The 121,896-nt window shown below is 34.5% G+C and overlaps 1 protein-coding gene across 1 annotated transcript; it reads right to left on the minus strand.

The window, feature by feature from the left end:
* Positions 1–41,997: 41,997 nt before the first annotated feature.
* LOC129255553 (ETS translocation variant 1-like) lies at positions 41,998–109,157 on the minus strand. The gene is made up of 10 exons (XM_064097200.1): positions 109,114–109,157; positions 104,269–104,331; positions 66,742–66,963; positions 65,695–66,139; positions 64,742–64,992; positions 56,792–56,863; positions 53,650–53,721; positions 51,600–51,763; positions 49,393–49,641; positions 41,998–48,101 (listed from the first exon to the last, which is right to left on the minus strand). Exons 3-10 carry the CDS (start codon positions 66,896–66,898, stop codon positions 47,946–47,948), a joined length of 1,566 nt encoding a protein of 521 aa, XP_063953270.1. The 5' UTR covers positions 66,899–66,963; positions 104,269–104,331; positions 109,114–109,157; the 3' UTR covers positions 41,998–47,945.
* Between the last annotated feature and the right edge of the window lie 12,739 nt (positions 109,158–121,896).

Here is a 121,896-nt window from a genome sequence, read left to right on the forward strand (position 1 = left end):
TCCTTACTTTGAGATGTTTCATGCAGCACGTAACCCCTTTTCCTCCTCTAATGAAGGCTATTTGAATGAAATAATGATAGCATAAATCTAAAGACAAAGGGCATGTTTATTCTTCACCAGACATTTCACATTTAAAAATAAAACTGACACTTTGGTAGTAACCTATTAACCATAAAGGTCTTTTTTATCATTATTCTTTGTGGGAGATCTCTCTTCCGGAAGAGAGATTCATAGAGAGTATCATGGCTTGTCTTTGACAGAATTAATTATATTCTATCTTGTTTGCAGAGGGATTTTCGTATTGTATACAAACACGAGACCTTTTATTTGGATATTGAAAAGAGTGGGTGTGGGAATTTAGAAGCTAGAAATAAAGTTTTAAGTTTACGTTTCATGTTTAGGTATAAAAACCACATTTGAACTATATTTGATACTAAATGCTGCTTAAATTCGATATTCATTTGTGTTTGCTTTCAATAAGATAGCTCAACATGTTCATCGGTATAGCTAATAAAGCCAGTTGGATTTTGATAATCGTCGTGTTATTATACTACTAGTATTACACACTTCTGTCCCTTTGTCACAATTAATATGGCTTCTTTCCAAATTAATTATTTGATGTAGAAAATGAACGTTTATTGAAATTTGAAATACCACCAGTGCTCACATTCCTATTCACACAAAATGGCATTTCCTTTTATCACAACGATTGCCATCGCTAACATCAGCATCGCCAGACAAATCAATGCTAAAAGCCTTCCCCACGCACACACACACATGTACCCACACCCACACTCATCCGCGCACCTCCCCACATATATACACACAGACTACACCACCATCATCCACGTTATGTATAAACACTGTATAAATTCATGAGACTGCAAAAAAACTGCGTCATAGAAAGTTTGAATCACGTGGTCAAGTGGAGCCACGGCCATTTGTTTTCAAAGATCTTAAGAATAGAAAGGTGCCTCAAGTATTCCTTTATATAAACACCACTTGTTCCAAGTACATGTACTTTTTATTGAAGCATTCGCAGTAGCATTAACTGTTTGTAATTTTGAGACCTCATTCTTAATGATATCTGCATCAATGATTTGTTTTTCAGAAAGAAAATTGAGCTTTAAGTGTACATCCAAACAATAAAAGAATACGAAAATCAAGTCATCTATCATCTAAGCCAATTATTATCATAATTACTACATTTCAATTTTGTTTCATATCGCTATACATTATACCGCGCCATAATCTCAACAAAAACACATTTATTTTACGTTGTACGCCATGGGTTTGACGGCGACACCACTGTTGATCACTTATTTTACGCTGTACGCAATGGGGTTGACGGCGACACCTCTGTTGATCACTTATTTTACGCTGTACGCCATGGGTTTGACGGCGACACCTCTGTTGATCACTTATTTTACGCTGTACGCAATGGGTTTGACGGCGACACCTCTGTTGATCACTTATTTGACGTTGTACGTCATGGGTTTGACGGCGACACCTCTGTTGATCACTTATTTGACGTTGTACGTCATGGGTTTGACGGCGACACCTCTGTTGATCACTTATTTTACGCTGTACGCCATGGGTTTGACGGCGACACCTCTGTTGATCACTTATTTTACGCTGTACGCAATGGGTTTGACGGCGACACCTCTGTTGATCACTTATTTTACGTTGTACGCAATGGGGTTGACGGCGACACCTCTGTTGATCACTTATTTGACGTTGTACGTCATGGGTTTGACGGCGACACCTCTGTTGATCACTTATTTTACGTTGTACGCAATGGGTTTGGCGGCGACACCTCTGTTGATCACTTATTTTACGTTGTACGCAATGGGTTTGGCGGCGACACCTCTGTTGATCACTCATTTTACGTTGTACGTCATGGGTTTGACGGCGACACCTCTGTTGATCACTCATTTTACGTTGTACGCAATGGGTTTGGCGGTGACACCTCTGTTGATCACTTATTTTACGTTGTACGTCATGGGTTTGACGGCGACACCTCTGTTGATCACTCATTTTACGTTGTACATCATGCATGGGTTTGACGGCGACACCTCTGTTGATCACTTATTATACGTTGTACGTCATGGGTTTGACGGCGACACCTCTGTTGATCACTCATTTTACGTTGTACACCATGCATGGGTTTGACGGCGACACCTCTGTTGATCACTTATTTGACGTTGTACGTCGTTGGTTTGCCGGCGACACCTCTGTTGATCACTTATTTTACGTTGTACGTCATGGGTTTGACGGCGACACCTCTGTTGATCACTTATTTTACGTTGTACGTCATGGGGTTGACGGCGACACCTCTGTTGATCACTTATTTTACGCTGTACGCAATGGGTTTGACGGCGACACCTCTGTTGATCACTTATTTTACGTTGTACGTCATGGGTTTGACGGCGACACCTCTGTTGATCACTCATTTTACGTTGTACACCATGCATGGGTTTGACGGCGACACCTCTGTTGATCACTTATTTGACGTTGTACGTCGTTGGTTTGCCGGCGACACCTCTGTTGATCACTTATTTTACGTTGTACGTCATGGGTTTGACGGCGACACCTCTGTTGATCTCTTATTTTACGCTGTACGCAATGGGGTTGACGGCGACACCTCTGTTGATCACTTATTTTACGCTGTACGCAATGGGTTTGACGGCGACACCTCTGTTGATCACTTATTTTACGTTGTACGCCATGGGTTTGACGGCGACACCTACGTTGATCACGCAGTCTTGGTGATGAAGCCTTAAACTTTGATTCTTGTGTTACATCAATATTATTCATCCCGCATTTTATTACAAAATGCTTTTCAATTTAATCAATATTCCGGTAGTTCTCTATTTTCGATTTTTATCGTCTTAACTTATTACGCCATTTTTTACAATGTGAATTGAGGCATCCACCACGTGTCCATAGTACGTGGAAAGCGCCATTTCAAGCTAAAAGTTCCCGTTGCACTATGGTATTCATGTAAGACAAACTGTTTGAATGTGTAAAACATCCCTATAACAACGTCCAAGCCCTGGATAGTATTATATACCATGCTTATCTGCTACCGATCTTTATCATTACCAAACTGATATTTACCATTACTTTAGGGGCATTTAGGAATTGAACGACCCCCATTGATTAATCTTAATCTTTTCACGAAATCGGTTTATACCATGACATTCTTTAAATGTTTGTGATTTGTCTAAAATAATCAAAACCAATTGTTGTACAAAACTGAAAGACTTGATGAGATTGAAATGCTGCGTCATATCAGCTATCAAGGCATGAACCCTGATACAGGGTATCTCTTGAACCGTTAGAGAGTGTGGGAACGAGATGAAACATAGTATTATGATGATGACAGACCTATGATCTTTAGCTCACCCCTCTCCTTTTGAGTTCATCCATCATGCTCAAAGGAGTGAAAAGAAAAAGACTCCGGCGTCACAATGGAAGAAGATAATAACAGGTAAGCTATACACCTCATGATAGTTCTTAGGCACTCCCGTCACCCAAAACAATACCACGGAGGACTATCAATAGATGGATAGCTTTATGATTGATATTTCTAACCTAAGCTCTCCACAATAGCCTAACAATGATGAGAATGGATGCATGCCCCCTGCTGAAATTGTAATTGATACTCGCAGTCAGGATAGCCTCATGCTTCAATTGTAGACTAAGGTAGCTCTCTGAAAGGGGGACCACCCTCGGCTCATCGGGGGATAACGAGAGCGTGAGATACCTTGTTTTTCAGTCCATCAGCTCGTTTTACTGGCGTTCCTTCTCGTTTATGAATTCAAGATGGAGAGTAAAGGTATGTGATGGAAATTGGCGACAACACTTACAACAATTGATGTGCAATTTACATTCGTTCAAACTATCCCATCGGCGAAAGGATAGTTTGAACGAATGTAAATGCTTCACAGTACGTGTAGGCATTGTTACGACTTCTTTGGTACACATTGTGCCATAAAAATGATATAACTTAATTTATTCTTATTTCATATTAATGATAGTGATGACGAATTTCGATTTGATACAGTACAGGGTTTATAAAAAGGCCATTAGAAATACCATACACAAATTCCATATCTTGATTTATTGCAAGTAATTTGACAAAATTACAGCATGAAATTGTTGTTTGATGGCCGATTGGTTATTATGATAAAGAGTTAAATTTAGTTGATAACATCTAAAGTATCAAAATGGATGCTGGTGATTTACGCCGTGTCCTCGTAAAATGCTAGCAGCCTAAAAACTATATATTATAAAATCTAGAAAGGGTATAGCGTTAAAAATGTCAATAAAAGCACATATGCCGTGTTTATATTTTTACTGTATACTGTGTATAATGTTTATGAAATATACAACCCCCTGCATAGTACCCTAACCTAGGAGGTCGGCCTAATGACAATTAATGTGTGAAAAACATACCTAATTCCTCAATTCATCTTTAGTCTTAAAAAAGGGTAAAAGTCACGAATGGGTAGTCATATGATCTAATTCAGATAATAGAGGATTTAAAAGTGCAGTCGTTCTTTATTCTCGGGCTCGGCTTCCTTTATTCTATTCCAGTGTGCAATGGTGGTAATTTCATAAGTGACCGAGAAAGGTCTGCTTTTATGCATGCTTTTCAAAACGTAGGAAATACTGTCATTTCCTTTTACGTATGTCCTACAACTATCCTCTTTCAAAAAGAAACACTGACCATCAAAATATGAATACTTGGAATCACCTTTTAATACACGTACAATAATTATCGCGCAAGAACATAATAAGTTCAATAGGAAGCCTCCTATGAGTTTACCTCGTCCCGTTTTTATTTTTTTAACGGAACAAGTACAAACATTTTTCCGTTTATGATATCAAGACAAATGTCGTGAATTGGTAAATGTTTAGGGAAATTAATGACCACAACGATAATATCGATCTTTAATGGATTTGTAGTCTGCATCGGGATCTCTATTTCGATAAAATTTGGACAATCACAAATTCTAATAAATGTTAATTAAATTTACGCAGATATTTTCTTACCCCTGTAGAGAATCAAAATAAATAAACTTAGAAAAATAAACACACACAATAAAGACTGTTAAAGGGTTACTCATGGCTTTAAATACTTAAATTAAATCAGTAGAGTAAAATTGATCGAGGAAAAATGCTTTAAATTTCATCAAAATTTAAAATAAAATTTACGAATTCATTCAATTTTCAAGTTAAGCAATATTTTGTGAAAACAGTTATATGTACGCTGTCATGATTTTCAATATACATGATAAGTGGGCAGTCTGGGTAAAAAAGGTAGGCAGATGATGTCATATCCCCACGTTTCTTTTTCTTATGTTATCATAATTATGAAATCACAATTATTTTTTTAATATATATTCATACATGTCTCCTTTGAAACAAAATAAGTTGCACCAATGATTATCTTACATACTAAATCTGACGTCAATACATATTTTTTTCATTCTTGGAGGACAAAATTTGATTAAAGAAAACGTTATATATCACTGCATGTTTATTTAAGACATGCACAGAACTGTTTCAGCGAAATAATGCAAAACTTTAAAATGTTCTAATTTTGTTATTCCTTGTCCTATTTTGGTGAAATTTCCAGCGTTTTGTTTGTCTGATTTTACTTTATCTGTTCAAATCATATTATTTTCAGCATGAATTACCCCTTTAAAATCTAGTTGTCTAGGCCCTCTTGCTAAATGTTAGAAACAAAAAAGATGAAATTATTTTGGCACACCAAACCAAACCTGTTTTTAGTCATGTGGATAGAAATCCCACACACCAAAAGAATCTCAAGGTTAAAAGGCTAAAACGCAGCAACTAGATGTGGAGGAAATTGACTAATCGATAAAATTATTTGTCATCCTTCAACAAATTTAACAAAATAAAAGACAAATGAAAAAGAAAATCTTTAACTACCAAGTGGTTCTGGATCATTTGTTGCTGTCTGACTAGGTGCTAACCGCCTTTTTGCTACAACCTTGCCCCTGATAAGATCTTAGTAAGATCCATTATGCCAGTATCAAGAGGCGCTAAACAGTGCTATTGAAAGAGGGTAGTGGGACAATGCTTAACAAAAGTTAACGAGGGATTAGTGTCGATAATGCCCTTATCAAAACTTTGAATCGTTTTCCCTTTTTGTATCATATTCATAATATACTCAGGTGTTTTATCCGCAGATTGCATCTTTTTAGTTTTACCTCTTCTTGATTGGAATGTTAAAGGAAGAATTGAGTTTCAGTTTATTCAGCTGACAATGATGACTGCCTTTAAAATGTAATGTAGAATAATATGAGTACAAAATGTCGTGTTAAAGAGCGCATTTGCTCTTGGAATAAGACTTACATGGCAAGTGATTGTTGAAGTAACCAGTGGCTGATTCAAGGGTGGTTGGTATACCCAAGCATCCCTCCCCTGTCTCTATAGATGATCTACCAGTGTATTCACTGTATACACGAGAATGTACTGGCCCCGGAATAATACCTTTTCATTTATTCTTTGTTTATTTGTTATATATGAATTCTTTTAACACTTTACTCTTTAAAGAGTGGGGGCTTCTTGTCATCCTCGCAACAATTACCCCAATTTCTTGTCAACTAGACTTTTTTCCTGACGAAAAAATAAATAAATAAACAGATAAGAACGGTATCGACCGCTTTATTCGCAACATTGCGTGTCCACTGCAAGGAGTTTGAAGCTTTGTCATGGATAATAATCTTTTATCTCAGGCTATAATTGAAAACATTTCACACAGGGTATGCACACTGATCATCAAACACCTCTTCACAGTCTCATATATTACCAGACCAGATGCATACAACTTTGATCAGTAATTTCATAAAGTTGAGTAATTAAAATAATGCAAGTCCTTCAATGAATTTGAATGATATATATGAAATTTTATTTAATCTTCAAAAGTAATTTCTACATAATTAAGTACAAACACAAAACGCGATTGTACCTTTAATATTTTGTTATTGATCTTTATTGTATGACACTTTGAAATGCGCTTAATCGAGATTGAAGAGATAGAACACGATTTGAGCTATTCACCATGTCCGTTATCATTATGACCCAGTGTTACATTAATCTCATGTCTTTGTTATCTTATCTATTGACTAAATAAGTCATTCGAAATATTAAGGTTTTCTTACGCCTAATATTTTACCCCCATGTGCATGGTGGTTGTTATAATCAAATTTTCACATTTGGGGGGGGGGGGTAAGAAAGCTGTTTAGAGTTATCATTTTACTTTTGAAAAAAAAATGCTTTATTATGATAAAAATGTTGACGAAAGCACTTTCCGGATTTTGTCGACATGTGGGGCAATGTCGCACAAATGTTCGAGTTCCAAGTTCACTCTTCGAATTCATTGTCGTGAATCAAAACATTGGTACAGTATAAGCATACTGAATATCATCTTCATTACCAATACTGACAATGAAGAGTATAATTTCCATGTAGATATTTTTTTTCTGGGGGGGGGGGCTTCTGTGCGTTGGCTTGGAATAATATGACAATGATAACGTCGGTCATTTCAATACAAGGAAGCATGGTAAATGGAGACTACTCGCTAGGCAGTTGAAAAATATATCTGTTATATCATACTGTCTCCCGCAAGGGAGTGTAGCGACAGTGCGAAAAAATACACATTCCGACTGTTAGAATAATTTCACCTGTATATGTAACACAATGTCTGCGATTTCGTTTCACGAGAAGGGGGGGGGGGGGGGGCTCGAGAAGGGGGGATGAGGCTTTAAATCAGGAAGGTGGTTTGTGTAGTTTACGTCTCCAGACGTTTCAAGTAATCATATTATACACGAGCGCCCAAAATTCGCATTTCCAAAGGCAAAACGTCACACTCTAGCCAACTTTGAATTATAATGTACATTTTTTTTCTTTGTGCAGTGGTATTTTTTTTCTTGAGCGTACGTGATTTGGAACGTCCTTTTGGAAACCCTATTTAGGTATCTTTTAAGTGACACCACATTAGCTTCTGAATTCATTGGATCTGATTAAATGAAAGTGAAGTCACTACAAATTGAAACGTCTTTCTCTCTCTTTCCCCAAATGGAAAATGAATAATTTAATTTTTGAATTATTGGGCAAAAGGGCACAAAACCTTTTAAATCAAACGAAACTTAATATGAATGAGGGAACGATGCATTGATAAGAACTGATGTTTAGATCAGTTTTTAAGAGGGAAAAATCTTAATAATTAGTGTTTGTGTATTTCATTATCATGCGTAACCATGCGATGAAAATTACAGGGGTGAGGTTATGTAGCATGTAGAATGCTAAAATTAGTCGATCAATTTTCCAACTGGTCTGTCAAATTAAAAAGTTCTCTCTGAATGCCATGGTTCTGTACCCCCCACACAGCTTGGGTAATTTATCGCCGAATATATGGAATGAGATTACTTGTCTTTTATTGTGTTTTTGCTTTTCTTTTGTTGGGAAAGTTCACTCGCCGTAGAATCAGCCAAATTAATATAACCACTTTACCGCATGTGTTTTTTATATATTATTTCCAGTTCCATACAAAGTTAACGGAATATAAAGCCATAGTACAATATATAAAGCTGTAAGTTTTCATCTTCTGCATTTTCCTTTACTTCTGCAACGCCATCAGTTAAGTTTTATTTGTATATTAACAACAAATTGAGAATTAGTGAAATATTAAGGGCTTTCATGGTGTATTCTCCCTGATGAGGTATCTATTTGGGGGAAGACTTGACCCCCTTCAAAGCAAAGGGCGTAAAGAAGAATAGGAAGAAGGTGAAACGAAGAAGAAGAAATTGGGAAATGAAAACTTGTATTTTTTTTCGCCATGCGTTTCGCGCGCGAATTAGATTACCTCATTCCATATGCACCATAAAAACTTGGTTATATAGCTTTCCGAAGACTATAAAGAAAATTCAGGCAAAAAATTCAAAGTCATAAGTAAGTTTTCAGCATAACAGCTTGGCTTTGAGAGTTCAGACCTTTACTACAACCCATATCTGCTAAGACAATGATTAAAATAATACAAATTAATGATAATCAACTAATGAGTTAACACATGGATAACCTTTCCTCGTAATTTGCTCGTTAGGTTTGGCGTGCAAGGGGAGTGACCTCAATGCCACATAGGCCTAATACATGGTAATACTAACTTTCTTGGTAACTATATATGTATACAGTATGAACTATAAAATGTCAGATATAGTATATATACGATCTAGATTATTCCAGAGAATATCATGCAATGCAATAAGACTTGTCAGATGTATATTGATAATTCTGATATTTTACTTAATTTACTTTGAGTCATCCATCATGCTTCACCGACACACACATCTACACATCCCATCTATCATGTCTATTACAATGTGATTGTCGAACAGTATTTTCTTTGTTTTCATGCCTAATTTCAATTCAATTCAATTTATTTTTCATTCTTCAACATAATACAAATAATTACATGATAAATTAATTCAATTTAAATAAAAGCATGAACAAAATTCAACATTGAATAAATAATAAATCAATAAGTGATTCAAATATAAATTAACATGCACGTCAAATTTAAATCAATATAATCAATATAATTAAATATAATCAAATCAATATAAATCAACTGCCTAGAATATAGAAAGAAAAATAGAGATAGGGAGAGGGATGCAAAGCTAATCTGCTGCATATATATTATGTCTACACATACATACGCATCATGTACATATATATACACACCCTTACGGACATACACACATACACGCATACACATATACAATATAAAAAGTAGAATATAATGTATAGACAAGCTATAACTTTTGTATTTTAAATCGTATGTCTAACTGGAAAAAACAAGGCTTCATGTTTTGTATAAACATAGATAATAGACAATAGACTAGCAATAAAAGATACAAAATTTTAGTTTAGAATAATAAAAATAATTCATTAAGATTTTAGGAGAATAACAGACAGTAAAGAACGGGCGTCTTTAATCTCATCGTCAAGGGAATTCCAAAATCTTGGACCTGTATATAAGTATTTTGTGCTAGAAGCGTTCTAAGAAGGGGCAAGTGATATTCATTTGACTGCCTGGTGGGATAGTTATGGAGGGATTGGTTTCGGGGAAACATGAAATCAGATATGCGTGGCAACGAATTATTTTTATATTTAAACATGAATTGACCTAATTGAAACAAATATAAATTTTATTTTCATGATTTTATGTTTCAGAAACAATGGATCTGTATGAGAACGAACTGGTGCATTACATATAATTCGGAGTGTTTTCTTTTGTCAAATTAATATTTTGTCCAATAACTAATTGTGGGTATTACCCCAAGCTAATATTCCATAATTAAGGTAAAATCAAAGAGGAGTATAACATGAGTAATGTGACGGAAGGAAAATAGTGATTTAACCTATTAATTACACCAATATTACGAGATAATATTTTGCTCATATTAAGAACGTGAGGTTTCCAAGAAAGTTTATTATCAACTATAATTCCTAAAAATTTAATTTGGGGAAACACATTGTAAAGGTGTATCATCAAAGATGATGTCAGAAGGTAAAGATTCAATAGAATTACTAAATATCATATATTTGGTTTTGTTTAAATTAAAGGAGAATGAAACTCTTGGAGCAAGTTAACTTTTGTGAAAGCAGAAAAATCAAAGAATAAGATCAACAAAAGTTTGAGTAAAATAGGACTAGCAATAGAAGAGTTATGAGCATTTGAATGTCGAGATCACTAATGCTATGGAGATCCTCCCATTGGCAATGCGACCAAGATCTATGATGTCACAGATGAACAACTCTCCCCTTTTGGACACTGAAAATATACCCCAAAACATCTCTTTTTGCTCATTCTAATCATATGACAAACGATTCATCAATGATATAATGTTGTGAAACCTCTGTACTTGTCCTCTCATAAAGAGAACACCTCACCTTGTAATAGACTCTATAAAAGTGAGAATATAAGTGAAATAAGTACTAAAGTAATGAGGGAGTTGTACGTGTGTGACATCACAGATCTTGGTCGCATTGCCATTGGGAGGAACTACATGGCATTAGCGATCTCAATATTCAAATGCTCATAACTTTCTTATTATTCATTCAATCTTCCTCAAACTTTCAACAATATGTTTCTTTGATTTTTCTCTTTGATATGAATTCAGCTGGTTTCAAGGGTTTCATTCTCCTTTAAGAGATAGTTTATTGGCACGTATCCATTGAGTCAAATTTAGCAATTCCAAATTCATAATCTAAACTAGGGTGTCAGGGTTTTTGTGAGCAAAAAATACATTGGAATCATCAGCAAAAAGAATAAACGAAAGAATGTCAGATGATCTGTGAAAATCGTTAATGTAAATAATGAATAAAAGAGGCCCTAATATACTACCTTGTGGGACACCACAATTAATGTCATGTTGATCAGAGATGTGATTATTTAAATAAACATATTGTTTTCTTTCTTTAAGGTAATTCCTGAACCACTCCAAGGTAATTCCACGTATTCCATAATGAGAAAGTTTGTAAAGTAAAATGTCGTGGTTTATAGTGTCGAATGCCTTGGAGAAGTCCAGGAATATACCAATTAAATGCGAATGATCATCCAAAGAATGGGCTACTTTATGCACAAAATTTAAAAGAGCGTGGATAGTGCTATGTTTTTGTCTAAAACCAAATTGGAAGTTAGTAAATATATCATTGACTTTAATAAATTTAGTTCTAATAAAAATTAATCTTTCTAAAATCTTAGAAAGAGAAGAGAGTAAAGATATATGACGGTAATTACCAGCATCAAGCTCGTCTCCCTTTTTAAATGAGGGAATAACTTTCGCAATTTTCATTTGCTTAGGAAAAATACCACTTAAACTAGATTTATTTAATATATGTGTCAAGGGCTCAACAATAGATGAAATGGTACCTTTTAATATAAAATTACTTATGTCATCATGACCAGCACTGTGTTTATTATTTAAGGAGGAAACAATATCGGTCACTTCATAAATAGTAGTCGGATAGAAGAAAATGGAATTGGCATTAGGTTGTCCCAAGAATTTAGAAAAATGCTTATTAGATTGTGGATTTTTTTGTACCAGATTTTCCCCTATGGTAGAAAAGTATGAATTTAAAACATTGGCGATTTCTGTGGGATCTTCAATATTCCGATTATTAAATCTTATTTTAGTAATATTTGATTTCTTTTTTGAAATATTCAAGGCTTGCTTAATAACTTTCCATGTGTTTTTCATGTCATGTTTATATTGTTCTAATTGAATTGAGTAATATTTCTTTTTTTCTGCACGCAAGATTTTTATTAATGTATTTTTATGAGAAGTATACTTAATTTTTGAATGTTCATTCTTTTTTATTTTGAATTTATAGTACAGTCGTTTTTTTTTATTAATTGAGCGCAAGAGGGAGTTAGAAATCCATGGAAGTCTGGGTGATGTTTGATAATTAACTCGATTATCATTCATTTTAGGAATATGATAATCTAGATGTTTTTTAAATATACTTAAAAAAATGATAGATCGACATCGTCAGTGTTATAAACACTAGACCAATCAACTCTATCTAAACTGACACCGAGACTAGCTAAGTTTTCTGGGGTGGCCCTACGTCTGGCTGGTAAGGGATATACTTTATTTAAAAAACAATTAAAATTAAAAAATGACATAATTGGATAATGATAAGTAATATCAGAAAGGACTATTAAGGATTCTGGGGGCGGTAATGAGTTACACAGAATATTGTCAAGGAGAGTGGCTGAGTGATTGCTAACACGCGTAGGTTTAGAAATTAATGGCAAGAACGAGGCCGAGTAAAGTGTTTCAAGAAAGTCATGTGAGAAATTGTTACTAGCATGTTTTAATAGATCTATATTAAAACTGCCCATTACAAATACATATTTGTTAACAAAATTAACATTACTCAGAATAGATGTTATAAATTGAAAGAAATCATTATTATTTGAGTTTGGGGGTCTATAAATAATTACAACTATCATATTTTGATATGAGGAATAGAAATTTCAACAAATAATGACTCAATAAATTCATTCATAAAATTAAGTTCGTTTAGGGCAGTGAATTCAAAATTATTGGAAAGATAAAGTGCTACGCCCCCACCCGACTATTTTGATCTGTTATTAACAATAAAATCATATCCATTTACTGCATAAGGTAAATTTGTGTCTGTTGTAAGCCAAGTTTCGGTCAAGCCAATAACTGAAAAAGAATGTTTATTATGGTTGTCTAAAAGAATCTGAAGGTCTTCAAAATGTTTACTTATGCTTCTGATATTAATATGCAGTAAGGAAAATGAGTTTTTATAAAAAAAAATTGTTACTTCTTTTAATTGTAATTGGGTTATATATTTCGAGGAGGGAATTGGAAGTGAACATTGATTAGAATCATTGGCATAATTTAACTCTTCAGATGATAGATTAAAGTTATCTGCAAAATTATTATCATATGAGGCTGAAGAGGTATTAAAGTCACAGGATTCTCTATCAGATGAATCATTATCATAAAAATTGAAAGATGAGTTATTTGTATCAGCCATTTAAAAATTTATTTATGTAGACTAGCTTCATATTATATTACTAAGAAATGACTACGAACCATTCCCTTACATACCATAATTCGGATGATGCTATTGAACAGTTTAATCTATGAGGCGCCGAATGTACCAATATTATATAGAACAATTATTTGTTATATAATCATTATTTGTTAAATAATAACTATTATTTATATATAATTTACATTTTATTTGTAAATAACTACTATTATATAAAATATCATTTCTAATTATTTATATATAATTCCAAGTAATACTTCATTATTTGTAAATAATAATAGTTCGACATTCCATTATTTATAAATAATGATTATTTGTTTTTCATTATTTATAAATAATGATTATTTGTTTTTCATTATTTATAAATAATGATTATTTGTTTTTCATTATTTATAAATAATGATTATTTGTATATAATGGCAAACTGTAAAAATTATTTATAAATAATGAAGTAGATATTTCATTATTTAACAAATAATCTTTATTTATAAATAATGGAAAACTCGAACATTAAATAATGATTATTTATAAATAATGAGAATAATGGTGCACTCGAAAAAATTATTTATAAATAATGAAGTAGACGTTTTCATTATTTAACAAATAATCATTATTTATAAATAATGGAAGACTCAACAAATTATTTATAAATAATGAAAAAAAAAATAATCATTATTTATAAATAATTGAAAACAAATAATCATTATTTATAAATAATGAAAAACAAATAATCATTATTTATAAATAATGAAAAACAAATAATCATTATTTATAAATAATGAAAAACAAATAATCATTATTTATAAATAATGAAAAACAAATAATCATTATATATAAATAATGAAAAACAAATAATCATTATTTATAAATAATGAAAAACAAATAATCATTATTTATAAATAATGAAAAACAAATAATCATTATTTATAAATAATGAAAAACAAATAATCATTATTTATAAATAATGGAATGTCGAACTATTATTATTTACAAATAATGAAGTATTACTTGGAATTATATATAAATAATTAGAAATGATATTTTATATAATAGTAGTTATTTACAAATAAAATGTAAATTATATATAAATAATAGTTATTATTTAACAAATAATGATTATATAACAAATAATTGTTCTATATAATATTGGTACATTCGGCGCCTCATATTAATCATCATCGTTATTGATATCGTTATGCTTGTCAGTATTTTCCCCCAAAACTTTAGAATTAGCTATACGACTGTACACAGTGGCGTAACGTGTGTCACGGCATGGGGGGAGCACCAGCAAAATTTTTGAGTCACTTAGTGAGCGCGCGAAGCGTACTCAGTTGCTAAGTAAACTGACCTAATAGAGACATCTTAAAGACAGTGCCATTAAACGGATATGTATGTCACTGATCAAATAATGCGAGCGCGAAGCACGAGCTGAAAAACTTTTGATATTCAGACCTAAAAAGGGACATTATAAGCAAATTTTTGTAATCATGATTCCTAACTGTCTCGCTATTAAAACAAACAATGCGAGCGCGAAGCGCGAGCTGAAATTTTGTATATATTTTAGGAATCCATTAAGAGTATACATATCTCACCAAGGTCATCTAATGCGAGTGCCAAGCGCCTGCTGATTTTATTAGAATTACATCTAAACACATGAAGCATTTGTAGTCATAGTAATCATGAGCTGAAAATTTAGGAAATTCAGATCTGAAGAGGGGCATTCTAAGGCTTGTTTGTAGGAATTCACTAAGACCATAAGTATTTTACTAATGATGCGAGCTGAAAATTTTGATATTCAGATCATAAAAAGGGACATTTTAAGGACTGATTTTAGGAATTCATGAAGAGCAGACGTATCACCAATCCACTAATGCGAACGTAAGCACGGACAGGAAATGTTTTATGTTAAGACCTTAAAGTTGGGCAATCATGAAATAGAAGCATATGTCACTACATAAAACAATAATAACTCGAAGTGCGAGGAAATATATTTGGTGTATATTGACTTGAAAACCGGAGGTTTTAGTACAACGGGATTATATATATCGTTAAACAGACAATGCGAGCACTAGAAACAATGAAGGCATAGGCCCTGGGCAAATTATGATTCATAAAGTTATGAAAAAAAACGTTTCTTATGTAATATAACATAACTATGTTGAACAATAATTTCCTCTTTCGCACTACGTTTTTCTTCCTTTCTCCCTCTTTTTCTCCTTTGGCCAGCCGATGGGGGGGGGGGGGGGGGCACGTGCCCCCATGCCCCCGTAGTTTCGCCAATGACTGTACAAATTGTCGCCCCGCGACCATTTGTGCAAAATTTGACACCACACATTGTCACCCCTGCACAAATTTTCGTCTCGCGGCAATTTGTGCCTCACGTGCCAGTTTCAAATTTTAAGAATATTGTGCCAATTTGTGTCGGCAAAAAAGAAACCTAGAACCACATATTTTCGCCCATTACACAAATTGTCTTCAACCACCAGGGTAGTGTATGTGCGTCCTGGTGTGTATCGTTGTTTGTGGTAAGGTTGTGTGCGCTTGTTAGAGGTAAGTGTGGATGCGTGTATGTATATCTGTGTATTATTATTATTTTCTATTATTAACAGGTTTTTTTTGGAGGGGGTATATCCACTTGGTCTACCGGTAGCAGTTGGTCAAACTCTCTGATCGTCTAATACCATACGAGCCTAACCCATTTGCTCTAGTAACAGTTTGGTCTAACTTCCACTTGGTCTAATGTATAGGACTTGGTCGAATATAATTGGTCGGTATAATCGCCGAATCGTCGAATGGCCAAATGGTCTACTCGTCTTTTCCTCTAAATCCCAAATAAGTATTTCCAGTCTGCTACAGGAATAGACTAACTGGTGTCAGACAAATTAGATATTAGACCAAATAGAAATTAGACCGAAATCTAAATTAGACGGAATGGTTAATAGGCAAAATGACAATTAGACCAAAAGATAACATGGTTGTAGACGAAATGGAATTAGACCATGTATAGATGAGGCTAAACGGCCATTAGTCAAATCGGGTTTAGCCCAACTGGCAATTTACCTCTGTGGAAGCTAATATAGAGAATAGCAACAGAGCCCGTGGAAAATTCGGTTTTTATCCACTTGGTCTATCAACAGTTGGACTAATTATCCGTTTGTCTAATAACACATGGGCTTAACCCATTTGGTCTAATTTTCAATCGGTCTAATATTTACTTGGTCTAATAGCCAAATGGTCTAATTGCATTTGTAACTCTACATGACCTATTTGCTTGTTTGTTAAGTGTTAAATGAAATGGGGTGACATTTTGTGGTGTCCCCTCCTCCACAAATTGTTGCCTAAATGAGGCGACAATTTGTGCAGTGGTAAAAATTTGTGGTGTCAAATTTTGCAAAAATTGTCGAGGGGCGACAATTGTGGTGCAATACCCCCACCCTTTCCCTTAAATGTTTGAAATTCGGTTTTGTTTGGGTGCAAATTTTCACGAATTTCCGGAATAAGAGTGGGAAAATCCTTTAATCGCATTTTGAAAAAAAAAAGAAAACCGCTATTGCAATAAATCGCGGTCGAACATTTTACGTATCCCCCTCTGAAAAAAATATGCGTACGACACTGGCTGGATTCCAAATTGTAAACCTTTCTTTGGTTTTACGCTCACGAGTACACACGCACACATACAAAACCCTTTTCTCTTCTTTTTTTTTCTTTCTTTTTCTTTCCCAAGTAACCGTGACTTTTCACAAATGTTCATTTTTGGTGTACCAGTAGGAAGATTGTGAAACGTCCCACCATTGTGAATGTGTTGACATAAGCCATTATCATGCCAGTCAATTCGAGGTCCTTAATGACCCCAATATTAAGACTCTACAAAGGATCTTTGCGATAAAAGATATGAAATGAATTATCCCTTCAAGCGAAACTTCTTTTCTCTTTTTTATCAATTCAATTCATTTTTTATTCTCCAAATCCTTTCTTCATATTTCAAAGCCAAAGTTTGAATAATGCAAGTATAAAAGTAAAGAAAAACGAGTATGGTTATTAAAAGAGTAAAGAAACGGCCATCATTTCATTCCATTTTACCCTTTCTATTCATCTCCTTCTCCTCTAACAATAAAATGACTATGAATCAGTAAGATATTATGCAAAAAGAGAATAATCCATACTTTGAGGGACGAATTCAAAAGATTTTTTCTTACAATGAATAAAAACGTGAGTGGGAAGGTTGGATTGAGTTGGAGTGGTTGTATGTTCACTCAGGGGAAACCTAGCGTACTGAAGAACCATTTATTCCTTGTCCCTAGCAATGAAGAGAATTACAAAGTGTGGCTTGGCATTGACATAGTTATTCTAAGAACTAGTGGGATTTTGATGATAAATCGCATAGAAGTTAAAGCAACCTGCAAAGAATGTTTCAAAAACGAAAGAAATGGGATGATTTTTTTTATAAGTATAATCTGAAAAGGTTGAATAAAATTTACCCAATAATATTATTGGACACAAATAATAGAATAACAATGTGATTTCTAAGGGGTCAAATCCATTTTAATCTAAATATTCAAGGTAGACAGGTTAAGAGAGAGAAATAATTTTAAACAACATCAAATTATATACATAAATTATGCAGTTATACAAACAAATCTTAAGTTTGGAATATGCAAGTTTTTGTAAGATGTTAGGTCACTTTAAAAGGCAGTTGGTTTTTATCTAACCTAACCTAATTAGGTAAACCATCGTAGGAGGCGCGATAGCTCAATCGGTATAGAGTGGGGATTTGTATTCCGGTGACCCGGGTTCGATTCCCACTTGGTGCACTAGTGCCCTTTGGTAAGGCATTAATCCTCAGTACCAGGTCCTTCGGAGAGGACCTTAAGCCGTCGGTCCTCTGGTTACTTGCTTACAAGTATTCATGCTTTCTTAGCAATCAGGTAAAAAATCACCACCAATACCAATACCAAAAACCTGTCTGTTATTTCTTAACTTTATCTGGAGAAACACTTTAAAAAATATTTACTTGTAATCACAATTGCGTATCAGACTTAAAAGTTACTTATGCATACCATAATATGCCTGGTGTATATCATTTCTACGTCTTAAATAATTCGTTCAGTGTTGTTTCTTTTAAGACCTTGTTATAATAAAAAAATAAAAGATTTTGCACGTATTAGTTGTAGATGGCATTTAATAAATCATTTAATGTTGATATAAAAATTAAAAATTGTTTCAGTTGTATTTCCCATCATTAGATAAAATACTTCAAGGAGAGATATTCAAGTCAATCATCTCTATAAATAGAATCACAAAGTTTTTTTTTTCACTATCGTGTTTTCATTTCTTAAAATCTTCTGTGGTTACAAATCACTAAGCATGCTAAATTTAGGTGACTATACAAACAATCGATGATCGATATTCAAATAATAAAAGGAAACAGCATATGGAAAAATCTATTTCGCAATTACTATTCAGTCCTCTGAATAATGGATTTGTTTCGTCTTCGTAATCATAAAATTATTTTAAATGTTAAAAAAACTTTCCTGAGTAAATGGTAAATTTAGGATTTCATAATTCAGGATGATAGCAAAATACAATTGAGAAAAAAATAATGGTTGCAAAAGATACAAAAATGAAGAGATTTGTCGAGTAAACCAGTTCATTTGTTGTTGGGGGTGCGTGCGTGGGTGTGTGTGTGCTCTTCACATGATAATTATGTGTTGTCCTTCGACTCCTTTCCATAAACTTTATAGTAACCAAAACTTCACATTGATTTCTTTCTCATCCTATAATTATTTCAATTTCCTTTACAATAAAATCTTTTTGGAATATCCAATACCAAACAACATCTTATGTTTATTTTCTGTTTTTCATGAAAGAGTTGGAGCTTCCTCTTTTTTTTTCAGTTAGTACGCACGATCATTAATTTTCATAACATTATTCTCATTAATAAATGTATTCGCACAAGCTAAATTGAATTATGGTGATATCCAAGATACAAATATAGTTTATTAGGCGATAATTGAGATCCATAAAAGATAATGTAGTCACACTAAGAAAAGTAACAACGAAGAAGGGATATCTCAGTTATCCATCACATTTTGAAAAAGGGCTGTTCCAGTGTTACCGACATTACATTCAGACATTTTTGGAGATAACTTTGGAGGCTTATTTTTAGAAATCATCATTATCATTCTGAACTTATTTCTAGTAATATCACACAGGTCATCCTGCAGTATTAACAGTTTAAATTTAAATTAGTTTCTATTTATTGTTTGGTAGTTATCGCACATAATGCTTGCCGTTACGGACATTACATTTTTGGACATGACTTTCATCTACCAACGTATTTGTCAAATATTTTGTGAGCTTAAGCATGAAGTGAAGCCAATAGGACCATAAATGTTGCGTTACGGACATTACGTTTTTAACGTTACGGACATTACGTTTTTAACGTTACGGACATTATGTTTGTAACGTTACGGACATTACACCTCGGACCACTATTTAGGTCTTTATACTTATACTTAAAAGCATTTGATAACTAATGTCAAGCTAATGGTGGTCATTTTTTGTCCTTTCTCAACCAAAAACTACTACTAATTAATTCTGAAGTGCTGTTGATTCTGAAATAATGAGATTCAAAGATTGTGCATTTTTCAAAAAGATTAGATTTTTTTTTCAAGAAAAAAGGTTATTTGAAGAAAAGTATGTTTGAATATACTTCAAATGTGTTCAAATAGCACTCAAATTAAAGAATTTGACGAGTTCTATTGTATGATACTAAATTTATAACTGTAGCAAATATTTTTGGAATTTATTACAGATGTAATGATTTTGAGCTAGGGTAAAATTTTTCGCGGAATTGCCCAGAAATATTTAGCTTTAGCTACAACATACAATGAAATATTTATTGATAGTTTTCTATTTTGTCTTTCCGCTGGTTAAGAGGGTCTCTTTAAAGAGCCCCCCCCCCCCCCGAAGTTTCTCTTTGTTTGTACAGTCGCCACCTGTAATTTTCACACCCGAATTCATAATTGGCACACGATCTGAAATCTTGTAAGAAGATAGATACGGATGACGGAGAACAACTGCAACTGTTTCCTGTCATTTCGTGTTACTGTTGTTGGCTTCATTCCATTGAAGGGACTTTCCCCGAAATGTTACTGAAATCATCACAAGGAAAGGTTCAACAACAGAGCGAAACCAGTTGATTTTCGTTGATCTAATTTCCGAATCCACGATCATTCGTATATACGATAATCATGTGAACACCATGTTTGAATCACTTTCCAAATAAGACATATTCCTGTCTTTAAAGATTCCTACGCACTGTTGTTGGTTTTTTTTGCAAAGTAAAATATGTTTCCATGCTCTCAACATATTAATCTTACAAACGTCGTTAAAAATCTAAAAATGACTCAATTCTTTCTAACCCCACTCCCTAAAAATGTATACAATATAATTGTCACATTTAAAAGTCTAACTCTTGAGACATTTTAAAGCTTGGCACCTTGTCATATAGATTATTCGTCATCGAGCTGCACTTTTCCCTCGGATAAATATATACTTTAATTTATTAATGTTTTTCCTGATGCTGCATACAGACACATTATTGTTAAATTTGTGTTATTCTTATTATTATTGTATCTTTAGAATAAGTTCATCCACGGTGGTTTTAGGTTAGCTTTTATTAGACCCAAGGGCACATTCCTCCTCAATTTTGACCATATTCTCTGTACAAATTGTATCCTGTTGTACCCAGACGTTCCCTGCACATATAGGTTAAAATTTGTCCATTTTTTAAATGAAGAGCTTTTAAACTTTTTTAACCTTTCCCCTTTCTTAGCATATACATTTTAGGAGAGGGAAAGTGTCCTGTTTAAGAGTGATGGCCTTGAAAAAATAATTAGAAGGCAGAAAACGAGATGATCGCGAGATTGAAGGCCCTAGGCCTAAAGCAATAAGTTACTGACTTTTTTAAATCAGATATTCACAAACAACTATAAAAACTATCCGACGTATATAAAAGGACAAGTCCACCCCGACAACACAATAATTCAATCAAAAGAAAACAAAGAAATCAGATGTAAAATAAGAACGTAATGCACTGTAAAATTTCGCTTATTTTTCACAATAATGTTACATGCACAAATTATCAGCATTATGATTATTTTTTTTTTTTTCTATTCAAATTAGTTTTGTGATATGTTGGACACGCCCTTTATCTCAGCTTCACTCCCCAAATCCAACCTCTTTGATCTGTTCATAAAATTTTACTCATGACTTGGTAGGCTCTTTACCGCACTAATTATCATCAATTATCATTTACAAAATGATGAGAGAGAGAGCGAGAGAAAAGGAGACATAGAGGGGGTTATTTATTATGAAAAAAAAAACGATGAATATGTACACCTGAGTACAAAATGAAAGCTATTGTATTGCCTTTATAAAACATTTGCCAGTATAAATGATCTCGACACATCTGTTCTCTCTGTGTCTTTCCTGGACCATGAGGGCGTAATTCCTCTCAAAATGGTGGTAAAGCATTTCCCATAGACATGTGTGTTAAAATGGCACTGTTAAAAAAATCATGAAAATAAAGTTGAAATTAGAGGATCAAATGTTTAATACCAGTGGATAGGATATTTTCATATCTGGCCAAAAACGAGTATCTTAGCCAGCTCATTTTGAAATGGCATTTATGAAGAAATCTGCTGACGGGATTAAATTCATCACCTGAAACAGTAAAGTAGCCCTAATTCTTCCGCCAGCCAAAATTAGTTCCAAAGTCATCAATATTCCTAATTTGGGCAAATAAAGTTCAGTAGTTGCCCTCCCTATAATCAGTGTTAGATGGTCAATCATATTCATAGACTTTTGTCAATCAGCAATATCAAATTTTTAAAAATGGAATGGATTTGGTCGAAGGAATATCTTTTCCCTTCCTGTTGTAATTAGGCTCGTGGCACCTGTAAGACGCATTAGATAATTATAAGTCATTGTTTCTCCCTGGGTTTTGTAGAAAACTTAGAATTTGCAACTGTGTGCTTAATCTGTATTGAATTTGATAGAAATACTACTGCATAGGTTATCAATATAAGCAAAATAAGCTCCATAAAATAGCGAAAATGATCCCAAATTTTATGAGTGTTAGGCACGAGAAAATGCACGTTAATGTACAAAGCTCTGAACCAGAGTCCTAGAGTATTATGATATTTAAAATAATATGTATATATCATAAAATAATAATAAGTTTTTTACCCTGACAAAGTTATGAATTCTCAAACTAAAGGTCTAAGTCAACTGTTAATGTATCGAAGTTTTTCATATTTGTGACTAATTGGCCAAAAATATCTTTATGCGCATGCTCAAAGCAAGGAATAGATGTCGTTTCTCCATGTCAGCGGATTTTAGTTGCATCAAAACTCTACACCCGTCTATCATTATTTACGAACAAAGGGGTCCCGTAATCTATAAGGCGTATGCCACAAAATTATTGTTCTCAATAGGAAACATTCTTACCAGTACCGTTAACAGAATTTCTTAAGAAGATCATTCATATCTAATGAAGATGTGAAAGTCGAATTCTACTTCCACGTAGATTGGACCCTATATATAGTTTATTGGTTGGCCTACCTATCGCTGTTATCTATGTATGATGTATGTATGTATGTAAGTTAGGGAGACCAGATTTGGGCGGTCAAAATACGGGGCATTTCGAGGTCAGATCAGAGGCATGTATAATGAGCTCAGTATTTTCAGAGGGATAAACATGGCGCACGGGGACAACAATTCTAAAAAGCTGCAAGAAAGCACAGTGAGCAAGTAAAAATTCGACCTTTTTAAAGTTGAACTTTTTGATAGATTTTGACAGAATATTAAAAAAATCATATAATATTTCATCCTTTTTCCTTTTTCCTACTATGCTTATGACGAAAAAAATGCAATTCTTTAATATTCTTAAATAAATATGTTCAAATCGGTAAAATACGGGACAAAATGGCCTACCGGACAAGGTCGGACGGGACGCGGGACAAATATGGGACGTCTGGACATTGTAATTGGTCCTTTGTCTTTCTTTTAATGACGTATGTGTTGTTCATGTGGATTAAGATAAGTTCCTAAAGATGTCATGTTGACAAACATAATCATTTCCGGAGAAAACATTTCATTCAAACGAATAACCAAACCTAAAAATATTTCCTCTTCTATACTTTTGCCACTTTTCCTTTCTATTCCTTTCTTCTTCTTTTTCTCCTGCTTCGTCTTCTTCTTATTATAATTATAATTTGTATTGTTATTTATTATCATTGTAATCATCATTATTACTTTTATCGATATTGTTCTTCTTATTATTATTACTATTACTACTACTACTACTATTACTATTACTACTACTGCTACTACTACTACTATTATCATTATTATTATCATTATTATTAATATCATCATTATCAGTCCTCTCCTCGACCTCCATCTTCTTTCTTCTTTTGATGGCAATCTTTTGGTGTCTCAGCTCAGAACAAAATAGTTGAATGACCTTACTTGGCTCCGACTTGAGTTCGTTTTGTCAGTTTGTAGGTCATCAAAAGGACAAGCGACCATTTCCTTTGAGGGCGGATGTCAGCTTTGTTTCAAGGAATAAAGGGATGATTAAATTTAATTAACGAAAAGTGATGACGCCTAATGCTGTCAGTTAAGGCTGCATTCTCATCTAATATACTGTATATACATGTTACGTAATGCTTTCTTTTAAGGATTGCCATATTACTGCGTTTTTTTCTTCTTTTTACCACTAAACTGGTTGCCATATCTTAGCATTCAAATATGAATGTCTGATAGAAGAATCAAGAAGGGAGAAAGGAAGAGAAGATGAAGGGATGAAAGGATGGATGCATGTACGTATAGAGTAAGAGAAAGAGAGAAAGTGGAGGATATAAGAGGAGATGGGAGAGAGTTTGAGATTGAAGTATTGAATACAAAATAAATAAAAAATATCGGGAGAAGAAATGAAATGTGAGGATGATAAGAGAGTGTGTGGTTTTGGAAGATTGAGTTCCTTGACTCTTATTATGTATACTCTCTTATACTCCTGGGGTGTGGTTCCCCCTGCATTAATGTTCATTGAGTATGATTAGATTGGCATTTTAGCGCTTAAAAAAAAAGCGGATGATCGCGAATGCTCTCTCAAAACTTGCGCAGTTATTGATTTTTACGTGTAAAGTGAATATGAAGACCAGGAAATTGACAACTGAAGAAATAGAGAAAATCATTGTCTCTTGACCAGTTGTTTTTCTCAGCAGTCAAAGAATATGATAGGTGCATCCGCTTTTCTCCGTTATTATCGGTAATGAAGTAATTTCAACTTCCGAAGAAGTGTAGGAAGTTGTGCCCCTTTGGCGGTCAATCAATTTATTTGAATGCAATCATGACGGACACTGACCTTTAAAGGGATGCTCCGGGCTAAAAATAATGTGATTTAAACAGATAAAGAAAAATCATACAAACAAAACACCGAAAGATTGATAAAAATCGGACAACGAATAAAAAAGTTATGGCATATTAAAGATTTACATTATTCCGGTGAAACAGTTCTAGGCATGTCTTCATGAATATTCAATGAGCAAATTGATGATGTCATATCCCCACTTGTTCTTTTGTATTTTATTATATGAAATTGGTTCATTTAAATTTTTTCTACCAAGAACTAAAAAAAATTGATATTCATTGCTGCAACTTTTTTCATTATAGAGGAAACACATTATTCACACAAGTATGAAAAAATGAAACAATTATGATTTATGTAATAACTGTAACATAAGAAAAAGGAAAGTGGGGATGTGACATCATCAGCCCACCTTAATGAATATTGATGATGACGTGCATATAACTGTTTAAAAAAATAATGCTAAACTTAAAAATTCAATAACTTTGTTATTTGTTATCCGATTTTGATGAAATGTTCAGGATTCTGCTATGTGAATTTTACTCATTTTATTTAGATATAAATAATTTCAGCCCGGAGTATCCCTTTAACGATGTGTAAATGCTAATTCATTATTGTGGCATATCATTATCGTACTTTAGCGTAACTTATTAGCAAATTTTCCCCCTCTCCTAATTTTATTTTTTCTTTACTTTTCCTTTTCTTTGTCGTTTCCTTCCTTGTTTATCCACAATATTGACTCATATTACAATTCATGTTGTGGATATTAGTGAGATGATTTTTTTTAATGGAATAAACCTCATCCTGATGCCGGGAAGAAAATGTAGAAAATTAACGAGCTGGGTTTGGGCGTCCAATGTCTTGTTCACTTAAGTTAAGCTTGAAAAGTTGAATCGCCTCCAAATTGAATCCGGTCACGCAAGACTTAAAGGTGTACCATGCTTGACAATTGGAGGATTAAGAAAACAAGACACCATATTTTAGCGTCTCTATACCTAGGGATTAAATTATTTTAATCTCCCTCCTTGTCACCTTTGATATACAACAATCGAAACACCTTATCAAATCTTTCTCAATACTTGTAACACTTTCTTGTCTGTTAACACGTCCAACTCTTTTCTTCTTTTATACCCCGGCGCTTCGTAATTAGTTGGAATTTCAACTGAATGGTCAAAACATCATTCTTTTCTCCACAAAGCACTTTTCTACTCCCCTCTTTTTATAAGTTTTCCTTCCCGTAAGCTCCCCAAGAATTTTCAAGATAAAGAGGAGCAAATCCTGACGTTGTCTTGTTTAGTAAAATAGTGATAAACATTGAATAAGAGATGAAAATAGAAAAATCAAGGTCTCCATGATTTTAGGTTATTGATTTGAATAAGGACTCTCATGTGATTTAAAAGATTTTTTCTTGACGGTGTAGGCATGCAGTTCCTGGGATGATATTGAACCAGATGTCACATTACAGTGAACGAATCCTTTGATTGTTACTGTAATAGAGAAAAAGAAAACGAGTCGTTTAACTCTTATTACACACATCATTTAGAATGACGTCATTCATAGATCCACGTTGTTTTTGAGGTTTTCTCATTAACTGTTTATAAAAAGGGACTTACATTTATTACAATTATCCCTAAGGAACTGCATACAACTTTAACTTACTATTTCATGCTGAGGGTTATCGAAACATCTGTCCCGTCACAATGAAAAGCCATGGTCAAAATAAATTTACTATATTTTTTCGAAAGCATTGACAAAAAACTGAGATTTTGACAAGAAAGTGCGGCATCCTTCGACGAATTGTCTGCTTAATCCTCACGGTTTATGTAGCTGTCAGATCACTTTTGTTCTCACATGAATCATTCAAAAGATAGTGTTAATAAGGCGCCAGTTTTGACATATCATTCCACCTCTTGTACAAAGCATTATTGTTTTGAACAAAAGAATGCCACAACTTGAGCTTACAATGAGCTTTTCAACTCGGAGTATCACACAAAATCAGTAAAAAAAAGAAGAACAAGAAACAAAACAATAGATAAAGCTTTCACCACCCGTTGAACGAGGGATTAAAAACAGAAATTTACCCTGAAAAAGCTTTATCTATATTTGTATCGAAATTTCACTGGTGCCACATGGCTCCGGAGTAAGTGTAATCTTCAAAGTAGTCCCCTTTCTTCATTGATATCCTTTATTCTCTATTTGTTTCTTGATTGGTTTCATCAACGTCGCTCCGATGCTTTCTATTCTTATTGAAATGAAATGATTAACCTACCATTTTCTCATAGATAAAGCAAAAAAAAGGTTGTTTATTTCTCCACAACAATACAAAGTATTGTCACCAGTGTGTTTTCTTCTATCGGGATAAAGAGAAAAGTTTCCTTAGAGGTATAGCCGTGTTAATAAAACGTGTGACAGTTGGAAGCCATATAAGGACTGGGATGACAGACATGTCACTTTCATTTAGATCACAGTCATCTCTGAGAGAATGGTTGGGTGAGCGTGATATTCTTAAAACGTAAAAGGAATATTCCAACGTTGATATAAATTTCATTTTTTTATGATTTGTAAATTCCGCATGAATTAGCTGCAGAAACACCAAAGTCAATACGGAGATATGGAGATAAGCAATCTCGAAGTTAGCATTTGGACTGTCAAAGGTCAAGTCCAACGCAGAATGAAAAAAATATTGATTTGAAATTTAAAAAAATCAAACGAACATGATACTGAAATTTTCAGCTAAACTTGACTTAAAATAAGAAAGTTGTGACATTTTGAGATCTCGCTTTTCACAAGAGTCATATGCAGAATTTAGTGATAGCAGATGAGAGAGTCGATGATGCCGCTCACTCATGCACTATTTTTTATTCTATGAGAAAAAATACAATATTTCATTTTTTTCAGATTTTCAGGAGGAATAGAACTTTGTTTACATTGCAATGAGGAGAAAATCTGGATATTTCATATAAGAGAAAAGCAAAGAAATAACGTGTGGTCAACGATTCACTCTTGTGCATACCGACCAAGATGTGCAAATAACTAATTGAATTTTAAGCGAAATTTTAGAATGTCATAACTTTTTTATTTACATCCAACTTTGATAAAATGTTCAGTGTTTTAACTTTTTTGGTTTTTCTCTATTATTTAATCAACTTGTTGTTAAGATAAATTTCCGTTTAAAAAGAAAATACATTTTCTTTCTAGAATCGGTCTGTACCTAATGTAAATGAACATGAAAACCTAAAAGACAATTGATCTTTTTTTGCAGCATATTTTATTTCCATCATTAATTTGATCCTTTCTCTCCGCCTCTCTATATTTGGTATTGTTAAACAAATTATCAATAAAGCCGTAACTAGAGGGTTCCATCATTCTCTTTTTCAAATTACATTTTCGCATCACCTATGTGTGTGGGTGTGGTTTGGCTTTCACAGACGTGTATCCGTCAGATATGATTATTTACGTCTGGGGCTGACCATTAACGTCAACATTTGAAAGACGTGTAAGAGCTTCTGATCAAATGCCTTGCTCAGAACAAGTGCCGTCCGTTGCCAGGGCTGGAACCCCTGACTTTCTTTTATATTGTATCAATGCGAATTAGACCACTCGACCATGTCACATTCTCGTACGATCTGACATTTCAGCTAGCTTTCAATAAACTTGGTATTTCAGAGTAAAAACCGAGGCGCTTGGATGTATTCTAGGAACTTAGGAGAATAGTTTTGATACATTGGTCTCTGTTTATTTTCATGATCAAGTGGAATCGACATGGTGATGGAATGACATTGAAAAGTGACGTCAAACATTCTGCCTGGTATTAAAGACAACACTTGAAGTTCGAGTTAAACACTCTCTTGGACAATGTCACCTTCAGAATAACAACTTAAGGGGTTGCAATTGTTAAGAGAAATCGGACTATTTCTCAGGACAACGCGACATGATTGTTGTTCTTGAAAAGTACAGAAACTTCAATCATGATTTCGCATATTTTTTCACACATATAACCGCGCGAATTTTACTCCTTGTCGTTCTTTGTCGTATTTTGAATTCACGATTGCTCCGATAGAAAAATGTAGCAATTGCCTTCAAAATATGTGTTTCGTGGGCGAAATGCTTGAAAGGAAAGAACAAGATTTGCTTCATTAACAAAGAAAGAGAAAACAGATGTAGTTGTGCTCTTTTCGTCAAATTCGTCACCCTGCGTCTTCACCATACAAGGTAGACATACCAACACCTGTATGAAGAAGGTTATACAGGTGTGTGTGAACTAAATACACCTATATTCGAGTCTATCCCCCTCTCTCCATCTCTCTCTTTCTCTCTCATATACTCTCTTTCTTTCTCTCTCCATTTTTATTTCTTATTTCTCATTTTCTGTCAACCGATGTGTTAGTATGTGCTGTGGTGTATGGAAAGGCATGCGTATGCTCATTCTCAATAGTTGCCCCTCCCTTTGCTTCGCTGTCATTTTGCATAGTATCACATGAAGCACTTAATCCATAAAATATGCATTAAAAATGTTACATTTTTCAAAACGAAAATGGTTTTGTTAGTGCGGACGAAAGAGTATATAGAACAGTACAACCATTTTCTCTAGACTAATTTTCAAATTAAATTCATACATTTTGGGATAAATCAATATCTTTCCTTGTTGTACTATTTTGAAGGAATGATATTGATTGAACAAAATGTTCGCAGACGTACATTAATAGTTGGAGCATATGTGCGTTTCTGATTGCAATCCATGGTTGTTCTGCTAACACAAAAGCGTTTTGTTGAATATACAATCTGTCAATGTTTACGTTGAGTCATGAGAGCTTTGCTAGTCATCCATCACGCTGAAGACATTGAAATAATTATCAATGAGTATCATAACCTCGTTATTCATCATCGCTTAAAAGAAACAATCCCCCAAATGGGGGTCTTAATATTTGATTGTATTTGAACATGGATGGCGTGGTGTTTGGCACGTGAGTGGTTTCTTGCACCTGTCCTCTGATCGACGGCTGTCCAGTTATGGTACGAAGGGAGGCAAGTCAAAAAAAGAACGCAAGAAATCGACACGAAGTGAGAAAGGGGTTGACATACCGGGCATTCTTCTCCATCTGCCCATCAAAGTAAGGTGACTTTTATGAGCTGTCGATCGAGCCCATTGTATTGTTACCGTGTCGATCCCAGGCGACATGTTTGCCCGGGAGGCCAGGGGGAGCCAACCTACCGAATCCCGCCGGCTGAATTAAGGGGGCTAGAAAGGGACCTGTTTGTTTTGGTTGTGTAAATCTGTTATGGCCCCACTCAATCGATGCTTCGAAAAACCCATTTTCTTTATAACACTTCGTTTGGAAAATGTCCATCTACTGCCCAACAATACATGCTGTTGTTTTATGCGAGACGTTAAAAGAAGGAGGGGGGGGGGGGTAACCCTTTTGATATACAGTCATCTACCTACGCCTCCTCGTTACAGCATGGCACTCGGTGAGTTTGTTCACAATTAGAGGACAATACACCTTGAGAGCTATGGAATGTCTACCTGACGAGGACCCAAACTGCCAATCAAACTTTCTGACAGTGATTCATGCAGTCTACCGGGGATCAAACGGCCCACTAGATGTCCGATTTTGACTTTCTAATCCCAGCTCGTGCCTACGTTGTTAGCATAATTCTGGACCCCAGGTCCAGGGGTTTGGACTCTAGAGCCATAACGCTTAAAAGTGCAGGGATTTGCGTGTCAATACCCTTGTTCAACAGAACTGATTTGAGCGGTGTACAATACAACACTTTTGCCGAGCAAAAATGAAAGTGATAAAAAGTGACGTTTTAGGATAATTCGACTTTACCCTCGTCAACAAAAAACCCGCTACTTTTGACCGAATATGGGACGTTTGGACGTTGACGTGTAAAGTGCAAGTCACCTTTACCTAACAGCTCTAAAACCTCTCTGAAAAAGGAGACCCTGTCATTTCTTTAAGGCATATTTTTTCCCTAGTATTTCCTCTTCCACTTTCCTCCTTTTTACAAAATATATCTTGTTATCATTTTTATGGATTGCGGCACCAAATTAAAAGAAGATATCATTATCAATGGACATAATCGGGCGATTTGAAATATCAAAATTCCAATATTTGAGATTAATAAAAATATGAGTGAAATGAAAATTGTTGATTGCAGGATTTCATTTCCTCCGTTAGAGTTCAGTTTTAGTTAAGGATAAAATATAAATATAAACAAATATTATTTGTTAAAATATTTATCTAAAGACATTAATTATCAGATTAAAGTGTTTTACCAGTGCTGTTTCGCAGCGGGATCCTTCATTACTTGTAATACATAATCATCCATCACTTCCAAGGTGTATTTAATATTAAACACATTATTTATTATGCGCCATCTATCTAGTTAAGTATTCGTCATGGTATTTCATTAATGAATTAGTAACATCTGTTTATACACACTAACAAATCAAAACAAAGACAAACCAAACAAGACCTAAATTCATTATAGATCCTATGTAAGTTGGCACATACAGTTGATATTGAAGTCTTTGGTGTGTCAATAGCTCCATGGTTAATAGTAATTCAGAACTCAAAACAAAAAGGCGTCTACGAGCTGCCTTTTAGTGTGCCGTCTATTTAAATGTTATGCATGCATGTGCATTATTAATTTGACAGATCTCCCACAATTGCATAAAAATTGAAAACACAAACGATAATGATGGATGGCGCTGCACGGGGGTATGCTGGTATAGGGGTGCTGCGTATGTTATACATCATGCAGTACCCCCTGGAAATCAGGTTGGTACGTGGGTTGTTGTTGCTTGGTTTTCTTGGGTTTTTTTTTTATCATCACATTTTTTGCTGACCAAAATCACCGTCATTTTTTATAAGTAAAAACTTTTTAGGGGGAAGGGGGTGGGCTTGTCGTTTTTTCCTTCAAAAAGAGCATCCCCTCTCCAAAATCATTCCCATGCCACTGTACTATTGTTCGTTCTCTGAGCGTAATTCTACAATTCATGGAACTAAACAACGATGTGTTCTTATTGAAATAAGTATCACACATCTTACATATGCCCATTACACTATTACCCTATTTATCGCATTTGAAATTTTACAAAATAGTTGGACTATATCCAAATCCATTGTTATTTAGATGAATGTTTGTATTTCACTTTACATGACCTTTATAGTTTATACAATACTCAAATAGTCATCCATTTTGAGATTTTATATTTGCAAGTATTTAAAAGAACTTGCCTTGAAGATTGACAGACGGACGATAAAGTCATCATAAGAAAAACCTCAATTCGCTGCTGGGGATATTTGAAGAAATTCGACCCTTTACTTCGTCTTTTCTTTGTAGATTAAACTTCTACGGACGATTTCAACGTCGAGATAAAAGTTCGCATAATGTCATCTCGAGTGTGTAAGCGCCAAGTGACTGCTGATATATGACAATCAAAAAGTTGGTTTACAGAAAGATATAGGGAGACGCACTAGATGTGTGAATTGATATGTTAGACAAGGTAAACACAAGCGATGTGCATGAAATAGGAGAGAATGATAGGAAAGGTGTGGCATGTATTTAGTTGCTAGAAAATAAAGTTCGTGAACCCCGAACAAAATCACTGATTTTTTTTTCTTCATTTTAGTGTATTTTTAGGCGACCCCACTGGAAATCTGGCGCGCTTCTGCAATTTGAAGGGCGAAATTAGGATTTTCAGCCCCTATTTTTGGTGAGTATAACAGTCAGTGCCTAAGTATATAAATGTAATGGCGCTAATGCAGTTTCATATCCGCCTATGTTGCGGTAATGATTGACTGTGAGCTGTGCCAGTAGCTGCGCTGGCGTATGCGTAGCTTAGCTTGTGAAATAAGTTGACATGCTGACGTCACTGTCAGGCTGCATTCAATATTTCATAAAATAATTATCAAGTGAGTTTTTATCGAATAAGAAATTAAAAATCATGAAAAGGGAAAAGGATTTCTCTGAGTAAAATTCTGTTCGAATTTGATAAACTTCATCCAATTCAATTTGATTGAAAAAGATGCAAAAGAACGTCCAGTTGATTTATACATGTACAAACAATGAATATTAAATGAACAACAATGAATTAAATAGTCATTTAACAATTAATAACAATGAAGAGAAAATAAATTTCAATTAAATAAACAACGTGAAACATTAAATGAATTTGTAAACAAGCAGGACAAACTGCGATGCTAAACCAAGCGTTGAATCATGAAAAAAGGAATGGCTCTGGTAAAATGAAAATGGCTCTCATTTTTTTTTCAAAAAGCTTTAGTGTTTATTGCACTTCGTCAGAGCTAGAATTAATAAATATTTTTAATTAAGCAATTATTCATTTTAGTTAATATCAAAATAATCAAAGAAGACATACCTGTAAAGACAGACTATTGGGGCGTTGCAAGAAACTTGCAATCAATTGCAAGTCTATTTTTGTTCCCGAGATCAAGCATATGCCGTGCAATGAATTCAAATTTTCGATTGATTGCTAATCTGCTCCATGAAACAAGGAGTATAATCTGATTTGCTATAGCTAGAAGTGATCAATTAATTGTAAAATTGCAACAGAATATTTGCGATTGATTGCAAATATTTTCTTGCAACACCCCCTTAGACAGACAGTACCAGGTTATAAACGAAAGTAGTGATAATGAAAACTTTGGTGGCTAGGATACAAATAATCTCAACTCAAGAGCGTCTCGTAAACTTGTTCGGGGAAAACTATAGTATCCTCTGTACGAAAAATATACAAAGTTTTAATAGCATCACAGAAAACAAATCACAGATTGTAAAGTTTGAGTAATTTGAGATTAACGATTGCTCAAAATGTCTTGAATTCATGATTTATCGTTGTGGATTAAGTGTAAAAATATATTTGGAGACTAACTTCGTGGGTAGATTAGAAGTCAAGATAAGGAGTTCTTTACCATATGAATTTAAGCGAATTTTGGAATCAGAGAGCGATCTTGAAGCAAAGACATGTGACATCAGATTAAAGAAGTTTTTCTCTTAAAAAGCGTTGTATTTATTCGCTCTCCAGCAAACTCCCCCAACCAATTCAAAACGGAACAATTGTTTGGGTAACTACGGGGAACGTTCCAGAATTGGAACGTTCAACTTGAAAATATTTTGCTTAGATGATTTTATATAATGTTATCTTTCACGGTGATTAGACGGAGAAACAGCCAACTTCTGGTCGACTATTGGAGTCAGGTCACGCGTAAAATGCAGTGACAAGTTGAAAAGAAATTTCTTGGTTTTTGAAAGGGTGTTTTAGGTCTTTTCCCTCCTGTCAGTTCATGGATGGTGGATGAAGTAAGAGCTTATATTCACATCCTTCCATCAGCTTGGAAGAGTGACAGTTTTGATTGATATTTTATTTTCAACCCCAGAGGATGGGTTTGTTTTTAAAAGTACCTACGTGTGGCAAGTGGGACAATGAATTTAAAAGAAAAGACAGCTATAAATCATATGCGAAGAGTGGAGTATTTTTTTCGACAACTGAACGTCATGAGTGAAGTAAAAAAAAGAAAAGAAAAAAAAGAAGCCTATATTTTTTTTCAGAACTCATATTTCAAAGGGCATTCAGAATACAGGGGCTCTTTTCTTACAAGTTGATGATTGAGCTATGTATTTCGAATGGTGAAATGCTTCCAAACTGAGTTGCTTGTAAAACATTTTGCTTGGTCATAGATACCATTATTTTCTCGATTAAAAAAAAAATTCTCGATCGAATATCCAACTGTTAAGATGGCGCCATTTTAAAGAGAGCATAATGACGGAAAAGGGAATTTGAACTCTGTGCAATAGAGATGTTTGCTCAGTTTATAAGTCTGATTCGTGTTTGCGATTGAGGCCTCCCTCACCCCCCCCCCCTCTCTCTCTCTCTCTCTTGGGGGACACGATCCTATAAGACCCCACAAGTTCACTAGTGTCCCTCTTTCTCCTCACCCTCCATTTGCGGTATTCTGTTTTCAACAACAAATAATTATATTGGAATCCGAAGAATATTGTTATAACATTAGATAAAAATTACTAGACAGACAGCAACATAATAAGTAATATCGCAATATAGAAACACACAATGAAACGGGAGAAAGGGGACTTACTATTCTTAAAGGAGAATGAAACTCTTGGAGCAAGTTAGCTTGTGTGAAAACAGAAAAATCAAAGAATAAGATCATCAAAGTTTGAGTAAAATAGGACTAGCAATAGAAGAGTTATGAGCATTTATATGTCGAGATCACTAATGCTATGGAGATCCTCCCATTGGCAATGCGACCAAGATCTATGATGTCACAGATGAACAACTCTCCCCTTTTGGACACTGAAAATATACCCCAAACATCTCTTTTTGCTCATTCTAATCATATGACAAACGATTCATCAATGATATAATGTTGTGAAACCTCTGTACTTGTCCTCTCATAAAGAGAACACATCACCTTGTGATAGACTCTATAAAAGTGAGAATATAAGTGAAATAAGTACTAAAGTAATGAGGGAGTTGTACGTGTGTGACATCACAGATCTTGGTCGCATTGCCAATGGATCTACATGAGATTAGTGATCTTAATATTCAAATGCTCATAACTTTCTTATGATTCATTCAATCTTCCTCTAACTTTCAACAATATGGTTCTTTGATTTTTTTCTCTTTGATATGGATTCAGCTGGTTTCAAGGGTTTCATTCTCCTTTAAGTATAAAGCTTCATGAGACTAGATTTAGTTATTGGTTTCTAGATATTCTATCATTTTCAATAGTTTGAAGAATTAAATGAACTAATGACAAGTTGATAACTGTACGACACTGTCAAAGTGGGATGAGAGGAAGGGGATTTGACAGTCCTTCAGATCTTGAGTTAAGTTGTATATTTAGTTTGCCACCGCGGAGACTTAGCGAACATGCATTTGGTCTATCGTGATACGGATACACTATCCAATCAAACCGATACATTGGATATCATGAACACAAACAAGCCAATCACTCGGATATCCGATATCAAAATAACGCCATTCGATGCACAGACCGACGTTGCCAATCATTCATCGGTAGAAGGAAAGGATAAAGCACTTCGGGTAACGATTTAAATTTTTAGTGTATCTCTTTTACATTTCTTGTTTGGAACAGCCCCCACTTTTTTCAAAAACCGTGTACAAAACGTAAAAATGACCATAATTTTATGATTGTTATTTTTTGCATGGTCAGCCCCCCCCACACACTCTTGGCTCAGCCCCCCCCCCCCTTTGAAAAGTCTCATGTAGTTGAAAGTCTCGTTAAATACCCAAGGTTCTTTATTCCTAAAACGCAAAGTGCACTGTATTGCATAGTCCGAAAAGTTTATTTTCTTTTGTGGCATTATATGAACGTCCAATAATCCGAAAATGAAAGAAGGTTCGCTATGAAAATAAATGACGAACTATACGAGCCTTAATTCGAATTCGATCTATCGAACCATATTTCGTTTTCAGATTAACGAACCATCGGAAAACGAACCATATTTCGTTTTCAGATTAACGAGCCATCGGAAAAGGAACTTTATTCTGATTAACGAACTATCGTAGTTTCGTTTTCGGATTAACGATCCATCGGAAACGAACCTTATTTCGTTTTCGGATTAACGAACCATCGGAAAACAAACCATATTCATCATCGGATCAACGAACCATCGGAAAACGAACCTTATTTCGTTTTCTGATTAACGAACTATCGGAGTTTCGTTTTCGGATTAACGATCCATCGGAAAACGAACGTTATTCCGTTTTCGGGTTAACGAACTATTGGAGTTTCGTTTTTGGATTAACGATCCATCGGAAACGAACATTATTTCGTTCTCGGATTAGCGAACCGTCGAAAAACAAACCTTTTACGTTTTCGGATAAACTAACCTGCAGCATATTGAACGTCAGTACATTTTTGAATAACCAACCTTAATATGACTAATGAACTTTCAGAATATCGAAACTTCCGAATAAAGGTTTGTGACCGATACCTCAAATTCCTCCATATACATGTAAACTCTCATGTTCTATTTCTCTCACTTATATACTCTTAAAGATATGTGTTTAAAGATTTCATCGGGAACTATGCTCAAATTTCCAATGACTTTGTCCTCTGAAAATGTAGGGTCTAATGATTATACATTACGGTGTTTTCGCAACGGAGACGGATTCAAAAACACAGAGTCCAGGACGAAACTGTTGTGTGTTTTTTTATTCATCAATTTCCGACAAAGACTTATTGGTTGTGCTTTGTCATAAAGGGCATTTGACAATGGATTTGCTATGTTCTAGAAGGCGTCGTGTGTCTTGGAGTCGACAACCCCCAACTCTCTTGAGATGAACAATACACGGAGTCAAGTTGTGCTAATCGGACTCCATTCAGATCTACATCAAAAGAAAAGAGCCGAAAAGAAAGACAAACGCAAGGGTACTATACAAATAGTGACCAAACTAGAAGGGTGTACGTGTAGGCATTGTAAGAAAAGTATCTTTATTCAATCTGATCCACGATGGCATCATTGATTTAGAGCTGAAATAAAATCTTAAATTGTTGGTAATTAGGGAACAAATAAATAATATCTAAATTAGTAATATTGAATCAACTGAGCAGTAATCGACCACAAAGATTCTTTTATTAATTATATTATATTATTATTATTTTTTAGGTTAACTGATATCAGAAGCCATCGCGTGATTTCCTGGTTTAAACTTCTTAGTTTTCAGATATGACTTCGCATTTGACTGTTTTCCCCCGCACATTTGAGACCGTACAGTAAAGTGGGGGTATAGTAAACGAAATGCCTACTTGTAACTGAAAGCGTAACACGTTAAAAGTGTATCACTCTGGGCTGAAACTGAGTATGTCTAAATGAATACAGCAAATTTCACTGAGCGAAATGCTGAAAAATTCATCAAAATCTGGTATCAAATAAAGAAAATAATGAATTTAAAAGTTTAGCCATATTTCATGAACAAATTTATATGCACATCGTCATGCATATTCATTAGGTGGGCTGGTGATGTCACATCCCACTTCCCATTTTCTTATGTTATTACATTAAATCATAATCATTTCATATTTTCATACATGTGTGCATGATAATTATGTATCCCTTAATAAGTGTCAGTAATGAATTTCTAATGCATTAAATCATTTGTCAATTAATTTTTTTTATTATTCCTTGGAGGACAAAATTAATTGAATAACCGTAAATGAATGTAATAAAAAACACAGGAATAAGTGGGGATATGACATCATCAGTTTGCTCATTGAATTTGTTTCATCGAAATAATGCAAATCTTTGTTATTCCTTGTCCGATTTTTGATAGAATATTTCAGTGTTTAGTTTGTCTGATTTTTCTGTATCTGTTAAATCATATTATTTTCATTTTGTAACACCCCTTTAAATATCCAAATAAATGTACCAAAAGTATGTAAGCAATTATATATTATTCTGCCGTTTTGTCACAATAAGTCAAATGAAAGAATGTAGACTTTTACAGTGAAGTAATCCCTTTTAATCATGACATATCGGCTGTCTCGAAGATGTGCATACCTAATGACCGTAATAATCTCACAAATAGTACGATTATCAGACAACGAAGCGCCGCCTAAGCAGTCTATAGGTCGGACAGTCAGACCCCTTCTGGTCTGTATCATACTACAAAGTACACACCAACTTGTTATTAATCCACCCGTTAATCCACCTGTCTTTCTTGTCAACCAGACATTCTTGTCCAGACAAACATTCCACAAATATTTGTTGACAAACTCGTCCGCAGCATCATAACAATAGGGGATGGGTGCGTTCTGTTGAGAGTATCATATCATGAGCGTTTTGACTGATGAGAATACTGGAATAAATACACGTTTTTATGGAATTGAGAAGTGTGAACTAACTCGGGCGGCGTTCGAAGCACGTGGACTGAATGCCGGGGAAGGGAATTGTGTAAACGAACAAAACAAATTCCCTGTTATCTTATCAAAAGGATTGGGAACCGTACCGGAGTCTGTGCACGCATGCTGGAGGCGTAGAATGTTTGCATATATTTTATGTACCGACAGGCTGGAAAACAAAACAAAGCAAGAAAGAATGCAGAAACTTATGAATATGTATAATGAGGCGTGTCTATTCATGTCAATCTGCGATGATTGACTGACAGAATACGCCCTGAATGGGTTCCCATTGGTTAAAAGTTGAATAGGCTTACCAAGAACGAACAAATGAGGGAGCCAAACCACCTTGAAATCAGTGTGTCTGGATGCGAGGGTGTAAGGGTGAGTGTGTTAGTGTGCACTGTCGTTATGAATCAAAGTGAGTTTTCAATTGTGTATTTGAGTAATATATTGTCTTATATGTATTTCTTTATATACTATACATTCATACTGAAAGTATATTTTGTATATTTCAAAAATGCATCTTGTATTTTGTATAAACTGAAATAATTTTTACCTGGTTCATATCATGATTATATTTTCTATGTTATTCATGTATCGAGATTAGGTGCCTTTTTAGTTCATCAGACTCTGCATCTGTTTGGAAATTTTAAGGTATGAAAAGAAAAGAGAAAAAAATAATTGCTTTGGTGCAAATATTGTGCAATACTTTTCTGTTAACAAATATATCATTCAGTCAACTGATAGGATATAAACCTAACAAAATTCAAATGAACAAATCAGGAATATATTGTGATCATTTCTTGAAATTCTAAAAAACACGTTATTTCGTGGTTAACATTTTAACTTTGTGGTATGACTGTTGTTAAGATAAAAAAGATATTAATTCATGGCAGATCAAAAAGTTTCATGGATAGGATTATAAGGTCCATATGAAGTAGTTTACATCTTGAGATTGAATTGTTTGAAGTTCATGTGGCACATTAGGTTTAACAAGTGGAACGCCTCTGGCAGTCTCGCCTGCATTACGCGATTTAATATAGCAGCAGTGCTAACTTTGAAAACTACTATAAAATAATCATTCACAAAAACACCATTCATATAATGACATAATACCACATTCATTGACCATAAATGACATTTGAACGGTGACTTAAGACTTGTCAACTACACCCATGTCCACATTTTATTCACTCTATCCATAAACTTTGATGGCAATTCAACAATTACCCCAACATGGCCTAAGTTTATTGACCTTAACTGACCTTTGACCTTGGTTTTGTGACCTGAAACTCACAGGGGATGTTCAGTGATACTTGATTACTCTTGTATCCCAAGTTTTATGAACTAGATCCATAACTTTCATAGTTAGGATGGTAATTCAACAAATACCCCCAACATGGCCGAAGTTTATTGACCTTTAATGACCTTTGACCATGGTCATGTGATCTGAAACTCGTACAGGATGTTCAGTGATACTTGATTACTCTTATGTCCAAGTTTTATGAACTAGATCCATAAACCTTCAGAGTTAGGATGGTAATTTAACAAATACCCCCAACACGGCCAAAGTTCATTGACCTTAAATGACCATTGACCATAATCATGTGACCTGAAACTCGCACAGGATATTCAGTGGTACTTGATTAACCTAATGTCCAAGTTTCATGAACTAGATCCATAAATTTTCAAAGTTATGATGGTAATTCAACAAATACCCCCAACTTGGCCAAAGTTCATTGACCTTTGACCTTGGTTATGTGACTTGAAACTCGTGCAGGATGTTCACTAATACTTGATTAACCTTATGTCCAAGTTTCATGAACTAGATCCATAAATTTTCAAAGTTATGATAGTAATTCAACAAATACCCCCAACTTGACCAAAGTTCATTGACCCTAAATGACTTTTGACCTTGGTCATGTGACCTGAAACTCGAGAAGGATGTTCACTAATACTTGATTAAGCTTATGCCCAAGTTTTTTATGAACTAGGTCCATATGCTTTCTAAGTTATGATGTCATTTCAAAAACTTAACCTTCGGTTAAGATTTTGAAATTTTTTTTCCCAACATGGTCTAAGTTCATTGACCCTAAATGACCTTTGACCTTGGTCATGTGACCTGAAACTCAGGCAGGATGTACAGTAATACTTGATTAACCTTATGTCCAAGTTTCATGAACTAGGTCCATATATTTTCTAAGTTATGATATCATTTCAAAAACTTAACCTTAGGTTAAGATTTGATGTTGACGCCGCCGCCGCCGTCGGAAAAGCGGCGCCTATAGTCTTGCTCTGCTATGCAGGCGAGACAAAAACCTAAGGAAAATTTGAGGTATTTCAGTTAGAACTTTTCATTCAAGTCATCCATAACATCCTAGGTGATTTTATGCAGACCTGTATGGAACATTCTGCAAGTCCCAACATACCAGTAATGCTTAATTGTACAATAGATCGTATATTTTATGACAGTACCTAGGATTTCGGCACGGTTTCAAAGTTCAAAACTGTGACTTTCATGAAGGAATCACGCAAAACCATCTTTTCATCAACAATCCTTATTCATTATATGAAAAACAATGTGGAATGGGCTGCTATGAAAGACCCCTATCATCTTTAAATGTGCGTTTTCATAGCAGCAGTGTTCCCCGTTGTTTGTTATGGGAAATGTAGCAATTAGCTATGAAAAGATTTTTGTGGATTTCTGCGTGAAAGATACAGCTTTGGTAAGGCGTCTGATGCATCATAAACCATCAGACAAACTATTCATCATGGCGTGAACTTGTAACTCAAGATAATTATGTGGGGAAGTTACAAACTCATGTAGAGGTTTGAACCCTGGTCCCATCTATCTGATTTATATACATCTGTAAAAACTCATAACACACACTCATGAGACTTCAAGACAATCTTGATTCAAAGTGATCAACTGCAACACAAAGATTTTGATCTTCTCATCACTATTGCATAAACAAAGATAAAAACAAAGAAACACAAAATCAGCACACCAAGTTGCTATGTACAAAACCACTGTGATTTAATGAGAAAAGCAACATCTGCCCCAAAACATAGAAACTTGCAATGATTTTACATTAACTAAGAAATCAAAGTCATTATCATGTGGAAAGGCTTTATAAAAGTTTTGTATGCCTTTATACAACTATAAAATTTGAGGTTTAATTATATTATTCAAAATAAATGTTAGAACCAAGCTATTCACCAGAGAGTTCTATGAAGGTTGATAAAGCCATTAGGATTTCTTATATGCCATATTACTCATTTCAAGTAAATATTAAAACAAAAGTCATGATTAAAGCATATATTGATTATGTCCCTCCATAATGAAATTATTAGAGCAATAAAAGAGTCAAGATATCTATAAAGTATGGTAGAATTTGAATCTTTAAATCAAAAGTAACATGTTAATCTTAATCACTACTCAAGACTGTGCAAAACAGTGACAATGAGTCTAATGGCTAGGGAAGGTGCTAACATTCTTTTTCAAATTAATGTTCCCAGTTCTTAATTTTATAACTTTATATTAACAAGTGATATCATTAGATGACATACCCAAGCTTCAGGAAAAATAAAAAATTACCAAGAGCAACTATAAGCGAATTGAAAAATAAAATCCTGATATTCAATTGCAAGTAAGATTTCTCTAGATTTAATTTTTAACATATCATATCAAGGAAGTATATATGGATTTGTACCTGACATTTGGTTAAATTCTTGTTTCTGGCTTCATATAGCCAATTAGGATATAGCCAATGTATGTCATAAAAACTGCCCAGTACCATATGAATAACTTTGCAGCACTTTTTCATAAGAAAACACTTAGCGATCTTAAGATCTGCAGCTTCACTTCATCCAATTGACAACTCACTCAAACAACTACCATTATTTTAATTCATTCAAATAATTAGGAGATAGACTTCAAGTGACAGAGAAAATTCCCAAAACACCTGCAGCAATTAAAAAAAAAACTCAAACTATTGTTAGTCTTTTATTTGAAAGGGTTCTGATAATTTGAAGAGACAGTGGTTCAGAAATTAGCAAAACAAGCTGAGGACTGCCCTGCTGACTGTAATTTCACAATGCTTTAAACAAGATGCTGCTAAAAAGAGAATTCTGAAATACTAAAAGTGAAAAGGATAATTAACACATACAAGAGTTAAGCAGATGTGACCAACCGGATTACAATAACAAAAAGTACCTATTTTTTATGTTAGAATCCACAAGTGCAAATATTTGATAATGTTGATAAAATTTGTGATAAAAATGACATTTTTGAAAAATGTCCTGTGTCAATTACTATTCAATTTTATATATTCTTTGAGAAATGTACCCTACCCTCAAAGGTCAAATTTATGTTAACAAAGACACATATAGCAAAATAAAAATGTTTGCTATTTTAACACATTTTTTTTCACAAAGTAAAACTGCTGTATTCTGCTTTTGCTATTTACAAATTCTCCAAATCAAATTAAGCAAAGCATTAAAAATCCACCTTTGAATAATGTAAGTACAACTCTTGTTCAAAATAAAAGAATGTAAATATACAATGTGATTATATTAGAGACAAAGGGAGGGGAAAGGGGGACATCAGCTGTGATGATTTTGTACAATAAATTTTCACTTGAGCAGGGGAGTTCTGTAGATATTTGTGGAATAGGTCCCTTCCGTAAATAAGTTTTGGGCATCATTAAACAGTAATATTTACTTCATAAAGATCTCTATGAAAGTGGATAGCCAAGTAAAGATATTTAAAAAAATGTTACTTAATCATTTCCTTTGTTGGGGCTGAATTTACTGATTTTTGGGCAAGATCATATTACGCTTTTAAAATTCTCCTTAGTTATATCCCTCACCCAAATTGCAGATACACAGCCCTAATTCTGAATACCAAGGTGAGATAACAAACTTTAATTTCACTTTCAAACACTAAGTTTTACTTAATTGGAACAAACAGCAATATGTGCAACACTTTAATTTTTACCAATTTATGTGAAAGTGAAATTTTCTGTACAATAATTAAAATGTGTGTACAAACTTTATGATATGAATACTGATACACTTCACTATCTTTATCAATTTGGTGAGCCACCTAGACATACAATGTACATCAATCATTTGATATGTAGTAAAAAAAAATTAAGACAGAGAGAAACAAAGCAATATCTTCAGCATCCCATACACTACATCTGTACAAATCTTGAAATACAGTATGAAAAAATAACTCCAACTTTTTCCATTTAAATTCCTACAAAAACATTGATGATTTTTTGTTAAAACTCTGCTCACTGATAAGGTATAAAAGTAGATATTTTCTGTCTTTCTAGTACTTTCTGCATTTCAATATATCTCTCCACTTCTTAATTGTTTTCTCTTTAATCTAGATTTTGTATTCTCTTAGACAATTAGAAAAAAACACAAGATTTCCTTTTTAGGCACTGGTCAACACTTTTCATGAAAAATATGTACAAAAAATGAAATAATTGGAGAATGCCATTCTCATTCTGTTGTATCTCTACAACTTCTCACTTTCCTAGAAATAATACTTCTAAATATATTAGAACAGCTGGTATGCTAATCATTGTATTTAATCAATATAAAAAAAAAACTGCTCTTTATCAAACAACTGTTCTTAATTTAGAAGTCTATTTCTCTTAAACTAACTCTCAAATACATGAGTGCACTTTTGAAAAATACAGAGATCCATATACAACTTGAAATGATTATGGGAAATAATTTGAAATAAATTTAAAATAATTCCTCTACTGAGGTTGTTAAAAACAGTAAATTAATGATAAGAGCTCACAATTTATTCTCTTTTGGTGGATTACTATTGTTGTACTCCGACATGTATTGTGTAATAAATGCTTCATCTCGTTAAAGACACCAGCAGTTTCACCACCATTTCTGTGTACATAGAATTAAAAGATAGTAGTATTAATCGATATTAACAAAATGAGTGTCCACGAACACAGGTGGCGAGACATGATACAGTGGTTATCCATTTATGTTGTGTAACTGTTATGTAATTTCTTACAATGTATCATTTGTATTTGTTCAACTGTATTGAATGCATGTTCCTTGAAGTGACCAATAAAACATCATTTAAATCATAACCTTATGTTGTTGATTTTTTTTATAGTAAGTTTGTTTAGAAACAATCATTTATGTTTTCCATTTTGCAATTGACCAAAATCCTTCCTTGACAACATGAGTATGTATGCAAATAAATATATAAAGAGACATACTGAGATGTCTTTTCAAAAAATGAAATATGTATTATATACATGTGCACGGCAGTGGGGAATATGAACAGATCTCTTGCTCTGTAGAACTAATGATGCTAAAATACAGCTTCTTAGGACATTCGACACATTTAGTAATCAATGTTTTAAAAATATGAATAATTTGATCCATCCAAAATTTGAACATAAGATTAATTATCTTTTAAAATCTTCAGTCTGGTTTTGTATTATAAGTAATAAAAATTCAAAAGATTTGAATAGAAAATTAGTAACTTTAAAAATACCACAATAACCAATATTTCCAATTCATTACGATACCTTTCTTTTTCTGGTACTGACCTGCCTCTTTATCTTGCAAACACAATTTGAAATCTACTGTATATAATAATTCAAGATTTTTTCCATCTCTTCAAAAACTTACCAAAAAATACAGATCTATGGGGAAACCGTAAATTATTAAAAACAGAAAGCAGAAAATTCAATAAGCAAATATTTTACAGAGAAATGGTTTCAAAACAGGGGGAATAGATTTCATTAGTAAATTTTTACACAACATAATGATACTGCAGTCAACATGCCAATACCTGATATTTATGTTATAGAAACACTGAAACACATTTATGACATCTCACAATAAATCTGAAATTCAGTTGAATATATTCACAAATCATGCAAAAACTCAGATACTTTCCTGACATACAATTATCTCTGATAAAATGTGATGACAAATATCGGTATGAAATATACTTTGTTCTCTTAAAAAAATACAAAATTACCAATCTTTGATAAGGTCTACGTTGTACTGGTAAAAAATAATAGACTTTCCCTTATTCATAGAGTAAGCCTGATGTACTGATGTCATCGTCGCCAATGTAGAACTGAAAGTTATCTGTACTGAGAGATAATATAGTACTACTCATATGAGTGAAAACGCCTCCTAAAGACAGTAAAAGATAAGGCTATCATACATTTCTCATAACCCTTACAAATAAGTATTATCAAATCATGCACAAGATATACATCTTAATATTATGTGAATCTTGCATGGTGTAAAGACCATGGTGTAAAGTGTTATTAAATCATGCACAAAATATACATTCTGATAATGCATGAAGCTTGCATGGTGTAAAATCCATGGTGTGAAGTGTTATCAATTCATGCACAAGATATACATATACACTTTAATGTTATATGATGCTCGCATGGTGTACAGAACATCAGTGATCAATACTGTGATACCAACATTTAGGCATCGATGTTACACAACAATTTCACATCAGACCAAAAAAAATCAAACAATCATGACATAATTTTTTTTAGTAATCACATTTTTTTAATCTTCAAAGAGGTATAACCAACTAGCATGAATCCATTCTACACAAAGTGACTTTCTAAGCAGCTGCAAGATTCAAAGAATTCACTGTAATAGCTATTTCTTCAACAGACAAAACATGAAGGGTTCTTCAAAAATACTATAATACAAGCTCAAAGGTTTTAAAGACCGGATTCAGTATTGGGAGCGAAGGGCATCAAGTTGATGGATTACATATGACTATATTGTCCAAATTCCATGAAAACATTCATGGGAGTGATCATCTGATGATCCACTCACTTTTTCTTTCGACTTTTGATTAAATTCAATTCTTATGATTAGTCACTGTCTGAGCCACACTTTCATACCTACAGCTCCTTGCAAAGATGTGCACCGCGCTTTGTATTCATGGCAAATTAACAATTTTAAATTGATTTTACACATGAGTGATTTTTTTTCCAGATGTCATACAAAATTCAATGCTTTTGTTTGGGAGTTTTTAGAGCCATTTCTCAGCCAATTTTACTCCCCACTGAAATTTATACTTATAATATCAATACATCAAGTCACTCTCAGTATCCGAAGCACCAACTCATCTATTACTGAAGCTTATCTTTAAAGACTGTTCTAAAACTTACTTGTACTATATTGGAGCCCAATGAGAACTTCCTGCTATGATATTTGAGAAAATCTTTCCAAAGAAATTGCATAAACAATGCACTGAAGTACACAGCCTGATCGGATTCTGATTGAAATGTAATGAAATATGGCACCACACATCAAAAAGAATACTCCAAGCTTAATAGTGTTAAATGCTTGGTGTTGATGGTTGTGTAATCTTGGAACAAATTTTTGCTTTGCAATTTGGCAGTTTGTGGTGTTAATAGTATTTAGTTGACAGATAGAATAATTTTTTTTAAACTGAATATTTGAATTTCATTAGTGATACAATCATAATTTTTCATCATCATATCAATGGCTAAATGGCAACAAATTTGATTATTTATAGTGGAAAACATTGCAGAGCCTTCTTGATGGTTGACCTCTACAAGATTACAGTTTTGAAAATATTTGGATCTTTAACACCATATACCATCAATTCTTGAAACACTGTGAGGCCAAAAGTACTCCCATAGTGTACCACTTTCTTATCATCTTATCTCTTATTCAATGTAAAAAAAATAAGATAACTTTTAAACCAGTGATAACAGAAGTGAGTGAACACACAATGCAAGTCATTTAACAAATCAAACTTGTGAACATCATATTCAACTATAGTACAAGCAATTTTCGTATAATCTCTGTGTGTACAAAAAAGAGTGTTTTTCTTGAATCGATCCTCCCTGCCCCGAAGGAATTGACCTTGGGGAAGAGAAGGAAAGAGGTTTTCAGTAAACACAGCCCTCAGAGAATGACTTTGTCATGCAGGAACTAGCATGGCTGAGGTCAGGAACAAAGACGTCACAGTTTTCACTGCTCCCCGTCCTACTGGGGGGCTGGGGAGGCGGATGGGTCATGACTCCCGGTTCTTTTTTCGGGTGGATCTGCAAAAAAAGAGAGAAAATTTTAATCTCACAAATCATCTTGCTATTTTAAGTGATGGCACATGAGATGACAAAAACAAACACAAACAATTTACACTTTGTCATAAAGAAACAATGTCATAAAGAAACTAGCACAAAGGCCCATGATCTATTGAAGATGACTCAATTCTAAAATTATTCATTTCTGGATATGTCTTTTCTCTTGGACTTATTTGTAATTCATAAGCATCTGTGCACTACATACTGTATGGCTGGGTCTTATATCTAATCCCTAAGAAGGATATATAAGGATATGTCTTTGCCATATCTCTTGGTTTATATTTTGTTATACATAGTACGTATATCCTTATTTGTCTTATCTGCATCTTAACACAATTTGTAACAATATGTTGTGAGCAAGTATAAATACAAACCTCATCCCACCCCCTACCCTTGCCCCAACTGCCTGCTTCATGGCATACTTTTACCAGGCATATTTTATATAATGAATTTTAATAATAATCAATTTTGTACAATTTCTTGTGAGGAAGTATAAATAAAATCCTCAATCCCATCACCACCCCCCCCCCCCCTCCGTTGCCCCTAATGCTCACTTTTAGCAGGCATACTCTTCAATAATAAATTTCACTATCATGAAAGTTCACCTGTGTTGGTTGAAAATAAGTAGAAGTTGAACTGTTGCTCTCAACACATAAAGAAAAACCCGAAGAATTTTTAACAAAATTTTTGGCTGCTAACTGCACGAGGTCAAATCGGGTCACTTTGGTCATCGCTGAGGAAGGCTGAAGTTAGCAACCAAAAATTATGTGGTAATTCTTCAGATTTTTCTTTCTGTGTTGAGAGCAACAGTTCAACTTTTACTTAATAAATGATACAAATAATTTTTTGTTTTGTTACGTTATTTGGGTTTTATGCTGCCTGTTTTTAATCTTAAAAAAATTAATAAAAATTGTAATTGAAATTAAATACATGTATATCTTGTTCTCATACATAATAAGTATATGTACTGAGGGTTTTCACAAAAAGAGTTAAGTGTGACGTAGAGTCATGCTTAAATGCTGATGCGCACTAGATATGTAACACAATATGCAATCTTATTGATTAATACACAATAGTGTGCGTCCTCTTAGCATGACTTGGCCAATGTGGTGATGCCTTCTATACCACAAGCAACAGGGAATTTAAGTGTGATTTAAGGTCAAACTTAACACCTTGTGAAACATCCCCTGGTCTTATCTCTCTCTGTCTTACATGTATAAATATATTGGTAAAGAAATGATGCTATTCTTACCGGTCTCATCTGAGGAGGGGGTTGCCTTTGGTCATGAGGAGGGGGTAAGGAAACCCTAAGCTGGGTGTGGAGACCATCAGGAAATGCCATGATGAAGAGAGCCTCAGGGTCACAAACAAACTTGTAGACGTAACGCTCTCCAGCAACTTTCTGCATGATACCCTTCTCGTAGTAGTAGCGCAGTGAACGAGAGAGCTTGTCGTAGTTCATGGCAGGCCGGTTCTTCTGAATACCCCATCGTCTCGCAACCTGATGTGAGAGAGAAATCCAATATTATTCTTCCATAATGGAGGTATCTACATGCTCTGCATTCAAAAGTCGCCTCAAAACTTATTGTTTTATAAAGTGGTTTTATGATTGAGACAGTCTACATTAAAGCTTTAATCCTCTCTCTTTCTTTGTCTATTTTCCTATTAATCGCATAGAGACGCCCATGGGCAGTGATATGCGCTATACAAGCAACGTATATTTCCATCAAACTTGATAGTTTGTTTACATTTTGAATGATAATAAGGGATGCCTTTCCTTTGATTCATCAAAGAAAGCAACCAAGATTCATGATCACAGATTTCACATAAGAATAATGGTAGTTTGAATGTTAAAATACATGTATTTAACTTGATGAATTTCATACTTTTCAATTAGTGCAGGGTAACCACGACCAAACTTAATATTTGATACTGTTCTCCTACAGTCTGTTACATGGTTTATTACTGATATATGGTCTCTCATTAATAATAAAATAATGTCAAACAATATTCACATACAGTTCAGCAAGTACAGTTTATCGCTTATCAGGTAAAATAAGTAGGCTGAAAAATCAGTTAAGATTCATGACCCTTTCCTTTAGAGATTGGTCAATTGGAAATGAGGAGATTTCAAAACCTTTAAAAAAAAGTCAACTTTATCATGCTAGGTCTGACTAGGCCTGAGAAAGGTCTGAGAAATTACATTTATGTTTTAAAATGTTTAAACGCTGTTAGTAGTAACTAGCAGTTAGGATTAACAGGACAGGGGTGTAAAAAATAAAAAAATAAAAAAATTTGCTGAAATTTTACATTTTACATCTATATATCCATTAAATGCCCATCTATTTTCAATATTTCTTTGAATTTTCAACTATCAAGAGAGTGAAGAGTATTGCCATCTTTCTTGACTATGAAAGATCATTTCCAGTTTCAGTTTTCAATAAGTACAATATTGTAGTCCCACATGTAAACTTTCATGTAGGTTGACCGAGTGTGACATCAACTAGAAATGATCTTTCAGAGTCAAGAAAGAGGGGAATATTCTTCATTTTCTTGATAGTTTCCAACTAAATCAAAACGAATTCAAGGAAATATAAAAATAGATGGGCATTTCATGGATATAAAGATGTGAAATGTGAAATTCAGCACATTTTTTAGAAGGGCCTCTTTTTTTTATACAGTAAAAATGTTGTGAGAATAGGAAAATGTCTATGCTTTTTATTGTTGTTTGAATGGAGTTTAAAGGTCAAGTCCACCCTCAAAAAGTGTTGATTTGAATAAAAAGAGAAAAATCAAACCGGCATAATGCTGAAAATTCCATCAAAATCGGATGTAAAATAAGAAAGTTATGACATTTAAAGTTTCGCTTATTTTTCACAAAACAGTGATATGCACAACTCAGTGACATGCAAATGAGACAGTCAATGATGTCCCTCGCTCACTATTTACTTTGTTTTCTATTGTTAGAATTATACAATATTTCATTTTTTACAGATTTGACAATGAGGACCAACTTGACTGAACCATAAAGTATCAAACAATGCTAATTCCACATGTTCAGGAGGAATTAATCATTGTCTCACTTGACAATGAGGAGAAGATATTTAGTATTTCAAATAATAAAATACAAAAAAAATAGTAGGTGGATGACATCATCAGTCTCCTCATTTGGATACCAAACCAGATGTGCATATAACTGTTTTGTGAAATTAAGTGAAACTTTAAAATGTCATAACTTTCTTACTTAAAATCTGATTTTGATGACATTTTCGGTGTTAGGCTTGTTGGATTTTTCTCTTTCTAATCAAATCAACTTTTTGTTGGGGTGGACTTGTCTTTAACATTTTAACTCAGCCCTACCATGGACCCAACAAAGTCTATTCATTTGACTTTCCAATGCACCCTTCAAAGAGATTCTTTACTAAATATCCCATCATGAATGCAAAGGTGAATATTCACCTCTTCAGGATCGATGAGCTTAAACTCCAGGCCACGCCCGGTCCATGCGATGAAGTGACCATTGGACTGGTCTTCAAGGAGAGTTACAAGGAACTGCCAAAGTTGAAGAGAGCCACGTCTGTGGTAAAGAGGTCCTTCTCGAACCACCTCATGTCTTGGTTCATCTGGTTTAAAATTAAATGAATTCCACTAAGTCAGTATGTATATATATATATATATATATATATACACACACACAAACATTATTATTTAAGAAACATGCACTCACACTTAAATCTATATACTAATCCCTATTTATTCAACAACTTTTTAACATGCCTGAGAGATGAACACCTGGGAGGAAAGAGACAAGTATAGATTGATGTCTAGCCAAGGATGCTAGCGCTATAACAAGATTCTTTGATTACAAGGGCTAGAGGCAGAACTAATACACTATGCCACTTCCACACTAAGGCAACTGCAGCTTCAACCCATAGACTGCACACACTAACTTCAACTGATATTTTCTTATTCTTGCCATTTTCTAGATTAGCATGCTCTGTTCCCAAAAAGAATGTCATTGAGTAAATACATGCACATGCTAACTTGGTGAGAATCTCCCTCTAATGAAAATAATCATAGAGAGATTAATAAAGAAAGTATCGCTTCATTTCTTTTCGAAGCAAATCTTGCTGAAGTTAAATCACTGTTAAAAAGAGCTTTGAATTATCATGACTGTGTACAATTTTTGAATCCCCAACCTACTGCTATCATATAAAGCAAACAGAATTGAAATTGGACTTGAAATGACGAAGAAGAAGCATTTTCAAATTCGGTCAACAAATAAAGAAGAGGTATTTTCTGAGATTTATGAATTTGCATAAATTAGCATAAATAATTTTCTACTTGAAATTTCAAAATTCTTTGTACAAGATTGTTGAACCTCATGAAGCTCTATCTGATGAAGGAAAAAAAATCAAAATCGGTCAACATATAAAGAAGAAGAAGAATTTTATGTGAATTTTGAAAAATAAGCATAATTTTAGCATAAAATTTTTCTAATCAAAATTTCAAAATTCTGTGTAGAAGTTTGATGAACCTCATGAAGCTCTACCAGATGGAAGCAAACAAAATTAAAATCGGTCAACAAATTAAAGGGATGGTCCGGGCTGAAAATATTTATATCTTAATACATAGAGTAGAATCCACTGAGCAAAATGCCGAAAATTTCATCAAAATCGGATAACAAATAATAAAATTATTGACGTTTTAAAGTTAAGCAATATTTTGTGAAAACAGTCGTCATGAATATTCATTAGGTGGGCTGATGATGTCACATCTCCACTTTCCGTTGTCTTATGTTATTACATAAAATCATAATTTTTTCATTATTTCATACTTGTGTAAATAATATGCCTCCCTTATAATGAAATAAGTTGCAGCAATAAATATCTAATGCACTAATTTTCAGTTGTCAATCCAATTTTCTAGTTCTTGGAGGAAAAAATTTGAATAAACCTAATTTCATACAATAAAATACAAAAGAACAAGTGGAGATGTGACATCATCAGCCCACCTAATGAATATTCATGACTGTTTTTACAAAATATTGCTAAATTTAGAATTCAATAACTTTATTATTTGTTATCCGATTTTGATGAAATTTTCGGCATTTTGCTCAGTGAATTCTACTTTATTTATTAAGCTATACATACCTTCAGCCCGCACCATCCCTTTAAGAAGCATTTTTTGTGAATTTTGAAAATGCACATAAATTAGCATATCTAATGAGTTTTAAAGTTCTGTGCAGAAGTTTTGAATCCCCCACCTAGTGTTATCCTATAATGCAAACAGAACTGAAATGACGAAGCAGAAGCATTTTAAAATTGTGGACGGACGCCACGCCACGGCATAAGCTCATCTGGCACTTCGGGCCTTATGAGCTAAAAATCTAAATTACTTTACCCAAAACACTCCACTATTCTACTCTTGATATTTAAAATTTATTTTTCATGCAGAATCTTCCCTAGAAGAGAAAAAAAATGTAATGTCTGTTTTCTAGTATACTCACTGTGCTGTTCTGGGGGCTTTTCTGGAACACTTGCATCGTCATAGAATGCCCTTCCACAATCCACTTGGCCTCCTATTCATGACAGAAAATAAAACAAAGACAACCTTAAGCATGTGAAGCAATACAAGACCATTTTAAGCCACATTCAAAGGAAATTAAAAATTCCTTGTGACCTCCCTCCAAAAAAAATGAGTCACATACATAAAAAAAAAATTGAATTTTCTAATCCCCATTTCCTGCTCCAGAAAAAGTGTCAAATTTATATGAAGAAGATTTTTAATGGAGACTACCTTGAAATCATGACCACGCATTGCGAATGAAATCTTCTTTTTAACATATCAATATCTTCATAATTATTCTGGAAGACCTAAAACTAAAATTCAAATATGGTTTCTCAATAATGTTTGTATGAATAAATAACTTTCAGAGGGGAAGGTTGAATCAGAAATGTTTTCTTTTACATTATTAATTTCCTGTCTCTGAGGGCGTGTTTATGCTTCCAATTTTCAGGCCAGAATCAGTGTTTTCATACGTGATTAGTCCAAAACAAGGTTGCGTCCATGCTTACTTTCATTTAAACGATGTTTCAGAACGGTATAAAAAGGTACATTTCAAAACATTTCGGAAAACATGACGTATTTCCGTCAGTTCGTGTAGAAGGCTGGTGTTGAATGTCGTCTGCTGAACCCAGCATTGCGGCTGGTGTTGACGATCTACGTGCGATTTCCCTATTCAGCAACACCAACCCCCAGGGATTGGGAAAATTGTGACTTCAAGTTCGGTGTTGGTGTTGATGAACTGTAGCTCACGAAAAGGCAGCGAACACGATGAAAGATCCCCATAAATTTATCTTTTACAGTTAAGATGAGCTCAAATAATTAGAGTTACGCTTTCTGATTCATGCAGTGATTTTTAACTTTGCATTCTGTATGATAAGATTTTATTGCGCAATTTCTCCCCGATTTCACTTTCGTCGTTGAGAATTTCTCGCGTAAAGTTGAGATGGTCAGCAGCACAGCGCAGAGGCATGACGTCATAAGCTATCGATAACGCAATCGGTATCACTCCTCAGAATCCAGCTCGGTGTTGGAGCTTGGTTTAGCAGCCTTTTCACGCCCTCAACATCAACACTGAACACCGTACTTTAAATCACTCATTGTTGAAGATCGCGATCTCCAGAACTATGTTTGCGATCGGCGTTCTGAAACGTTCGAAAACGCTGATTCTGTCTACGCAATGGAAGCATAAACACACCCTAACGTTATGACATGTATACTTAATACCTTAATCGTGTCAGTGGGGAAAATTGAGCACTTACCAATCAAAGCAACAGTGATTTGTTCTCAATATGAATTATAATAAAACATGTCTATGTAGAATATTGATAAATTGAGGTAGGTGTTATAAGAGAATTGACAGATATAGATCTACACTGCATAAATGTATATCAAAAACAAAAGATACTCCAGCAAAATAACCAATGTAAAAAAAGATTGACAATGGAGAAAATGTTATTTCTCAATTATGTTTTGTGACAGCAAATAAATAGTTCCCAATTAAGAGAAAGGTTGAATCAGAGATATTTTTTCTTTGATAAAATTACTTCCTGTTGATGAGGTTTGTGATGAACATTGAATGAACATGCTCACCAGCAGTGAACCTTTTTTGTTATCAATCAAACAGACTACTCTTTGTAAGGGTTTTAAAATGACATCTTGGATCTGAAAATCAACTTTTTCATTGGCCTGATTAACCCTAATTAGACTGGGAAGAGGCTGATTCAGCCCCTTCCCTTTTCACGACTTTTCAAAATAAATCTGCCGCGCAATTTTTTTTTGACCGCGTCACTCTCTGACTTTTTACTTTTAAATCTCGGGCAACTTTTGAGACCAAAATCATGACCCCTGGTTGCACGCTTCTGAAATTATGCAACATTTTGTAAGTGCTTGCAGACCCCAAATTGCTCAAAAACGTGAATTTGTGAACAAATCCAATGAAAATTGTATTTTCGGACAAATTTTGTAAATGTATCATTATTTCTCCTTTTACTGATTAAACTCAATCAAGTTTATCTTGTTTATGGTCAGAATAAAGTCCCTGACGATTTCCATTGAAAGAAAAAGTATTTAAAAAATAGAAAAATACATAAGAATTTTTTTAAAATACATAAGACAATAATTATGATATCAAATTTAAAAAAAAAATACATTTAATCAGAATCCTATGGGGAGTCTGTGAACAAAAAAAAAACATTTTAGGGGTCTTATTTAATTAATTAGAGCAAACTTTTTATTTCACTCATAAATTAGCATAATTAATTTGAAATGAGATTTTTCAAAGAATTTGATCAAAATATTTTATAGATTATGCTGATAATGCCGATTTTCTTCGTGATCACGTGCCAAGATCATAAGGGGGGGCTGAATCAGTCTTTTGTATATTGACTTCAAAATTTGATATTTTAAGCTCCATATTGAGCAAGATATGTGTATCACCTAAAAGGCAATGCAAGCGAAAATTTTATAAGTGACATGATAGATTTTAAAAATTATTCTCCAAGTCTTCCCCTCATCTTCCTCCTCTTATGTTTCCCCTTCTTTTTTTCTCCTCTCTTTAACCTTCTTTTTCTTTTTTAAAAATGTCTTTCTTTCCCCCTTTTTTTTTTTGGGGGGGGGCCCTGCCAATAGGGGGTGGGCCCGAACCCCTCCCCCTGTATCCACCTATGATATAACTATATCTTCATGAAATTATTGATAGTATTACTACTCATATTTTAAAATTGCTGCTTGTATCTATTTCCTTTTGTACATCATCTGGAAATGTATCATGTTTACATAATTCTCACAAACTTTTAATATGAAAATATCAATGGAAGTTGTCATCTGGGGCATATATGTCCTAGGGACCTGTTGCATAAAAGTTACCATTATGGTAACTTTGCCATCCAATGGTACCTTGCATGAGATCCTAGATTCTGATTGGCTATTGATTGTTACCATGGTAGTTACCATTGGATGCAACAGGCCCCTGATATGTTTTCACCTATTCTTCTGCCTTTCATGCTAAATTTTATATAAATTTTTTCCTACGTTATTAGGGCCTTATTGCAGGAACTCAACAAAACAATGTTGCATCAGCTTACCTTCTTCCTTGCATTGGCGTTGAATAAACATCTCCTGACGTTGGAATCCGTTCCCAAAGGATCTTGGTACTTCTGTATATGGTGATGATACATAATAATATGGTGACCAGCGATGAGAATTAATCGTTTTGGAATTAGGCGACGCCATATAGGACTCCATCACCCTGCTTTGCAAATATGGCAAATGGTCCAAAAATTCTATTGTGTTTCCTTGTTTGGTATTTTATCACTCACAAAATAGCAAATAAGGAAAGACAAGGCTAGATTTCAAGAACTGATTGTAACTTTAAATATTAAACACAGAAAAGTGTCGACAAGTTCAACATTCAGTACTTCAGCTTTTCATCCAAAAGCAAAAGTAGCTCCATTCCAGCAAAGTTTAAGCATTTAAGAAGCTTCCTCTCAACTATGATTTCCTTTTTAATTGCAAATTAAACAAAAAAATTCAGGGCCTACACAGTTCCCAAAATAGAATAAGGACAGTCAAATGAAATAATGAGAACATGTAATCTGCGAATGAATGAAATAAAAAGACCAACCAATCAGTGAGGAATCACTTTGAACCTGAAAAGAGAAAACAAAGATCGTGACAGGAAATCATGTTGTTGTTTTTCTTTTTTTGCATTTCTCATAAGAAATTTAAAATGTGTAGGATGTAGGATGTTATAATCTTCCACAGTTTCATGTATGATACATTTCTTTCCTGCCAATGTTAAGCAACAAATCATATTATTACAGATATAATTTCACATTTATATTCAACCATTGGGGGCAAGAACTGCTATTTTGAAATGCATTAGGTTGAAAATGTAAGTCCATCCCAACAAAAAGTTGATTTGAATAGAAGGAGAAAAATCCAACAAGCATTACCCTGAAAATTTCATCAAAATCGGACGTAAAATAAGAAAGTTAGGACATTTTAAAGTTTTGCTTAATTTCACAAAACATTTATATGCACATCCTGGTCGGTATGCAAATGAGCAGACTGATGACGTTACCCACTCACTAATTCTTTTGTATATTATTATATGAAAATCTCTAATTTGTCTCCTCATTGTCAAGTGAAACAAAATTTTATTCCTCCCTGAGCATTACCATTATTTTAAATTTTATGTTTAAGTCAAGTTGGTCCATATTGTCATATCTGTAAAATTTGAAATATTGTATAATTCAAACAATAAAAAACAAAAGAAATAAAGAGTGAGGGACATCATCAACTCTCTCACTTGCTGTCACTGAGTTGTAGATATAACTGTTATGTGAAAAATTAGCGAAACTTTAAAATGTCATAACTTTCTTATTTAACATCCGATTTTGATGAAGTCTTCAGTGTTATGCTTGTTCGATTTTTCTCTATTGATTCAAATCAACAATTTTCTGAGGTGGACTTGACCTTTAAGCAGCATAATGTATCATATAAATAATGTTTATAGAACCTTTCACATGACAACTTGCAAATACACAAACTAATGTAGGGAAGCACTCTCTAAAGCTTGTAAAAGCTGAGTGAGATTGCACTGTTTGTTGAAAACTTAAAAAAAAAATTCCAAAGGGAATGGAGAATGATCATACGGATACCTTACTTGCTGCCATGAACTCTCTTATCGATACTCTTTTTCCTATTTCTTTCTCCTTATTCTCTCTTTTTTTCACTTATTGAAAAATTATCCTGCATCACCATCCATGGTTTTAACCAAGACTGACCCAAACATGAAATTGATAAATCAAATACAGGTACCAATTGAAACCTTATAAGATCACGACGTAATTCTTCGCTTGACTCATTATGATTCCATAGGTCTTGTATACAAATACTGGATGATTTTTCTGCTTTAAGATTTTGCATTTAATTTTCTTTTTCTATTACAAAGAGTTATCATAAACATCATTTCCTAATTGCTTAACTCAATGAAACTTACAGCTCTGGACTAATTTTACAATTTGTTATTCCCTGCTAATTTGATACAGCTTATTGCCTCTATCTGCATTCAGAATATGTATTACAGTCATTCCTGATATAGCAATTTAGGCCAAAATAAGAGCCAAACAAAGAAATCACAATAAAACCTAGTCATGAGCTGCAGGTATCCATCCACTCTAGCACAGAATGATTGTCAGTGCCCTTTTCCTCTGAAGATTGAAAAAAAATAAAAATTCATAATCTGAAAATTGAGAAAATAGTGTAGCTTTTCTTTGTGACTTCCCATAATTTAAGCCATTAAGAAGGTCAATTAAGCCTATTGTCCAAAAACTCAAAACCCATTTATTTTAGTTTTTCTTCAGCAAAATACTCAGTTGGCAAGAAATGAATACGCATAAAATTAACATTGTTCTTCTCTGTAGCTTAAAGATTTTCCATTTGTCAATTTCACTTTTAGCTCTGGTCAAGGCCTTTCAGCAACATCTCTATCATCATTATATTTCTCCAGTCTGATGAACAAACATGTTTATTACTGGACAAACTGATGTTCTGTAAACTAGATATCAATCTAACCAGCAGATATGTATAATTCTTTGATTAGCTTTAAGCCAATGCTGTCACCATGTGAGCTTTATAATACACTTCTGCATGATTCTAAGAGAAAGGCACAAAACAGAGGTCAAAATTTGTCTTGCAGGATTTCAGTCCAGCAGCGGTTGGACCCTGGATCGCTTCCATGCTCATAAAGTTTAAAGCCCATTATCCAAGGAATGCTTCATACTTGAAGACAAATCTGTATGCAAGTCTAAAATTCATGCATTCACAAACTTACACTAATGAAATACACAATATGAATTTGGAGGCTATGTGCACTAAAGGAGCGTTTGGACACAAATCAAGAATTTATTACAGATGTGGAAAGTACAAGATGGAGTGAACAAGTGGCTGAAATGTATTTCCTTCCCGAGTTCTCTCAATCATACAGAATAGGCAACTTACTCTTCTACAGCATCTAATTTTATAATAATCTTCTCGGAAAGCAGAAAGATGTCTACATTAAAATAAAACAAACTCCATTCAGCAGAACATTACTAATTCTCCAATGAGCTTCAATTTTTCCCCTTTCAATCACTTCAATATGAAGAAATGCTTCTGAGGGAATGAAGAGAATGTATTTGAAAAGATCCACTATGTCCATTCTAGATTTTTTTCCCCATCTACTTATTATTACTGATATCAATACAATGGGATCATATTTTGCAAAGCAGTACTTCCTTCCATAAAATATCATTCATATCTTGAGGCCCATTATGAAATAACCATGGAATAACTTGTGAGTGTTGATGATAGCAAGGATTGCATCAGCATCAAGGTCATCATATTCAATTGATCATTCACAATTAGCGGCAGATTATTAATCTTTTCTAATCAAGTTCCGTTTCCTTCAGGATACATCACATAAAGATTCCTATTTTAGATGAATCAAACAGGAGTTGTACTCATGTGTGCTAGAAGCAGTTGGTTTAGACTTAAAGGTAATTCTTAACCTTGGTCCAGGGTTCAAAATGAAAATCACTTCTCCAGCTAAGGTTGTAATCATAATTGCAAATATTAATGTTGCACAGGAATTCCATGAGCTTTATAGACTAACAAGTGAGTATTCATATATCAAGATATTCATGAAAGAATTTTTTTTTTCAGTTAAAAATTCCTGTGCGTGCCTTTGTGCACTCTCAAGGACTGTGTGCAATGAATCTCAATAATTTCCACCATTTTTCAAAAGATAGTTCATATAGTTTCATCTATTTTAACTTTTTTTGGATAGTTAACCTGGAGTTCTGAATGATGCACATTTTTTCCTATTTCGACAATTTTGAATTAATGAAAGAAAATATTTATGTTAAGCAAGAATTGCCTGAGCTTTACAGACTAATCAGTGAGTATACATCAAGATATTCATGACTTAATATTTTACAGATAGAGAGGCAGAAAGATCTGAGAGAAATATAAATAAACAAAGAGAAAGAGGGGAAGTATGTGTGTGTGTGTGGGGTAGTCTGCAGGCACATACCTGACTGCAACTTTGATCAACAAGTGGGTCTCCACGCAAAACTAGCACATACAAAACTTGCTGTTTCAGAGAGCCTTCATTTCACAAGGCATTATAGGCTGCACATTCAGACCCTTAACTCTAGTATAAGGTTTGCAGAGCAGACTAGGTGATAGGTGTGGGTGATTGAGAATCTTAGTTCAGTCTAATCAATATGTCTTTCTTAGCCTTCATTGAAACTTAATCTTAACTTCCTTCTTAGCTATAGAATTAGCAATGAGTTTCATGTCCACTGGCTCAAGAAATGATCTTGGTTGTATAAACAATATGTAAGGGAATTGAGATCATTCTTGTTGCATAAACTGCCAATGGGCAGAAATTACTATTTTACCAAATCACTTTACTTTATTAGTATGGTTTGTGTATCCTAAGGATGTTTGACCATGGAGGTAAAAAAGAAAGACATCGAAATGCGAATTAATTCACGTAGCTTTTGATTTTTAAAGAAGTACAATAGAATACACAGGTGCACTGTAGCTTTTGTTGGAGACCTGTAATGCCGCCAGTTTCATGGAAAAAAATGACAAGTGGTTTGTGTTGAAAATAGATAATTGCAAATTTTTCCAATGCTATTTGGTCACAAAATGTGAATATTAAACACATGACTAAATATATCTCAAAGGCTTGTTATGTCCTGAAATTTGGCGAAATATTGTATAACAGTCTCAAAATGTGAAAAACCCTCAGAATTTGACAATTTTTAAATCATCATTTCATAAATTTTCACACACTTCCGCAATACAAAACATTAAGATTAGTTTCATGGAATATATCTATTTTTTATGTTCTGTGTCACAGCTGCGGCCACATGCGACCAGTCGTGTAATTTCAAATCATAATTCAATAAATGTTGTAAAATTTATTTTTGCTTTCCCAAATATAAATTAGCAATATGCTTACTCATATTATCTGACCAGAGGCAGAGAAGAGTAATTATTACAAAAGCATATTTCATAGTGTATCTGGTCAGTAAAGTCTGTAGTTTGGTAGGAATCTTTGGTCTACAATCTGCAAGACAAATCCGATAAAACATATTTTATCCTTACGGCATCAAAGTGGCTTTTAAGGGAACATGTCGGATGGTTCTCAATCTTTTAAAACTCCTTGGTTTGACTTAAAGTGATCATTTCACTTTGTTCTGATTTTAAAAATTCTCATTTTGAATCTTTAAAATGGGCTAAACATTAGGCTTTTAGTGTTAAAATACGATCCCAAAAGCTTCAAAGTATCATATCTACAGGAACAATTTCAAAACCTTGGAGATATAAATCAAAGTTTGAAAATAATTTGGGGTTGGTTACAATGACTATGTGTAAACAGCGAATCTGTGCACAACAACAAATAAACTCTAGATGAACACAGCATGACCAATATACTGTGTGAACAAGGTACATGTATACACTGAATGTAAAGTGCTGCTAATAATAGTGTGTGTAGGAGATACACACAGCAGAAGGCAGTCAACATCGCCAATAGACTTTTTGAATTAGAGAAAACTGAAAGCTGAACCGTCTACTAGACGGTTCTCAAATCAGGCTAATAAATTGCTACTTGTACCTAAATTAAGAATTTTTCATCCTACATTTTGGTCTGTTTCAGGTTTTTTAGGACAAATACAGGCACTCATACACATGTTTCATCTCAGTTTGAGAATTTTTAAAATCAGCTGCTCACAAAGCATGTATGTTAATCCCTCCAACTCAGTGTAAAAAGTGGGCGGAGCAAAATCAGATTTTCGCACCTAGCAACCTTGTTAGCAACGCCTGTCGGCATCGTTTGCTCACTCTCGATACTGTTTGCGATATTAAAATCCTAAAACCAATGGAATCATTGAAATTTAGTAAGGCTATGAATGCTTATCATTTACATTGACTATCGGTGTACAAACTTAAACCAAATTTTCCAGCAAGTGTGGGTAAGATTTCGAAATACCAGTCATTTCGATGAGTGATACAATATGCCAAAATTTATGAAAATATAACATTAATTTTATATAGCATTTTAAAATCCTTATTTTTAATATCTTCACAATTTTTTTATCGTTTTAAAAAACATCTTATTACATTTACTAGAATTTTCCCGAACTGATAAGATTAGTAGATTATTTTTCCTGCTTTTATAAGGAAATGGCAGGCCTTCGAAATCAGGAGAATTTTTGTTATATTTCTAAAAGAAAATCGTTAGATTCAAACTACTATACCAACTGTTCGCCCAAAGAATGGTTATCATCTCATATTGTTGTGTAAATGATACATAACAATAAATCTTAGGAGTATAGCAATGCATGTTAGATAAACAAATTTACGATGAGTTTCATAATGAAGAGAAAAATTAAGTTCATTCTTAGCAAGCAAGCCGCCGAATGATAAATTTTAGCGTGCACAGACGGGGCTGATCCCCTAGTGTGTCGGACAGGATTATCTAGTCCCATACTGGTGTCGGGTGGTATATTCCACGTACATTTTCCCCTTGCGATGACCATTGTTCAGTTTTAGTGCTTAATTTTGATACTCAATCTGAGAAATTAATAGTTTACCCATATATAAAAATGCTTTTCATATTTCAACTACAGGTATAAGGAATTCAAATGATTGAGATTCAGAATAACCACCACATAAGAAGTTACCAGTTGTTAATAGATTCATGCTTAATTCATTCAATAGCTTTTTAAAACATTTCTTGGTGATCTATACATACAACATTTCCCATCCTGTTGCCACACCTTTCTTGGGGAACAGAATTCACCAATGGGTAAGGTTTAATAGACTTCCTGCTGCACAATAGATGCATTGGAGCAAACAACAAAAGAAAAGACTGTTATCTTTGAAAAGCCTCCTTTGGAAATACTATTGTTCCTGTTTCACCTCAGAGATCCTGGAACTAATTAGAGGACAAAGGTTTGAGCAGTGAGGGGGGTCAGCTGGTTTCTCAAGTCAAGAGTAATGAGAGCACTGATCGGTAACAACATGTTCATAAGATTGTGATAAGTGATGGATACAAATGATCTAACCATATTGGTGAAAATATGGCCAATAATCCTAAATTGTAAAGCATGGATACCATGCCAAGTGCAAAGACTTCAAATGGAAAATCTTCAGTGTCAACAACACTTCAATATTGAATTGTAAATCCCTTACATCACAATAAAATCCAATGACATTACTCAACTTCAGAAGCAATAAACCAGACATCCCTGGATAAAAGCAATTTAAAAAAACAACAGAATATTTGAGCTCTGAGTAAAATTGTGTCTTTTTATTAAAGTGTTTCAATGAATTATTCCCAGTCTTTATGAAAGTAAACACGTTTCTGAGTGAACGTGTAATTCAAGCAGGCATAAGAGAGAAAGAGAACAGCTCCATCTAAGTTGTATTTTGGTCAGTGTCATTTCAGAGAACTAGGAAGTCTAGAATGCAAGTAACATCATAAAATGGAGAATAGGCAATGAATATTTGTGCCACTTCAAAACCCACATTACAAATTATTTTGAAGATCACCAAATTACTTTAAAGCAAAGGGTAATGCAAGTTATTCTTGACCTTAATCATCAATTCTATGAAACCTACAATTTGTAATCTGTTCAATCTTTCCTGTAAACTGTGAAAAAATCTATTCTTTGAAAATTTTCAATTTAAAACTGATTCTTTTTTCAGAAATCAATTATGAGTTATTGTTAATACAGTGGACTCATCTTTGAGATAATTTATGAAGGGTTCTTTTAGCTTAGTTCATTCTAGCTAAATGTGCTCTATAAGGAATCAGTTTAATGTAAGTTAAAAAATATATTATCCTCTTCTTCTTTGCCAGATTTGTTGTTCATTATTTTGAACTTTCTCTTTTGGTATACATGTATCTTGGTTGCGATTATAAATTCTCTATCTAGTAATCTTGGGGGGGGGGGGGGGCAAATGTTTCTTACCAGCTTCATAGCCATAATCCACTGGCTCCTGTTTCACAATAGTATCCCTGAAGCGGGTTTGATTGAACATGCCTCGGTTCTTGAATGGTAGGAATACTGGCTCAGAGTTCTGACGCTGGAAAGGATGAGGTCCTCCTCCACCACCACCACTGCCATTACTACCACCAGAGTCAGCTCCAGAGTTTCCTGTTGATCCCATCGAATGGGTCAGGTTGCCAAAACATGGCTCAGAAGTCTGCCTCTGGAACCTACTAAAAAGTTATGTCATCAACAACAAAAAAAGAAAATAAATAAACCTATGCATTTAAAACAAATTTATTCATTTATTGCTAGTCATTTCTATTGTCATACATAATATAATGTAAAATCAAAGAATCATAACAATTAAAAAATTACAAAGCAAAATAAAAAAAAGGAGGTAGATTGTAGGGCAGATAGCCATCTGATAAAAAATCAGAATGAAACCTCTGCCCACTTGACAAAATCCTTTCTTAATGGCCAGTGCGTTGTGTGTAAACGTCTCTCCCCTGTTTCATAGATGCAGGGCTATGTTACAGTGGAAAACACTCCGTCCCTTGGATAGGATGTTACATGGAGGCCCCGTGTAGAGGAGAATCATCATCTTTGAACGTTAAGAACCCACTGCACTATTCGAATAAGAGTAGGGGGAAACCGCGGTGTAGTGGTCCACCTGCATTTCCCCCCAACCAGTTATATCGGGAGGAGTGACCTGCGGGTCACAGTTCTGTGTGCGCGCCCTTCAAGGCGACCCAGATAGGCTGGCTCCTCCAATACGCCTTTGAATGTCTTTGACAGATATATGGCGCTATACAAAAGCTGTGCATCATCATCATATTCATAAGAGCACAGTTAAATGCTGAGGAGTGAGGAATAATTAAGGTTAACATATTTAAGAATGAAAAAGAAAGACTTTGAATTGGAATAGTTCTTACTTCTTATCCAGAAAAAACCCAGGACCAGGACCTGGTCCATGTGCCCTGAAGGGATTGCTGCTTGGCCCAAACCCGCTTCCACCAGGTACCAACGGCTCCTTGAAGGTCACCATCTGACAAAGGGATGGCCCCTGAGGAGTCGTTGGCGATGAGATGCTGCTGCCACGGTTGCTGGCGTTGTCTGATTTGTCGCAACTACCACTGTTGCTGCACATTGAGGGCCCCTGCTGCTCCTGCTTGATGATACGGTTCATGTTGAGGTCAATGGAGGGGGGCGTCATGGCACTTGGGTCCATGTCCACCATGCCCGATGGGTTATTCTTGTTGGAACCCTTTTCATTGCTGGTGCAGCTCTTTGTGGATGATGTGTTGCCCTGTGGAACAGGAGAGCTTTGTGGTGCCACTGCATCTGAACAGGCACTCCCTGGTGGACTAGGATGATCATCTGTTTAAAAAAGAATAAATTCTTATCAAAAACTTTTTTTATGGAAGTACTGATAGGTGACTTTTACTGAATCTAAGTGTAGTCATATTGGTGATGTCTGTGTACTTCATAACATTTATAATGTCATTTGGATGACTGTTGCCAAACTCTGGCTTGATTTCTTATAAAGTAGACCAGCGTTTTTAAATGTACGAGAATTGACTGGTTTAATTTCATTCCTAAAATTTACCTTTTGGTAGATAATTGGTATCTGAGCAGTCCAACTATATCTCATAACAGCCCCCCCCCCCTAAAAATAAAACAAAGAAAGAAAAAAACTGCTAGGGAAAAGACCCAACAACAAGCCTGTAAACAAAAAAATCTAGGAGCAGTTAAAATATGAAGAAGTCCCTTAAATGTTTGAAATACAATTTTGATCAAATAAGGTACAGAGCCTACACTAAAAACCAAAACCAAGGAGCAATATATTACTACTTTATTTCTATTCCTTAGTTTCACTTTGAATTAAATTGTTTCTCTCTTTCGTTGCTTCAATAAAATCCTTAAAGAAAAACCTAGAATAAAATATTCATACAAAGATAAATAAAAAGATTGAAATTTACCTGTGCTGGATGGAGATGGTGCTGGGATGATCACAGAGAGTCCATCCAATTTACCAAAAGGGTTGTCCACCACAACCTGTTCCCCATACGCAAACTTCTGCTCAAATTTGTCAAAATTGAAATGGCGGTGGCTTGTGCTGGCCGCTGGAGATTTCATGTGCGCACATGGCTTGTGGTATCCTGGGCTTTTGGGTTCGGGCTTAATTTTGATGCTCAGGGGTACTGTGGATGGGATGAGACAAATGAAATGGCAAAATTTTGAATTAATATACTTTATGATAATGGTGTCTAAAGAGTCAAGATCAGACAGTTGTAAAACAACTTGATTTAAATCGGCAAACAGACAAAAGATAATAATTTGTTACAACGATTCTACAATATCAAGTAAAAAGAAATAATGTATAGAAAGATGTGCTCCTATCTCTGGATAAGCACAAAAGATTTATTGCTATAAATCAGTTACTGTATAAAATGGTAAAGTGGCATTTCATTGGACACCCCTATAATGCCCACATGTATATCTCGCAAGCAAAATACTGATGAGGATGGCTGAAAATTCTGTCAGTGATTGAACATTAATGTCAAGCTTGAGCACACAATTCACTCCAACACAAACAGCTTGTTGGTTCAAAGTCACTCCAATGCTTACAGTCATTATCGAAGAACATGGCCAATGATAGTGTGTAACTGAGCATATCCTCTGGGACTATCTGAGATTTTCTGGAAACTTCCTGGCCTTTTCAACCAAAAATCTATGGAGGAACTAACATGTACAAGTAGCATGCACCAGTATATATACACACACAGTACATCCAAGTCAATAATAAGGAGATTGCATTTCGTTTATTGATGAAAAAAAGCCAAGAAGAAAGATACAGCAAAAAAGTCTTTGATCACCATTTGGGTAATTAAGAGAGACAGAGAGAGTAGACTCAAGTCTTCAGCTATGACACATACATTGTTATTAGAAGGAAAACAGTACACCTTTACAAACAGCAATTTCTTAAAGCATCATCTCTGTAACAATCATACATGTAGAGTTTTGATTCCAGGATGTACATATCATATACTATTCTCATATTTTCTTGCATGAAATGCAAAATATTACAGCCTGTCTTAAGGTTAAATTTCAATTAAGTTTTTTTTCCAAATGGCCTCATAGAAGATGGTGATTCCAATGATAGCTTCCCCTATGCCACTTGACCATCACTACCACGCAATCAATACTCTCACTCACTTATTCACATTTCAGGCAAACTTGTGATATATACTGGTGTGATGCACAACTTCAGATGGAAAATATTAAAGTTAAACATGTCTGTTTGTAGCCAGAAAGGCATTAAATCAGTGTCAAGAGACATGCTCTTCTGAATCTAAACTGACAAGCTATTTACTCTGATCCCATATTTTTCAGAGTGTACGTCTTCTATTTTAACTTCCTCTCTAGTCTGATTTATGAAATTTCAGCCGCTACATTAGGGGTGAAAGTGAGTCCGCACATAGACATTGATACCTTGGATTGCTTCTGAAGTCACAAGATGCATTAATGGTGAAAGAGGACGCTCCTGACTGACATATATATACTGTATACCTTGCTTTACATTTGTTTGTTTTGCACAAATGTATTGATAACAATACACTAACATATTGCTGCCTATTTTACAACACCTCTTCCTGAGCTGAGCTGTTATGCACTTGGGCTTCATGTACAGCTGGTTCAGAAACAAATAATGCCACTCATGGATGCTTTTTTTCTCCCCCAAGTACATGTAGTTGTAAAAGGATACATGTACATTTATAAATCATCAGTTTTATTTCAGAAACTGAAATAACCTAGAACCAAAACAGTGACCTGCCCAGGTCATACAAAGAGTTGTAATTGATTAATTTCAACTATAAAATGAATCGATGTCTTAATTCTTAATACGGGAAATGCACACAATATCCCGTTGGAATCAAGAGAACTGCACACATTTTTATCAAGAAAATGATGCATGGATGCGTATCATAGCATGGATGTATATCTCCACGTTCATCATTAGAAAACAGTTTAGGAATGACATACATGTGTATGGCTTTTGCGTTTCAGATGTTGGCATCACTTCCATCAATGTGATTGATTGGATCAATCACAAATCTTTCTAAAATATGGAGCCCTGCTCCTCAGGATAATAGTAAATATTATTTCTTTCATTCACATGCGTGTGTCTGATTTAATTTCAACCAAATAATTCATTAAAAATGGATTACTTGATTAAAATTTATATTATTAAAGCAAACCAATAAAAACATCCTAGATGTTAAACCTAGTAAAATAATGACCAACATGGCTTAATTTGGATCAAATCCTGAAGTGTGTCCTGAATAAATTTCAATTTCAACCAAATAATTAATTGAAAATAAATTACTTGACCAATATTTATATAAAAAAGGTGAAGAAAAAAAACCTTGCATGCAACACCTGAATAACCATGGTCCACTTTGGATCATACACTCAGATTGCTATTTGTTGCGTGAAAAAAAGGGGGGATAAAATGATTGTACAAAATGCGAGAAAAGACACAAACAATAGAGAAAGAGGAGGCAAGGCAGGAAAAAAAGATGGAGAAAACTGATGGAAATTAAATCAAACACAGGAAGAATGAATAGAAAAGGGGAAAGGGGGGATATTAGAGAAGAGAGAAGAAAAAAATGGATAGCTACAGGTATGAGGACAAGAAAAGTAAGTATAAAAAGGAAATATGACAATGAGAGAGAGAGAGAGAGAGAGGCTGGGATGGCAAAATGAATAAGAAAGGGAATGGGAATGGGAAAGAGTGTGGAGAAAAATATAATGAGGAACAAAAAATGTAATGTGATAAAGATCTCCTCTCTACTACCAGGACCTCTCCCTGTCTGGCATGTCCTTATAATGTATACCAACCCTGTGACAATCTTGTGAAGAAAGACCCATAAAAACCAAGCTTGACCTCATCTGACCTTTGAAAGTGAAATACTTCCTGTTTAGAGTGTCATATTACTATAAAGGGAGAGCTCTAGTCTAGCAAAAAAGACTGCTTTCATATTTTCTGCAGCTATTTATCATAGCTACAGTTCTAGAAAATCTAATTCATTTATCATATCATGTTAAGTAAATATTTAGCAAGCACTTTTAAATTTACTAATTGATGCACTCTGTATCTATCTAGAAAAGGTGATATAATAATGTCATCATTATTGTTAATACATCTAATTATTATGTTTCATGTGTCATCATGTTGACATACCAGGCATAATAGCTTTCTTATGGATTGAAAGTGAAACAAGTGGAGCGCCTCTGGCAGTCTCACCTGCATTACGCGATTCAATATAGCAGCAGTGCTGACTTTGAAAACATCTATAAAATAATTATTAAAAAAAAACACCATTTATATAATGATACAATACTACATTCATTGACCCTAAATGACATTTGAATTTGATCATGTGACCTAAGACTTGTCAGTGATACCTGATTATCCCTACGTCCACAATCCATAAACTCTGAAAGTTATGACAGCAATTTAATAATTACCTCCAACATGGCCAAAGTTCATTGACCTTAAATGACCTTTGAACTTAGTTAGTCATGTGATTTGAAACTCAGACAGGATGTTCAGTAATAATGATTACCCTTATGGCCAAGTTTCATGAACTAGGACCATATACTTTATAAGTTATGATTACATGTCAAAAACTTAACCTTAGGTTAAGATTTCAATATTGACTCCCCCAAAATGGTCTAAGTTTATTGACACTAAATGACCTTTGAGCTTAGTCATGTTACTCAGGCAAGATGGTCAGTAATACTTGAATAACCTTATGTCCAAGTTTCATGAAATATGTCCATACACTTTCTAAGAAATGCTGTAATTTCAAAAACTTAACCTTCGGTTCAGATTTGATGTAGAAGCCGCCGATGCCGTCAGAAAAGCGGCGCCTATTGTCTCACTCTGCTATGCAGGTGAGACAATAAAACATCAATGAAATTTTAATTGGTGGATGATATTTTGATAAATCATATCTTTATTCTTTTCAACCTTTTCATTTTTGTTTATCAAAATTCACCAATATTTTTTTTTCCAACAATCTTTAACTAAGAAATGGTGCATTTGAATCAATAGAGAAAAATCAAACAAGCAAAACACTTAAAATTTCATAACAAGTGGAATGCCTCTGGCCGTCTCACCTGCATCACGCGATTCAATATAGCAGCAGTGCTGATTTTGAAAACTACTATAACTCGCACAAGATGTTCAGTGATACTTGGTTACTCTTATTTCCACGTTTTATGAACTAGACCAATACACTTATAGAGATATGATGGCAATTCAACAAATACCCCCAACGTGGCCGAAGTTCTTTGACCTTACATGACCTTTGACCTTGATCATGTGACCTGAAACTCGCACAGGATGTTCAGTGATACTTGATTACTATTATGTCCAAGTTTTATGAACTAGACCAACACACTTTCAAATTTATGGCTGTAATTCAACAAATACCCCAATTTGGCCAAAGTTCATTGACCCTAAATGACCTTTGACCTTGATCATGTGACCTGAAACTTGCACAGGATGTTCAGTAATACTTGATTACTATTATGTCTAAGTTTCATGAATCAGATCCATAAACTTTCAAAGTTATGATGGTAATTCAACAGATACCCCCAATTCGGCCAAAGTTCATTGACCCTAAATGACCTTTGACCTTGATCATGTGATGTGAAACTCATGCAGGATGTTCAGTGATACTTGATTAACCTTATGTATAAGTTTCATGAACTAGGTCCATATATTTTCTAAGTTATGATGACATTTCAAAAACTTAACCTTAGGTTAAGATTTTGATGTTGATTCCCCCAACATGGTCTAAGTTCATTGACCCTAAATGACCTTTGACCTTGGTCATGTGACATGAAACTCAGGCAGGATGTTCAGTAATACTTGATTAACCTTATGGCCAAGTTTCATGAACTAGGTCCATATACTTTCTAAGTTATGCTGTCATTTCAAAAACTTAACCTCAGGTTAAGATTTGGTGTTGACGCCGCCGCCGCCGTCGCCGCCGCCGTCGGAAAAGCGGCGCCTATAGTCTCACTCTGCTATGCAGGTGAGACAAAAATCAGATGTAAAATACAAAAGTTATGACATTCATGTTCTAACTTATTTTTCACAAAACACTTAAATGCACAACTCAAAATGCAAATTAGAGAATCAATGTCACTCACTCACATTTTTTTTTATTGTTTGACTTCTAAAATATTTCAATTTTTACAGATTTACATGTAACAATAAGGACCCTCTTGATTGGCCAAAAAATGTTGAAACAATGGTAATTCCACATGTTCAGAAAAAATAAAACTTGATTAATATGATGAAAAAATTTAAATATTTCATATCTAAAAAAAATACAAAAGAAATGAGTGGGTGAGGTCATTGGGCCCCCTCATTTGCATACTGACCAGGATGTTCATACTGATAAACTATTTTGTGAAATGATGCGAAACTTTAAAAAAGTCATAACTTTCCCATTTTACATCCAATTTTGAAAATCATCAGTGCTATGTTTGTAAAAAAAAATCTCTTTTTATTCAAATTGACTCATCATTGAGGTGGACTTGCCCTTTAAGGCTTGCCACACAAATGACACGATAAAATATAATCCTTGATAATAATAGATGTCAAACTGATCTTCCATGAATCTTTCAAAAAGATACCAGCAGGCTCATCTGAACTGCAGTGCCAATGGTGCTTGCTCTGACATAATTATGGCTGATTAGCCAATGAAAGTAAAACCATTCCTGCATTTGTTATCATTAATAAAGAAGACGATGGACATGCAAGGATAAACCTATAAGGTATGGGAGAGAAGGAGGGATCTCTGATGCTGCAGCAAGGATGTCAAGATAGAAGAACTATGAAGTACACTCGACCCCTGCTCAAAATGAAAAACATCCTCCCAGCCTGGTGACATGAAACGACAAACGGTGAATAAATCAGCGCACTTATTGCACCCTGCCGAGCTCCCCTCCATGAATGCTAACTAGACTATAAGTGCTGCATATCGACTGTTTCATTATGATGAAGGCTGGGTCAGTTATCTTCTTCTCTCTTCCCTCATTTTATTCATTTTCTATTTATCATAAATCAGAGTATACAATTGGAATATAATGGCAGTGGTAAAATGGAATGGAAAATAAAGACTTTTGTAAAACTACAAAAATCTTATTCATAACTACATTAAACATGTAGAGAACTTTCAGTAGTGTATTTTGCAAATGAGTGTGTATGCAAAAAAATAAGTTAACAAAATAATGTAAACCATACTTCAATCATTACCATAATATTGCAGGCACATCACATGTCTATTAGAAATTAAAATGGGAACAAACTTATACTCGTCAAATCGGACTGAGATAACATGAGAAGAGCAATACTCTGTTCTTGTGTAATTTAATTAAACTATGTATATGATTTACATTATGTGCAGTTGCATCATGAAAAGCAGTTTTATTCATGAATGTAATACAGTGGGGTACTGATAAAGTGTGTACAAGTAGGCATATACAATAGCAATCTAAAATCTTAAGATTTTTTTCACATAAAATGGGAGAAAAAATTACATATAGTAAATTCATACAACAAATAAATGAATGTGTGAGAAGACAACCTGTCATTATGACATCATTATAATTAGTAATAACTTTTGTCCGAGATGTACAGTTTACCCTGCATTATCAGAGCAGTATTGTGATATTGTTTGTTACTTTAATTTAATCATCATAGTATTCACACATACATGTATTTGTTTACTTTTTTGTTGCACATAATTATCAAAACAAAAATAACAGCTGATTAATCACTTCACTCTGTGAAGATGTACTCTTTGTCAGACCGTTCTTTATCTACTCAGGGAAATTTAAAAGGTGAATATAATGTATAGTGCGACAAATTTTATGTATAATATTTGACTTATATGTGATTTTTTTTTCAATAACTTATATAAAGAGAAAGATTGTTAATGAGAGGTTATTTAGCTACTTAAACACATGGTTTTGTCTTGGTGTAAAGTATTTCTGAGGAGACATATTTTCATTCATCATTATTCTAATGATTTTTTTATGGATAGATTTACATTATGTTCTATTATGTAATATATCATGTGCGAACCTTGACTACTTCTTCTCATTCGTTACAAGAGACTTTTAAGCTCTATGTATTCTCATAATCTTTTGCTCAATATTATAAAAAAAATTCTGGAAGAAAGTATTGATTGATTTATTTTGTTACTGAGATGAAATGAAATGTGCAAAATATCTCTGAAATCTTATTCGTTTGTTCCATTGTGTAGCCATGGCTATTAATTCACTGAGTGTCCATGGTGAATCAATCTGCTGTCAAAGCCTGCAGTAGTAAAAGGTAAAATGCCTTTCAATCATCTTGTAGACAAACAGATGATAATTTGTTATTATGGATCCAATATGTTTGATACTATAGTATCAAAATATGGCATGCATTTGTATTTAGTATAATATTGTCTTGAAAGCTTACTTCATCAATCAATTCATCAAAGTTATTTATTGGTTAGAAGAAAAAAATATTATAACTTACTCTGAAATGCATATCATTTTAATGTTGTGGAGAAGAAGCACACCTGCACATGTAATGGTACTAAATGAGTTTGGAACTCATAAATACATGAACAGTATTTTGTACATTCCTCTTTTTCATGTAGATAAAATCCTTTGTCAGTAAAACAGTGGAGTGCAACTGTATGGTGTTGGTTTTCTATGATTTTAGTTAATGACCTTTGATATCATTCTGTGTTTAATTCATTTAATTATTATTAGAATAAAATTATGTTGATTGATACATTTCAATTTCAAATCATCTTCCTTTTCAACCTTTCTTCATGAGATTGAACCATGGATTTAAATGGAATTGGAACTTTAAATCAAATGAACTTCAATTACATGAACTATAAGATCCCATGTACACATTAATAAACAATAATGTCCATCTCATTAATAATAAGCAAATTAGATAGTCGAGCATCCTCATTTCAAGACCACAATTGAATTTGTGATGCAAATATATGTTTGAAAAATGAATCAAGTGATACTGGTGACTGCACTTTGTGTTTGAAAGATGAACCCTATTACAATCTAAGTATCATTACCAAACCTAATGATTTAAAAGGGATCCAATATAACCCTCCATTAAACACTGAAGTATTCCTTGTTATATCCAATATCGCATCTATCTGCATCCATATCACAATCTGTGCATTTATTGTTCAACTGTCATCTCTTTTGCTAGGTAACTGTCAGCCATGAAATATTAGGCCCATATCAATGTTTGGGGGAAGAATAGGATGCATGATATATCTTCGGACTGCATCCTCCCCCACCCTCTCTCTCTCTTCCTCTCTATAAATCTTTCTCACATCTTCTATACAGTCCTGTCTATTTTGGCATATGCATGAATTATTCTGGGCCTGATATCCAAACAAACAATAACAGGCAGTAAACCTTTTTGATTTTTTTCTCACTTTTTATAGTGTATAGTGTACATGCATATTTTTTCAATAATCTGAAAAAATTGTAGGGAATTAGATGTGATCTTCAACATGATCTTTTGCAAGAATATACAGAAGACTACGGAATGTAGAAAAATTTTTGGGATATAATCGATATACACGGTTACACTTCGTATTTCCGAAGGTTCTTAATTCCGAAGGTTCGTAATTCCGAACCACGTAAATTGCCTATACCTCGATGTTCGTTAATCCGAAAACGAAAAAGGGTTCGTTAATCCGATGGTTCGTTATTCCGAAGGTTCGATAATCCGAAAACAAAATAAGATTCGTTGTTCCGAAGGTTCGTTAATCCGAAAAAGAAATAAGGTTCGTTGTTCTGAAGGTGCTTTAATCCGAAAACAAAATAAGGTTTGATGTTCCGAACGTTCGTAATTTCGTAACGAACCTTATTTTGTTTTCGGATTAACGAATCTTCGGAATTACGAACCTCAATTCGAACGAATCTTCGGAATTACGAACCTTATTTCGTTTTCGTATTAACGATCCTTCGGAATTACGAACCTTCGGAAATACGAAGCGTCGGAATTACGAATGTATGCGGATATACACTGCCATCTTGGGCTTTTAACAAAGTGAATTATACTAAAACTTGCACCCTGTTTTGGACAATGTACTCTTTGCAAATATTTTAGTAGGCTAATATTTATATCAAGAGAAAAGTTTAAATTGATGTTATCCTCTATTCGCCATTTTTGACATGAATCAAAAACATAAATGTATCATTATGGTGTGGTAATTTACAGCAAGTGCTGACCATAAACCTGGAAAGGCCTAAAAATGCTCACAATTTGCACCATAGCAACAAAATACCCAATATTCTTAAAAGTGCTATAAATGCCACTGACTTGCCATAAATTGTAGGTGATCATATGCTCTCTCCCCTTTCTTCATGGCTAAAAGTCAACCCTCACTGCCCACACAAGTTCAAGGTAAGGTCCATTAGTGTGAGTCAGCACACATCCCAGATTCAGATTTTGCCCAATAAAAATGAAAATAGATTCAGGATTACTCTAACCAATAAGTCCCTGGCCAACTAACAGATCAAACAGGACAAGAGTGCAAATATCCATTCTGCAATAATAAAATGATTTGATAATCCTCAGCACACATACTTTTTTTTATTTGTTCAACATTCTTCCTCGGCCTTGACAGGTTTCATGTGTGCAGTGGTAATACAATCTTTCAGCATCAAGTTAAAATGGCTAAATAGAATATTTATGCAACCTTTACATTGATCATGTGATTAATTTGATCTGTAGCTGATCCATTTTGACAAGCCTTTAGCACCTGGAAAATATCAATAACTCAATTATATGGCATGAAAACACAATGTTACTTGTTTTAGCAAATTTCATTACAATTAGCTCCTGGTATTAACCTTGTTTTAGATAAATTTGTTATAATTAGCTTTGAATCTTATCATCAAAGCCATTTCCAGTAAAATTCAATGCAGCTTGGAAAGACAGATACAATCAAATAACAGGTTTGAAGGTGGCTTCAAAGCCGGCGCCAGGGTCAGCTTCAAAGCTGACGCATATTTAAAAGGGGCCAAAGAGTGGTGATACACATACTTGGGGGGGGGGGGTACCCGACCAAAAATTGGTAGGTATGCAGGCGAGACAAAAAAACGGGGGCTTTGGAGCAGGCTTATTGTAAAAAGGAGGGTCCTCGGAACGGGCTTCGGAACTACAAATGTTTGTGAAAACGGGGTTCCTTGGAACAGGTTGCCTGCATGTGAGTGTGTATGCATCCCTATGGAACGGGCATACGTACTGCATGCAGGTAGCCTGGCGGGACTGGCGCCGGGTGAGGCGATAGTCGGACAGCGCTCTACGGCCGCTAATCACCAAAATTGCAGCTCATGTTTTGCGGCCGGAACGGCGTAACGAAAAATATGCGAAGCTTTGGAACAGATTTCTTTCTTCTTTTTTCTCGATAAGAAGAAAATGCTATGCTTTGGAGCGGCTTTCTTTGTTCTTTTTCTCAATAAGATAAAAATGCTATACCTTGTAATGGAAATTTGAGTGTAAAACTGGGGGTCCCTTCCGTGGCACATACCCACCACGCATTATATACTGAGTGCCCGCCCCCCGGGCTTGAAAGTGTACCGAGGCCAGTGTCAGAGGCAGACCATGTAACACCTGTTTTTTATAAAAAAGCCAGACTGACGCCAGCTTGGACCAAGTCCACAGGTCTGGATGTGCTTTGAAGCTGGCGTCACAAAGACTTCAGTCCTGAAATCGGCATGTGTAACACCTCCAAGTGGCCACTGAACTAGAAATAGCCAACAATATTTACAGCCAACGAACCATGCAAGAACAATAAAAATGTTTACATGAAAAGTCGGGTAACTCATGTCACATGAATAGGCGACGTGAAGCCAGCTAAGTATAGATACGCAATTGCGCTATTGCAGTGCTAGCACCGCTAATAGCTGCATTGTGAAACCGAACCGGGCTAAGAGATAGTTGGCGAAGCATACCAATCACAGACAATGTGGCGGAAAGTAGTGAATATTTGGCTTCTTTTGATTCTTTGTTTGGTTTGGCTGGTAACCAATCAGAAATTACCATTTTTGCTACTGTTTTTTTTAGCTTTATTTTTTGAAAGAATTAACATAGGCAGATCCAGACCCCCTATTGGTGGAGCAAAAAAAAGAAAAAAGGAAAGAAAGAAACAAAAGGGGGGAAAGAGGAGGGAAAAGAGAGGAGAAAAAAGAAGAGGAGGAAGACAAGTGATTAAGATGAGGGGAAGACTTGAAAAATAAAAAGAATCTTTCATGTCACTATATAAAATTTTCGCTCGCGCTTCGTGCTCGCTTTGCCTGAAAGGTGATTTTCATGGAGTTTAAATGTCAAATTTGGAAGTCAATATACAAAACATATTTTACCTCGGAAATCGAACTTTCATTATTTTGTGTGATTTACAAATTGATTTAAAAAGTGCTCTGTAAAAATGTCGGTTTTATAGTCTGAATATTAACATTTTCTACTCGTGCTGCGCGCTCGCAAATTTTGATTGGTACCTATCATTTTCGTGTATTCCATAAAGTTTTCAAAATATCCCTTTCAGGTCTGATTGTCAAAACGTATCAGCTAGCGCTGCATGCTCGCATTTTGATTGGCGAGTTATGTATGTCTCAATATTGATTATATAACTACTTAATATCCCCTTTTCATTACAGTTTATCAAAAAATTTGGCTCGCAATTTGCGCTCGCATTAATGGTTTAAATATATTAACTTGATGCATCCTATTTATAATTACAAAAGTGCTTGAAATGTCCAGTTTTCAGGCCATAATATCATCAGATTTCGCGCCCTCATTAGGCATTAATGAATAAGATATTAATTTAATAAGCAAATTGTCCCTTTTGTTTTATCTCGCACTTAGCAAGAGGAATAGAAAGATAATCATCATTTTCATATGCATGTCTTAAGGATGTCCCGGTTCTATGTTAAAACTCAAAGTAATAATAATTTAAAAAATCACCTCTTTATAAAGTGCGACCCATATCCATATTGAAATATAGAGCTGAAATTGACTCTCTTTTACACGATTACAAAAATTAATAAAATTTTACATTCTTCATGTAGAAATGTCAACATTTTTCAGCTCGCGTTCGCATTTTTTTATTGTTGAAATATGTAACGTCTAATTGCTAATTGCAAGCAGTCCTTAACAATTATGTTTACGATCACTGAGTTCAAAACGTATATAAAAACTTTCTGCTCGCGCTCTGCACTCGCATTATTAATGTAAGGAAGATCCCCACTTACTCATCCTTTTCATGATTTACAAAACTTGAATAGAGTGTCTCGTTCAGTAGGTCTAGATCTCGAAATTTTCCGCTCGCGCTTTGCGCTCGCAATAATTGTTTAGTACTTTATATTATCTGTTTAAGTTTAAAAAAGTGCTTAGAATTTCCATTCCTTAGGTAAAAATTCAGCTCGTGCTTCGCGTTCGCATTATTTGATTTTTAAAATATGTAACGTCTTAATGGCTAACTGCAAGCAGTTTTTTTAACAGTACCCTTTCCATTAGTTATTTCTGCTCGCGCTTCACGTTCATAGTAATTATTCATTTGCATACATACACATCTTATTCAGGATAACAAACATATTGCCCAGAATGTATAAAATTTTAGGAAAAATACATAAAATTTCCAAAAAAATTAGCTCGCGCTTCGCGCTCGCATTATATAAATAAGGATTATGGTATCATAGAATTATGTTTATTTACAAGAATAAAGCTAAGAAATAACTATTAGGACTACCCCTTCAAAGAAACCAAAAATCCCGGCAAAAATCATCTTCGAGCGGCCGATCGGGGAAAATATGGCTGAAAAAATCCGGGCCCCCCTATTGGCGAAGGCTGGATCCGCCCCTGATTAATCGCTACTTCTACATTAATATGTGGGGCGATAGCTCATGACTAGTAGTGTATGAGGCAATGGTGATTATTAAAAATTAGTTCATAAATAATGAAAACATATAAAAATTATAATTCACAAATGTATAACTTATTGACAGCCATATTTTAGTCAATCAATCTAAGAAAATTAATACTGGTACAGTAAAACAGAGGTAATCAATTATTGTATTAGGGAAAAATTGGTTAAACCATCAACATTCATGAGTTTTACAATAGTCCAGGGTTTAGACATATGTAACGCGATAAAAATCCTCAACCCGGCTAAGCAAATAATATGGGGTTAAAGACAGTCTGAACCCCCCCCCCCCCCAAAAAAAAAAAAAAAAAAAGATAGTAGGAGGTTAAGGATAGTCTGGGGATAAGAAAATGTAGTGTAAAACGCATATAAGTTAACCGAGGATGAATTATTCTCACACTTGATTTATGCAATATTAATTTTTATACTTATTGCATCCATTGGTACTTAATGCACTTTCAGAGCCCAACTTTTCGAATATAAACACATTTTATTCATAAGTTTTATCCATAAATATCAGATTTTGAATCACACTTTTCACACAGATTTTTATGACTTTTTGAATTCCAGGTCAATTATATGCAAAAATTAAAAAGTAACTACCTTCAAATGTATGTATTAAAAATGATTGCAGACTTTAAAGCAAACTACCCATAGCAGCCATGCATAGAATTGAAGAAAGGTTGGGAGGAAATGAGATTATTCAATGGCTTACTGTACATAAAGGTGAAAACATAAAAGGTATTGTCATAAAAACTAAAAATGTTGGCATTATTGGTTTATAACACATACCCTTTTGTGTTTAAAAGAGCTTTTCCACTCCAACAGTAACACCAAGTTAAAGATTTAATCCTTCACATGAAAGGGATTCAATGAAGAAGCGTATCATCTGGTTTTAATCTCTTTGTAGTGTAGACTTGTGGTGAAGTACAAAATCAATAAAACTATAGGATTAGAAGCGAAGCATCTAGGTAAGTGTAAAATGATACATGATACACCTGTTGTGTAGGTTTATTTCCAATTCATCCAATTGCCAACTCTTCTACTATTATTTGGTCTACCATCAGTTTGTCCACTATCAACATGGTCTAATTGCCAATTCGTCCACTGCCCATTTCGTCTAATAACCAGTTGGTCCAAAGCCATGTTAGTCCATATACCATTTGGTCTCATTGGACGAAGTGTTAATTGTGCAAAATAAAATGGATATTAGACCAACTGGTTATGAGACGAAATGGTCATAGACGAAATGGTGATTAGACGAAGTGATGATTGGGCCAAATGGTTATTGGACTAAATAGTTGCTAGACAAAATGTTGATGGACGAAATGGCATACTAGTAAATGAAAGTAGACCATGTGGTAAGTGGATGAGTTGGCAGTAGACGAATTACCATTTACCGGTGTGTACATAGCCACTTACCGGTCGCTTGAAAGGGTCGCAAGAAACTTACAATATTAATTTGTAAATCAGATTGAATCACTTTGAACCAAGTCAAATAAATGCAAGAATTTTGCAAGGAGTAAACCAGTAATGGATTGCAAGACTTGAAGACTTACATGTACAATTTAAATCCACTTTTTCAACTGATTAAAGTTCCATTATGACACCCCTTAACTAAAGAGAAATAATAATTTAGAATTATACTACACAGTCAATAAAGAATGAATAGTCCATATTTTAAGAATATCAGATACATATACAATTGGTTACTTATAAAGAATATATGCCACTTAATACATTACTGGTACGTAAAAGATCAAATGTACAGTTCATGTAGGCATACATGCATACATGTAAATGTACATACTACACATATAAATGTTGCAAAATTATATAATTGTACAATTAAATTCAACAATCATAATAATTAGCTTTCTCAGTCAACTTAGAACCAATACTTCTTCAGTAAAATCTTCAAAATAACTATTAGTACATGTAAGAATGGTGCAATAAGGAAAACAAATATCAACGTACTATACAGTCATAACTACATGTATCCCTTCAAGATCAATTTGACAATTACTGAGAAAAGCATCATTTCCCTGCCCATAGAAGAAAGTTCATTAAATAGACACACTGTATGTAGTACTAAAATATAATTAATAGCTCCTAGTAGAACAATGTGAAAACTGACAGTCATGTACATATATGCCTTGCTGAAGTTGTTTTAATTCTAGGTTGGGTTCAAACTGAAGGTTATTTGTCAACTGAGCCCAAAGAAAATCAATAAATTTTCTCATACCCTGAAACAATTCATTTTTTCATACAGCCTGCTGCAAAACCCAATGTTACATAAATTCACATTATACATGTACTACCCCGGGCAAAGTTCGTGCAGGCTCCACTCCACTTCACTACCGTTACACTCCGCTCCACCTACCCGACCTTTGGAACGGTGAACTCGATGGGATATTCCGAGTGACAAAGGTGGGATGGAAATGTTATTTATTGTAAAAATATTTTTATTCACGGCCGATTTCAAAACACCGCATGCGATCGGTCGCAGGTCAAACCGATCGCATGCGATGTTTTGAAATCGGCCGTGAATACATGTGAGGAAAAAGATACTGGCCCAAAATCACAAATTTTGAGGATAACCGGAGGATGGACACGGAGTGAAATACGGGTGAAGAGTAAGAAATTAAGCTATTTTACTTTCTCGTTATATTTTTTTTCTATAAGTTTTACAATAAATAACATTTCCATCCCACCTTTGTCACTCGGAATATCCGATCGAGTTCACCGTCCCGAAGTTCGGGTAGGTGGAGCGTAGTGTAGCGGAAGTGAAGTGGAGCCTGCACGAACTGCCCGAGGTATACATGTACATGTAAAGCAGAAGAGAATTTGTTTTATCTTTGAAATCTTATATTGAAGCTTTAAAAGCTTTAAAATCCTGATAAGATTTGAAAAAATAATGATACACTTAGGTGTATGTTCTAACCCCTCCTTGAACAAATGCTTGTTCAGCACTCACCAGCATATTAAACAGAATTAAGCTTTTAATTTTAACAATTTTGACATGAAATTATTACAAATGGGATATTACCCAGACGGCAGTATAAAGATAAACATGTGTTTATGCGACCTGATTAGGGCGTTTCAATGTCGGTTTCCAAATTTAAACGTTAACATGGATCATGACTGAAAACGTGATTACAAAACACAGATATAATAAGAAACAAAGGGTGTATTCAATGTCTACTATTCCTGGTCGTAAAAGTAAACTTCTTTCAAATCACGATTCGGAGGAAAATTTAAATGTCGAAAAAGATGCGATCAGCTCAAATTTACGACCTTGATGAGCATCGCTAATGCGACATTGAACAGAATTGCATTTTGAAACATCTTTAAATTTGCTCGCGCCTTGGAAGCCTACACAAACAGACGCCAGGACTGACCTTTCTTGTGATGGGTCAAACTGAGCACTAAAGGTGCGCTAATGAAAGCGGGAAATTTAAAGACGAACATATAAACGGCTTTATATTTTCGACACTGAACGGTGCACCGCTGATCGTGTTTGTGTTCGGTGTTTTGGAATTGAGTTTTCAATCATGATTCATGTTGCTGTTTAAATTTGAAAATCGACATTGAACACACCCGAAGCCAGAATCATGATTAAAAACACAAACATAAATCACAGTAACTGCACAATTGGGTTTAGTCGACCCTCTCACCAACGCTGTTTCTCCCTCACTTCAGGATAGCCAATGCGCATCATAGTGCACAGTTTGACCCAGTAATTATACGTCATCTTTAATGTGGAATTAATCGCAGAGGATAGGCCTATACACAATGTCGATTCTCAATACATGTGCATGGCCTGTGTGAAGGGAAAGCAAAGAATACCACTGGCAGCACGCAGTATGGCATGAACACGGATGTAGCTCGATGTAATGACGTCATAGAATCAAGAATCATATCACCGTCAAGTTTATTTCAACCTTTTTTAACATGATTCTGCAGAATCATCTTTCCATTTTCCCTTTTCTTTTTTTCATGTTTGTGATTTGAAACATGATTACATTTACTTTTGAATAAATGCAATCGTAATTCTGCAGAATTGTCTTTTGAATTATGATTCATATCATGATTCTAGGGTAAAAAAGTGGCGCATCAACGCACCCTAAATCAAAAGAACTGAAGCAAAAAAAAAAAATTATTTCTCAAAACCATGAATACAAACAAGACTTTCCCAAGAGTGTCGTAAAAGGGCAGCACAAATGAATCTCAACAACAGGTGGTTTCAAACCGCCTCGATCACAAGAATCCCCGTTAAATTACGAGAACTTTTTTAGGCCGAAAAATACCCATTAATTATTCCTGCATTCACACCGCCCTGAAACATACCCTTCGGGATAAGTTCCTGAAGTTACGAGCATGCGCAGTATGGTCTGATAAGCAGCAAGGCGCGAAATTCAAAATCACTAACCCAGCAGCAACCCATGCACGGCGCCGCACCCAACGACTCGCTGGGCTAAAAGTTCCCGTAATTTGCTTTCAGACCGCCAAAATACCCACGACCTTGGAAAAATCCCCGCGAAAGTTCTCGTAATTTCGCCAAGTACCTACTATTTATCGGGTATTTTCTTTCGGGGATATTACGCGTAGTTTGCTTTCAGACCGCCAAAATACCTGGTATTTTCTGATCGGGGTAAATTTCCCGATCAGAGAATACCTGGAACTGGCGAACTTCGAGGCGGTCTGAAACCACCTAATGTAGAGCTAGACTTGGCAAAGTCAAGAGGAATGTTAGTATTGATTTGCACAGTGGGAGGTTTCAGATGCTCAAAACAAATAATCCTCCAGTGAACAGTGAATTCTGTTTTAAGAAACACTCTGAACTCATAATGTTGATCAAAACATCCCAATCTTATTAAATCAACCAAACACAGAGATATATCTCTTTTTTCAGGCTTTGTATGAAGGAAGTAGAATTATATGAGAAACTAAATATCAGAAAGAAATCAAGAAAATTCACATTGGCCTGTTTGTTCACTGAAACAAAAGCTACTGTTGTTGCTCTGTATTTCATGACGGACAAAATTGTAATTTCAATACAAAATACACATAGGGCCTAAATACCTTTTGTAAATATTTTTTAAATAAAAAGGGCTCTTTCTCTGATTCTATCATTATCTTGACAGGAATACTTTGATTCTTCTTATATGATTCACAGCAATTATTCTGTGAATTCAACATATTGAAAGTGTAATTTTGAATCACATAAATTGCACATGAACTCCAAGAAGCTACAAATTTGGGATATGATACATGTAAGAATAGACTTAAGGTAGAATTCCCCTTTTAAAATACATTCAACATTTCAGAAATGACAATCACTTCAGCGTCATAAATCTGATAAGTGTTTAAAGGGTTCTATCACATCTGGCTCCTATATTAAGATATTAATACAGATAATTGCTAACCTATGGGAATCTCAATCTCAGAACCTAGGTGAGAATGGCTACCTACAGTGTGCACCACCACCATCATAGGATTTAAACTTCAGGTTGCCTACATAATGTAAATGCCAATATGACATGCTGAAATTTTTACACTTTGGAAGGTGTAAGAGTGTGTGTGTGTGTGATGGGGGTTGTGGTTTTTAATGCTGTTACTTTTAGGGTGCGTTTATAAACGTCTTTCAAATCACAAACATGAAACATAGAAAAAGGGGCGTTTGGAAAGACGTTTCTGTAGAATCACTAACGAAGAAGATCGTATAAATGCAATCGTGATTTGAATCATGATTCTATGACGTCACTGTGTCGGGCTACTTTTAGTTTGACTCTTGCCAAGCTCAATGCGCGCGCTATCCTCAGTGTATATGTGCTATGCATACATTTCTTGTCACGTGCATTTAACTTCCAAGTTCTGTGTTGATCATTGCATCATGCTTTTTGTTATTTTTTGTCATGTCTTCAAATTCAAGCTCTATTAATGAACTGGACAGGCAATGATCTCAGTTTTTGTTGAGTTAACAGTGTCAATATGACATTGATATCACTTTCATAAACCCAATTATGCGGCTAATAGCAGCATAATTTGGTCATAAAATCGGAGGAGGACCAGAGTTATCCACATTATTTTGATGCTGCAATTATCCGCATAATAGCGGCATCGGGACCAGATTTTGACTTTATGAACGCATTCCAAAGTAATGCGGATAATTGCCATGGTGCGGTCACAAGGTCACCCTTTTCCAACATAACCGCATCAGAGGGGGTGTGTGCGGTTGCAATGACGATTATCCACCTTTTTCAGGACGGGCGCTCGTAAAAATAGTGCGGATTATTTTTGGAGTTTGTAAACGCAATTTTTATTGAATTATCCGCATTACTCTTAGGCGGCTAATTGGAGGATGGGTTTATGAAAGGGGTATGAAATTCACTTCCGAACACCATTTTCGATAAACCGACATAATGAATAGTAGTAAACAAATGAGGTATAATAGACTGAATTTGTGAAGCAAAAGATTGATTTTTTGAGAGCCGAAACATGTGCTAAAAAGTTGACCTTCCTCTGTCAAACTGCACACTGTGATGCGCACTGGATCGGCCCGAATCCGAGGAGAAACAGCATTGGAATGAGGGTCATCTAAACGCTGATTCTGTGGTATTGTGATTCATGTTTGCGATTTGAATCATGATTCAAATCATGTTTCTGGCTTGAGGTACGGCTGCCGTAGAGCAAATGTGACTGAGGTATCATATTCTAAAATCAGTAGTTCTCATTCTTAACGATTACATATAAGAAATTAAGTATACATGTAGATGTTGATCTAACATGCATGTCAATTTGCATGGCATACTCCCTTAAAAGGCTAATATGTTTGTCTAAACTTTTTCCTTCCTCTGGCCAAACAGCTTATCGGAAATGGCCCTGTTTGACCAAATCTAACTTCAATGCTTTAAAACAAACAAGAAGAAATATCTTTATTTGAGAAGATCTCAAAAATATTGACACTAATGCAGGTGCACCTTGAAGATACAAAATTTTGTACAAATATTCTCCAAGGAATGCACACAAGTCACACAATTAAAATATTAATATACAGATAAACTACAAAAATAACTGAATGCTGAGTGATGTCCCCCTCCTCCTCTTGTTCATTCCCTCTCTCATTTGCTAACACCGTCCCTCATCTTGCAATATTGATAAACATTTAGTTGATAAATATCTGGAAGCAACAGCACAGTTAGTACTCTTTTAATTTTAAAATTTATTTTTTTCACATTAAATTGCCCTCTAACAAACATAAATGAAAAAAAGATAACAACAACTAAGTCAAAGACTATCTGACAACAAAACTTCATGATAACTTCCAATAAATTTTTTGGCTACTTTAAGCAAAGCGTCACTAGACATAAAAATTGAGCTTTACTATGATACACCTAAACAGTTAACATGAGGCAACGCAATGAATTGTTGTTTTCAAAAGCACCGTAATAAAATATAACTCAATTATAAATCCTAGATTTGAGAAAATGCACATGTATGATGTAAAAATAAATGTCTTACTCATATTCATTTTTTAAGATATCATATCATCATCTGAACTGATATGGATAGAAGGCAGATATGAAATAAAGAGAAAACACAGACAACTCACAAGAAAATATAGAGTATATATGATTCACTGATGAAAATTAAAGGCTAGGCAAGAAAATTTGCAGAAGTTGGTCGGTTATCTTTGAGATGCCTTCATTTTGCACCACCACTACTTCTATTCCCTCCAAGTGCAGTGGAACAAGAGTGCATTCAATTCATTATATGCATTGATGGTGACGTAAATACATCAATTAGAAGTGGGGCGTTAAGGAGGGCAGAAGGAGAAAAAATACTTGGGTAAAAGAAGGGACGGTCACTGTCATGGCAGATCGATAAATACTCTTATACTGGTCTAAACCATGCCAAGCATAGATGAGAGGAGGGAGAGCTAGGCTGGTTTAGCCTTGCAATGAAATAAAACAGGCCTTGTTTCCATTCATGCATCTTTTAGGCTATTTTATTATAATAGGCTTGTGATGCCTACTGTGCCACAAACACAAAACACCTGCTTTAGAATAATAAAATTTAATTTCATAGTTTTCTATTCCAGGTTCTCATGATTCTGTTCTATAACAGTCATCAAATCTTGAAAATTCTCCAAGAAAAATATTATCATTATACCATTTCTTTGTCCAAGATCTTTCCTAATATTTCATATTTTTTACCTAATCCTCAAGGGTGGGGGGGGGGGTATCCAAATGCAACCTCAGCTTGAAAATGAACATTTGAATATCAAGCTTTAGGATATTCTGAGTTTCTGACAAAACAATATGCACAACAACAGTGCTGTAAAATCATTATCTTCTTTTACAGTTTATTCTTTAATGATTTTCTCTCACTTTTCTCTGGAATATTTCTCTTGATAAGCCAGGATAATTTTTTTTTCATTTGATAATGACTATTAGTCAGCATGATGTATCATGTAATGGATCTCATGGTTGAATGGGAGAATGACCTATTCCTGTACCCAAGAGAAGAAAAATGGCTTGAATTATAAATTAGCTTAACAAGTCTATAAAGCAAGAACAAAACTATGCAGGAATGACATCAACATAATTATCTTGTATGATAATTTACTCTATAACCCATGTTACTAATTAAACATCACTCAACATAAATCTTGTTTCACAAATGTAGTTCACTGTGCCTATAATTATTTCTGATTAAAAAAAGAAGCCTTTGAATTGAATAGAATAAAATGACTGCAGATGTATATATACATGTAATGATGTAAGTACACTTTACATTTAAAAATTAAATGAAAGCTGAGGATGCAACTATGTACATGAAACAAAATCAGTGAAAATGCAATCAGGCCTATAACTGCTTTGAGCAAACTTCATTTCTATTAGCAGAGAGAAATTTTGGTGATGATAATTATAATTATTGCACTTATTTAAATTTAAAATAAATAACTTTTAGTATCATTGCTACCCCAACATCATATTTGCCATGTTATATCGTCGCCAAATCTACGAAGTGGCACAAATGACCATTGATGCAGGAAATCACTTTTTGAGATAAACGTGAATGAAGATTTTAGATTATCAACTGCCCTTTGCTATATGATTGCGAAGTTTAACAGAATGAAGAATGCACAAACCAAGAGCCAGGTATCTACTCCTGCCGAATGAACATCAAATCTTGAAATAGCAGTTTTTCAAACACAAGAATGACAAGTGTCATTTTGTGGAAAATATTACTTCAGCGTGCATAGAAATGGCGCACACCTGTGTGCCATTTCGTGGATTATTTTACAAAGGATTTTGAGGCTAGTGTTTTTTTTCACTTTAATTATCTCATTGATTAGAGAATTGGGTTCTAAATTTCGGCAAAATGAGACCATAGCCAGAGAATACTAAAACTGAAAGAAACTTGAAATTGAATTTTCACGTGATTTTGGGAAGTTGTGCCACTTCGTAGATTCAGTGACATTATGCTAAATGAACAGGGTGTGGATCAAAACATTTTTCTCATTTGGTTATTGCTGCTTTTTTACATTATTATCAAATGATAAGTTTTTGTACCTATACAAAGATAAGAATCATTCTTCATTCTTCAATTTCCAAACATGTTTAAATATCGGCTGTGTGAATCAACTATCGCAGTCAGAAAACTGGCCTTGTCACAAGGCAGATGTATTGTACTGATTGACCAGCAGAGGATAAGTCATATAAAGCCTGTCTCACACTATGCAATTTGTTGCGATCCGAATTTCAAATTAATTGTGATAACATTTGATATGGATATTCCAACAAATAAAATATTACAGATCAGAATAGTGAAATCGAAATTCAGTCCAGATAGAGCCTCCCTGAATGAATAAAAACAAAGTCAAATCTAAATCGTAATGACGTCATCATCGGCTGCGATTTGAAGCCGATTTGGACTTTACTCCGACCATAGGGCTTGCCCCAAAGTAAAAATATGATTTTAGTTATCCTAACAATATGCCAAACTTTAAATAAAATAATTTTACTTTTTGGAACTTTCATATTTGATGCAAAATGCAATTTCTTGAAAAATCGCGTCGCACCGGATCGCATAGTGATCTTAAGTCATATAAGGCCAGTACTTGTATTGTGTCTGTACACTGTGTACAGTCTGTACATTTTCTATGAAACCAGAAACAGGTGGAAACGAAGTAATAAAAATAACAAAAACAACAACAATAAAAAAATAACATTTACATTTATCTAGCATTTAATACAATCTGTTGTTTAGCACTTTACATTGCAATTGTTTATACCCCAGCATCGGATCCTGGCTTGCCCGCACACAATATATGCACTTTCTCCACTCGCTGGGGAGCATTCCATCAAGAGTTCAAAGACTCAATTGCAAGTATAGCACATAGGCTTTTAAATCCTACCGGGTACCCAAATAACACCTGGGTGGAGAGTGGCAAATTGTGGATTGATGCCTCGCCAAAGGACTCTAGGCCGCGGTGGGATTAAAATACATGACCCTCTGATTACAAGACGAGATTCCGAACAGATACACCATAACACTTCCTCAAATGTGTTTATAAACAAGATCGTGTTTATCTCTCTGGCAGAAAAGTGTTATTGATCATTTGTGCAATTAAAACAGGCTTTTTTAACCTTATCAAGAGGCATATGGCTTCATCAACTGCAAAAGTACCATGAAACATGTTTTTTAACTTGAATTCTACCCAGAAACAAGATAATAAATACATCCTAATATATTTTAAAGGATGCAGTTAATAAAGGAAGCACAACAACAGTCCCTGGGTTTCTCCAATCATAACATAAAACACCTAACTACCTTTATATTAAAAATAAGAATGGGAAAAATATAAGCTCAATAAAAATATTTTTCAGTATGTTAGGCTAGCATCCATTGGAGAAATTGCCAGTAACAGCATAAGTGCATTTGACATCTAACATCCATCAACTGGACAAAATTGAAATATGGAGGAGAAAACGAGCACCATCACTAAAAAGCTTTATTTTCATTAGGGTGAAGTAGCATTGTAATTGGGACCAACTGGCTTAAACATCCAACATTGATGTGGAATTTCATTAGAATCTTATCTCTGCTAACTCCTTCTTCTAGTCTCACTGATTTATTCAAAATGGCAACTTTAATGAGAGTCAATTTCATGGATGGTTTTACGAACAGAGAGGCAGTGTATTATGATTCCCTATCTCTACATGTACATGTATATGTACAATTTTAGAGGCTTTTTGTCTGAGTCTGGGATTTTAAATTGAATTTTCAAAAATAGCATATAGGCTATGCATAATATATATGCAAGTTCATAATGCAGCATAATCTAACGTTGCAATATTTTCTTGACAAAACAGAAAGTAATATAACTGCAAAAAACAAATCTCAAACTGAATGTAAGCAAGAATTTGAGAAAATATATTTTAATAGTGATTAAGTAATTTTGTAGTAGCCTGCTGGAATGTTGCCTTTTGATAAGGTCTCATGAATTAGGCTATTATTATTTTCCATGCCATGCTACAAGACTGTAGCTGGCAATAATATTTCACCTAGTGAATGTGCCTTGTCTGGCGCGTTCATCCCGGTTGGAGTGATTGGTCTCTATTTACTAGTTACTCAGTTTCTATTAAAGGAGAATGAGACCCTTCAAACCAGCTGAATCCATATCAAAGAGAAAAAATCAAAGAAACATATTGTTGAAAGTTTGAGGAAGATTGAATGAATAATAAGAAAGTTATGAGCATTTGAATATTGAGATCACTAATGACATGTAGATCCTCCCATTGGCAATGCGACCAAGATCTGTGATGTCACACACGTACAACTCCCTCATTACTTTAGTACTTATTTCACTTATATTCTCACTTTTATAGAGTCTATCACAAGGTGAGGTGTTCTCTTTATGAGAGGACAAGTACAGAGGTTTCACAACATTGATGTATTGATTGTCATATGATTAGAATGAGCAAAAAGAGATGTTTTGGGGTATATTTTCAGTGTCCAAAAGGGGAGAGTTGTTCATCTGTGACATCGTAGATCTTCGTCGCATTGCCAATGGGAGGATCTCCATAGCATTAGTGATCTCGACATTCAAATGCTCATAATTCATCTATTGCTAGTCCTATTTTACTCAAACTTTTGTTGATCTTATTCTTTGATTTTTCTGCTTTCACAAAAGCTAACTTGCTCCAAGAGTTTCATTCTCCTTTAAATATAAATGTCATAACAGACATGGGTCTCATCTATAGGCTAGCTAGCAGGTATTACAGGAAAATGGAAGGATTCACACATATGATCCAATTACATGAATAACCACAAAATGATCTCATAATCTCTCAACTAGATTTTGGGAGAAGGAATCTTAGAGAATAGTTAAGTTTTTTTAAATATATTATAAGGAAAATGGTGTATTGGCATTTTCACATGAAGAATATGAGTCAAACTGATCAATGAATAAGAAATTGAATTCATGAAACCATGAAAAGACAAGGAAATGGTGTCAAATATTGAACCAAACCAAAAACCTCAACATAACAAAACATACATATATAATGGGTTGAATACCAGGTGAAGTTCAAAAACAGGTATGCTGAGATGGTCCCTGACAGTGACAGAAGAGACAGCAAATAGAGCATGGTCCACCAGTAGTCTAAAACAGCAGACCACATTTTATCCTTCAAGCTTCCAATAAATACTTTACAATCATTTGCAGAATTTGATTAATTTATAGAAAAAAAAATGTAAGAGTAAAGACCTATTGTATTAAGAATCACAGTCCAGGTAAAATATATGACTTTCATCTGATATTTGTGGTATTTGTGGAAAAAAATTACAACCAAACTGTTTTAATTTAAAAAGTTGGGTCCCTAACCCCCCCCCCCCAAAAAAGGGCTAAGTTTATTCATTTGGGTATTAAACTTCTTCTCAAACATGAAAGATGCAAAATTTCAAGGTTAAAGACCTACATGTAGCAGTTACATGTTGCTTTTCTGATATGCAAGAATTTATTTAAAAAAAGGGATTTTTTAAAATATTGAGAGAGGGTGCTTCTTATGATCAACAACAACAAAAAAATCAGATTTTCCTAAAATATTGGTCACAGTCACAACATGTTTTGTGTAATAATATCAGAATAATAATTTAATATCATACATATAATTGAACCTATATGAAATAAATATGCATTAATGACATTCAGAATGAAAAGAAAAGAAAAAAAAAATCTGAATCAAATAGTAACTTTTAGGGAACTAAACTACCCATTGTCAGGCCTACCGAAAAACAGTGTAGGGTACCTAATGTACATATCACTGGCGTAAATCCGTGTTGAGGGGTGGGGGGGATGACTGAAATATTTTGGCATTTTTTTTGCAATCATGTTTTTAGATATGCAAGGAATTGTAATTGATATGTCCACAGTGGCGTACCGTGGGTCACGGCATTGTGGGGGCACCAGCAAAATCTTTGAATCACTGAGTGTGCGCGCGAGCTAGTTATTCTGACCTAATAGAGACATTTTAAGGACAATGTCATTGAACGGATATGTATCTCACTGATCAAATTATGCGAGCGCGAAGCGCGAGCTGAATTTTTTAAATATTCACACCTAAAAAGGGACATTATAATCAAATTTGCGTAATCATGATAGTTACCTGTCTCGCTAAACAATGCGAGCGCGAAGCGCGAGCTGAAATTTTCGTATATTTTGACCCCAAACAGCGAGATTTTAAGGAATATATTTTAGGAATCCATTAAGAGTATGCATATCTCACCATAGTCATCTAATGCGAGTGCCAAGCGCTTGCTGATTTTAGTAGAATTACATCTGAACACATGAAACACTTTTTGTAGTCATTGCAATCATGATTATCATACGCATCTCACTAATCAAATATTGCGAGCGTGAGGCGCGAGCAGAAAATTTAGATAAGTTAGATAATTCAGACCTGAAGTGGGGCATTCTAAGGTTTCTTTGTAGGAATTAACTTGGACCATACGTATTTCATTAACCAAATGATGCGAGTGCGAAGCGCGAGCTGAAATTTTTTGATATTCATATCAGAAAAAGGGACATTTTAAGGACTGATTTTAGGAATTCATGAAGAGCAGACATATCTCACCAATCCACTAATGCAAACGTAATCACGGACAGGAAATGTTTTTATATATACGAAGACCTTAACATGGGGCAATCACTTTTTGAGTCATGTAAAAGAAGCATAGGCCTATGTCACTACATAAAACAATGATAACTCAAGTGCTAGGAAATATATTTGGTTTATATTGACTTGAAAACGGGATGTTTTAGTACAACAGGATTATCGTTGAACAGACAATGCGAGCACCAGGAACAATGAAGACGTAGGCCCTGGGCAAATTATGTTTCATAAAGTTATGATAAAAATGTTTCTTATGTAATGTAACATAACATAATTATAATATAATATAACATTATAATGAATAATACTTTCTTCTTTCCCACTACGTTTCTTTTCTCTTTTTCCCCATTTCCCCGGGTTTTTTTGTCAGCCGATGGGGGGAGCATGTGCCTCCCATGCCCCCCCCCCCCCCCGTAGTTACGCCACTGTATGTCCATATGGCAAATACCCCTCCAATATTATTATTTTTTACCCCATGATGGTTTAATGGTTTTATTAGAGATTACATTCAAAATTTTTTGACATTCCATCTTAATCCCTTCCCAAAGACCCCAACATTGATGAATTGGAAGAAACGGGGGTTTCTCTTCAATGTTATAATAAGGACATAAGTATTTCGTTTGGAAATGGTGAACTGGCTCTTTATTTGCATTTTATGATTCAATAATATTGTTTTATTTGTTAAGCGGTATTTTAGGAAGAATTTTCACCAATAAAACAATTATCTCTTGTGATTTTTTTTTATTTCTTTCGTAAAAAGTGGGGGGGGGGGGATGATTGTACAGGCCATCCCCCCCCTCCTCGAAAAGTGGGGGGGATATATCCCCCCCATCCCCCCCGGGATTTACGCCAGTGGTACATATATGATTTATTCTGCAATTTTTTTTCCTTCTTTAACACCAGTATATGACCAACAAGTATGTGAGTATAGGCCTTATGTTATAAAATTCAATGTGGTGGTTTATTCTACATCATTCATAAATCATAAATTTGTGAGCTTATCATCTCTGAGTGTTGAGACTACTCGCTTGGCAGCTGTTTACCATCAGCCCCCATACAGCCAATTTAACCTTAGGCATGTGGAAGTTTTCCATTATCATAGCATGAACCCTCATGTAATATGATCTCAAACACAGATGACCTCATATGAATACATTCTGAGCCTACCACCCCATCTAAACCATACAGAGGTCAAGATCAATCCTACCATTCTTTCAGACTCTGATTCTTGCTATTTTTTAATTCCAAAGTTTAATGTGTATAGTATTACAAATACCCCCCTAAAAATAACTTTTTGAAGCTAAAGAAATAAGAAAATATCCTACTAATTGGAGGAAATATATATATGTTTATGCGCGACCTCCTGCCCTTCCACAAGGTAAGAAAATCATTATTTGAATGATGATTCCAGTGAAAAATAAGGCTGATGACAAAATTTTAGCATGTGTGAAACCAAACTAAAACATGATTAGAATCACGAACGCTAATCACAATCACGAATTCAAATTCTACTCCAGAGGTGAATTCCAGTTAAGTTTCACTCAAAACAAAGGCTTGACCTCCAAAACATCTATTGGGGGGTCAGTCAGTCGGCAAGCCCCTGTGAGCAAATGGGCAAGATTTATCCATAGAGCTATTAACAGCTCTTAATAGCTCCATGATTTATCCAAGTCCTCTCGTGGCTGAATTCATGTCCCTGCAAAATCTCGTGAATTGTGAGACTTTTTTCTCAAAGAATTTAACCACTTTCTTCTTGAGTAAAATTGATTATTTTGTACCATGTGGAAGAGTAAATGTTACTCTTTTATATTGGTAATTTCTTTTGAATAAAATATTTTGATAATTAAGTGAATTTTTTACCTGAAAAGATACATCAAACAAAATTTTTTTCCTCTGTTTTCACTTGCAAATTGTGCAACATTTTGTGTTTTAGGCACAAACATTATTTATATCATCAGAAAGCTCAAACTCTATACTTTCTTACAATGTCACTCTTGATATATGGCATCTTTTAGATGGTTCAGCAGCCAGCTCTTTCCATCAAGATGCAAGAAAAGATTTCTAAAATTTCTGAGTAACATAAAATCCAGAGTTCTGATTGGCTGAATAATGTTTTCACAACAGGCGCGGGTAATTTGAAGAGATTACCACATGGTGAGTGTGACCTTGCAGAGGCCCAGTGTGGGTAACATTGGAATTTGCGTGGGTGTGTGGTCTCTATGACCAATCAGAGCGCAGTATTCTTGTTTTTGAGCTGCTAAATGTACTTGGCCTATGAAAAGCTGGCTGCTGACCCATCTAAAATACATCTTCTTATACAAATATATCATATTAAAGTTTAGATCTTCAGCTTTATCATGATTTAAAAAATCATTTGTGCTCAAACAGAAATTAAGTGTGAAAACAACAACTTTTGTTGCATGACAAAAATTATTTTGTTTCATGTTTTATATCAAAAGTTTTCCCTATATTACAACATTCTTTTAAAAATCCAAACACATGACCTGAAAGAATGATTCTTCTTCTTTACAAAGATACCAAAAACATGAAATTTGGTCAATATTTAGAGCAGCAATAGCCGAATAAAAAGAGGTGTTTCGGTTCGCACCAAGCTCATTAACAATGTAAAAACCCTCTAGTCATGAGTATCACTTGGATAAAAGAAGCTACTTTTTCAGGGCTTGCCGACTGACTGGGGTGGAGCTTAACGTGACCTTTCAAGCACTTCCGTAGATAATAAAATTGTCATGCACTCATCTTAGTTTGTATTTGGATGCTGTGCTTTGATTGACAAGTGACAAAGGACACATACCCCCTTTGCTCGGGAATTCGAATTCAAATCACAGTTTTCGAGTGAGCGTGTGAAAGGTCCGATGATTCTAAAAACGAATTGCAATCATCATTACAATTATGATTCAAGATTCATGTGTGAAAAGGCCCCTCATAAGCCAGAATCATGATTTGAATCATGATTCAAATCACAAACATAAATCACAGTAACTGCAGAATCAGGGTTTAGTAGACACTCTTTCCAACGCCGTTTCCCCTTCACTTCAGGCCTAGCCAGTGCGCATCATAGTGCGCAGTGTGACCCAGGAATTATAGGTCAATTTCAACGTCTTTCCAAACGCCCTTTTTTCCGTGCTTATCTTTTTTTTTTATGAAACATGATTTAATTACTTTTAATAAATTTTTTACAAATTTAATATTATCTGTAATCCCTATATTTACCTTCTCTGGATGGTGATTGGGGCACTTTAAAAACAAAATCTCATTATTTGAATTTGGTCAGAATTCAGCCACTAATGACCAAAGCAAACAATTTCTAATTGACAGATAGGGCCTTATGTAAATGGCAAATGTTTGTCCAAACTCTTACCTATACTGCTTGCTTCTGACTGTCAAGAATGAGCTTATACAAGTACCAGTATACTAATCTTGGAGATTATGAAAATAGCCATGAAAACATGACAAAACAGTCAGTCCGCAAGCCCTGAAAAAGTAGCTTCTTTTATCCAAGTGATATTCATGACAAGAGGGTTTTTGCATAGTTAATGAGCTTGGTGCGAACCAAAACACCTCTTTTTATTCGGCCATTGCTGCTCTAAATATTGACCAAACTTCATGTTTTTGGTATCTTTGTAAAGAAGAAGAATCATTCTTTTAGGTCATGTGTTTGGATTTTTAAAAGAATGTTGTAATATAGGAAAAACTTTTGATCTAAAACATGAAACAAAATATTATTTTTCATGCAACAAAAGTTGTTGTTTTCACACTTAATTTCTGTTTGGGCACAAATGATTTTTAAATCATGATAAAGCTGAAGATCTAAGCTTTAATATGATATAATTTTTATAAGAAGATGTATTTTAGATGGGTCAGCAGCCAGGTTTTCATAGGCCAAGTACATTTTGCAGCTCAAAAACAAGAATACTGCGCTCTAATTGGTCATAGAGACCACACGCCCACGCAAATTCCAATGTTCCCCACACTGGGCCTCTGCAAGGTCACACTCACCATGTGGTAATCTCTTCAAATTACCCGCGCCTGTTTGTTTTGAAAACAGTATTCAGCCAATCAGAACTCTGGATTTTATGTTACTCAGAAATTTCAGAAATCTCGTCTTGCATCTTGATGGAAATAACTGGCTGCTGACCCATCTAAAAGATGCCACATATCAAGAGTGACATTGTAAGAAAATATAGAGTTTGAGCTTTCTGATGATATAAATAATGTTGGTGCCTAAAACACAAAATGTTGCACAATTTGCAAGTGAAAACAGAGGAAGAAAATTCTGTTTGATGCATCTTTTCAGGTAAAAAATTCACTTATTTATCAAAATATTTCATTCAAAAGAAATGACCAATATAAAAGAGTAACATTTACTCTTGCCCATGGTACAAAAATAATCAATATTACTCAAGGAGAAAGTGGTTAAATTCTTTGAGAAAGAAAGTCTCACAATTCACGAGATTTTGCAGGGACATGAATTCAGCCACGAGAGGACTTGGATAAATCTTGCGCATTTGCTCATTAACACAGGGGCTTGCGGACTGACTGAAAACAATCATTCTATAAACAGCAATAAATGACCTTCCACCAATGGGTTTGTTATTAACATGGAGGATATTAGGGATTGATGCCTAAAGATTCAACACAAACTGCCTCTTGAAAGTTGGATCTATGCATCAACAAACACAGATAATTGAGAATATTTCTTCTTCAGGATATTGTCAAAAATTACTTCTAAACAATTCATGAAAAATTGCAAAATTATTAAAGTTGAATCCTTGATTTTCTTGAAGACGACAAGATCACACTTGTCAAAACGTTGAGTTTGGATGGTCCTTTTCAGGACTTATATTTGCCCAAGAAAGATACACAGTGCAGGGGCGGATCCAGGATTTCCAAAAAGTGGGGCACATTTTTCAGAGGAAAAATTTGACAAGCAAAAAAAAAAAGGTACATGTATTTAACCGAAACTTTAGGATATTTCAATGGCATTTTTTGAAAAAAATATAAAGGAAAAAATTGAAGACAGGTAGATTTCTTTTAAACCAAATTTTATGTTCACATGATAGGGTAGTACATCATGACAATTTAGTTTCTCATAATATTGCAATAAGTGAGAATAAAAAACATGATGGCGGAAAATTTAAACATTGAAAAAGATATGTTTTCAAACACGATCAGCTCAGAGTTTACGACCTTCAGCATCGCGGATGCGACATCGAACATCATTTAATATTAAAACGTCTTTAAATTTGCTCTCGCAGTGGAAGCCTATACACAAGCACATGCCAGAATTGACCTTTCTTGTGATGGGTCAAACTGCGCAATAAAGCTGCGCTAACGAAAGAGAGAAATTCAAAGATGCTTGACATAAACAGCATTATATTTTTTACACTAAATGGTGCACTGCTGATCGTGTGTGTTCGGTGTTTTGTAATAGTGTTTTCAATCATGAAATGTTTAAATTTGAAAATAGAAATTGAACACACCCTATTAAAGTAGACCACACATAAGTCCAGAATCTGTATGTTAAAAATTGTTATTAGGGTATTTCACAGTTATTCCAATGTGGGTAAAAAGGATGAACAGGCCTACATTAGTACATATAACCATAGAACAGGCTTACCACTCTTGAATACATGTAGCACATGTCAAACTCATGTCAATCATCAAATGTAAATTGATTGTGAACTTTGGATTTTCAATTGGGAAATCCAAGCTGGTATTGCATCAGATAACACTGATTAAAATGTTTGCTACTCATATTTGTTAATAAATAGATACTGATACCATTAAACTTTAATTTTGCATTACTGTGTAAATGTGTATCATCCAATCACCAAACGTACATTTTCAAAAGACTCCTATATTATACACGCAAGACAACAAGGTTAGATGCAGTTCTGTATGTGAAGCAATATCTAAATTCAGATTAAAGCAGTTTTCATGATTAAAATCAATTATCTGTACCTGAACCATAAATGAATTGTAGAGAGTATAATGAACATCTCTAATCTTCCGATTATTCATCTTGGCCCATTTTCAAAGCATTTATTTACACAGTCAGTTTTAACACCGGTATCTCAGGATGTAATTTCAAAAAAAGGAAAACGGATATCCACTTCTGGTGAGGAAGCTTGGTTGAAAGGAAGAGGTTAAAATTACAACTTTCATTTTAGTCATGTTTGAACCAAATTTGTCAAAAGATTATAGATAGGAGACAATGGTAAAATCCACTTCAATGCACATCTTATCATGCATTTATTTTCATTCTTATTTGTCACTCTTTTTACTATAATTGTATTGTGTAAATGTCCTGATAGCTCAGTCACATATTGGATCTAAACACATGTAATAATATAAAATAATCTACATGTAGAGCAGATTAATCCTTATAATCAGCAATTCTGAAAGCAATGCATATGCCTACATGTCTAGGCCTATATTTCAAAGTAAAACCACTTTCATGTTCAAATGAAGTATTGGATGTAAAATTTAGCTTAGGACTATGTTTTAACTTCAATATCCATATTTTCCATAGCCTCAATAATCCATCATTGGGTGTAATAGGTTGATATACAGAATACTATGAAAAAAAAAATTATAATAATATCATGCATAATACAGAACAGGAAACTTTGCATGGATAAAAAATAGGCCTTAGGCTTTAGGGTATGCTAGAACTTACAAACTGATTCGTACATGTACGCCTACATGTATCAGCAGAATATATGTTTAACTCTGTGTAGACAAAATTCATGTACATTATTAACCAAAAAAGCAAAAAGCAATCAAAATGTTGCATTCCAAATTTGGGAATATCTATTTCACACACTTTACTGTGTCATCATCTTTGTCACAGTTACCTTGTTTACACACTGCACTGGCTTGCAGATTATCCTGCGTCGCGTTTACATGCTGCCCCAGCTCGCGGGGATCATGAAACGCGCACTAATTGCTGGTGCAGACTCGGCTTTGTGTTTACACAGAGAAAACTTGCCGTGTCTGCACCGGCTCGCGGCTCTAATCCTCCTAATTTGGCGGAGCAAAATTGCTGTGTCTGCAACGCGAGCCGGTGCAAGTTACTCGCGTTATGACGCATAAAAAAGGGCGAATCTGCACCACGAGCCGATGCAGCGTGTAAACACAGTAAGAGTTATGCATTGTGAAGGTTTCTGGTTCTTGTAGATTGTGGCTTAAAATGAAAAAACAACTTCTTTCTCTCTCTGTGCATTTCACAATCTCTCATCATAGATTGAGTGGGTTGAATAAAAGGTGTTGAATTAAACAGTGAGATCTATACTGACTGGTGCTTCCTCCAGGTCCATATAAATGGAGTGAATGTGGCTTACCTCATAGTACCAAATACAAAGCCTAAATCTATTCAATCAAGACCCAGTCAGATCCAATTCAACCATGCCAAATAAATTGTTTCCTCTTTCGCTCACATATTCATCATAAAAGAAAAAGAGAAGCCTTTGGTACCCCCCCCCCCTCGTTATCACAAAAACATCCGATTTCTTAATGGCACTGAGTAAACATACTCGGGTCTGGAGGTCAATTCTTCATAGTCTTCGCTTACAGTCCTAGAGTTAGCAGTGTCAACAGAGATGTATGAACAAATGTATGGTCTTAGGCTTAACTTTTAAAGCTGTCGTTTGAATGCATGGATTATGAATTAGCAATATTTAGCATATATTATTCTTGAAACTGTTTGATGAGTGTGCCGAGATAGTTTATTTCATAACATTAAAGTAATACAACTTGGTACTTATTCTGTTCTTGCTGAAATAGGAATTGATATAGCCTCTATAAAGTAAATTGGATAGTTTGACTTACTAACAAACAAGGGTTATATTCTGCATGTAAATGTACATGGACTTGATATGTAAAAAAGCCACATAATGAGAATGACCATTTTGTTTCTTTCTCCAATCAGTCATCATATCAAATTTGGGTATACACAAATATGACATATCACTTTATCAGGCAATAAATTTATTGACATGGCATTAACAAACTTTTTTATCTAAAACAAATATACATGTGCATGAACATTGTCATAAAATATGTTTAATCTACAAATTATTTGACAAAATGTACAGGTCTATCACAAAGCATGCTTAGCCCCCCCCCCCCCCCCCACCACCACCACTTTCATGAATGCTCTGCCAGTCCTTGCAACGTCAACTTGTATTTTGTACAGAATTTGTAACAAGCAAGTCAAGCAACCTTTTGGCATCAATGTGAATCGACAGGGCTTACATGTACAGTAAATACATTTCATACCAGGATGAAAAAGAGTCTGCTAGTGAATCACACAAGGTTTGAATGATGGCACCCACTTATTTCAGTTCAACTTTGTTTATGTCACTTCCATGTCACTGGCATTACATCACCTGGGAGGTCAAAGTTATAAAACTAGTACAGGTACCAGCTGGCTTGAATATATCACCAACCATCATACATGTACCTCAATTTAGGAGACTGCTTAGTCCCCATTAGCCTGAATTCTTCGAAAAATGGAATACAAAATCTGAGGAAATTTACATAAATTTTGGACGTGCTGAATTCTATTGAAGTGAAGTCACCACCAGCATCAGTTTATCGCAAAATGAGGGACAGTGAAGCGAAAACATGCCATGCACTAAAAAGGGACGAAATTCAAATTTCTAGTACAGACACATCATAGTGTGATAACTGCTAATATGCTTTTCACACCGCATTTCCTTAACCCCATACTATCCTTAACCCCATACTATCTTTTTTTCGATTCACACTGTCTTTCTTAACCCCGTGCTATTGCTTAGCCGGGGAGCCGGGGTTAACACCTTAATCCCGGGCAATCACACAGCTCATAAATATTAATGATTTTACCATACAGAGCGCGATGAACGTGCAATTTCGACTTCTGTGATTGGCTAATGCTTAGCCCCGCTTTTGCTTAGCCCTGTTTCGTTTCACACTGCATCTCTTAGCACCGCAATTGTGGTGCTAGCACCACAATAAGCCGGCTAACCCTGCTTTTTTGCAGGGCCAGATAGTACCGTACTATTTACCGTGATAGCCCACTTTGCTAAAACGTAGTGTGAAAACGAAGTGGGCTAAGCTTAACCCCGGGAAATTGGTGGGGCTAAGACCCCCCCTTAGCCCCACCAATTTAGGACAAAAAGTGCAGTGTGAAAAGCATATTAGGGAAGCATTTCCCAGGTGTGATCATTTTAAAACTGAGATACAGTAGGCCTACATGTACTTGTACACTCTTGAACATTGCTTTTATTTGAGTGTATAATACTTCCTTTGCAAATAATGTGTTTTTCATATTAATTTTGGATGCACATTACTAAAATCTTCATGTATAGACAGGGGCAGAGTGACATCACATCCGCTTAACAATGCCAGCACTGACTTAAGTGCGATGAAAACAAGGTATAAGAAACACAAAGAAATGAATGTAAGAAACAGCGCTAAAATTTTCAGAAAGATTTGTAAACTTCCAGATAACGAAATGGGTAAACTCGATTATTACGACGTTCAGCACAAAGTATGAATGCGATGTTTGTGTATTACATATTGTACAAGTAGGCATGCCAAAACGCTGTGCTGCTGTATGGGTCGCTAGTGCATCGGCCGGTCAGTTGCTAGGGCTCAAGAAATGCCCGGATGTTCGCCCCGGCCTATAATACATGAAAACGAGCCACTCATACTTGGAATACACATGATTTGATTGTCCCACTTGCTTCAATCTCAGCATACAAACATTCTATCCAATAATAATATGGCTAGTAAACTTGACTTGATTGAATCGAGCAATCACAGCCAAGAATTGATTACAAAGTACATACATTATTTCTCAAAAATACCTTTTGGATCCAATCTGAACACAATTTAAGAATGTTGGCATGAAGTTATTTAAACCATGTCCAAACTAATGGAAATGCAACCAACTTGAAGGCAAGTCCAAAATAACATCTTTGAAAATTATCTATGAGGTGACCGGTTAATAAAACGGTCAAGCTGGAATTTGATCTATGCCCGTGACTGGACACTGACTGTTGTGTCCAGTTGATTAATTTAAAACCTCTCTCCATGAAAACATTCTTCTCTGGATGCAAAAAATGACATGAATGAGATTATGAGACTATTTTATGCTTTTTATTTATATTTATTTACATTAACATGTTCATTTTATTTTTTTACATGGTCATTATAAACATGTATGCCTTTTTTTTTCATTTTTGCAATGATTACATATACTTACGATTCTCAGACTGGAAATCGGGCACGTACTGTTCTGGTTCTGACTCTGGACCGTAGCCAAAATCTATATGATAGAAAAAAGGAAGAGAACGAAAGAGATGGGGAGAAAGTAAAAGATAAACAATTATTGCAAAATTTACAACACAATTTTAAAAAATATAAAGTAAAAGTAAAATAAGTAAAATTGACTTAATTACCCTCTTTTCTAAACTTTTTGTTCATTTCTTCCAATAAAACAAGTTGTACTTGTAAAATGGCAACGTCAAATTCTTATGAATTTGTTTAAAAGGTGTATGAGGAACAATCATATGCAGTTACAAGTACATTACATTCAAGCACATGTGATTTATTCATAGCCCCAAATTAAATAAGAAAATAATTTCCATTAAAAAAAATAATAATTATCTAGTTGAACATTTACATTCATGTTGCATTCATTATCAACGAATAGCACTCAGCAGCCCCTTTCAGGTAAGTTCTTGAAGTTATACAAGCATGCACGGTATGGTCTAAGTAGCAGGTACATGTAAGTTGCGCGATTCAAAATCAGCAACCCACAGCGCTAACGCACAAATAAAGTACCTCCTGGGTTGAGAAAGTTCTTGTAAGTTGCTCTCACACTGCAAGAATACCTAAAAATCCCTGCAAAAGTTCTCTTGATTTACTACTATTTAGTGGGTATTTTCTTTTGGGAATAATAAGAGTATTTTGCTTTCAAATTGGCCAAAATGCCTGGTATTTTTTAATTGGGATAGATCAGGGAACATTTCTTGTTCAGAGAATGCCTTGTATTCTCATACTCTGAGCCAGTCTGAATACGCCTAGAGATGAAAACTTGAATAGACCAGCCCCCTTCGATGGTTGGCCTGACAAAAACTCTCTCATACAAATGATGAGCAAGGAATTATTTATGGGGTTGTTTGTCAAATATTCTTGATATGCAATGATAGACAATGCCTCCTCTTGACATGTACTGGAGAATACGATGTGCAAAATATCTGCCATAAATCCTGCATTGAGACAACAATCAATTCATAAGGGTGATAATCTCTTCTCTTGAACAAAAAGATGAAGGAACAGCAATTCATGGGAAAATGGAAAGAATTATTATATTTGAAAGATGCAAAGATAGATTAAAAAGGGGATGTGATGACAAAGCAGGAATCGAATAGGCCGACAGTAGTATCAATAACCAAGCATACGTATAGCCTACATGTAGGCCTGTACATGGACCCCCAATATCTATAACATTATCAAATGCAGTTCAAAATATTCGTAGAGAATTCAAATTTTACCCATTCAAAAGATAACAGTAGAAGGACCAGTAATAATAAGCCAGTAGGCCTACATGTACCTGTATAGTTCACCTTGGGTATGATGAAAGTCAAGGCATCTAACATTTTATATGCTGGGGAAAACCACAACTACCACAATAACCTCCAGACTAAACCCAACCACATCATTAGTCTTTCAACTAAACTACATACATGGATGATGGATGTATATGTACATGTAGTGTAGAACGGCATATATATGTTATTCATGAATCAGGATATCCTTGCTTCAACTGTTCCAGATCACACTATCAATTTATTTTACAAGTAAAATTACATTGAAAATGATCAATTTTAATTTACTCTGTAGTACCATACAGTACATGTACACTCATGGCAGCAAATTGAACAATATTTAAAGTGACAAATTTGTAACTGATATCAAAATCATGGAGTTCCAACCTTACAAACAGTTGCAAATGATTTGGATTTAACATTTTAAATGCAGTTTACAAAATGCAAAAAATCAAAATCTGATAACAAGTTTTGCTTATAATTTTTACAGACATTTTTTTTGTCTAGCATGGATTTCCAAAATAAAAGTTGTGATTATAACAAACACCTTTCCAAAATTTCCACTAGAACATTAAATTGTAGTTAAACTAAAGTAGGACGGAGAAAATAAAGCCTTATGTCAGATCATTCTTTCTTTTTAATTGTGTGTTTATTGAATCAACAATAATCATGATGTGTACATATTAAAAGATAATTTTTAGAACAGAAATGAGGTGGATATGATTTGATTTGTACATGCATACCCTATTCAATACAACTTCACTCTAAAATTCCTAAATTCAGTCTAAATAAAGGGTTAATAGGGGAAAAAATATTGGTCATGTAGGCCTACATGAACATGTATCTACATAGGGTACCTACAAGTATAAGGGGAGTATTTCATGAAAGGAATTGTCAGACGTTTTATCCCACAAATCCCATTTTATCCACATTACCATAGAAATTGTTCTTCTCAGCCAATCAAAATCTAAAAAAGTTGTCAGATCTGACAACTTATCAGACAATCAATAATGCTGGCAAAAACAAAAATCTTGATATTTGATCAGAACAGAAATACAACCAACAGAGAAATATATAATTTTGTTTTCAATCAAGAATAAAGTTTTTTTTTCTTTTCTATAATAAAATAAAATCTCCTATTCAATACAGAATTTCCCCAATTCAATTCAATAACAGAAGGGAATACACTAGACGCAGCATTTGTATATACATACTTCCTATTTATCATATAAATTCACAACTTTTATTAAATAAGCCTCACAATCAAGTATCCAAAAGAAAATTTAAACAAATGATGATGCAAAGTAATATAGCTCTGGTATAATTGCTTTTATAGCCTACAGATAGCGAATACATGTTTGAGGAGGGCTTCATAGAAAAGTACATAATACTGTACATGTATTTTTGCAAACACAAAACAGCTTTCTCCATTCACCCAATTTCTGCTACTTCATTTCATTAAAAAGTTTTCTCCTTCACAATCGCAGATATTGATATTTTTCACCTTTTCCACTCAATTTTCTTATTCCATGAAACACTATCTAATGTGCATGTACATGTAGGTTTCAGGGACTCAGTTTTATAATTATGAGGGGAGCAGCAATAAAAAACTCTCCTAAAAGTTTTAAGGGGAGCAGGAGGGGGTCATTGATTGACACTCTTGTTCTACTTCTACATTCAGGCTAAGTGATGTCAGAATAGAGATTATACAAGGAAATAATATGTTGTACAAACAATACAATATGTAATATTTCTATTTGCATTTGAAGTTAACCCTTTAAGCACTACATGTAACTGTACAAATTCATACCTCAGTTACATTTGCTCTACGGTGGCCTTATGGCGAGTCGAAAACAGTCGTTTTATTTATTTTCTTTCAAACCAACTACAAAGCTGGTACAAAAAGTGTTAAAACTGCTTTTTTTCAAATTTCAACTCGCTATATATAGCAAATAAGACTGAGGTACATACATGTAGGATATAAGAAAAACAAAGCTACTTAATATATTTTTTATTTATATCTTTTAAATCATTAATCTTTATATTGCCCACACATGCATGTATTCAAATAGTGGCATGCACTTTGGGGGACCAAAACTAAAACAAGATTTAATCAGTGCAGCTTTCATTTCAAATTTCTAATTTAAATGATATATTACCGTACAGTATTTTCTTACGTAAAGCTACAAACAGACTTTAATAACTCTATATACATTTAAGAAAATATAGAAATTTTATAATATACCCATGGACTGGTACATGTATACCAGGGGAGTGGGAGTTGTTCTGTGTATTCATACATGTACATAAAATGTAACTTCACAGCAGTGGTGGCACAGAATGTACATGTACACTGTACTACAATCTTCATCACATTTTATTCTCAATTATTTATAGTTATCTTTCACTTCCATCAATACATACATGTATCATAGCAAGCTTGGTACAAATAAAAAAAAACTGTCTCAGAAAATATTGGAGGGAACCAAAAAAATTCTATACTCCAGGTGTAGACTATGCACGCATGGATTCAATATAGCCTTGCATTGCATAGACTGTCGAGACCATCCCTAAGCTGAAACTTCCTCCTCTCATTCATATGCAAATCAGCTCCAGTGAGTTTGGGGTAAACAAGTTTTCTATGGATATCAAAATAGTGGATGCTGTCATAGGGCTCAGTTCAATCCATAGAATTGAAGCTGAAAAGAGTGGATCTTGCCCCCCCCCCCTCATTCTCTGTCTTGTATCTATTTCTCTGTCTATTCTCTTTCTCCCTCTATTAGTACTGAGTTTGCCACCATCTCATTTAAAAATTGTTTTTTTCCTTTATGTAATCTTTCTATTCTTCACAATTACTTCTGGATCTCTTATTCTTTTCATCTGGTGCCTACTTTCTTATTAAATGACCAACTCCACCCTCATCTCACGTCTCGTTAGCAATGAATGAATCATTGTTTGAATCTTCATTCTTCTGATATTTTGAAGGACACAATAATTTATGGTTAATTTATGACTAGTCACTACATGAACATTGCAAAACCAACAACTTCATGAATTGTTCAAAGTGTACACTTGCTCACATTTTAGCTTTCCTAGTACATGTACTTCTGATCACATTGTAATTTGCGATACATTTTTTTATCAATAGGCAAAAATGTGATATATACATGTAGTTCCTATTCCAGTTTCATAGCATAAAATTTTGGAGGGTTAAAAAAATCAACAAATATCCACCCAATGCAACTCATACACATTAAACAAAATTTGGGTAACACAAAGATTTGGCCTCCAATTTACACAATAATTAGTACTGTTTCATATTATTTATGAAAAACTCTTCTATTTGAAAAAAATTCGGACAAAACTGATGGATAGTTTATATTCACTAGACAATTAGAATGCCTACATGTACATGCATGTGTATGCAATACAAAGTAATGTTTTTATTAAGGATTACATGATCACACTAGACTTCAATCAAAATTAAAAGAACTTACCATCAGCTAACCATTCTTCTTGTAATTGATCAAGATCATGAAATAGTTCTGCAAGGAAAACAAGTAAAAGAAATAATGAAAATACATTAAACTGCATGGAATACAGTACAAACATTTGTGTTGTGATGGATTACAATTTAAATACATGGATGAAAAAAAAGCACCTACTGTAGGAGTTATTTATTATACATCAACATGCAATATATGGCAAGTTCCCCCAAGTCTCCGCAGTCCCCTTTGTCTGTGCACATGCGTATCTGCGTGATTCTAGTAAAAGAAGATACGTAAAGAACACAAACTTTACACATATGCAACACATAGACAGATATTCATTAAACAATCCGACTCAAAATGGTGGAAAAATAATCTTGTGCATTTCATGTTACCGGCTCAAAATGCAGTCTTTCTCATCAAAACACCCGAATTGTGTGCAAAGTGAATGGGTGCGCAGACATGGGGTAACATTTTTTTTTCAATCTGAAAATGACTGCCTGAGGTTTTTTCCAAGAAAATACTATATTTCTTTAAAATCTTTATTAGATATTTGGTACACTTAATACTCATAATAATACATGTATAAGAAACATAACTGAAAGATGTTGTGAAATAAAAAGGAAATTCATTCTAAATCTGAACTCAAATCGTTAGGTGCGCAGAATTAGGGACCACCATTAAACAAAGTGATTTTTTCCGCATTCAATGTTTCTGTTGTGAAAGTCAATTTTCTACATGTAAAAAAAAATATCCTTTGATACTGTCATTCTCTGGTAAAAGTGATAATTTGAATGAAATAGAACACACAATCTCTCAAAACGGTCTCGTCAAACTTAGGAGAGTCTTATAAATACAATAGGAATTTTAATGGTGGAATGGCTTCCTTACATTTTTTTCCCCCACAGGACACATAACTGGGGAAAATTAGTATTTAATTCCAGATCTATAGGATTTTGTCCTTGCTCTACATGTAGGCCTGCATGTACATTGATTAGTTTCTCCATATTGTAACCAGAATAAACGATGGATTTATAACCGTTAGGAAATTGTGCAATGATATTCAAGATTTTTTGTGAAATGAGAATGAACTAAAAAAAAAAACACTGCATATTGATTTATAACGCACATTAACAAACATGATAAAGAGATCCTGTCAAGAATAGAGTGATGGACATAAATTCTGACACATTAGAAAATGGAGAACAAAATTTTAAGCATGATATTCTTGAGTCTTGCCGGTCATTGTCATGTCACTGTAATAGAATCTTGTATCCCTGGGGAGCTTCCAACGAGTCCATCCATTTGCATATTACGTTTGTCCTGTTCAAGTCATATGCCTAATCAGTATTACTTGCAATAAGGGAAGGGGGCCCTCATCATCAATGCCACAGACCATGGACCTACTGCACAGACTACTTCATTGTACAGTCTACAGGGTAGCAAATTACAAAATTTACAGCAAACAAAATTTTCTATTTATGTACACTGCAGTAATTGTACTATACATACAATGTGTCCCAGAAAAAGGAAGCTGGGATTCCCATGTCTTTTTTCTTCAAATGCAAATGAATTACTGTATGATACTTAATCTACATAATCATGTAATTCAATTATTTCTCTTGAAACATTTTGATACCTAATATGTGATGAACACTTCACACATTAATGAGCAAAACGATTTTGAAAATATAATGTCAAAACCAGGTTGCGCAGAAAAATTGGACAAGATTGGCGCGTAATACAACGAACGTGCTTATTCGACGATTGCCTCATTAGCATTTCTTTTGTATTCTTTGTTAAGATTCTCTCACTGATCCCTGAAATGGAAAGGATTCAGATTCACATGTGAGTTTCTGCACAAATCGTTTCTGATTGTTTGTAATCTGCCATGCGAAAGCCAAAAAGCTGTTGATTTCAAATTTAGAGATGAGATTCCACTCTTGCCATGGCTGAGTATCAAATTTATAGTAACAGCATTTTAATGTTTGTGAAATCAATCTCTGAAAATGGCCTCCCAACCTCGTAGGACTATCCATGGTAAAGAATATTTTGTTCAGATAACATAATGTACAAAAATAAGCGTGGTATAAAGAATATTAAACCTGTTATCGTTGTTTCCTAGAGTTAAGGAAAATATGTGCAGCGTGAACTGAAAAGCAATACATGTAGCAGTACACAGCAAAAAAAAAAAATTCATAAATCATGGCTGCCTGGGTACATGTACTACAGTTGTACACAGACAATTGTTCAGACTACCCTCACATTTTCCTTCTTCGAGCCCTTGCTCACATCATGGACCTACTACATTTAGGTTATGCCCACATCCTCATGTTATTGCAAAATTATGAAAATCATAAAAAGAGCTGGTATCATAAATTAAAATAATACACTCTGTAAAAAAAACAAGTAAATATGGTCCCAGTTCATTGGGTCACTGCATATTCTAGTCTATTGTGGATTCATTTATTGCATTTTCTGTCAATAATGTGCCAAAGCCTATAGGCCTACCCTCAATGTGTCAAAATACTTTGATCTAAATGTACATCTACCTTTAAGCTTTAATTTCCAAGTTTATCAAAGAGTTGATTTGAATACAAAAAGAGAAGAAATCCAGACAAGCAAAGCAATTAATTATCCTCTCCAAAATCAGATATAAAAAATGCTACTATGCAATAATAACAAAGGGTCCGCCAATGGGAGTAATAAGAGTCAGTGTCTGTCTACCAAGAAAACAATAAAAACATTCTGCTTATTTTCATATTTTTTGTGAAAGTATTAAAAGTAAATATTGAAAATTTTGATTGAATTTCAAAGATTTGTCATGTGTCCTTGACTGTAGCTCCATGGTAAAACTGACTCATTTTCACTTTTCATAATTTTCATTCATTGAAAGCCATGAAGGCCTATATTTCAACAGAGTTCCATTTTGGGACACAATAATACAATAAAGATTCTTGCAGCCTATTCATATGTTTTCCTCAAGGGTCTGGATACATGTATATTCAATTCCTCTCCCATGCAAAGTGCTCAAATAACCTAATCTCTGCAGTGACTTTGATACTAGCATGAAGCTATTAAGAGACTAGTACAAAAAAACGACCAACACACTACAATACATACTCAGGTAGCATCTTGTCACAATGCAATAGAACCAATGATGGGATACACTACACAAATCCCCCAGTCCCGGTGTGTTCACCATCTCAATTAAATTAGCCCTCCCATGTGTAGTGTGTTCAAAACTCATTTACCCGAAAATGAAGTTTATCTAATTATGATTCACAGACGAACATTGATTATACTGCTGTCCGAGTGCATTGGACGATAATTTCTGTCTTTTCTTCTGGGCACTCAGTTTGACCTACATGTACATGTACATGTATTACAATATCTAATGCAAACAAACTGTTCTCTGCCGATGGAAAATAGACCTACACACATGTACATCTTTGAGAGCACTTGATGTACCTGTAACTATAATCAATCATACTATCCCGTAATACTCATCAGACGAGTACCAATATATCAAATTCAGACAATCTCTCTGTGCCATGTGTATGACATGATGATCATGTACAAATCAGTGCATTACTAATACAGCAGCAATGTGCATGTACAGCATGCAATGTCATTGGTCAATTTACAATTCCTCTTTTTTTTAAATCTACATGTCCATGTGCATTGACCATGTACAAAAGAACATACTTGACTGACACAAGTCACATTTCATATTGATTATGATTATCATTAAAAATAATTCCCACACAAATACTAGAACTGTCACTGAAGGTGATTAATACCCCGTCGTTGCCATGGCAACAATTTCCAACACATGGGAAAAAACATGTCTTGCCTATTTTTACCACAACACCAATGTCTGAGCTTTCATGAGAATAAAATAGTTTGAACCGGAAAATTAGCACCAAACTTTAGACTTTTAATTTGTTGTTACCATGGCAATGCAATTTTCAACACGTACGAAAAAATGTGTCTTGCACATCTTTACCCCAAAACCAATGTGTGGTCCAAATTTCAAGAGAATTGGTTAAGCGGAAGATTTGCACCTAATTTTTTAGTTTTATGCCGTTCCATGGCAACGCAATTTTCAACACGTACGAAAAATGTGTCTTGCACATCTTTGCCCCAAGACCAATGTGTGGTCTAAATTTCAAAAGAATTGGTTGAAAATTAAGAAAGTAGTTTGATGCACAAGATTTGCAATGGACTGACCGCCCAACCGTACACTGCTTCCTATACCTCCTTCAAACTTCGTTTGGCGGGGGTATAAAGAAAAAGAAATGAAGAAAACTTGGTCATTTTTCCGAAGGGAGATCACAAGATAAAGCAATTTGCAAACCAGTATTATGAGGAATAGGACAGAGTAGTCAGTACTATTCACAATAAATATTGATTGTTAAACAGTTCACTCTCAGGAAAAACCTTGTGATGCATAAACAGAGTGAAACTGTAATGACCTGACAATAGATTTTGACAATTCAACAAGAATCTGCTCTTTGACGTAAATTATTAATCAATAAAGTAAACTAGTATACAGTGTTGTATTGTGTTGAGTCACAATCACATTTCTGAATTCGCCTGACCTTTCATACTAATGATTAACACACTGAAGTTGAGAACAAATAGAAAAACAATCCAGAAATTTATGCAGTAGGCCTACATGATATCATATACATTTTTTTTTATTTCAATAAAAAAACTAGTTAGAATACGGTAACTGGATGGAAAAAAATAGGTAAGCCTAAGACACACAGAAAAGGGTAATTGAATCATTGATGACATTTTTAAAATCTCATTTGAATTTCCCTGACCAATCAATTCTCATAAACTAGGCAACACTTATGATAACAATGGAACTTATAAATCAAAACAATATACATGTAGTGTTCAAAATAATAATAAACATCAATATACAGTTGTTATACATGTACGGTTTGAATATTTGTTTTAACTGATGGATTCACTGAATCACTGTACTTCGCAATGATACCCCAAATATATAGCCTATTGAAGACCTCCATACTGTACATTGTACATGTAGGCATAGACATTGTCAATTCATTTTTACAAAGAATATGCAATGTACAACGCAGGCACAGGAAAATATATGTAGGCCTCCACTGTACACAGCAACTGCCAATCTCCGCAATGATAAAGTTAGTGTTACGATAAAATGATAGATTGGAATTTCATCAATGCTGAGATGACCCTAACAGATGTCAGTTTTTAACCGAATCTTGGGTGTTGGTTACTCTACAACCATGTTTCTATCATTCACATTAGGTGACAAGGTGACTGCCAGATTGAACTTGTCTTTTGTAAACACAAGTTGACATTTAGGAGAATAATAAAAGCTCTTTTTGCAGCAAGGAAATTATTTTTCTTCTCCAAGTTATTTCTGTTAATCAAAAAGCTAGTATAAATAATAATAATATCAAGACTTTTTTTCAAATTTTTCCTTCAAACTCACCCTTGCTCCAATCTATGTATTCTTTAAATAATATTCTACATTCCTTCTCAAATAAAGTCATGAACAAACAAAAAAGTTGCAAGGTGTACACTACAACCATGTTTATCCTTTTTTCACTTCATCATGTTTTGGGTTAGGTTTACGTACATGTATATGTTCCCTCATGTCAAGCTGGGAAAACATCCAGGTACATGTAGACCTTCACGGTTTCATCAGTAAGATATCATGTACTAGTACCCTACAAATAATGCCTGTGCCCATTCCATCAGTGACAGAGCAGCAAAGAGCTTTGACCTGTCACTTCAATCACTTGACCATGAACACTTTAGTAGCAAAATCAAATGTTTAAAAATAACACCTCCACTCTATAGAAATTCTTTCATCTCCACATCACTCTTTATTTGTTTGATTCTTGCCTACTAGCAAGATTGATGATTATATTTTATGATTCTTGCCTACTAGTATTTGAACATTGATGGGTATGTTTGCTATTTAATAAATATGATGGTGGCTCCATGTCTGCGCACCTATAGTCCAGGAAAAATAAGGTTTGACCGCAAACAAATTGCAATAGAATTTTTTTCAACGCAATGCATTTCCATGAAGTCCCCAAAATGACATATCAAAAGTCCAGAAAAATCCATTTAGTGGAAAGATGTCTAATTTGCATAAATCCAAAATGGCGGCTACCGTAAGAATTTTTGATGATTATTGATAGTAGTACAAACATTGTTCTGATCATAGCACTTTCAAAAATTATGATAAAAGCATGAAACTTTTACCAATGTTATATATTACCATAGGCTTAATTTTAAAATCAGAATACAAGTCGCATTTAACCTCCGCTGACCTCTAGAGGTCAATGACCTTAAGGTCAATGACCTCTAAATATAAGAAAATTGATGCTTTGCATCATTAATAAATAATAAATATGGTTATAATGAAAACAAAATGATTCAATATTGACTTTCAAGGTATCTTGATATTTTAGAAAGAATTTGGTGGGTTTTAAGTCTTGACCTTTGACCCTGGAGAGCTGGAAAAGGTCAATGACCTTAACATCTTAGAATATTGACAAGTAGCATCTCTGATTTATGAACAAGCTTCTAGTGTAAAAATTGCAATACAATTAATTTGAGCACGATGCATTTCCATGAAGTCACCAAAATGACATACTAAAAGTCCAGAAAAATCCATGTAGTGGAAAGACGTCTAATTTGCATAAATCCAAAATGGCGACCATCATGAAAACTTTTTATGATTATTAGTACAAGCACTGGTCTGATCATAGCACTTTTAAAAATTATTATTGAAGCATTGAACTTTCATCAGTGTTATATCTTACCATATGCTTCATTTAAAAAAATGAATGGAAGTCCGATTTGACCTCTGCTGATCTCTAGATGTCAAATACCTTAAGGTCAATGACCTCAAAAAATATTTTTTTTAAAATATGTTTTGCATCATTAGCTCATGATAAAAATAGTAATAATGAAAACAAAATTATTCAATATTGACTTCCGAGGTATTCTGGTATTTTAAAAATAATTTGGTGGGTTATAAACTTTGAACTTTGAAAACTGGAGAGCTAGAAAGGGTCAAAGGCCTTAACATTTTGGAATATTGACGCTAAGCATATATGATAAACAGGCCTCAATGTGTAAAAATTGTAATACTATTCCTTTCAACACATTGCATCTCCATGAAGTCTCCAAAATGATATATTAAAAGTCCAGAAAAATCCAAGTGGTGGAAAAGCGTCTTATTGGCATCAAAAGTGATCAAATATGATTAATCGTAGTAGTACAAATACTGGTCTGATCATAACACTAAGAATAAGATTAAAGCGTAAACTTTCATCACTGTTATATTTTATCATCTAGGTTTCATTTTAAAAATCGGATGCAATTTAGAATTGACCTGTGCTGAACTCTAGAGGCAATGATAATTGAAGTCGGAATATCATAAAAAATTATGTTTTCATCAAAACAATTCGTTAACTTATAAGGCCCCTTGATAAATGAGAAAATTTGCGAGTATTAAAAGTTGTGACCTTTGACCCTGAAACTTTCAAAGGTCAATTCATTTAGAATATTAAACTTAACTAGTTTACTATGTGGATGTCTTCCATGGGACCAGTCCAATGGAGACTTCACCTGGATATTGAAATTGAAGGAACAAAAAAGGGAAAGGTAGCACGCTTCGGTGACACCACTCTGAGTAAATGAAACATTTTGATCTGCCGCCCAGATGTTCATTTAATCATCTCCGATTTCTCGTCATGTCCGCATACGGAAAAGGATAAGATGGCAATATCTTAGATTTCGTCATGTCTACATCCTGTGTGAGAGATGATCAGATGGCAAGATCTTGGATCTCGTCATTTTTTACTTCCTGTGGGAGAGATGATCATATTGTCATCTTATCCTTTTCCCTAAGAGTTGTAGACATGACGAGATCCCAGATCTTGTCAGCGATCATCTCTCTTACAGGATGTAGACATGACGAGATCCAAGATCTTGCCATCTGATCATCTTTTCTAAAAGATGTAGAAATGACGAGATCACAAATCTGGTCATCTCTTCTAAAAGATGTTGACATGATGAGATCACAGATCATGTCATCTGGTCATCTCTCCCACAGGATGTAGACATGACGAGATCCAAGATCTTGCCATCTGATCATCTCTCACACAGGATGTAGACATGACGAGATCCGCGATTTCGTCATCTTATCTCTTTTCCTTAAGAGATGTAGACATGACGAGATGATTATATGAACATCTTAAGCTTCCATACTTCAGAATAGCTTGTCAGCCTGTTTAACAATGTGCTAGACAAATCTCCCAGAAATTTTGAGGAAGGCTGAAGTACTTCCTCAAACCTGGGAAAGATCCAAATGTGCCTAAAAGCTACAGGCCAATCACCCTTTTCTGATATCTCTACAAGCTACTTGAGCATCTCATCCTAAAAAAAAATGGTCCCATTATAGAACAACATATCATATTCCTAACCAGGCTGGTTCTTAACTTTGGAAATAATATACAGGCTAGGTTCTCAACCAGACTCAGTTCACTGAGGACTTCCGATTTGATACGGTAACTAACTAACTGGTGTAGAAAATTGTTGAATTAGCAGCTGCATCTGATACTGTGGTCTACCCGTACAACTATACAAATCATTGATGACATTCATCTGACCAAAGTCATCAAACTTCTACTAGAAAACAGACATCTCTTTATGGAGCTCAACAGGAAGACCAGCAGGTAAAGAATTCAAAAGAACTGACTCTCTCAGGGTAGTGTTCTTGCTTGAGTCCAGTCTTCAAACCCAAAGACCAAGGTTAGCTTGTTTCATCCCCACAATCCTCATGCTTTGAGGAAACTCAAAACAACCTATAGTTTTAATTCCATTCCAGCACTGCGACCATGCAATATATCTTGTTGTCAACCTTGATCAGTCACATTTAGAGTGAAGGTGGAAAGTGAGGATCCATAATAACCTTCTCCGGAACTGACAAACTCCTCCACCAATACTCTGCTACAGAGTGTGCATGTGCTGTCTTGGACACATCTTCCTCTAGACAACACTTGTGGGACTATCACAAACTATCTAAAGCCAAAACAATGTGAAGGGTCTGTATTTCCTGTCAGGTAATTGCCCATCTGATATACGCAGACCAGTAGCTAGACCACAGAGCTCTCAGCGAAGATATAGCGTCCATCAAATCTATGATGCCAAAGTAGCTGAAAAAGCCTAAAATCTAGGAAACATATTTTTAATTCTGTGAAACCACTGACAGAGTCACCATTATGCAAGTTATGGGAAGAGAAGTGCAGTGCCAACCAGCATCGTGGTAAGCTGCATCTTCCTTCTAATGAGCAACTACACCAGGTTACAATCTAGATGGGAAAACTTGCAAGTCTCTCGGGAAGTATACATAGATGATAAGTGCAAAAAAATAATTGAGGCATTTCAGATATCATTTCAATACCTCCCAATGCTCTAACCTCATTCAGAATGTACTAGCCAAAAAAGACATGGGACCCGTTTCATAAAGAGTTACAAATGTTGCAACGTTGCCATTATGACAACTACCATGGTAACCTTGATTTTGATTTGCTGCTGAACCCTAATGCCATGGTAGTTGCCATAATGGCAAAGTTACTCTTTATGAAACGTGCCCCTAGAGTTACAAACTTACAACTATACATATGATATAGTTTTGTTATTTTAAACAGACCATTTGGGTAAAGATTGCAGATCTCAACATTTTGACTACTGAGGAAAGTGAAAAGTCAATTACCTCAAAACATTATCATATCATCCAGTGATGCCGAGTACCAATATTTTTACATTTAAGGTCAAATTTCTTTTGAGATCCTCAAATTTCAAACACAAGTTGATATAACATGATGCTAATCAAGAACTCTGGATGCAAAACATCAATATTTTTAAGTCATTGGCCTTAAGGTCATTGTCCTCAAAAGGTCAGGAGAGGTCAAATCTGAATTGCATTGGAATTTTAAAATGAAGCCTATGGTGAAAGTTAAATGCTTTTATGATTATTTTTTAAGTGGTATGATCAGACCAGTGTTTTTACCATTATTTGTAAAAATGAAAAATTCTCACGATGGCCCCCATTTTGGATTTATGCAAAAACTAGATGTCTTTACACTACATGGATTTTTCTGGACTCTTAGTATGCCATTTTGGAGACTTCATGGAAATGCATTGTGCTGAAATAAATTGTATTGTATTTTTTTTTCACGAGAGGCCTGTTTATCATAAACCACTGATGCTAAGTATCAATATTGTAATATGTTAAGGTAATTGACCTTTTCCATTGCTCCAGGGTCAAAGGTCAACATTTATAATACACAAAATTCTTTCCAGAATATCAGGTTACCTTGAAAGTCAATATTGAATAATAATTGTGTGTGCATTATTATTATATTTATCATGAGCTAATGATGCAAAACATTAATTTTCTGATATTTTGAGGTCGTTGACCTTGAGGTCATTGTCCTCTAGAGGTCAGCAGAGGCCAAATCTGACTTGCATTCTAATTTTAAGACAAAGCCTATGGTAAGATATAACACTGGTGAAAGGTAAATGCTTTAATCATAACTTTTTAAAGTGCTATGATCAGACAAGTGTTTGTACTACTATAAGTAAACATTACTGAAAATTCTTGCGATGGCCGCCATTTTGGATTTATGCAAATAAGACGTCTTTCCACTACATGGATTTTAAAAACAGAGTTTAGTATGAACTTTTGGGGACATCAAGGGAAAGCATTGCAGTACAAAAATTATTGTGCAATTTGTTTGAGGTTGACCCCCTAAATCAGTAATTTTTCCGAGACTTTAAAGCTAACATATTTTTCACAAATTTGGAATGAAATGTGGTTGCGTTTATTTTGATACACACTGTACAGCATGATATAGCCAGCGGGCGTGACTTTGACAGCCCCCTGAGAAGGGTAGGCGTCAATGTACCTGCCTTTTTATGTAGCTGATAAAGAAAAGCCTAATCTTAACTAAGCGGTTAAAAAGTGCAGATAAATGCATACAATCTTTCACTACTGTACTCTACACTTTATACATATTAGTCTACGAAAATGCATACAAAAACGACATTTGTAAAATTTGAATATTCAACTTTGATACCTTATAAATTTGTTAAAAAGAATGACACCAATTTAGAATTGCATCCACATGATAATAGTATATCAATAAAGTTTTCTGAAAGATTTCAAGGTAATTGCTTAATTTTTCTCAGATTTATGTAAAATCATGTATTTTCAAAATTTTCAATTTTTGGGAAAAAATGACAAAAATGCAGTTTTCTACTAAAAAATCTCAGCCAAATTATCTTTTTATCCCCTATAAATAGTACCAAATTGTAGGAAATTTATTTCTCTTTCATATGACACTAATTTTGTGGCAATTACATGTTCATGTCAAAATCTATGTACGAAAATTCAAATTTTCTGAAAATTTGGCGGCCATTTTGGATTTATGCAAATTAGACGTCTTTCCACTACTGGGATTTTTCTGGACTTTTAGTATGTCATTTTGGGGACTTCAAGAAAATGCATTGTGGTAAAAAAAATTCTATTGCAATTTGTTTGCGGTTGACCCCCAAAATCAGTTATTTTTCCTGGACTACTAGTAATGATTTAACTTTAAGATAAGTAGATAACAAAAAAATTCAATTAATAATGTTCCTTATATTCTTATGATTGTGTGCCAAAAATCTCATAAAAATCAGGGAGAAATATATGATTTTGTTGGGAAAAAACCTCAGCCAGTCACTTTAGGATTGAACAAAAAAAAGGTGCCCATGTCTGCGCACCCATTCACTTTACACATGATTCAGAAATTTTTATGTAAAAGGCTGCATTTTGAGGCTGTCCCATGAAATGCCGGAAATTCAATATTTTTCCATCATTTTGAGTCAGAATTTTAAATGAATATTATTCTATGTATTGCATGGGTAAAGTTTGTGGTAGTTGCGTATCTTCTTTTATTAGAATGGCACAGATACACTGGTGCGCAGACTTGGGGGACCTGACCATACAGCCAAAAATTTATTACGGGGGAAAAAAAGACTCATATCTGACTGATATTGGGACACCGGAGTATCCGTGTTGATCCAGAGACCTTAAACCTCACATTACTTAGTGCAAGTACAAATGTATGAAGTTATGTAAGATAGGATATTGGATCTCTGAACACTAATATAAAAAAGAAAACAGCCTCTTCACAATTTGGATTTCACAAAATCTATGCATCAAATGTTTCATACAGATAGGGTCTAGGCTTATTGTAAAAATTTTTCAATAATAATATCTAATATTTTTCTTAACATTAATCCATTAAACATCACTTGCGAAATTCATGAAATTGCTACAACTGGACCAACTGGTGAATACTAGCGTATAGTGTATCATTTCTAACTAGAAATTTAGTTAGGATATCCATCTCACCTTTGGAATCTTTATCCAAATCTCCCTTTGGTTTTCCACATGATGCACCTTCAGTACAGGTTTCACAATCAGGGACTTCATCAACATCAGGAACAGTCTAAGAACAACAAAGGATAAAAAGAAAATGAATACAAAATTTGTAAAACAAATATGAAGACAACTTTACTAAACTTATTCATTGGAATTGGAAGACCGACCCGACCCATACCGTCCCAAATCGGAAACGAATGTTTCCGGTATGCAAATTAGGTCATTCATAAAGTTTGTGTATTGGAAGCCTGTGTGCAATATGGCTGCCTGCGAAACTT

The sequence above is a fragment of the Lytechinus pictus genome, chromosome 3 (assembly GCF_037042905.1).
Source record: "Lytechinus pictus isolate F3 Inbred chromosome 3, Lp3.0, whole genome shotgun sequence".
NCBI lineage: Eukaryota > Metazoa > Echinodermata > Echinoidea > Temnopleuroida > Toxopneustidae > Lytechinus > Lytechinus pictus.

Bases quoted from the DNA above. Each gene is read 5' to 3' on its own strand.
- LOC129255553 (XM_064097200.1), bottom strand. From the start codon at position 66,898: ATGAAATCTCCAGCGGCCAGCACAAGCCACCGCCATTTCAATTTTGAC. The intron at 66,140-66,741 runs GTAAATTTCAAT...TTTTTTAAACAG, and splicing joins ACCATCTCCATCCAGCACAG to ATGATCATCCTAGTCCACCA. The intron at 49,642-51,599 runs GTGAATATTCAC...CTCTCACATCAG, and splicing joins AGCTCATCGATCCTGAAGAG to GTTGCGAGACGATGGGGTAT.